Raw genomic sequence first — 138,803 nt, 5'->3', positions numbered from 1 at the left:
ATTGTCTCATCAGACCTCACGTGCCGAACCCACTGCGCTGTTTCAAGTGTCAACGGTTTGGTCATGTAAAGGCCGCATGCCGTGGAAAACTGGCGTGCGCTTCCTGTTCTGTAACCGGTTGTGAAAGTCAGGACTGTATAGCCGATCCAAAATGCGTAAACTGTCATGCCGACCATTCGTCATACTCATGAAACTGCCCTAAATGAAGAAAAGAAGAGAAAGAAATACCCCTTAATCTACAATGACGGGCATAGCCCGCGTACGATGGTCGGGCCAAACATAACTTTCACGGGCATATCCCGAGTATGGTGGTCGGGCCAAACATAACTTTCACGGCCATAGCCCGCGTACGGTGATCGGGCAAGAAGTGAATATTACGTGGAATATTTGATACGCAATTACAGTCTGATGCAATAATTGTGGTAGACGCAAGTATTACAAAATGTTTATTTATACAAAACTCCAAAATACAAAATTAGTAATCTGTAACGGTATGATATATTTCAAAGCATTCTGGTACATGTAACGGAACTTGACACTTTTTACACTCGTGTTCTATGTGAATTTTCTCGTACTTGATCTGCATACTGATTCGTTTCGGTTACAATATTGTTCCAAAATATATCATCAACTATTAGATTAAATATATCAAATTCTCCTCTACTTCCTCCTAATTGACATAAGGCTTCCTCTCTTATGCCAGGAGTCATCGTATAGTCCCAGATTTTTGGACTATTTCTTATTTCTTTCCAAAGCCAGGACTCTGGTAGTTGATCGTCATCGGATGTATCATCAATAATTATTCGCCTATACTTTCTTCGAAAATTACATAATTAGTCATGTTTACGATTTCCCGGATTAGCGTGTTACACAAGTCGTGCAAATGTCCCAAACGCTGCGCGAGCTTGTATACAATTTCAGCCCAAACATCTTCGAATCTAAATCGTAGGTTAAGGGGTTAAGATTACTAAAAAAAAAAAACCTCCTATCCTGAAGCTAAGAAAATGTATAGCACAGGTCAGCCAAGACCGAATGTTTCTTATGATGAAGACACCAAATCGTTTCGATCAATAAGCAACAAAACCTTGCATAATTTACAGGAAAAAAAAAACCCGCTGTATCAAAAACAAATGGCAATAAAAGGTCCTCTTCCGCCCAAACAGACAACAGAAAGTTCGGAAATAAAAATGCAAAGAACGGAGAGGTCAAAAAGGAAAATTAAAAGCTCCAAAAATAGAAGCCAAAGCTCTGTTGAAGGAGTTTTTCTAAATCAGGAAGAAACAGATGAACAAGACTTCAGAATATGGCTAAAAAAAGTGCCTTTTAAAAATATTGTTGCGTGCGTACGGGTTCGTTATGAAATGAATGCACAAGTCCGATGAAAAATGAACAAACATTTATTATTATCACAACAAAAATGCTTAAATTTTCTCAAATTATCATGCAGTATTACAATATCTCACAGTAGTTTTCTTTTAACTACTCAAATGTCAATAGAACGTAATTCAAAACAGCTAAAGAACGCTAATCCGCGAATTCGCTACAATCAACAACAGTAGTTTTCTAAACAACAACAAACTAAGCAACTACTAACTACAAACTGAGATGTTTTCCTCCTTTTATAAGATTTTAAAATCACGCGCTAGAATTTTCCAGCACTTTCTCGAAATCAAAAAGAGATATTTATTTATTTAACGCACGCGCTCTTGTATTTTTAATTTTTCCGGCTTAGCTTTCTTTTAATATTCGTCACGCGCTGCACTGCGCGAGAAATAAAACCATTTAATTTATAATTGAACTAACATTAGCTTTTTAAATACCAAATTCGTAACACTGCCCCCTTCCCAAGGACTGCACGTCCCGGGCAGTACAATCCCTGGACAGGAAGCTAAACTTACAACTGTGGCATAAACATTACATTACAATATTCATTACAATATCAAACAACATGAACAATAAATGCAATAACTAACTTAAACAAATCAAATCAAATACACATTTAAAAAAAACAAAAAGGACCATGATCTGATACTATTTACAATTATTTACATTACGTACTATGGCCATAGTAATGTGCTAACCTGTCGTAAGAGTTCGAAGATTCACGGATCCGAACCTCGACGTCATTCGTGTTCAGCACTGTATATGGACCATCTGAAGGTGACTGTAATTTAGGACTCAGTCCTTTTCGTTGAATCGTGTTCCACAACCACACCTTGTCTCCTTTGTTGGATCTATGTCTAGTAGCTCTTGTGTCGCATCTGGTCTTCATTTTCTCCGTCGCCAAGTTGACTCGCTTTCGTGCAGAACGATGCATCCTCTCAAACCGGGCCTGGGCATCTTGGATGTGTTCCTCAGGCGATGAAGGAGCATCCGTACGGCGATCAAACAGGCGGTCACAAGGCAGACGAAGGTCTCGACCGAAGAGCTTCTGAGATGGAGAATATCTGGTAGTCTGGTGTTTCTTTTCGACCCTAGCATCATTTCGGCTGTTTCTCGAGCTGGTTCTTTCGGACAAAGCGTCGGCATTTCCAGGTGAGGATCCCTTCTTAGGATGGATAGTCATGTCTTCAGATCCTGAAAGCAGTTTGTTGTTTTTCAAGTCTAAGGAAAAATTGTATTTCCTTAAAAAGTCCAATCCGAGTATGCATGGATCTGTAATATCCGCCACATATGCCGTGTGATGGTAGGCGGCACTTCCAAATGTGATGTTTACGTTTAACTTCCCAGTTATGTCGATCTTGTCACCAGACGCAGTCTGAAGGGTAACACAGGATGGCGTCCAAATAAGTTTATCTTTAAACTGTTCAGCTAAATCTTTCCTAATGATGGTAACATTAGCTCCTGTGTCAATGATCATACTGCAAGGAACTCCATCGATATTCCCATTGATGGACAGTCCGTTATTGTTGCCACTCACTGTATAAATTTTAAGAGCTTTAAAACAAGGTTTTTCACTATCTGGCAACCTCCGTTCCTCGATATGGTCACTAATTTGTTTGCTGCGTTGTTGCTGGGAAATGGTCTTATTTTCCGTACCTCGGGGTGTTCTGCAGTTTCTGCGTATGTGGCCTTCAACTCCGCAGTTCCAGCACTTTAGAATTAGTTTCTTTTCACTTCTGTTCCGTCTCAAGCCACTGACTTGTCTGGTAAAATCATCTGCTTTATATTCCGTACCCTGGGGTGTTCTGCAATTCCGCCTTAGGTGACCTTCACTACCACATCTCCAACACCTTAGAGCTACTTTCTTCTCGCTCCTACTCCGTATCAAATCTTCGACTTGTCTGGCTAAATCATCTAAACGAGCCATCAGTTGATCCACTGGCTCATGGACTCGCACAGCTCTAACTGGGTAGCGATCTCTACTAGTTGCTTGCTGGGCTGCCTCGAATTTCATGGCGTACACTAGAGCACTTTCTAAATCTTTTACATCCGCCATTCGTAGAGCTTTCTGTATTTCAGTATCTCGGATGCCGTCGATAAAGTATTGCAAGGACAGGATTTTCCTTGTTTCTGTCGGGCATTCCGAAAAGGCGAGATGGGACAGCCTTTCAACATCCGCGGCGAGCTCCTGAAGTGTTTCGGTAGGCTTCTGTTGACGAGATTTTAATTGGAGCCTGCTGTAGTCTTTTAAACACTTCTCCCCAAAGCGCAACTCCAAGGCGCCGGACAGAGCTTCGAAATCTAACCTTTTGTTTTCGGGAAGAGTCTGAAGGATATCCGCTGCGTCGGCTCTTAGAGAAGCGGCGAGATGACAGGCCTTAGCTTGGGAATCCCATCCATTCGCATCCGCCACGATAGAAAATTGTGTCTTATACACCTGCCAGGAGGTGTTCCCATCATATGTGGATAGCTTCAGAGGTGGACGAGCAGGCATTGGTAAGAATTTAAAATCATCACTCCTGCTCCCTGCCGACGCTACGAATTTCTTTAAAGTATCCATTTCTTTGGCAACTGCAGAAACTCTCTCATCAATTTGTTCTTTTACAGAAGAAACTCTTTCTTCTATTTCTTCTTTCACCGAAGAAACTCTTTCTTCAATATGTCCAACTTTATTTTCAACTGCGTCAATTCTGCCTTCCATAGCTTCAAATTTATTTTCTATTATGCAAGTAATTTCTCTTTTCATTTCTTCTTGACCAGCTTGAACGGCTTTCATTTCGTCCTTAACGGATTCCTGGCCCAATTTCATTTCTTCCTTAACGGATTCCTGGCCCAATTTCATTTCTTCCTTAAATGATGCTTGGCCAGCTTCCATCTTTTCTTGGAATGCAGCAAAAGCACTAATGAGCTGTCTCAATTGTTCTTCCATCGCTCTTGTTATTGGCATTCAAATCCCACTTCTGACACCAAAAATTGTTGCGTGCGTACGGGTTCGTTATGAAATGAATGCACAAGTCCGATGAAAAATGAACAAAAATTTATTATTATCACAACAAAAATGCTTAAATTTTCTCAAATTATCATGCAGTATTATAATATCTCACAGTAGTTTTCTTTTAACTACTCAAATGTCAATAGAACGTAATTCAAAACAGCTAAAGAACGCTAATCCGCGAATTCGCTACAATCAACAACAGTAGTTTTCTAAACAACAACAAACTAAGCAACTACTAACAGAGATGTTTTCCTCCTTTTATAAGATTTTAAAATCACGCGCTAGAATTTTCCAGCACTTTCTCGAAATCAAAAAGAGATATTTATTTATTTAACGCACGCGCTCTTGTATTTTTAATTTTTCCGGCTTAGCTTTCTTTTAATATTCGTCACGCGCTGCACTGCGCGAGAAATAAAACCATTTAATTTATAATTGAACTAACATTAGCTTTTTAAATACCAAATTCGTAACAATATTTTCAAATTCATTACTGCTCCTTGCAGAATCTTACATCTTCATTCAGAAAGGAAGATTTAATTAAAATTGTTATATTTGTTGAAAAGACGTGTAGTATCTTAATCCTCCTCCTAAAACTACATTTCTAATTCAACCTCTTGATAAATATGGATTTCAAATTCGGAAAAGTTTTTCTTCGAAATTTTCATGTTCTAATAACTGAACAATTTGAATGTCGTTTGTTTCAACGGAACAATATTTTCAAATTACAAGCTATTGCACACAATCGGTTATTATCGTCTCGCAATATAAATATGTGGAAGTACTCCTAGTAAACATACAAAGGTACCCCGATCAGTTCAAAAATCCTGGTGAATTTCTATTTTGTAAACCAACTACAGTTGTTCGCCATTATGAAATCTGTAATTGGATACAGTTAGTTAAATGTAATTGATGTAAAGTAAATTATTGATTTAACCTCTTTTTCTCCCCGACTCATCTACGTTAAGAATTCAATACGCAGTCGATGTATTTATTATCAGGCAAAGTATGCACTACTAATATTGCGCTAAAATGATTATATAAATACGGTGAGTGTTTACACAGTTTTAGAACGTTTTGGAGCCATTTAATTAATGTTTAAAATGCAAAGCGTATTTTTTTAAATGTTTAGTTTGATTGTCTTTTTTTTTTTTTTTTTTTTTTTTTTTTTTTTTTTTTATTTTAAGTCTGCATCGTGATTACCATGTTAGAAGGGCTTTACATAAAATTTCCAGTATATTTATTGCATTGGTATTGATTTCTAATCCTCTTCCACTTCTTTTCAGAGTCAAGTCGTCGTGAGTTTGGGTTTTATATATGCTCTTTTCAAGGGACCAGATGCACAACGGTTCATAAGTGAAAAGTCACGGGACTTTGATTACGTTGAAAAGGTATATAAGCAATACTCTTATGAGTCTTCATAACTTAAAGAATACAGTAGTACTTTTCAAATTATGACTTGTTGCTTTGTCTTGGTAAAGTTTCCCTCTTTGAAAGTTATTAGGATGGACGTAAAACTTTGCATGTGCACATCATTCAAGTATCGTTGAGCCGTCATAGATATCGTTGGGTTGGATATACGATCTAGAAGTGACCTAGAATTGTACGCAATTGCGCCCCGAACTCTGATGCCTCGTTTTCGCGCGATGGGACGTTCCACAATTGCTGCTAGACTGGACCCGTTACCACATCAACGCCACACTCGTACGCGGCGAATATCATTTGAAAAAGAGAAGCGTGATTCATCTGAGGACACGACCCTGTGCCATTTCGTCGTCCACGTCACTCGAGCTCGGCACCATTGCTGATGTTGGCGTCTATAATTATGGGGTCAAATGTAGTCTTCTTAACAGACGCCACGAATGCAGGTCACTAGCCACCAATCGGCAGAAAATGGTTTCGGTCGATATGGGAACATCCAAGGGTGTTTTGAACATGCTGCTGAATGGAGGTAGAAATAGGTTGCGGGTGCGTCGATCCACGCGCGCTGACGCCACTCTGGCCAAAGAATATGTATTGTTAAGAAGGAAAGCTTCGCAGAAGCAGAAGTGGCTCCCTCCGAACGAAAAGGGACACAACTGCGCATGCGTGAAATATCTGTCGCCAAAAGAGCGCCAAAGCTCGAAGCTATGTCGAAGTTCGAACAGGTTCGACGGTCACGTTTATCAAGAGTTTAAAGCTGTGTAACTACATTTTTTTCCCCTACATATTGACAGATATAAAATCAGACATCAAACTGCGATATGGATAATACTGATACCTAATAGTTCAACTAGTAAAGCAAAAAAGCACGAAAATTCCGGGTATAATTATCGTGAAACGTCAAAGAACGATTCATCTTAACCTGTATTCCTCAATTTCCTGTACACGTGGTGGAGGTGGAAAATCTCGGCCAGGTACATCACAAAGGGGGGAAATTCTCGCCAACCGGTTCCGTCGCCAAATCCCTTGGCGAATTGTCCCTCTTCTTTCTAGCGGCGTAGGAGACAAACTGGTTTACATTACGTCTATGGAGCCTTTCCTTCTTTACATAGACTTTCTTTGCTCTGGCTGCACCGGCACCCCTCGAACTTAGCACATTTTCTTGTTCTAACCATCGACCCCACAGCCAATGCGCTGTGGGCGCGTCCAGGTGCGTGTCAGCTGAGATTTGCAGTATGGACCAACCTGCCCTTCTCAGTCCGATCATCATGTCCCTCGTAAAATCGTCTGTCTGCTGGAACTAGCTCCGTTGACGACGGCTTGGCATTCTCTGCTATTTAGACGCGTTCTTTGAGACAAGAACACATTCTCTACGATGGTTTCCTTAGTAGAAATAACGGCACGAAACTGGAACATTCTGCAGGTTATTCAACGTGCGTTGGAGAGCTGCGCATTTCACATCATTCGCCATTCGCATAACTCGGTGACGTGCGTTTACCCTGAAATATGCATAATTTTCGGACTTGGCGTTGCATTTTCAATATCAAGTAGTGTTTTATAAACCGCTAAATGTTAGCTAAAAATTTCGCAATTTAACGAAAGACATGAATTCCGTTTTAACACATTTTTATTTAAATCTAATAAAAAAAACAAGGAACAGCCAAGGAAATAATTTCATATCCTTTCACGAAACTTGATACTTGCGCATATTATGATTACCATGCTAGAATATCACTGTCGACTATTTTGAAAAAAAAAAAAAAACTGTCGCCAGATGGAGTCATTTAGTAATGAGTAAGCGCAATATCACACACCCTACCGTCTCAAAACACTAGAAAGACTGTAGGATTCGCGCAATAAGAAAACACCGAATAACCATGACACGAATTTATGCGGTAACGATTTCGCAAAAAAGACTGCTATTTTAAATGCTTAGGGATTTTGATCGCCAGAATGATTTTCCGAAAATTTTAAATCTGTTTGTCAGATTATCTTAAGATTTAAGCTTGTAGTTCTTTCAGCTACTTGTATGTTACCTTTAAAACTTGTATCTATCAATTAATTATCTAACCAATAAAGAGGGATCCTTTCAAACTTCAGTCAGCATCATTGGCAGGGTCTCCGCTAACTTTCACTATTTACTTATAGAAAAGTAAAATTCAGTACTTGTAAAAAAATTAAAGAAGTGCATAACGATATTAACAATTAAATCTTTTAGAGTAGTTATGTAACAACTTCAAGTCTCCCTCCACTCGATTCAACGATGCATTTTACTTTTGCGACAAAAGGAAATACAAGCGCCCTTCCTGTGGAAAGGTATCGCGCACGTAACACAATAGCCATTGTACCCACTGCACGAAATCGCGGCGATGCTTTACGTTTAATCGCTTGCTGGGAAAAGCACGCAACTTTTCAAATATGTTTTGAATTATTAGGCGGGCATTGTGGATTTTATAGATGGACGTCCATCCTTTTTTGGATTGATTATTGAAATAAGCAGTTTAGCTTATTGTTCAGTTATGTTTTCACCTGTCGTTATTATTCAGTTTTGTTGCAGCTAGCCAGCAATCGCAGTCAAATATCAAGGAAATTTTCATTTATTCATTCCGAGAATTTTTTTTTCCAAACGAGCAATATGGGCTCATTTGCATTTTGTGTGAGGGGAACGGCTTCCTAAACCACAAAATAATACAGCTTCTCCACGAATTACGCTGGATTTTTTATGCGCAGGATATCTTACTTTTAAAATAATTACTAGAAATATTTTTATCATCAAAACAAGGCAGGAATTAATGCATTATAATGAATTCACTAAAATCAGTGGTGTAGCGGCAGGGGGGCAAAGGGGTGCATGATGCCCCGGGCGCCGCTCGTAGAGGGGCGCCAAATGGTGTCCAAACAATATTTTCCGGAAAATTTCAGTTTTTATTTTGTTCGATTTCTGGAAAATATATTTAAAACTAATAACTATTGTAATATAATTAATTATTTATTTTCTTGATTTGTCTGATAAAATGTGTAATAAAATGTTTGCAGTACATCAACCAAAACGTTCTTTCTGACCATTTTATTTCTCCAAAGTAGAGACATATTTTTATATTTTTACACGAAATGCACGCATATCTCTCGCTTTTTATTTTAAAACGATAATACGACCTTCTCCCGAATTTCTCAAACATATCTAGTTTCCAATATCCGATTCCATAATCTGGAAATGACATTTTGGGAAAATCCTAACGCTTCCGCTACAATGGATTGCATTTGACTCTCCTGTAAACGACTGATGGCCTTCTAGTCTACTGTTTCTACTAAGTCATCTTGCTGAGACATCGGACTGACTGCTGCAAACAGTCAACTCTTGTCAATTGTTTTTAATCTCCTACTACAAAAGGAATGCTGCAGGTCGCTTTTCACTCCTTATCTTAAACTCATAGTTTTCGACGTCACAGACTAAATTTGCATATTCCCAACTTTTTAAACGTTATAATTTCCCTTTGTAATCTCTTCTATTGCCTTTTGTTCAAAAAGGTTATCGATTATATGGTTTTCATACCGAACCCACAATATCCCCTAATTGTTTTGAGCAGTGAATGTTACTTCATGACGTTACTCCGCAGTAGAAAAGAAACGGAACCTAAAATTCCACTACAGATCTATAGAGAAAATGTTTTTCCAAACCTAAGAGTCGCACTTTAAATACTACTTACTATTTCGTTATTAAATGCTAGATATGAACGTTCGTTCAGCAAATTAAAATAAATTTTCACATATTTACAATCAACGATGGGCCAAGATCCCCTAAGTCATCTAGCATTTTTAAGCGTGGAAAGAGAAAAATTTGAAAGGATCGACTTTGATGAAGTAAATGATAAATTTGCTTCATCCAAGGTAAGAAAAATGTATACATAGTAATTAATTGTATTCATGTATTATATTATTATTAATAAATATAAGTGCCCGACCATGTCGAGGTGCACGTGATTGAAGCGAGATGAGAGCAAATTAAAATTTTTAAGTTGGCTGGTGGTGTGTCTGACAATTTTAGATCTTTGGCACTCCAAGCACAAACGTGTCCGGTTGGCTATGTCCTTTTGCGTGCTAGGCCATACGAAACGTTGCTGTATCAGTTTCCTCGAAGCCTTGATGCCAGGATGTGACAGACGATGTAACTGACTAAAAATGGCATGGCGAAACCTGGAGGGAACATAAAGTCGAAATCTTGAATCCTGAACATCACAATAAAGTGATTTTCCAGGTGACAGCTGCATAGGCTGCAAGTTGAGATTGGTGGAAGATTTGCTTTTCAAGAGGGTTTGTAGTTCTGAATCCCGGTGTTGTTCATCCGCAAGGGCAGCAAAGTTTATTGGCGAAGGAACGGCTAGTTGTTCAATACGAGACAAGGTGTCTGCAACAATATTCTGCGAACCCTCAATATAACGGATATCTTTTGATATATATTGCTCGTAGCATATGTCGAAAATATTTCACAGCTTCATAAATTCCTAATAATTCGCGATCGTTAGTGCTGTATCTGGTTTGTGTGGTGAGAGTTTTTTAGAAAAATATGAAAGTAGTCTCCATAATTCTTGATATTTCTGTTGTAAAACTGATCCTATACCTGTTGTTGATGCATCATCGTGTAGAGGCATTAGGTTATTTTTTTGGAAGCAGAAGATATGAAAAACATGCAACAGCCTTCGCCGGGAATCGAACCGCGGACCTCTGGAGTACCGGCCCAGCGTGCAGAACCACTACACCACAAAGGCACGCTAGGAAAGCGGGAGAGATACCTTATAAACGTAGAGTGATAATTGTTTAGATGCGGAAGGATACTGCAAATTTGGTGCTGAAATTAAATCATTTTTGCATTTTTGGAACGCTTCGCGAGATTCTGTGATCCAGGTTATAAAACGTTTATCGTTTTTCTTGCTTCCAACCGAAAAAGAATTTAGAGGTGCTTGTATTGTATGGTCGCTGCATGAGGTAAGAAACGTCGATAAAAATTGAGCATGGCAAGATTCTTAAGTCCTTCACTGAAGATGGTTCGGGTATATCGTGGATAGCGGTGACTCTATCTGGAAGGGGTCGAACGCCATCAGCGGAAATTTCATGACCAAGAAAGGATACTCTTGGTTGGCCAAAAACGCATTTGGAAGGATTAAGACTGACATCATACCTTTGAAAACGTTCAAAAACTGTTCTCAAATGTGATAGGTGTTCTTGCTCTGAAGAGGAGGTGATTAAGACGTCATCAAAATAAGGTACACAAAAGTCGAGGCAGATTAACACCTGATTCATGAAGCGTTAAAACGTTTGAGCAGCATTGCAGCAGTTTTTGGAATATCAGCTGGGTGATACGCCCGCTCAAGATGAAGGGTTGTAAAAATAGCTTTTCCGTCTGAAACTTGCATACAGTCTTGAATGTGCGGGACTGGGTAACGATCAGGAATTGTAGCTGCATTTAACCGACGATATTGGCCACACGTGCGCCAGTTACCATTTCGTTTCCGAACTAGATGGAGCGGACTGGCCCATTAACTTTCTGAACGACGGCAAATTCCCTGTTCCATCATGTATTGAAATTCCTCTTTGGCGGCTTTAAGCTTGTCCGGAGGTAAGCGTCTTGGTTTAGCTGCAATTGGAGGTCCGGTCGTTTCAATATAATGTAGTACATCGTGTTTGGATTCGGAACTACCCATAACTGGGCGCGTGTTTGTAGAGAATTCTCTGAGAAGTTGACGCCATGGGGAGTTACCCGAAATCAGTTTAATGCTCAAATCTTGACTATTGTGAATTACTCCCGGATAAGTTAAGTTGGTTGTGGAATCTATCAAACGGCGATTCTTAAGATCGACAAGCAAAGACAATTTTTGAAAAACGTCAGCGCCACTAATAGGACTTGAAACAGTAGGACTTGAAATGAATGGCCATTGGATGTTGTGGCGCAATCCTAAGTCAACAGATATCAGGCGTTCACCAAAAATTTGAATAGGAGTTCCATTTTCTACATAAAGTTATAGCTTGGTAAGGCCCTTTTGTTCGTGAAAATGTGGTGGAACGACAGAAACATCAGTCCCGGTGTCTACAAGAAACCTTAAGCCCGAATTCTTTTCGATGACGAAAAGGCGTGCAAAATTCCGGCCGCTGTAGTTCACAACTTCGAGCAACGGCCCTTCTCGTTTCCCTGGTCGTTATAACGACACAGTGGGTGGCATTTGTTTGCCTTGTTTCCAAATTTGTGGTGGTAAAAACAAATACCCGGGTTACGAATACCCGGCTTTCATAACGTTTACTCAGTGGCCTACGACGTGTATTTCAACCACGGGATGTGGAGCGGTTGCGCTGAAAAGGTTCAGCTTGGATGGCTACTAACTGAGCAACCTGTTTGGACAAATAATCAATTTGACGCCACAGTACCTGGACCAGGAGCCTGCACTGCGTGTATTTGCGCTGGAATGGCCAACTTGTGAATTTTATCAGCGATTTCGGGAAGATTTTTAAGTGGCTCCCTACTGGCCGCTAAAATGGTTTGCATATTAGATGGGAGTCTATGTATCCATAATGTTTTAAGAATGTTATCCGTTAGCTTACCGGTGACTAAGTCTGACATTTTAGACAGAAATTGAGAAGGCCTCCTATCACCCAATCGTAAATCGTGCAACAACTGCTTGATTCTGTCTATGATTCTTCACAAACAGAAATTAATATTTTTTAAAGATTTGTATTTGTCCGTCGCCGGTGAATTCAAAATTATTTCACGAGCTGATTGCAGTACCTCTGATTCTAACACGGAGATCGCTGTATAAAATTGAGTTTCGTCGGCAGTAATGTGACTTAACTGCGCATCCAACTGAATGAACCATAACGATGGGTCTCGGCGACAAAAAGGTGGTGGCTTAACTGCCACTCGCGCCAATTGTGAAGCAGCATCGTTGTCGACCACTTTATATCAATCAAATACGCACAATAATAATATGTATAGAAAAATAATCAATATGTTTATAGTGACACAGTTTCTTGGTACTTGAAATCGGAGAAATTGGCGGCTCAATTGCTGTACACGATACATATATCCACTGAAATTATGACAGAAATATGTTGACTCACCGGAATGCTGCACAACTCTTTAAATGACAGGTGAAATGTCTTACTTGCATCTCATCACACTGGATAACATACTGCTGCTCAGAATTTTGACATATGAACTCCATATTCGTGCAACATTGAAGGTTGCTATTCGTAATAAGTACGTGTCACCAATTATGATAGTACAATTTTTTGAGACAGATCATTAAATAATTATAACAGTTGAATAGAATAAATGTTATTTTGTTCTTTGTTGCTATGGGTTACCAGACTGGCAGAGTTGAGTTGTAGTAGGCAAGTTGCTACATATCTATTTATCTATAATGTATATTAAACTTTTAATTGTTTAAAACCTGCACTTTTTAAAAACACTTATAACACCTTTTGAACTAATTCTAGATCATCGTATGTCTGATTTTTCCTAATCCAAAGGATAGTGTAGTTAGGTAGTGACTATTTTTAATATATTTTTGAGTATTTTATGGCAGATTCAGCATTTTATTATTATTTGCATTATTTTCTTATTACGAATATATTTTATACATTATATTGCTGAAATTTTTTATTGTGGGGGGGGAGCGCCGAAAAGGTATTTTGCCCCGGGCGCCAGTCATGCTTGCTACGCCACTGACTAAAATCACACCTATTAGTATCAATTCCATTTACAAGACCACATCTTTCGCACAACAATAATATTAAATTGCGTTAGTTATGCATAGCAAATCACGGCGCTATTTTAGCAGATTTAGAGTTAGAAAAACTGTTACTTACATATCGTTACGGATTTTGTATAAATGTAAATAATTTTAGTGAAATTATATGTAAAATTATAGTACCTTTTGTATAATGCAAATCTTAAGAAATGAAGCTTTGCAGAAAAAGTAAGAATATAGGGGCAAAACCTATTTAACACTGAGTAAATGCTATCTCGCTAAATTGGCGAGATATCCCAAAACTGGCGACGGTTATTGCGATAAATTTTCTTCGCCAAACTTGGCGAAAAATCGCCAAAATTCACCGAACTTTGTGCCGACATTTTGGTCCGGTCCATGGATAACTAATTAGCAGTGATTCAATAAATGTAATTAATCTAGATATGCAACTGTAACCGTATCCAGTCCTTAGATGTAACTTTAACTGTATATGCCTTCCAGTAATTTTGAGAAATGAAATTTAGAGATTTTCCAGTGGCTGGTTGAAAACTTTATGAGACCGGAAAGAGTATCTGCTCTCAGCTGCTAGTTCAAAGTTGAACTTGTATTGAGATTCGTCAAAGCTTTGCCTTTTCGATGTGCTTAGCACTGCATTGTGCTTAACATTCTTAGTAGTTTGAAGTGTAACTACTGATTGTGCTCTAAGATACTGAAAAGATCTGTACGAGCAGTTTTATGGAAAGTTTCAGAACTGTAAAGTGTTTCTTTTGAAAAAATAAATTTTATCAAGCTATCATCGGTTGTGTGTGCATTCAATCTATTATGAATCCACACAAATGCAACAATACACTGGTGTGCAAAATTTAAGGACGAAGTCCAAAAATTAGCATAACAGCTGAACGAAGAGGCAGAGCGGACAGAAAGACCAATCAGGAGATTAAGTAAGGTGATGTACGGTAGTACATGCGCAGATATGCAGGTAGACGTAATGGGGAGTGTCTGAGTAGTATAAAGCATGTTGTTGGTGTAAGATCAGTATTTCTGGCAAAGAGATTGCACGCCGTATAGCAGTTAAAATCACACCGAGTTGCTGCCTCAGCGAGAAATGGCGAATAATCAATCTGTTAGACGACATCTGGATGCTTTTACCCGAGGTCGAATCATTGGGAAGTTGGAGGAAAGCCGCAGTGTGAGAAGTGTGGCTGCAGAGTTTGGAATTGCTCACAGCATCGTTTCATGACTTTGGAGACAATTTCAAACTACAGGAACAGCTATTCGGGGGTTTAGTAGTGGTCGTCCACGAGGAACCACACCCGCAGATGACCGGTATATTGCTTTACAGGCCAGAAGAAAAAGGCGGCAGACAGTGGGAGAAATCGCTAGACACCTGACACAGGCGACTGGACGACCGATATCGCGTTTCACCGTGGCCAGAAGACTGCACGGTGGTGGTCTGTTTGCACGACGCCCTGTACGGTGTGTACCTCTAACGCCTGCCCATCGGAGAAGGCATTCTCTGTGGTGCCGGGAATACCGGAATTGGAGAGACAATGAATGGGGACGAGTACTCTTTACAGATGAGAGCAGATTCAGTCTGAGTAGTGATTCTCATCGCATACTCACCTGGAGAGAGCGGGGAAGCCGCAATCATCCCTCGAACATCATTGAAAGGGACAGGTATGGAGGTGGCGGTGTTCTCGTTTGGGGAGGCATCATGCTTGGTAGTCGTACAGACCTTCACATCTTCGACGCAGGTTCAGTCAACGGGACCCGTTATTGTAATGAGATTCTTCTTCCATATGTGCATCTTTTTTAGAGGTGCTATGGGTCCGCAGTTCCTTTTCATGGACAACAATGCACCATGTCATCGCACAGTAGTTGCCGAACAGCTCTTAGAGAGTGAGGATATTGAATATATGGATTGGCCGGCACGATCTCCGGATCTCAATCCCACCGAGCATGTATGGGATTTTCTAGGCAGACGCTTGGCAGCTCGTACCTTACCACCAGTAACGATTCCGGAGCTTCGATTGGCGCTGCAAGACGAATGGACAGCAATGCCTCAACAACTCACTGACAGCCTCATTCTCAGCATGGGCAGACGCTGTGAAACCTGCCTAGCAGTCAGGGGAGATCATATCACCTATTAAAGACCGGATGTTTCTTGCTGGACACCCATCACAGGGATGTTTCGGCCTTCAGTCGCATTGCGCTCCATGCTACTTTTTCAATAAAGCTTCTTTTTATCCCTCTGATTTCTCCTTTAGTAAGTGTTGCTTACATTACTCATGTCCTTACGTATTGGTGATCTTACGGTATTAAATGTGTTGATTTGGAAAGCTTTTGTACAAAGTTATATTGAAAAAAACCGTCTCGTCCTTAATTTTTGCACACCAGTGTATATCCATAGTTCTGGAGATTATAGACAATATACAAAAATTCTCTTAATTTTGAACACTTTTAATACAAAAAATAATGACTGAAATTCACATGTCTGTGTTATACACCAGATATAAAAATGATAGATTAAAAATTACGAAAAAAATCAGCATACAAAAATTAGATTTTTACATGTACCTAAATGTTGTTTATTTAAAAGAAATGACATAACTTATGAAGTTTAAAAATTTTTCATTATTGCATAAACATGTAAATTCTATCATTTTCATCTTCGGTTATATCTTCATACCCAACAATGAATTCTCTTTCATATTCACCAGCTTTGTTACTCTGATCCATAAATAAGTAATCATCTTCCATTTCATCTTTCACCAACACTAAACATCTTGTTGCAGTACGATTTTCATTTTCTTTTGCAAACTGAATGTCTTTGCATTTGAAACCAGCACTGTGTTGTTTCTATTGCTAAGTTATTACTAAAGTATTGGAGTTACTAAAAGTAACATTATTATTTACTAAAAGGAACACTAGATCAACTGTATTCAACTAAAGCCTTTGATGTTCATTTCAAAAGACTACAGAAAGAGGAAATATCTGACTCATATTCATTTGGGTCAGAATAAAAACAAATTTCTCTAGAACATTTTGCAGGTTTATCTAAGTGTTAAAAATTGCATCCCCTTTAAGTAATTTTTCGCATTAATTTCTCTTCTTCCCCCTCCCAGTTAATCCCTTATCCACACCTTAATTAATGCATTTCCTTGCATATTCCCCTGTCAGATTCTCAAAGTCAGGTTCTGAAAAATTTTAAAATTATGTATCTGGAAATTTAAAAAAATTCCCCCTTCCTCAATGCATTCAGAGAACAAGCTTCCTAAATTTCAAAATGGATTCATTCATTTAATAATTGTTTTTGTCTTACTAATAAAAGCAAACCCTTGTAAGTTACGTGCAAAGGTCTCATCAAACATTTCCCTTCTAAATACTGAACTTTATGCCAGCCTAATACAAGAATCGACCATTCATAGCCCAGCAAACACAAACTGACATTCATCAATGATTTCACTCAGCTGCATATTCACCTTGTCTAATGATGCGTGGTTGATTTCAGGAATAAGGTGAGCAGAGACAGCAATAAGAATGAGAGATTCAAATAACAGATAAGAAGAAATTAAAATACCTTTTAAGATATTGGAATGTTAATATTACTCTGTAGTCATATTGCAATCTGGGATTCTTTTAATGAAATAATGTTGTGAAATTTAACTATAGTTTATCCATGAATACTTTTCATTTTATATATTGTTAATGTAACCACATCCTTAAGAAATTCAAACAGAAATTAGCTCAAAAAATCACCAAAGAGTTAAAAATTTACTGAAAAATTAATAAACAAAGACTTAAAAAACATGACAAAAACAAGAAGTCATGAATAACAAAGAAACAATACAGGTCAATTTACACACTGCATGAATACAGCTTACATCAGAATAATGCTTTAAATAATTTAAAAACATCAATTTGTGCAACAGAGTGATCTTTAACATCAGAGTAATCGCTCTTATCCATTTCTTTAAATCTCTCATCTTTGCAGAAATTTCCCCTCTTGATTTTTGGATGGTAAAATTAGTTTAAAAAGAGGGGAAAATATGCAAGGAAATATGGTAATACAGTCAAAAGTCGTTAATTCGGACACCCATAATCCGGACCTCAAAGCTACAAACTTTCTGCGCATGCGTAGCGTTCACGCATGCGCACAGGCATTTACGAGAGCGCGTAAGACCCTTACGGCTGCGAATATGTTTGTGCGCATGCGCAATTAAATTGTAACGGAGTTATACGCTAAGCTAAAGTTATCTAATTCAGTTAATGTTGCCGATTGCGTTGTTCCTTAATCTTCGAATTGGATCCGGCTTATTATTTTTTGCAGACTGTTAGAGCAATTTTATAAAAGTAAGCTTGAACTTTCGATTATGTCAAATAGAATTTCCGATATATATTTACTACAAAGCGAAAGTATGTTTTGAAATCCGAAATCTGTTTATCAATTTCACGCTGCTCTGCGGCAGGGGGGGGCAGAAACGTCATTATTAGATTATGATAGATTATAAAGATTATGTCAAATAGAATTTCCGATATATATTTACTAATATGTAATTTGTATCTACAAAGCGAAAGTATGTTTTGAGATCCGAAATCTGTTTATCAATTTCACGCGGCGGATTGGAAGTTGATCTGTCAGCACTATCCTTATCTTCAGGGCAGATGTTTTTTATTTGGTTTATAATTCCATACTAAGTGTAGTATTTCATTCTGTCTTTGATATGATTTAAATCAAGTTCATCGTCATTATAATTCGCTTCCGATAGTGAAGAAAGTGACCCAGAGGTTATTGAAAACGAAAACATTTCGATTGACAAATTAGTCGGTATTCTCAACACAGCAATTATAGGACTTGAACAGCGGAACTTTGTAACTAAAGAAGAAATTATGTCTGTTTAATAGAATTAAAGAGAAAGTATTATCACATGAAACGAAGCAACTTACATTGAACGAAATGTTTAATAAAGTAAACAAATAAATATTAAGCTTTTTCTTTTTGTAAATTTTGATACCCTTTAGATCATAATTGTTCTTTATTTCATAAATGACAGTTTCATATTTTTAGTTTTGTAATTTCTGCATGCCATCTTACCATATTTAAACTGATGATCTATAATCCGGAAAAATCGATAATCCGGAATCGCCGAAGTCCCGACGAGTCCGGATTAACGACTTTTGACTGTACACAATATACAATACAAGGTTCCTAGTGTTGTGATACTTGGACAAAATTAAAATGCTCTGAGTACGAAAATTTCTTTTATGACTGCCCTGTACTTTGCCTTATATAAAAAATTGCAAAGGCTTTTAATAACAATTATCAGTGACAGCTTCTTTAAATAACATTAACAAAGCCTTGTAAAATGATATTTTATTTAAAAAATATATAAACATATATAAATTCACATTTAAAAAAAAGATTTCTTTTTGTGCGCTTCGAAATACTTTTTCCGGAAAGACAAGGCAGCTTCAGGAACACAAGCCTTTTCTGCAGCATTTACCTATAAAATAAAATTTCAAAATACTTCAGATGATGATGATAATTATATACAAGTTAGAATTTTAATTACCTAGAATTACTCGTATAACAGGGAAAGAAACACAAATCTTCAGCTTCCTACTTTGACATTTTCCAATTATTTTACATATTTTCAGTTTCATTAAAATGTTTCATAAAAACTACTGTCTTTACTTCCTTGTACGAAGTAAAAAGGAAGTATTGTAATCGCAAAAAGTTTCAGGCAGCATATTTCAACGAAAATATCCATTTTGACTACTATCGAATGCAATTTAACGATGTTTTTGCGTGATATCTGTACGTAAGGACAGAATAAAAGACTCGTTTCCTCCAAAAAATTATAAAACTGCTTTAAAATTAATTCTGAAGAGAATTTTTGGTGGCGTCTGTATGAATGTATGTATGTACGTGCGTACGTACGTATCTCGCATAACTCAAAAACGAATTATTATTTTCTCGCAGTTTCTTTACTCTTATATGTTTGTAAATTGTACATTTTTTGCTTTAAAAATGATTGAATTATGTTGTTTTCATCTTCTGGTTAAGGTTTTTATGCCTTTAGTAAATCTGTATGCAATATTTTTAGAATTATCAACAATTTTAAAGTTGTTTAAGTGCCGCTAAGCCTTTTTTTTATGGCGGCCATTGATTGTTTACATTTGAAACTGCAGACTAGTGGATTTGTTGCCAATCTAGAGAAACTTAGCTTCGCAACAACAAAGATAACGCCTTCATTTATTATTGCCATTTAAATCATGCTTAATGCTTTATGGAATTTTTTCAAGGAAATAAGCGTTTAAGATTTACTTCGTAATTTTTTATATAGATATTTTGAGTTTTTATTTATTTTTGCCTTCTCGTGAAGTGAGAACTGAATTAATTAAATGAGAAATACTCAATCGTCTGTTAAAAACTGTTTCTTTTTTTTGTTTTATTTGCTTAATTTCTTTTATACATCATTCTAGCTTTATTATAGTATTTGAATAGAATATGTGGCAACGATTAGATAATTCTATTCTTTAAATGTTATAAATTTTGTGCATTATTAGTTATAATATGAAAGAAATATCTCGCATTTCAGAGGTATTAATGAAAAAATCTAGCACCAGTGTCGCTATGGTGAACAAATACTAGAGTGAATTTTAAAGAATGCGTTTATTCTATTGTGGTTTATGCGTAGAAGTAGATTTAATTCAATCCAATAAATTTAAATGAAATGCAAGAAAAAATGCATATAATTTAATATTCCGTAGAAGGAAGTCATGTGGTGTACACATCAGATTTTTTTATTTATCTGTCGAATGTTTTTATACTATCATGCTTTCATTCTATCACAGAGAAATAAAATACTGTATTTCTTAGTGTATAAGGTGTCATTGATTGTAAAAAATGCCTCTTAATTGCAGATCACCAACAGATCATGGAAAGGGGATGATTCTAAGAAAATTAGATAAATAAACAAATTTAAAATACTGAAATATATCTAACAAATATTTCTGTCATAATAGAATCTGAACAACTGCACTTCCCCCAGGAGATATATTATTAATTACTTTCATTTAACCCCTCACTTGCTGCGGGCATATATATATGCCTTGCTCAGCCGATGCTTTAACTGCCTGTATATATACGCCTGCGTATATATACACCCTTCCAAACTTCTATCATTTGCTTTGTGCTGCTACCCGTAAAATTATTCGCAAAGCTTTGGAATGCAACACCACAATGACCTTGACAAAGTATGCGAAGGGTGATACTATTTCAGAGAAGTGTGGGGAGAAATTGGAGAGAGGGGTGTGTCTAAAGCGGTGAAAGTAAGGACTGCGCGGTATTGGCTGGTGTTGTTTGAGTAAAACGTATTTTTTTATTCTGTGTTCTTCGTTTTCATTTACTTTTTGTAGTAGGTCCAGGAATAAGAAAGATATAACGGATGTTTCAAACACATTTATCTTTTTTGAATCGTTTTTTGATGAACTGCTTTTGCTTCATATTGTTACTGAAGCTAACCGTTTTGTAGACGAGTATATGGACCAACACCTTGCAAACGAAAAATCAAGAATAAAATCGTGGCATTCAACCAGTTCAGAAGAAATATATTTTTTTAGGCATACTGATTTCACAAGGTATAACACTGAAACCTGATATTACACTTTACTGGTGTAAAAATGAATTGATCGGAACTCCATTTTAGGGATCTTTTTTATTATACTTTTTCTCAGAGCATTAAATTTTGTGCATTAATTTTTTTCCTTTTATTCTTCATTTTGTGAAAGTAAACCATCTTTATAATCTTATGTTATATAATAATTATGCACAGCATAAAAAAATTGAATAAGGGTAAAAAGCATTCTAAGAAAAAGGAAGGCAAAATGTATGTCAAAACTGAATACATGAACAACATTCACTAAATTTTGCAACAAGTGGTATTAACTCTTTCTTGACGGATATCCCATATATGCATTCCCTATGAACGTCTCCCATAGCCAGGTATCCCAGCCATGCATCACTTGAGAATGAGCTTAAGGATGAGTGATGCATATGTGCATTTTAAGCTAAACCAATTTTTAAAGACCACCAGATACTGTCCTGCGTTTTTTATTTTTGAACTGAACATACTTTTAGGATTCTGACCTTCAGTTTAATCACATTCTGCCTAACTCTCGTATCTGCTGTTGTGGGAGAGGAAGGAAAGTGTAACGTAAACAAACAGATTTTGGCCCTTTAACTCGCCATGTGATGTAAACATTTGTGTTTCTTCGATTTCTTCTTCTTTCCCTTTGAATCCATTTTTTAATTCTTTTTCTCGCTACTATGTATAGGTTTATTCTGCAAGGCTCTGTTAAGCTTAGCATTACTTTTACAGCTTATATTTTGTGTACTTCCCTTTTTACTTTGGAAAGCCTTGATTTCAGTTTATTATGGTAAGCAAGCGTTATTTAACAAAAGAAAGATATAGACATATGGCAAATGAGCCAATTAGTGACATGGATGGAGTGATGATTAATTTTCTAAAGAGTTAGAAAGTGATATTTCTAGTGATTCTGATATGGACATTTTATCAGAGATTGAGCTTACTGGATGCCCGCCTTCCCTTTCCTGTGAAAGATTTTGTTTCTTCTCCCGGTAAATAGTCTTTCTTCCTATTTCATCAATTAAAACCTTGGCATAATTTGAATAGAGCTTCCAAAAGTTATTTCTAAATAAGGTTTTTATATATATATATTTTCATGTAAAGTAACAGAAAAAGGTTATTAAATGCTAATTTTAACTGATATGACAGTTTAAGTAATAATATAAAATGGTGCCAAATATTATGATGTTAGAACTAAAAACTTTTTTTGTGCGATTTTTTTTTCCTTTTTTTTTTTTTTTTCTTTTTCTAAAGTTAGGCTTAGCGATGCAAAACCCAGATCTTGTCAGATGATTCCCTTTGACTCCTATCCATCTTCAGGGAATGTCTGAAACAACAGTGCGTTACCTCGAAAGGGTGAAAGTTTTATAAATAAAAAGAACGGGAAGAAGAAATTTGAAATCTGAATTGAAAGAAATTGATTTAAATGAAAATGAATTATATTAAAAGCAATAAAATACACAGTTTTAAACTTACATTTTCCTTTATTTTTTCCATTGTGATGAGGTAACGAGATGAATGACCAGTCAAAGCTTGTTTACAGCAGCTGATTAATTCTAAACAGGGATGATATGGTAACTTTTTTTTGTCAAAACTAAAAGAAAAGAAAAATTGTAATACCATCACAAAAGAATAAGCTAGCATTAACAACAAAATAGAGTGTACTAAATTATACATAAGTTGCACTTTAAGTAAAAACTGTCATTAAACATAATTAATCAGGTGGAATTATGAAAAATATCATAAACAAACAGCAGAAATAGCTTTTCACATAGTTCAGTCTAGAACTGATTCGACGTGAGTTACTATAAAAATACATTATCCCTAAAAGTATCTTGGAAAATGTATGAAATATGCATCAAAAGAGTTTTTAATAGACCAAAATTTGTGTATTATATTTACTGCAATCATTTCAGTTAATTATTTCAATGGTAAAAATATTATGTGGTAACAGTCATTTAAACCCAAACTAAATTACATAAACACTAAATAAGATACACAAAAATGGAGGAATATTTTATTAATGCTATTTAAAGATAAAATAATTAATGCTAATTAAAGATGTAGGAACAAAAGAGTGAAAAATCAGCAGTAAATTAACAGATTGTAAATAAGACAAGACAGCGATTGTACTGTCAGAGACAGCTTATTTAACTAGCATTTACAAAAATATAAATCATACAAAAGATATAATGCAAATAAAAACGTTAATGCAGATAAAAACTGGACAATTTTTCATAACCTGCACAAAATTAAACACCAATAATAAAGATAAAAAATAAATATTTTGTAAAAATAAATTTGTAAAAAAAACAGAAAATAACTTTCTGACTTCTACATAAAGACATATGGTTCTTCAAGATGCCATTATTTTAAGATGTATACAATAACAAGGGGGAACTGAAAGCTTTCAGATTTTATATTATGGCCAAGAGGCCTTTTTTTTTTTTTGACATTTTGTGTGTTACCTTTATTAAATATCATGTTCTTCGCACTTAAATCATAAAATTCAGTTCAACAGCAATATCACAAAATAATTTTAAAAAAGCACATCTTTACAATTTCCAATACACAGTCTCACACAGTGGAGATAAAAATTTTTAATTTTTACCGTAGTGTTGCCATAACCCTCCCCAAATAAAGGTAAAGGATGGCTAAATGTAACAATATAAGTTTGTTTTAAAATATGTAATAATTAATACAGTACAAAGTCCGTAATCCGGACTCATCAGGACTTCGGTGATTCCGGATTATAGATCATCAATTTAAATCTGGTAAGATGGCATGCAGAAATTATAGAATAAAAATATGAAACCATAATTTATGAAATAAAGAGCAATTATGATCTAAAGGACATCAAAATTTACAAAAAAAAAAAAAGCTTAATATTTATTTGTTTACTTTATTAAACATTTATTTCAATGCAAGTTGTTTAAGTTTTGCTTTTTGTGCTCTTTAATTCTCTCTTCCATAAAAAGACATAATTTCTTGTTCAATTACAATGTTGAACTGTTCAAATCCTGTAATTGCTGTGTCGAGAATACCGACTAACTTGTCAATCAAAATTTTTTCGTTTTCAATAACCTCTCTGTCACTTTCTTCACTATCGGAAGTGCGCATGCGCTTTACTGGCTTTACGTGCATGCGTGGTCAACGCGCATGCGTAAGTTTGTGGCTTTGAGGTCCGGATTATAGATCATTCCGGATTACAGACTTTGTACTGTATAGTGAATATAAAATGCTTTTAGTGTAAAATAAGTAATAACTACTCTGACCTTAGAACAATCATGATAGATTAAATACTTACACATATAAATATATATAATAATATGTCTTTCATTACAAGCCTTTTTGTTATATTGAAATTCTATATTTATCTCTGAAAACCTCATAAAAGATTTTTGACTTTTTGGGTGGGGAGGGGTGATAGATGAGAAAAATTAATACTGATCAAAAAGAAACATTTCTACCCATATAAAGAAATAAATAATTAACAAGACTATCTAAAAACTTCAAATTACTATTTAACACCTCAAAGAGTTTAAAGTTAAAATTCTTTTTTTAATTAAAAAGTCTAAAAATCATGATATTAAAAAGAAATTGTACCAAGATTTAAAAGATGTAAAGTATGAAATCTCATATTTAAAATGGATAAGTCAAATGATAAAGAAAATGTATGCTGTATTATTATTATTTCATCATAAATTAATGAAACATAGCAATTTGTGCTTTTATTTATTATTTTATTAAATATAGATTTATTTATACAATATGCAGCTGTGCATTTATTTCATTTTCACATGAGGCTTGAAACAAATATTTCTCTCAATTGGCAAAACTTGAGGAAAATACAGTCAAAAGTCGTTAATCCGGACTCGTCGGGACTTCGGCGATTCCGGATTATCGATTTTTCCGGATTATAGATCATCAGTTTAAATCTCGTAGGATGGCATGCAGAAATTCTAAAATTAAAAATATGATACCGTAATTTATGAAATAAAGAACAATTATGATCTAAAGGGTATCAAAATTTACAAACAGAAAAAGCTTAATATTTATTTGTTTACTTAAATAAACATTTCTTTCAATGTAAGTTGTTTAAGTTTTGCTTCGTTTCATGTGATAATACTTTCTCTTTAATTCTATTAAACAGACATAATTTCTTGTTCAGTTAGAAAGTTCCGCTGTTCAAGTCCTATAATTGCTGTGTCAAGAACACCGACTAATTTGTCAATCGACATTTTTCCGTTTTCAATAACCTCTGTTACTTTTCTTCGCTATCGGAAGCGAATTATAATGACGAGGAACTTGTTTTAAATCATATCAAAGACGGAGCATATCGAAATGAAATACTACATTTGGTAAGGAATTATAAGCCAAATAAAATAAAAACATCTGATCTTCAATTATAAGCCAAATAAAATAAAAACATCTGCCCTGAAGATAAGGATAGTGCTGACAGATAACTTCCAATTCATTACGCGCCCGCCGCGCGGCGTTCCTCCCGCCGAGCAGCGTGAAATTGATAAACAGATTTCGGATTTCAAAACATACTTTCGCTTTAGATCCTTTACATATTAACAAATATATATCGGAAATTCTATTTGATATAATCGAAAGTTTAAGCTTAATTTTATAAAATTGCTCTTACAGTCTGCAAAAAATAATAAGCCGGATCCAATTCGAAAATTAAGGAACAACGCAATCATCAACATTAACTGAAATAGATAATTAGATAATTTTAGCTTATACGTCCATTATACATAAAACGCGCACGCGAAAACGTATTCTGCACTTGCGCACACTCATATGCGCAGTAGTAAAAGGTCTTACGCGCGCGCGTAAGCGCCTATGCGCATGTGTCAACGCGGCGCATGCGCAGAAAGTTTTTAGTTTTGAGGTCCGGATTATAGATCATTCCGAATTATGGGTGTCCGAATTAACGACTTTTGACTGTAATAATATTCTGACAGGTCATGAAATCTAAATAACAGCATTTTGCCATGTCATGAAAATCCACAAAATGAAAACAATAAACCTGTCAAAACGTTTTCCTTCAAGGTGATTAATAAGCTCATTAAGTAACTGAGACAGTAGTTAATATATTCAGTCCTCTTCTTTATTTAACTAAATGCTACAACAATATGTACAAATAATATTTAGGCTGAAAAAAAACTCTGATTATTATAAGAGTGTTAGAAATCTATGTGTAAAATAGCAGATAATTTTCAAATTAAAATTTAAAATATCAAATTATTAAGGCTTTAAAATTAAAAAACAGCTATTTTAAAAAAGAAATCAGTTTAATTAAAATGAATCTTGCATAATGCAAAACCAGATTTTTACATGTTAAAAATGTGACTGATATAAAAACAAATTATTTCAAACACTGTACAATTAATTCATAAGAAACACACTCTCAAATAACAATAAAGATTAATAAATATAAAGTATTTAAAATGCATCAGTCCAGTTTACTAATGTTTTTTCTTTACTTACTCTTCATTAAATGCAGGCATCCAATAAACTAAACGACCATGAAGCTTTAAAAATTGTGAACTAAAATCCAGTAAATCTTCAATAATATCTTGTAAACTGTATGTAACCTTTGACGGAATATGACTGGTAGCTCTAAAGAGAAAAGTTAAAATCAAATACAAATTTATCTCACTGTGGGGAAATTTTTTATTGAATTCTTTATGACATCTATAGATTTTTTTTTCCAACTTACAAATGATCAGGTATTTTATAATCTTTCTCTGTACCTATCCTCTCAGTGGGTTCTCTGATTCCATAAGGAGCTAAAAGAGAGAAATTTAAATTATTTTAATTTCTTAAATACAGTTTACATAATTTATGCAAACACTTTTTACTGTTAAAATACATATAACATAGAGGGGGGAAAAAAGGCTACTAGTACAAAATATTTTGATTTGCTTTACGAATAACAAACTACGCTACAATATATAAAACAAAGACTTCACTTTCGCTTTAAATTTTACTAAATATATGAGAAATGTGGAATTTAAATTATATTTTAACACCACAGATATCTTTCCAACATTTTTACTAAATTTTGAGGTTTTCAATTTAGACGTTAAACATAAATCACAGCAGTTTCTCTTCTAATAAATTACCTGTTAACTTTTCTTGTTTTAGCTTTTCTCTTTATTAAATACTTTTCGGTTTTTCCAATTATCAAAATTTGTTTTAATTGAAATCAGAGTTTTTGCGCTTTGCTTTATTTACTTCATGCAAATTGCTTTTCGGTAAATTCAACATCCATGTGATCACATATAAATCAAATAATGCCATCATGAGACTTGCCCTTCAAGTTTTCTATTTTAATCTTTTCTCATTAATTCTATGTCCTATATGTTACGGGTGATCACATTTATTTGACAAGATGGTTTAATTGTGTTTAAATTCTTAAAATTTAAGAATAAAGAAAAGATTTAATTTGCAGATAATAAATTTCATTAGTTTTAAAAATAAAGCATATAGAATGATTAAAAACAATATCTTTTGTTTTATTATTACTAGAATTAAAAATATATTGCCTATTAAAAATTAAATTAATTTGAAACATTTCCTCTAAGACCAGACACAACAAACAATTTTCTACATAGAAGATATATCCACCAATGCCATCATTAAATTAAATGTTGTTTTTGCCTTCCCCACCTTTATCTCTTAACAATTTTTTTTTTTTTTTTTTTTTAAATTTTCAATGTAACTATAGTAATCAAAAGTTTTTAAAGTGTGTCAGTCTACTTTGTCCTTCATTTATTGATATAATTAACCTATGAGACATATTTCTTTTTATGTTAAGAAAATTTTTACCATAGTCAAAAAGACCTGATAATAAAAGTATCATTGCTATTTTCCCATCAGAATCATCAGCTTGGCATATATATTTCTACCAAAAAAAAAAAAAAAAAAAAAAAAAAAAATTATTTGACATATTTTGTGCTACAATAAAAGAGATCTAGCAATTTCTCTTTTCAAATGTTAGAATCATTAAAATATAAATTAAAAAGATAAATGCAAACAGGGCTAGAAATCTCAAGGCTTATACAAAATCTTGGCTTCTAGTCTTATTCATATGCAACTCCCAAAAATTCATAATATGCAAATGTCTGATAGTCCCCACTAGTGCATGTAAAGTTGATCATGTATGCTGTGTTTCACTAGGAAAGTTTCTTTTGCCATCCTTACAAACATGATTATCAGTGATGCTGAATAATATTATTGATGTCCTCAGACCTAATGATGTATTTCACAGGCAATCATATCAACAAAGTGATCACTGAGAGGGATTTACTGCATATTTTAAAAATGAATAAATAATAAAAATGAAAGTCATACGATCTGTAATTATGACATCAAAAAATGATGGCATTCTCCATAATGGAAGTGCAGCATCTGAAACAATTACATCTAGGTACTGAGATTCAAATCCATACTGTTTCATATTGGCTCGGATATTCTCATCTGGTTCTCGCTGCTTTTGATTCAATCTAGAAGGTTTTGCTAACGAGAAAAAAATTAAATTATTTACTAATGCAAGCAATTATGTTCATACTTTCTATACTGCACATATTTTAATTCCATTCCATTTTAAGAAGAAAATCTAAATTCTACTCCATTTTAAGATGAAAATCTTAACTGCATACAGAGATAAACACAAAAATAAACATCTATAAATCATATTTTTAAACAAAATATAGCTTTAGAAAAGATCTTAAATATCATTCACAAATTACATTGTATGTTTTTGTATGTTTAACCAAACACCCTTGCATTTTTCAAAATTCGGTAAAGTATGCTAGCTACAAAGTTTAGATGGACTCCAACAATAAACCAATACACAAAGAAAGAAAATTCTCAAGTTCAATCTAAAATAATTTTATATTTATTTACAGATATGATTGCTTGTTCTGATTTTATAACTAAATAAGAAAATAACGGTCTGTATAGATGCTTTTCCCAATACAAAAATCAGTATCATTATTCCCCCCCCCCAAACAAACAAACAAACAAAAAAGATAATATATATTTAAGGCCTAATAATATGAAACTAACAAATAGACTGGAACAAATCTTTCTAAATCAAAAGACAGACAGAGAAAGAGAAAAAAAGGTAGAAATGTTTCAGTAAAAGATATATACAGGTACTGGTTGAAGCAAGGACTGTACCTATATGTCTATTTTGACATCTTAGATATTATCGAGCCTTGCTAACTTTTAAGGTTCCACCCCAGATGGAACTCCATGGGAAAGCCCCTTGTAAAGCAGTCCAAGGGCCTCCCATACCTTTTCTCCTATCACTGACCTCTTGAGAGGATTTTAGTTTTCAACTTCAGCTTGCTGTGTATTTTGCATGACCCTTGCAGGCACTATACACTTACAAACATCCATGCCTTCTCTGGGATTCGAAACCTGGGCCTTTAGTATTGCAGTCAATAACACTGTCCACTATTCCATCTGGGTGGCAAAAGCAAGGCTGGATTAACCATTAAATAAAACAAACACGTGCTTAGGGCATCAAGGTCAACAAAAAGGTCCTTAGGTTACCAAGAAAGGGAGCCACCCAAAATTTGCCAGTTTTACAACAGAATGCAGTTTTAGAACATTGTCAGTTTTACAACAGAATGCATGGTGCAGCTAAATCAAAAAATAAATCAAAGAATAAATCAAGAAAAACTGGAATAAACATATGTGTGGACACCAAAATCTTTCAAATATTTAGGGCTTCTAAAAGTCTTAATTTGGCCCTGGGCAAAAGGTAATACAATAGAACCTTCATTAGTCAAGGTAATTAACATAATTACTCTGAATAACAGAAAACCTGCTTAATAGCGACTAAATTTTAAATCATGCCAACTCTTATTTTGACAAGGTTGTCTGAAAATATTTATTTGAAGTTTTAAAAATAAGTGCAAAATTACAATTATTATTCTTTTAACCCTCTTATTTATTTTACTTCACTTGTTTTCTTAAATTAATAATTAATCTATACAATATTTTATTTCAAAACAAAAATATTCATAGAAAAACTGGATTAAACAAACTCTTAAAATTTATGCAATTTGTAAAATTTTGTCAAATTTCTACATGTATTTTTTTTAATGAAACAATCTTTTTTTTTTTTTTTTTTTTTAATGTATATCAGCATTTTTGTGATAGACCTATGACTCTATCACTACCACATGCTTGTCATGCAACCGTATATGGTGCAAGTTTTTTTTTTTTTTTTAATCAAAAAATGATCCACAGGAGAGACATCAGGACATTGCTTTAAATATTACAGAGCTTTGCTCAAGCCTTCAGTGTCTATTGGAGGCTGAGTGGTATAACTGCTGAGTACTAACAGTACAACCAGGATCTAAATTCCATCTTATGGGCTGGCTATATAGAAATTTTCATGGTTTTCCCTATATGCAATATCAATTAAAATGTCTCCCACAAAGGTATCCTTCCTTTTATGTAGGAAAACCCTTTGTGCTTTACCATAACCAAAACAAACCCAAACTAAGAATTTGGCATTCTAATTTTCATACTTTTTGTTTCGTCAACCACAGCATTACAGCAATTTTTATTGTTCTCTGAATCTGCACCAAACGTTATTCTTTCATTACTAAAAATATGAAAATATGGTTTGCTGTTTTCTACATTTATCTGCTACAAAACAACATCTTTTAACCTTTGGAACATGCATACAAATTAATTGTCACTTAGTGCTGCTTTCCATTTTCATGTGAATGTTACCCTTTCTAGATTTTTCCAATTATTTTTTTAAATGATTACCAGCTGAGTTCACAAAGATCTCAGTTGGCCTGGTCAACAGAGCTTCTATTATACTGCATTGTTGGTCAAAATGAAGCTAAACTATTAATGTATTTCAACAGCACTTTATTTGCATAAGATTTTATTTGGTTTCATTGAATTTATGAAGTACAATGACTACTCTTACATGATACTTTGAAGAACATTTTATTTTGTTATGTAGGTGTTCTGAATGAGTATCTGAACAAAGTAATTTGAACAGTAATAACAAAGTAATCTGAACAGATCATAATAAATAAACACAAAACATAATCTGAACAATGTTAAACTTTCATTTTATTTCATTTTATAGATATCCTAAACCTTTTTCATGAAGCAAAAATTAAAGCATGCTTGATGGCTCACAAACAGACTGATTTATCTACTTTTTTTGTTGCATCAACACCCTGATGATGATACTATGAAATATATAAATTTCTTATTTCATTTTTGGTTTTGGCAATTTTTCCCCTTTTTTCTTGCAGTCTGCCACTGAGCTTCTGATTTTGGTATACGATTTACTGCAAATAATAATATGGGATGAATTTAAAAAATATTATTTATTTTGCATTATATATATGTAATACATTGGTGACAGCTGTAATAAACTGGAGATAGTTTACTGCATTACTCATGACACTTGTAGATAGACACAGCCATAGATTCAAAATAATTTCATTTTTGGATAAAGCTAATTCTTGAGATGACCATCTGATTCACATCATTATGGGCGAAATGTGCACCCCACATTTTTGAAGGCTTAGCACATCTTCAGACAATGGACAATAAAAATATGAAAGCAAACTTCTAGTTTTAATTGGTCCCTTTTATTCTTCATTTTAATTTGGATACTTCACAGCCCTAAAAATAACAACTATTTATACTATATCAATTTAAACTGTGTCATTTCAAAAATCTGTATAAGTTCTCACATAATGCAACAATGCAGATAACTTTAATCTAATGACTGAATAGGATTTCTGTTAAGAACTGAAACTTTTTAACACTCAATTTTTTTTTTTTTTTTGAATGTGTTTCTTTTCCACTCTGCTTCACTATTGCAACTCACCTCTGACTACCAACTGTCTTAAAAATATGTATTTTACAAATCTATGAATACCAGTGTAAAAATTCTCTAACAGCACGGTGCAATTCTATGCATATAACTTATGTTGAATTAACAAAAAATATACCAACTATGAATAAAAAGGCACAGTAAGTAATTTTCATCAGAGCACTATGTAGAATCAGAAGTCATGATAAACAATGCAGAAAATCAAACTAAATTAACTAAGCAATAAATAGTTCATCTTTTTATGCTCTACCAAGCTTTCTAATAAGAGCATAAGTTCAAGGATAGAATTTGTTCGGCGTGTTTGTCTTAATCACTATGTAGAAGTCATATGATATGGATCAATTTTGAAATGATGCAGTTTAGATTGTTATATTACAAATAGCTATGATTTTTAGGGCAGAAAGGGGAATGTCCAAATTAAAGTGATAAATAAAAGGGACTATTGCCAATTGAAATTAGTAGTTTGCTGTACATATTTTTTTTTCTTTCCCACAACTCACATGTACATATATCACACATATATACTAAGAAAGATAAAAATTCAAAAGCAAACTTTTATTTTTATTTAACAACAGCCTCTTTTATTCTTCATTTTAATTACGATATTCCCCCTTCGATTTTACATAATGCTGCAATACAGGTACATTTTAGTCAATCAGTGAATAAGATTTAAATTGAAATTAAAACTTTTTGAAAACCAAAACCTTTTTATGCTCTACCAAGCTTTCTTCACTTTTCAGCTTGCTTGCTTCCAATTAACACATTTGACTTATTTCTCTGTATCATCAATTGCCTTGAAATGTAATAAACATCCAAAAACATGATATTAGTTGCAGATTGTGCCCACGGTGATGTGTGAATCAGAATATACATCTCAATAATTATTTTGTCCAGAAATAAATTGTGTGAATCTACAGCTTTGTTTGTCTGCAAGTTTCATCATTCTACTAGAACTAATTATGCATTCTAAATGCCAGCACCATCTACAACCATTGACCATGATTAAAAATTATATGTCATTTCCCACATTCTAAATTATTACATATATATGTTTGTGTGTGTGCATGCATGTGTAAACATGTTTTAAAATATACCGTTTTAAAATATACCGTTGATAAATAACAGAAACTATGCTTATCAACTTTTCAAATAAAAACTTCTTTCTGAGATACGGTACAATATTCATGAATATTTTTAGTTCTATTCTGAAACTACAAATTTTAATGGTTTCAAAAATAAAAATAAAAATTTTAAAAAAATCTACCCAGGCGTTTCAAAATTGTAGAATTTCAATTCTATATCTTGAAAGTTATAAAATTTAAACCTATTATAAATGCATTTTTTATCATGAAAGTGTTTAACATATTACCAGAAAAAAATGTCACATTTTACACAGTTAACAGCCGAATTTCTATATTCAAACGAAAACTTTACAAGCAGTCATGTAGTTTACATCTGCTGAGTTTGAATTGATGTTTTCATACATATGCCCTATCTTACCAACTCATTTTTCCTTAAATGCAATCTGTTAGACCTAACAGGATTAATGAAATATAAAATGGGAAAAAAAATATGATCTGTGAGTAAATGATACCTGAAAAAGCATACAAAGTGTTTTGGATGAAAAAATAGGGCAAAAGCAAAAAAGAAGAGCACAACAAAGAGAAGAAAAGAAGAGCATGAGCTATTAGAAATAAGAGCATAAGTTCAAGGATAGAACACTATTAAGAACATGATTCATATGTATTAAAAAACTCATTTCTTGAATTCGCTGTAAGATAATTATTTCTTAAGCAGGACAGGTAACACAATAAAATAAAAATTAGCACTTTTTCATTGTTTCAAAGTTAAAATTTTAATGATGGCATATTTTCATAGTACACGAAGGAACACAAAATCTTAAACGAAAATTAATTTGTTGGAAGGGCAAATCAAATTTTTATAGAAAAGTTAAATTGTAAACAAACAAATAAAAAATTACCTTTCCCATGAAGCATAAGATAGTCAATATCAGTTCCAAATACATAACCACCAAAATGAGCTGCAGCAACTAGAAGTCCACCTATGAAAAGATGCTCTTTGAAATGTTACTATGTTGATCATCTAAAAATAAAGTAAATATAAAATAGACTATGCTATATATAAGCATAATATATTATATATTTGAATAAATATTTTTTATCACCATTTTTGTTTTAGAGAAATATTACAGAAAATATAAAGAACAGAGGGCAGCACAAGTTGCATCTGTGGGTTTCTACGGTAAAAGAGTAACTACAGAGAGGGAGAAAGAGAAAACGACAGACAGATTATGGGAAAAGAGTATTGGCGCAGAGGAAGAAAGAGACAGTAAAGCAAACAAAAGTGTTAGTGTAGAAGCAAATGTTTTATGTTTATAAAATGCTCTTGTTTAGTAAAGAAAGCTAAACACAAAAGTTTATAAGCACCACCTTATTAAGAAAACTAAATATCAATATGATGTCCATCTATGAAAAGATGCCTTTTGAAATGACATTAAACTGATCGTTTAAAAGTAAAATAAGTACAAAATAGATAATGCTACATATAAACATAATATACATATTTAAATAAATTTTGGTTACCACTGTATGTTACTTTTAAAGAATTAGTGTAGGAAATAAATAGATTAAGGGACAGCATAAATTGTATCTGTGGAGTTCCAGAAGGTAACCATAGGCAAAAAGAGATAGGAGATGAGTACAGGTGTAGAAGAAGAGAGGAATAATGAAACAGTACTATTAAAAATTGTAAAAAGTTAACATACTAGATATCTTCATTTATCATGTATCATTAATGCTGAATATCACTTAAAAAATCCACATCACAATTTTAATGTTTTTTTGAAAATTTGTTAATTGTTCAAACGTGAACTAGAATATCATCCCTTTTAAATTAGACCAAAGTATGAGGAAACTAGAATGCATTTATTTATTGTTTTAGATATACTAATTATAACTAAAGATACAAAGATTTGTAAATAAAATGTTTCTTATAAATGCTTAACATTTTAATTAATGGAAAAAATTAAAAATGTATATTTATTTAGATATGAAATTTTAGTTTCAAAACCAAAACAGATAAATGAATAAAGCATTCATCACAAATTTATATGTCTGATTAATTACATATAGTAAAGTACCTAAAGGCTATCTCCTACAGAAAGAGATGCCTTCATGAACGACTGTCTAAGAGAAATCGGGTCTGCAAATCTGGATACATGTACTTAAATCCAAACAAAAAGTAATCTCATAGTTATTGCTTTTCAGCAATAACACTTTTTCATCCAATACCAGCAGCTACGGTGCTAGCAGTTCATATACTGGGGAAGTTTCTTTATGACTACTCTATATGCGAGCAAATATAGTATTATCAGATGAAGAAAAAAACTTCTTTTAATTAACATTCAGTGTTGCCTTCAGATAGATATCACCTCTAATTGTCCATTGGGAGCATTCAACTTCATGCCATTTCCACTTTACATACATTTTTAAAGTACAAATACAGTCTTTCCTCTTATGTGCTGGTTCTCTTTGATTTACAGCTTCCACCCTATAACAAAAAGCGAATAAAAAAAAAAAAAAAGAGGTTTTATACCAAGTACAGCAAAAATCCAACTATCCCCCATTTCAACTAACCGGAATACTTTCAAAAATATTTTCCCATGGAAACATTTAGCAAATGAGTGATTAGTGACTTTATTATAGAGGTTGTAATTACTATTAACATAGTGTCACTAAACAAGTGTGTTTTAGTGCTAATAATGAATAAGCCTCATGTCACAATTCAATCATAAGAAGTTCATTTTGGTTTAATGTAAATTCTTAACAAGTTGGTTTAATTTTTGTAAACAGGGATATAAGTTCTATATTTTCCTAGCATTTTTTTAAAAAAAGTGTTTAATATTTGGGACTGTATGGAGTATTTTCAAAGTTACAGCATTTGGGCATCAACAAAAGCCACGACGCATGACTCTGAAAACAGATAAATAATGGTGATGTAATGTAAAAAATTAAAAGCAATTTATGTTTTTTCATATGCTGTATTGCTAATTTGCATATCTTTGTTATCTAAATAAATAATGAATGATCTGTTGGTCTAAACTTCTGTCAGAACGATGGCATTTCCAACTTTCATGTTTGATAGGATTTCATAATTGGATCAGACATTTTATTTTCAATTCTTAAGGCCTATGAAATATGTTGACTTTTATGTCTGAAATAAACTCCCCCCTCAAAAAAAATCTCATATCATTTTAAATTCAGGATTTTGATATTCCAGTTTAGTAACATATTAGATGATTGTTTTTAGAGTGGAAAATTTCCCCATTAATTTGGTCGTTCTAAAGTGGATTCTAAATTGTTATACACTTAACTATCTGGAATTTTTACATATTTGAAATTCGGCACTTCCCAAGCTTTCTGGATAATCAGATCAGCACATAATATATGGCTCTACAAAATTTTTTAAGGATTAGGATTATATTGTATACAGTTTAATTTATATGAACTAAACATGTTATTAAAAAATAAAATAAATATATAAATTATTAAGAAATGCATTTATTACTTTTAAATTACTCAGTTTGTTAAGCAAGAATCAACTGATCAAATTTAGAAACTTAATTAAATGTATTTTCTTTTACAAAACGGCAATAATCTGAGCTCCTGGTATGTGGACAAGGCTAGAGGATGACGTATTCATGATGACATAATGTAATGATCTAAAAATGCTTCTGTAATCTAATGTTTGAGGATGTTTTTAGCATCAAAATTTCAAAATACACGCTGAGTGAGAAACAGCTCTTTCATAATGAAATACAGCAAATCAAAACCATCCGGTACTGTCTTTACACACTAGACATGACTGTTATCATCATGGGCATTTCAGATGTGTAACTAAATAAATATGGGAACAAAAATGGTTCTGTTCAGAGTATTCAGTGTGTTGACAGTTATAATCACCTTTACAGAAACATTTTACTTAATTTACACCTCTTTTGTTTTTATACCCATTGATGTAGAAAAAAAAAATATTTATATCATCCCTTGAGACAGTACACTATGTAGTTCAGAATGCTCTGATATCTTTTCAGGATTAGAGTAAAATATCAAAAACTCTCACTTTCATGTTTGAGAAAAAATGAAAGAGTATACTGCAGTATTTAAATATACTTTGAAGTACTTCATCTAGTATAGGATACTTGTACGATTACTTTGTTTAGAACTGATAATGACTTACTCTGCATTATTTACACAGCAGTAATTACATTTGAATATATCTATATATGTCATGCAAATTTCATGCTTAATACTACATTGTCTATTACTGGTTTCACATATCCATGATAATTCTTGGACCATATTACTCTTGGACAGGGAAGAATTACTATATACAATTAAAAATAAAATTTTTCAACTGTATGATTTTAACACTTCTTAAACTGAAATAATTTACATCAGTATGGCGCATCTTGCTTTGTTAAATATATTCATGTAAAATTTTAGGCATTTCTATGAAAAATATACTAAAAGTTTCAAAATTAAAACTTTTAATTACTCCTCTTTATTTCCAGTTCTGAATGTTCAGTTTCATTAAAAAAAGAGAGAGAGAGAGAGAAAGAAAGGAAAATATAAAACAGATCTGAAGTGAAATTAACCTGATCCAACAAAGGGATCCAAGACAAGATCTCCTGGTTTAACACAAGCCATATTTGCCATCACTAAAGATAATAATGGATCCATGCTAGTATTTCCAATGAATTTCCGTGTCTTTAGGTTTATTTTCTGACTGATGTGTCTCTGTCCATCCGCAACCTTTAAAAAAAAAAATAGCAAATGTAAGGATTTTTTTTTTTTAAAAGATAAAAATTAGAGCTTATATTATTACATAGAAAATACAAATAAGGATTATTAAAAAACTGTTTTCATAGACTAATACATAGCAATTTTCTTTTAGTTATTAAATTATAAATATACTAAGTGTGAATCACTACTATAAAATTATTCCAGGAAAATGGAATAAGATATGATGCAAATTAACAAGAAAAAATATATGAATTACTACTGCATGATTACTTAACAATTTTAATTTTATCCAAGTCATCATGAATAAATGAATGAAAACATCATATATCATGAATAAGAAAACTAATATTCTGAATAAGCACATTAGCAAATCATGAATAAAGAAAACTGACATAATATACAATGTATTTACAAAAGGGAGTTATATATTTTATTTTCTTAAATACTGATCCTAAATACATACTTCCACTAAACTTTCTCAAGATAAGATATAAAATGGGTACTTATGTATTAATGCAACCACCTTTTAGCAATTTGGAAATTTTTAACAGATGAAAAGGTAAAAGTTACTTATTAGATGCAAGTTGGTGGTTTTTTTTTTTTTTTTTTTTTAAATTCTCAAACTATCTCTATTTATTGAAAGTCAGCAAACATTATGAACATATGACAGGAAAACACACATCAGCAATTTAAAACACAAATTTTAATTATTACATAAAATTATGCGATACATTTAAAATATAAAAGACATTTTTCACGAAACTGTTCTACATTTTTGCTCTGTTCTTTTCCCTATGTACACAGTGATATGTTTTCACTACAGAAAAAAAGGAAGGGACTGCAAAAATCCAGCATTGGCTACATGCTACCGTATATGCTCATGTAATGCCCGCACGTTTTTTACTAAAATTACATCATGAAAATGCAGGGGCAGACATTACACGGATCGTTCAAATGTCACGCTTTTTCTGCTGAGTAATTTTGGGTGGAAATTTCATTTCAAACAGCCAAGTTAAGTTCTAAGTGGACAAAAATAACATAAGAAATAAAAGTATCAAATTTAATGTTGTCTAATAGCTACCTAAAATTTGCAAATTCACTTTCTCCCATCCACATATATAATATAAATCACCCCGCTTACGTTATCAACACTTGACGCATGTTAGTTCGAACAGGAGACACGAATTAAAAAACACTTGCAATTTTAATGTTTACTTTTACATACATTTGTTGGTTCTTTTAATACTTTGCAAACATTTTTTTTTTTTTTTTTAATCTGTCCTGATGCACTGTATGAAAATTTTGGCTGTTATGTCCACATGTGCGAATGCAAAAATCTTTCTGTTGCAAACAATAGCATAAAAGTACACAAGTAGACAAAACAAACACATATTCTTTCTTTAGAGATATGTTAAAAATACATTTTAAAGTAAGAAATTCTTTAGTTTTTGGTGTGCGGACATTATGTGGGTCACATTTTTTTTACATAAATTTTGTCTGTAAAGTTGGGGTGCGGACATTACATGAGTGCGGTCATTACACAAGTGTATATGGTATGTATCAAATGCAACTCAATATAGTTCCCTTTACCAATTGTGTCAAAATACTAAATTACCTGGAGAAATTTTACCATCAATTTTTCCATTGCTGACAAGTATTTTTAAACTGAGTTTAAGGCAAAAAATATTGTAAATAATCTACAAAACCATTAGAACTTAGAATATAACAATAAGAACACATATGAAAATGGTGAGGATGTTTCACTGAAAGACTGTTATCAGTATGGTTGCTTAATGTTTATGTGCATGATTGTCAGAGTTTGGCACACTCTGATAATTTGGTGACTTCTACTAAGGTGGTTGCGATAATACACAAGTTCCACAAAATGATTTAAAAACTGCTTCAATTCTATAAGTGGAAGAGACTGCTCTAAAAATAAATCTAACTTTTTATAATCTCCTAAGACAGTAAAACTTGATGTTAGTACAATATTTATTAAAATTTTAACTTGCTTTTATTGCTAAATTTAATTTCCAATTTTAAACTCCATATTTCTAAATGCAGAATTTGGACTCAGATATACCTTATAACTATAAGTACTTCCATCTGGACAGCTATAAATTTAATAATGAAGGTTGTTTCACAGATAACGCCAACAAATTACCAAAATGAACAGTTTTAACTTTTTATATGCTCCCCAAATCTGTACTTAGAAGCTTTGAATTAACATGCAAAAATGATACAAGTCATTCATAAGTATCCTCATCTATCACATGAAAATGTATAACATATTCTTGACTAAAACCACAATGAATATTTTGCTAATTCAAATTTGTATATTAAAAAGTTATTAAAAGAGTTAGATTTTATTTTCTATAAAATTCTTCTACCCACAATGATGAAGACTTTTACATAAAATCCTCTCCCTTATTTTAAGATATTTTTTGTAAATAGAAATTTATATCTAGGACAAATTTAAATAATTACAGCATGCAGCCCTTTTTCACACACCAAACTACACATAAGCTTATTACATAAAGAGTAAAGAATAAATTAGTATTTTTACAAAGTTGATTGCTTTGAAAGAGCATTTTTGTTTATGAAAGGTGCAATTGTAATTTTTAATAAAACTTACATAATAAGGTTATTATTTAAATTAATCGTTATTTATTATTTCAGTCTTTACTATAACTCCTCCACTAAAAAAAATTTAAATAATAAATATTTCCTCACTAAAAATTTATATGAGTTAGATAGCATTTAAGCTAAGTTTTCGGAATTTTAAGAGAAAGCATGTTTCTTCCTCTCGAGGCCACATTACTTTTGTCATCTCTGATAAGTTTGTAATTATTCAGCTTCCCACTGTTTGCTGCCAACATTTAAATTGTTATGTCGGTTAGAGCTTTGAGCCAACTTTAATTTAAATTTAACTGAGTAGTCTTTGGCTACTAGTCTATGTTTTAACTTAAATTTGACTGTTACTTAAGTTGTATCACCACAAGTGGTGTTTGATTTCTGTGAGACAAGATGTGCATTTATATTCTCTGTTCTGTTAAATAAAAAAGGTTTGTTTAAATCTTTTCAAGGTTCTGTAATTATCTTCAGACACAGAGATAATTCACTTCACACTTGTTAGGAGTTTGAAACTAGTTTATGATCCCAAACAAAGTCAAACTCTATAACATGAATAATGAGACTCCAAGAAAAGGTAATAATCATATCTCATATCAATAGTAACCTAAATATATAAAAATGCTTCACATTTCTTCAAAGTGATGTCATTATTTTGACAATGACTGTACAATTCCTGAAAACTGCTGACAAAGTTCCGGTATCGCACGGCACTTGTTGCATAGCTTGGAATGCCTGGAATTTAAAAATATTCTTATCCTTTTAAGGGCTTATTTCAGATATGGAAACAGAAATATGCTGGAGCAAGATCAGGTGACTACAATGAATGATCAAAGACTAAACATCTCTGTATGCCATAAATTGTTTCATGATGAGCGACAAACGTAGGCAAACATTATCACAGATAACTCAACCCACCTTGGCATATTCAGAACATTGACAACTGATCCTTTTCAATAAATTTGTCACAACATCTTTGTATGTGTTAACATTCATTGTTGTTCAATGCTTCAATTTTCAATGACTCTCTGTTTTCATCACTGTGAGACTTCAAGCAGCATCTTCAGTGGAATCCTATTCATTCCAAAAATGTTTAAACCATTTATAAGTGTATTTTGAGGATATAAATGCATTTCTGCAAATCTGTTTCTTAACAGAACTTTAAGTCCATTCACTGCTCCATTTTACAACCACTGCTACAGCTCTGTATGCTAGAGAGTCACTAATACAAATTTATAATACCTGAGTAACATGCTGAGACTTTTTCAAACACATTATATAATATCATTTCCACACTTTATCATTTGCTCACTACAGATATGCATATCTTATGATATCATTCACTAAGCTTATTGTCATATCTTGTAGATAAATTTAATTAATTTAAAATTTGGTTTAAAAATATTCCTAAATTTATATACATAGTCACAGCATTAGAGATACATTACAAACACCAGAAGTTTTCAAAGTAAATTAAAGAATACCAACCGATTTTCCAACAAAATACTCGGAAAGAAAGTTCCGAAGTATGATATCAGTCAGTTTCATAACACTCCATAAAAATGAAATTGTGTTCAGGATCCCATACTATGACATCATTCATTTAACCTTATAGACACATTTCAAACTTAAATTTAAATTAATTAAAAAATATCCTTACACTTATACACATGCCTATAGCATCAGAGACACATAACAAGCACCAGAATTTTTCTAAGAAAATAAAAAAAATACTAACCCACTTTCCAAAAAATATTCGGTAAGGAAGTTCTGGAGCATAATTTCGGTCAATTCCATAATACTCCATAAAAATGAAACTGTGATCTGGATCTTTCAGCTTTATAGGTCCCTCAAAGTTTAAAAATGCTAATTCCTGTAAAGGAATGAATTATTATTGTTAATTTTTTTCCATAAGAGGTCATAAGTTTTTAAAGTTCTGGCATAACTTATCATTTTGGCTGTAATTGTATGGCCATGTGATTAAAATAGATCGCTATATTTTATAATTTCGTAGACCTATTACGCCTTGATTACTTTTTCTAGGAATATATGAAAATACAAGTGCAAAACAGTGTCACATAACCTGTGACAACTTCTTCTTTAGGTTGGGTTTATCAGGCACCTCTGCTAAACAGCATTTTGTGACAAGCGCATCAAACCCAATGCTTCCTAGCTCCATTTGCTTGGGTTGCCTACTTCATTTACAAAATCTGAATCTATCCACCTGAGCCCTTTACTACAATTCAGGTGAATAAGAAGTTGGGGTAAAGCCCACACTGCTTTTTTCCCCCCTATTTTATTTGTTATCAGAAGTTCAAGGTCAGTAGCCTGTTAGTGAGATAAAAGTTTTTCAGGATGTCCCTCAATGAATACAGCTAGCTTGATCACCATAAGAGCCTTCCTGAAGGTATAACCTTCAGGTCTGTATTCTGCTTCATCCTTTGAAATTGCCTATTTTCACCTTTCCCCTTGAGTTTTTCAACCCAAGTACCTTTCGCAATTTTCAATTCTCAGGCATCTTTTTTTCCCTTGTGCTTCGGAGAATCTCTTTTTGATTTTATCTAGAGAGGCAGTCATGCTTTTAATAGCTTCCTGCCCTTCTCTAGATGTTGATTGAGTATCTTGAGTAGAGGACTTTTTAACAAATTCAATGAAGGATTCATTTCTGCTCCTTCAATTGATTTCCTCTGGGCTTCCTCGTTGTGAGAAGATAGGTGTACCTCAGAGGTTTGGCTTGCAAAAGCATAATCTTAGTTATATTGTCATTTTCAGCCATATATAACTAAAAAAGAAAGTACAGGATAAAAAAAGGTCTACCCAGTAGTGCCTGTTCCTGAGTAAGGCAAATACCGCAGTGTCATTCATCCTACGCATGAGTCGCATAACACCAGGGTTATGGGAGGGGGTTTGCGGCTTCTTAGTTATTATTCGAAGCTATCCTCAGTCAGATAAAGGTGATCACCACCACCTACCAACACACCTGGTACCTACTCAAACCCCAGAAACAACATACATTGCAGCAGCTACTCGGGAGTTCCAAGTTATGCCCAGTATCTTCGGAATTCTGTAGCTAAAAATATGAGACCTGCATTACAGTTCATGGAAGATACTTCAATTACATTCTTTGAAATCTGCTGCTTTTATGATGTGCCTTTACTATTTATTAAAAGACATATTCACTTCTGTAGTATCCTTTCATTCCTGGTGTTTTCTGTGTACAATACTGTAAGCACATATCATTCCCAACCCTACATTACTATGTGATTCCTAGTCATCTGTTTGCATCATACCCTATTACAGATTAGTAACCCTAGAGACACCATGTATCTAATGAAAACACACATATATATTCGTGACGCACACATATAATAAAAAAATTTGAAATGCAACACAGAGTTTGCAAGAAGCAGATGCATTTGACAGTGAAAATCCTGTTTTATAACAGAATACTAACAGATCTTATTCTTTTTCTACACAATTCATTGAACAAACCACATCAAAGAAATACCATTCATGTTTTACAAAATGTGTGTTAGCGACAGAAAAAAATGGAGAAACCAGGGATGAGATCTGCACCATTGACATGTGGGGAAAATGCGATGTACCCAATATGAAAAACCATTTTCATAATTTTTTTTTTTGGTTAACCCTTTGTGTTTTAGGAGAAGACATCTGTTGTATATGTTTTCTACTTCTGTTATTTTGGGAGAATAAATTTGAACGAAGCAGTCTTGAGGGGTGAGGTGTGGTTTGTGCTATGAAAGCCCTAATATAGGCATCTTGAAATTTTTGTGAGTAGTTTTCAGGCAGGAATTTTATCAGTAGCTCGAGTCATCTTTACTTATGGAGCTGCGTGAATTTTTTGTTATCACTTTTTAATTCATTCCCATTTATTTTCAATAATTGTGTACATATTTTTTGTGTATGTATATCTTATAGCTTATTTTTCTTTATTGTTACTATTAATTGTGTTTAATATTTTATTATGAATTTTCCATAAATGGCATGGAGAGTTCTAACTCTTTTCAAAGCTCTAAAAGTGCTTCATGAATTACCCTCTGATTCTGAATTAGAGCATGAAGACAGCAGCAATACTGAAATATATGCTCCTGAATACTGAAATATGACAGCAGCAATACTGAAATATATGCTTGTGTAATCTGATGATGATACGTCGGATGAAACTCATTTATTTGATGAGAAGGTTAATGATCCATCTCACCCAGGCCCCTCTACGCAACCTCAAGTTTTTAATTGGAATTCTAAACATATTGTTGCACGGAACAGAAACCGCACAAAACAAGTTTTGTGTTCAAAACCTGTAAAGTTGGTTTGTGCTTCTATCAAAAAGGTGTAACATGCTTTGAACAATTTCACGAAGCTAAGAAATAAAAAAATTTGTAAATATTTTTGTATATAGGACTTGTGTATATACATATAATTTAACTCATTTATCCATATATATTCAAGAATGTTGTGTATAACCAGAAAACCATGCATACAGCCATAATACAGTGTTTTTTTCATTACTATACAAAAGCTTCTACTCATTTCTGTGCTTTACTGCAATGCTCTCTTAGTCGCACTTTTAAAAGCTCTATCGGCGCAGTGTTCCACCTCATGGAACACCCACAGATTTAAAACAGTAAGTGCAATTTTTACAAAATTTTATCTGTATACTCCTTTAGGCCTAGAAAGGCTGCACACAACTTTTTTTTTTTGTTGAAATTCCGACTTTAAAATATAGTGCGCCACAAAGGGTTTAAACATTATTTTGATTGGTTAATTTTAAGTTTTGGTTCATGAATTTGAAATTATTATTCTCTGAAACATCATGTAAGTGCCTGCATTATTAGCATTAAGTATCACATGAGAAAGATCAAATTTGAAATGACATAGAAAGACTAATAAGCAGTTACTATTTTTAACACAAAAAAGGATAAATAACCCAATCAAATGGACAGCCAAGGGATTGCAAATTAAATCTAGATTTTTGTTTTACATACTTTTTATCTCATATATATGTAAAATATAAAATATCTATCTTCAAATAATAAATTAATAATAGCCCTTCATTTTAAAAACAACAAAGCAATAATTTTCTAACTAAGCGCCTGCAATTCTAAAAAAGATCTATCATCTAATTTCTATTGCATACTTATCAATGAAAGCTGAACCCAACATCTGGACATTAATCTGTCATGTGATCTGAAATGTAATTCGGTATAAAAGGTAATTGCAATTTCCTCAATTGTTTAAGAAACGTAAGCTGTATAAAATTGTAGGGTGCATAGTGCATCCACAGTGATGATATACATTATCAAGGAATAAAATTATGTGTGGAATTTACGGTTATGTCTGTCTTTGAGTGTCGTTTTTCTAACTATGCAGTAAAGTCTCTTCAAGTTATAATACAGAAAACCATTGTCAAACTGTTACAACTTACTTTAACCAAGTCATCTTTTACAATACGCAGTCAGTTCAAGCTTGTGAAAAATGATCCCTGCTTGATTGAACATTGGTTTACAGAATTAAATTGCAGATTTAAAAGTACTAAATTGTTTAGCAACATCAAGAAAAAAAAAAAAATGACAAAAATATAGTTTTGCTCTGGTTTTCAAGTGCTTGGACTTGCAATCTAAGTCTGCTTTATAACTAGTGATCATTTAAGTTGGAAGGAAAAAAAAAAAAATCACCCTTCTTAATATATCAATAAGTGGTTCAAGGTTCTCAGGCTGGTATTTCATCTACATTCGCTTTCAAATATGGGGGATCAATTTTCATGTTAACCTTTAGTCTTTAACTATTTTATTGGCTAAATTAATTGACGATCTCTTCAGATGTGCAAAAAAATTAGAATTATGCTACCGATTTTAAAATTTTGCATCTAAATTTAGTGACACATTCCTAAAATTGAATTGTATTGATTTGAGAAAGCAGAAAATACTGTTTAAAAAATGACTCAATATTTTCGATACGATCTTTAATTTACAAATTTTGCAAGTTTATTTAATGTTATTTTGTAAATGTCATATGCTAAATGTTTTTCAATAACATGAAGTAAGTGATTTTTAATTAAGTACTGCTTTGCAATTTAGAAATCTAATGTTGTTTGTATTAAATTTTAAAAATTTAGTACTATTTTTACGAAAATTATGAAAATTTTATGATACCAAAAAATTGTTTTTTCCTATTTATGTTTTACATAATTAAATAACGAATTTTAAGATTTATATTTATTTTATTTAGGGAAGGTTACTAAAATTACTGTAGTAATAATTAGAAATGAGATTATTGTTTAAAAATTTGAATTTTAAGAATTCTGAATTATTATAAGAATGAAGTAAATGTGTGTGTGATTATGGCAAAGCCTTGAGGGCTTTCTGCCTAGGGGGAGGGATGCCTTCGTGAACGACTTTCTAAGGAAAACTGGCTTGTATACATGGTACACATGGGAAAAACCACAAAAACGCACATGCAGCCAGCCCGTTCATGGGATTCGAACCTCGGACCGAACTACCAGTGTTTAACAACTTACCGGTTGAAATCTTGGCCACTGGTGGGCCTCAGATAAATGTGAAAAATGAGTTAATTTTGAAAAACTGATAGTTTAGAATATTTAGTATAATTATGATGAATATAAAAATTATTAATAATAATAATGAGGGAATACATGTTCAAAATACAGGGCCTGTTTTTACCTCTGTTATTTTTTCTTTTACCCTCCTCATATAACTGAATACAGTCAAAAGTCGTCAATCCGGACTTGTCGGGACTTCGGCGATTCTGGATTATCGATTTTTCCGGATTATAGATCATCAGTTTAAATCTGGTAAGATGGCATGCAGAAATTATAAAATTAAAAATATGAAAACGTAATTTATGAAATAAAGAACAATTATGATCTAAAGGGTATCAAAATTTACAAAAAGAAAAAGCTTAATATTTATTTGTTTACTTTATTAAACATTTCTTTCAATGTAAGTTGTTTAAGTTGCTTCATTTTATGTGATAATACTTTCTCTTTAATTCTACTAAACAGACATAATTTCTTGTTTAGTTACAAAGTTCCGCTGTTCGAGTCCTATAATTGCTGTGTCGAGAATACCGACTAATTTGTCAATCAAAATTTTTTTGTTTTCAATAACCTCTGTATCACTTTCTTCACTATCGGAAGCGAATTATAATGATGAGGAATGTAATTTAAATCATATCAAAGACGGAGTACATCGAGATGAAATACTACATTTAGTAAGGAATTATAAGCCAAATAAAATAAAAACATCTGCCCTGGAGATATGGATAGTGCTGACAGATCAACTTCCAATTCATTGCGGCGTCGTTTCCCTCCCCCCACAGAGCAACGTGAAATTGATAAACCTATTTAGGAATGATTAGATAATCAAAAGATATGCCTTTATCCATTTTTTGCCGCAATTCCACTTTCTGTTTAATGGACTTTGAAACATACTTTCGCTTTGTAGATCCTTTACATATTAGTAAATATATATTGGAAATTCTATTTGACATAATCTAAAGTTCAAGCTTACTTTTATAAAATTGCTCTAACAGTCTGAAAAAAATAATAAGCCAGATCCAATTCGAAGATTAAGGAACAATACAATCTGCAACATTAACTGAATTAGATAATTTTAGCTTAGCTTATACCGTCCGTTATACATTAAACGCACATACATATGTATTATGCCCATGTTCACACGCATATTCGCAGCTGTAAAGGTCTAACGAGCACACATAAACGCCTATGCACATGCGTCCCGGATTATGGGTGTCCGAATTAACGACTTTTGATTGTATAAACTTTGAAGGCTCCCACCTTATAATTTTTTCATATAATTATTTTTTTATAGGAGATATATGCTCCTATACATATACATATATATATAAATGGAATGTTCAAAAGGCCAGTTTTCTTTGAACAAAGAATGGAGGTCTTTATAAGGAACTGCCAGAGCAACACTTAACCGCTGTTAATATCTTTAACACAAAAAGGGGAAATAAACCAATCAAATTGACAGCCAAGGGATTATTGTATATTATATCTAGATTTTTTATTTATATACTTTTTATCTCATATATATGACAAAAAATGCATGTGTGTATACACAAAAATACCTCACATAAAAAGGGAAACAGGCTTGAATTTATATTACACATAGGAAAGACCATGAAACCAGCCCAAAAGTCTAGACTGAAATCTCAGTCAAATTGCAAATGTTTAACAATCTTATTCACTTGGCCTGTTAGTGTATGTAAAGATGAAAAAAATTTTGATAAGATATAGGAAAGTTTAAACATTTATTTCTCTAAAATATATTTCATTCTTCAAGAATTTCTCAATTATAACTATAATTTGTAATAATACTCTGAGTGCAATAAATTTCCCAAAAGCTAGAAAATGTGCACACACAATTATTACTTTCACTCAACTATAATAATGATATAACATAATTAATTTCATGTTATTATATACAATGAAGAATATTTAATTGCAAATTAATCATAATAACTTGCATCATTAATTTTGGTTATTACAACAATAAATTACATAATTTAATCACAAAATTAACATATTTAAAGTATGCATAACTAATGCAAGATATTTGTCTCATACTTTTTTCTGACTGCTATTATTTTTGTTTACTTTATAGTTAAGAAACAGAAATTCTGAAAGAATATGTCAGAAATTAAGAATATATTAATAAAGCAAAAAAATATCTATAAAATTGTTTTTTTTTTTTTTTTTTTTTTCTTTTTCATTTGCTAACTATCTGCAACCTTACTAAAAAGTCACAAAGCATTCACAAACTGGTTGGCAACTTTGGAAAGAAAGTTTGTTTGGGCATCCTTACACCTATTTCAATGATGCTGCCTTACATCTATCTCAATTCATTTAGTACTGCCTATTTTTTCTATTCTCAATTTTCCATAGAAAACATTTCTTGGAGGTAATTACTCCATTCAACAGTTGTATTTGGGAATAATCTCCAAATACTTTTTCTTTTGACACACTCAAGCATTATTTAGATCTTGTGTATGCAATTAAATTTATATTCAACAGGTTTTAAGAATTTAATATTTTAATTAGCAATTCTTAAAGTTTAAATACATACAATTTATATTATTATCCTTTAGTACTTTTAAACTGAAAAATTAAATTTATATTCAACAGGTTTTAAGAATTTAATATTTTAATTAGCAATTCTTAAAGTTTAAATACATACAATTTATATTATTATCCTTTAGTACTTTTAAACTGAAAATAAGAAATAAAGAAGATAAGTAAAAAATCCTCTTAAATATGCTTAAATTTACATTGTGAAGAGTTTAAAATAATTATTTTAGAATGAAAAAAAAAATCATATAACAAGTCCAAAAGTTTATTTGATTCAAAAACTCACATCAATTCTTTGAACTTTGTAGTCTTTATGCAGCTTTTTTCCAAATGATTCCACCATTATTCTAAATGAAACATCTTTTGCACAGTATGGCTCCTAGATATGGGATAAAAGTCTTTTACAAAGGCCACTAAAATAAATATTTTTATTTTTCACACTGATGATGCAACCACCACCAAAAAAGTATAAAGCAAAATATAATTTTAAAAAGTATTCTCATATATAGCAATACACCACATGACTTCCCTGTACGGAATATTAAATTATACACATTTTTTTTTCCTGTATTTCCCTTAAACTTACTGAATTGAATTAAATCTTCTTTAATAATAGCACATAAACCACAACAGAATAAATGAACTCTTTAAAAATCATTAACCACTGCGACACTCTCGCGCTAGGTTTACTTTACAGGATTACATCTCATTCATTTTATAACTTAGAATGCACAAAAATTACAGCATCTGAAGACTATCTAATCGATGCCATATGTTCTTTTCAAATACTTTAATAAATCCAAAGGGATGTATAAAAGAAATTAAATATAAAAAAGAAAAGTTTTTCACAGACGATTCAGCGCCACCTATCTAATGCACATGCGCTACTATTCTCCTCTGTCCGCAACAGACTGGCGACAATATTGCTGCTATACGAAACACTTATTTGATTGAATTTCATCAGAGATATATATCTCATTCAATTAATTCAGTTCTCACCTCACAGCAAAGCAAAAATACATAAAATCTCAAAATATCTTCATTAAAAATTGAAAAATAAAGCACGAAATAGAGTTAAAACAATAAAAATTTTTTTTTTACAATTAAAACTGGAGTTTTTATGCAAAAACAAACAATTCGACTAGCAGGCACCAAGGCAGACTTTTTGGTGCACAAAAATTATAGTTTTGGTCCCAATCGGCAAAAAGACACTGAAGTGCAGAAACTGAACTCACTATTCTGCTAAATTTAAAATGTAAGCATATGGTTCCTATTTATAGACACATATTTAATCTTTAATACAGATATTTTTAGATAATTCTAAAAAGTGTTCATAAATTAAATAATCTAAAAACTATACACTAAAAATTTCCTCAAACAACTATAAACATATTTGAATTTAAAAAAAAATGCATTATAACCTTTACTGCAAATAAAACAACATATGCTTACAGCAAAAAAAGTTCAAAAGCTAAGATTTATAAAATCCTATATACTGAGCAAACAACCCTTTCAAACTGCAATGATTAAATATGTAATCATAAATACTTACAATAAATTCTTTAGGTATATTTTTTAAACCTGCATGAAGATCAGACAAAGTTCTACTCTTAGCCCACAATTCATAAGCAGATCTGCAATGCATAACAAAAAACAAATTCTAATAGACATACGTCAATTATGTATAGTGGTTAAAAATGAATGCAAGACATTTAATAAAATTTTTCAATACCACTTGTCATAGCAAAAAATTCACAAGTAGCACCTAACTCTCAACTACCTGAAACATCAAATCCTGGCTATCTTTAAGAATACCATAATTTAAGAACTTTAAAAATATCTGTCTGAATTATTTATCTGGAGTTGGTATGATTTCAAAATTTAACTTTTTATTAATGTGCTTTAAATGTATTCAAATCAATTTACTGTATTCTGATTTGTGCTAAAATATAATGCATTACTTCAAGTACATCTTATTATTTGCTAATCTTGTATTAAAAAAAATTTGATATGTGATTTCTAAATTCGATTTCTTTAGTGAGTTGACTCAAAGATTTGTGAATGAAGAGGAAACATTGAGCTTAAATTAATAAGGTATGGAGTTATATAAAATTTTGAAATAAAATCATCATAAAATTTTTTAATCATTAACTTATTTTATTTCATTTATTTATTTATTTTTCTTATTTATTTCCTTTCCTGTCTAGCAAATCTAGAGAATTGCATGATTTAACATTTCACATTAATATGATAAAAGCTTATTTTTATATTTAAGGCCTCAAGTTTTTTATTAGCAAAGACTAACTTAACACCAGGATTCCAATAAAACAAAATTAGCCAAAGTGAAAATAATACTTTGATCATAGATTGTCAATATATACTTTGAACATTTAAAGTAAAAGTAAACTATCAGCATTACAAATTTTGAAATCTCAAATCACTAATAAAATTAAGTCTTTAATGATGTTAATTTCTATAAGGTTCTGCATTTCAAGAGGAAACATGGATCTCTCTTAGTTATAAAATCTATTATATACAAGAAATGTTCAGATTGGAGATATGCATCATCAAAAAACGTTGAAATTTCTGAATTAGTAAAGTTCTATGCCATTTATTGAAGAGAAAATAGCTGTGACTGTTAACCTTGGTCTGACCTTGCATATTTTTCCCTTTTAATGTCAGAGTGGTTTATGAAAAAAACCTTTTAACCTGCAATTCAGTTCTGAAAATTAACCATTTCGTATGAGTGCAAATTATATATATATATACTTCAATAACACTTGTACTTGTTCATTAACAAGGTGCAAAATAATTTAGTGATGAACACAAAAACATCATAAACTGCCAGATACTTATAAAACTATGCAGGAAGCTTAAATGTAAACATATTTGGTCAATGGCTGATCAGCAGATATATGAAACAACATTTTTAACCACAGTTGACAAATCTAGTCATTTCTAATCCTGTAGTATAGATTTTCAAGAACCAAATTAAAATTCAATATGGACTATTTGACATATCAAACTTTTTTTTTTTTTTTTTTCATTTTTATATTTTCTGCAAAGTTACTAAGTTAACTACTTTTAATCCCTTTCCCATACATGTAGCTGTGAGTACATAATTATTTAAATTAACTTATTAACACCTTAATAATCATTACAGATGTCACTAAATTTTCAGAAAAGCACCAAAATCTGTCAATGATGTACATAACAGTATTTCATTTTACAAAGAAACATCCAAATTTTCCTAAGCATTCTTTTTCTGGTATTCAAATGGTTTTTATCCAAAAATAGTGACATATTTTGTCTTAAACTCAATTTTAAAATATATGTGTCAATATTTTATAAAATATTTTAAAACACTTGCAGAATCTGCCTGGCATATAAAAAATTTGTGGCGTAATTTCTTCCGGAATACATTATTCTTTTGTAGTCTCTAAAGGGAACTATTACTTTGATAAGAGAAATCACCAAGAAATTTCTGTCCCATCCACCCAAAAATGAGAGAGTTTGTAAGTATGCTTATTGACTGATTTTCATATAAATTATAACATGCATAATATGTATATATATATATATATATAATAAATATTTTTTGGAACAATAAATTATCACTCGTTTCTTCTTTAAAAAATCACCAAACTGAGTCAAGGTGGTTACACTAATACTTAAATGTCATTAATTTTTCATTTTATTACCAAAATGATGGACAAATACTAAACAACTGGTCAAGGAAATTTTGTTTTGATAAAAGCTACAAAACTTCTAGATTTATTATGATGTTTAGAAAAATAATCTTCTCTAATGAAAGTTGCAAGAATCTAGATTTATGACACTATAAAGGAAAGCAATTTCATTTAAACACAATGATTCCTTAATAAGAGATAAGAATATACAAAAAATATGTACAATAGTCTACTTACCACTTAAAAATAGCATCAACAATCAAATTGTAGTAACTAGAGATCACATTTTTCCAACATTCAGCTTTATTGAGATTTGGATATTTCTGAATTAATGATTAATTAGTTTCTTAAGAACTGAAGCTGACTTTCAGAAAATCTTAAAATCCTATAAAACTATTTAGGGAAAAGGGCCTGTTTCAACAAATAAGAAAGAAAAATAAATTGAAGCAAAATAAAAGTTAAAAAAAAAAAAAAAAAAAAATTGGGTCTGTTTTATACTTGTTTTGCTTTTTTTCACCTATTAACAGGTGCTAGTCATAATTGTGTGCCAAAGCAATGAGTGTGGTAAACAAAGCAGTGCAATGGCATCATTGTCAATAAGTAGAAAGAAAGAGGATCAATCTAAATTTTTTCCCTCGTAAATTTTAAGTTCTCTCTCTCTCTCTTTTTTTTTAAGGAAAGAATCAGACTGTTAGAAGGCTAGATGGCAACACAAAATGGTAAAATAAAACATCTGCATAGTACTGCCTACCACCATCTAATTTCCTACCTAATCAAATTTATGTACCATGGATTGCACAGAAAGACACAAATGGTTTCAACACTATTAAACGAAATCAGTACCTCAGTACCTTTGTAGCTCCTCTGTACCCTCTGGAATTAATCTGGCAAAATTTACTTGTACGTCAGAGTTTATTTTCAATACTTATTCTGAAATCAATAAAACAGTCATTATTTTCATGAGGCTGAATATACTATACTGACTGCCATCTAGTTAGATTTCACATCAACATTTAGGTTTGGTGCACCATTAATTGAAAAGAACCTTTGTTTTTTAGTACTATTTTTGTAATTTATTTTAACCTGATTTAAAAAAAAAAAAAAAAAAAAAAAAAGAATAGTATTTGTTTGAAATTACTGATAGTTTTCTTTTACTTCCAAGTATATTTTAAACACACAATTTACTTATTTATCAACCAAATGAATCATGTGTTTATATAAATGTATCATATATGAAATTCTTATTTTACACAGACACTGGTTTCATGTAAACAGCGCATTCTTCAGCATTTATAAATTCCACAGTCAAATATGTGTTTGTACAGGATTTGCTACAGAATTTAACCCTATCCTTTACACCAAAAATAAAATATCATGGTCATGATAAAAGCCTTTTGTAGTAGAAATACTGTATCATTGACAAATTTATATTAATTTTGAAATTAACAGGTCTGTAAAATTTCATTCCATTGTTTAGCAGTATCTTCTTCACAATTCTATATGATATTAGGTGAATCAAATTACATTCTTTAAAATCCCTGCCTCTTTTTTAATGCAATTACTGATCATGTTTGAAATCACTTTATCCCATGAATTTTAATAAAATTCACTGCACCAAAAATACTGAGCATAAATGTTATAATCAGAAGTTCCATTTCCAAATCACTTCACTACATTTTGTTTTAAATAATTAAAAAATTTCCACATTAAAAAGTTATAGTTTAGTTGCAATTTAGTGGGGAAAAACTTATTCAACACAGTGTGAATTAACTTGTGAGCAGAAGCACATTTTTGTTTTAAATTCCACAATTTTTCTAAAATTTTTTTCTTGGGGCATCTTAAAATGTAAGAAACAAAAATTAAGGGGAATTAACTTGACGTTTCTTCATAGATCTCAAGATGACTTATAGTAGGATTTTTAAGTACAATTGTTAGTTGTTGTTACATCTTGAGCTAAAATATGTAAAGGCAACAAAGGTAAAATTCAGTTCATAATGTTATCACACATAAACATTAATGAATTTAATAGTTCCCTTTTCAATTTTTTATCAGAGTTCGTATACATTTCTGCATATGGAAATTAAGTACCTTTAAAGACTTTTATGGACCATTAATGAAAAAAATTAAGGACCCATCAACAAATGGGAACTGAATAAATTCAATTAAAGATATTAGCTATGCCTGAACTTCACTTTTGTGATACTATCCTAAGAATAAAATAGATCCACAAGTAGAATGCATTATTATTAAACATAATTTAATAAATATAATTATTAAACAAATTTGAGAATAAAGTCAGATTTATAAAATTTATCAAGTAGCATTAAATACATTTCATCCTTATACAGTCAAAAGTTGTTAATCCGGACTCGTCGGGACTTCGGCGATTCCGGATTATCGATTTTTCCGGATTATAGATCATCAGTTTAAATCTCGTAAGATGGCATGCAGAAATTCTAAAATTAAAAATATGAAACCGTAATTTATGAAATAAAGAACAATTATGATCTAAAGGGTATCAAAATTTACAAAAAAAAAAAAAAAAAAAAGCTTAATATTTATTTGTTTACTTTATTAAACATTTCTTTCAATGTAAGTTGTTTAAGTTGCTTCATTTTATGTGATAATACTTTCTCTTTAATTCTATAAACAGACATAATTTCTTGTTCAGTTACAAAGTCCCGCTGTTCAAGTCCCGTTAATTGCTGTGCCGAGAATACCGACTAACTTGTCAATCGAAATTTTTTCGTTTTCACTAACCTCTCTGTCACATTCTTCATGCCTTTATCCATTTTTTGCAGCAATTCCACTTTTTGTTTGTTGAACATCGAAACATACTTTCGTTTTGTAGATCCTTTGGAAGTTCCAGCATCGGAAATTCTATTTGACATAATCGAAAGTTCAAGTTTACTTTTATAAAATTGCTCTTACAGTCTGCAAAAAATAATAAGTGGGATCCAATTCGAAGATTAAGGAACAACGCAATCATTAACATTAACTGAAATAGATAATTTTAGCTTACACCATCCGTTATACATTAAACGCGCAGGCGAAAACGTATTCTGCACTTGCGCACACGCATATGCGCAGTAGTCAAGGTCTTACGCGCACGCGTAAAACGCCTGTGCGCATGTGCCAACGCGGCGCATGCGCAGAAAGTTTTTAGCTTTGAGGTCCGGATTATAGATCATTCCGGATTATGGGTGTCCGAATTAACGACTTTTGACTGTAATAGCTGGACATATTTTAAAGATTAGTGATGATTAGTAAAGTTTTATTTACGCTTACTAACAGTTAGCTTTATGTTGATTTCTTCTTATATGTCTGATTTTGTCATGCATTTGCTCAGTTTAGAGGTTCAGTAAATTGCAGATAGATTTAATATCAAATGGCATAGGTTAAAACGAGAAGTTCATTATAGAGGCCTGGCTGTCGCCACCTCTGCTGCGCGCCTAGAGAAAGGCCTGCTGATCAAAACAAACCTGAAAGCCTGATGTAGGCACAGCTGGCAAGTTTTGAAAGTTAAGCTCTGCCTGTCTGATGCAGTTAGTGTCATAACTTCGTATAGAATTCCTGGAGTTGTAATTAATCCAGTTGATATATTTTATGGTTCCAGTAAGTCACTAAAGTACCAGAGGTGATAAGTGGTTTTGTATATTTTTAGTCTCACTAGATGCAAAGAATTAAGTTTTACATTTTTATGCTGTATCTTGTGACCATGGTAAAGATTAATGAAAGGCAATAACTCACTTTAATATGCAGAGATAACTTTTAAGGGTAACCAGTTAGTTACAAATAATTAAATTAACTAGATACCCTTAGCCTTTATATATTTACATAACCACTATTAAATTAATTTTTTTTTTAAAAATATTTGTTAAAAAAGCACTATTAAAATCACAATCTATTAACATGTCACAGTTTAAAATACATGTAATTTATGACATTGATTCTTAAATGATATTAAGATAACTAACTACACATTAAAAGCTACAAAACATTTACATTTTGTAACAACAATACTCATCAAATTATTTATGCATCTTTTTAATTTGAAGCCTTTCCAGATATTCTGGCTAATTTATATCAATTTCCTTCTCTTTAAGCATCTTTTCTAAAAATTAGCAATTTTTTTTATATTTGTTAATTGTTATTTTGTTTCAATATGCAAATCAATATACCCACTAGTTTCTGTGTGTTTTATCTCCTAACTTGTCAATCTCTTGACCATGTACCTATGAGGTTTTATTTGATCTGATAAAAGTTAAGTGGTCCAAAACCTTCGACAGAAGTGAAGCAAATTACCGCTATGTCTGAAAGTAACTACAAAGTTAGATAAAGGTTTAAATAAACCTCTTATTTAAAAAGACCTTAGAACATAAAGGCCTGTTCTTATACTAGCAAAATCAGCTATAGCTTGTGGTGATCCAATTAAACAGGAATAGTCAAATTAAAACTAAAAATATGGACTAGTAGTCAAAGACTACACAATTTAATTTTAATCTAAGATGCCTCAGCAACATATCGTAACAAACTCGTAACTCATCATAACATAGTTATCATGTAACAAATTCAAATATCGGCAGCGATAATGCAAAGACGAATAATTACAAATTACCAGAGTTGATAGGAATTAACGTAGGGTGAAGTAGCGACCAGAAACAAATTCTGTCTCACAACCCCAAAACCTTAGTTGAAAAACTATAGAAACAAATTCTGTCTTACAACCCCAAAACCTTAGTTTAAAAACTATCTAAATGGCTTTGATTCTGGAAAATTATAGCAAATGCTGAAATTATAAACAACTGCTTAATTTATATAATAATAGCTGTACATATCTTTGAAGAACAATTTTCTTTCTCTTAATATATTCAGTTTCTTTCTCTTAATATATTCAGTTTCTTTCTTTAATACCTTTCCTCTTCATATTAGAATTTTTGGATTTAATTAAAAGATTTCTGTTACTCTAAAAAAAATAATGTATTTAGAATGTATAGTTTTCTTATACATTCTAATTTTTTTTAGTAATATGAATATTCAGAATAAATATGAAATGATATATGGTAAGGGCTGGTTACATAGCCAGTGTAGCAAAATTTTTAGAATTTAGTGACACACTGAGAAAAAAATCTAGAAATGGCAAAATTTTAGAATTTAGGAAGGCACTAGGGCAGCAGAATTTAGGATCCATAGAGATTGCATCAGGTGAGAAAATGTGTAGTGTCAGCCCTGTGTATGATGCACAGAGCCGTAGCTAGGATTTTCAGCGTCCGAGGACAACTGAAGATTTTGCAGTCCCCCCCTTCTGTATGCCAAGAATGAAAAACATTTCATTCTAAAATTTTGTTATATCAATTTGGCACCCCACGGACGCTGTGCCTGGGACAGATGTCCCCCCTTGCTCCAACACTGATGATGCATTGAGACATATGAGATGAATCTTTTAAATTGTCAGCTTTCAATTTCTTTATAAATAGAAAAATTCCTTTTTATAAACGCCTATCCATGTGATTAGTTTAGAAGAATTTTTGATATTTTCTGTGCTTGTGTCTAGTGAAAAGTAGAGAAAACAAAGGGAAGGTAAACATGTTAAGAAAAATATTTCTAGTATCAGAAGTAAAACATTTAAATATTTTTTCGTTGTTCTTCTGAAAATTCTCCAAAAAGTAAAAATACATAAGCTTTTCGTAAAATACACCCATTATGTGTTAATAGAATGAAGACATTTTTCTGGAATCTTCTAGATTCATGGGTCTATAAATCCTCCTAAACTTTCCAAGTTGCAACGTCTAAAATCCTAAAAAAACATTAGCCCTACCAATTCTGTAACAACAAAAGTCCAGAAATATGTTGGGGAGGGGGGGGGGGAAGAAATCAGAGGAAAAAAAGTGTAAAATTAATTTTATAGAGAAAATTGATGCATAGTGACACAATGTTTTTAAAAATAATACTGTCAAAAAATTTCCAGATTTCCGAATTTAAAATTTTCTACAGAAACTAATCTTAAAATCACCAAAATATTGATAAGTTGCCACATTTGGAACTCTTTAACAAAGAATTCACATTCCCAAAAGTGAAAAGTTGTTTAGCTCTTCATTAGAAAAAATGAAATAATTTCGAAATGCTTATGCTTCATTTCTTGCTCAGAAACTTGAGTATCCCACCATTTATATTAGAAATAGGAACAAATTATAATCCATGAACCTATTCACCCATTCAAAAGATTGTTAATGAACAGAGATATTTGTCAATGAATTGACAAAAATATTTGTTCAAAATGTTAATTCACATTCAAAATGGCAGTCATAAAAACAGGCAGAAATATCAGATGATCAAAATTAAGGATTTCATGCTGAATTTGGTTGAAATTAAAGACTTTTAAGAACCAAAAATCAATTCGAAAAAACCTAAGACTCTTAAGGACCGTACAAACCCTGTTTATGAGTTTCTTCATACTAATTTTTCCCATTGTTTTAGTTTTGCCAAAATTACAAAAATAAAAGCTAAATATATTATCTGCTTTCAACAAAGAATCCACTATATACAGTTTTGGAAAAGCATAATCATTACCTAATTAAAACAGTCCTTGACATAAGCTTGTTGACGTCAGTTGATGAAGGAAAATTTACAAGAAGAAAAGGCTACAAAGATAAAACAGATAAAAATATTTAGTTAAAATATGTTTTTTCATTTTGGAAAAAATATTTTTTAAACATTTGCAATATGTATTGATAAGTGAAACTTACATCATTAACAGACGGCTCCTCTAACCATTCAAATTTTATATTTAAAGTAGCAGCAATTGCATATAATTCCTATTAAATAAGCATAACAAAATCAGATTAAACTTTTAAACATGAAATAATATAAATGAATATGTTTTACAAATACTAGGTGTGGTATAAAAGTAATGAGACTGGATTTATGAGCCATAGTATGTATATGTTACCGTGAAAGACCGAAATTGGAGAATGTCGACTTTAACCGGATTATGTCAACATTCACCAAATACGTCAGTGAAAGATTGAATATTTCTTTACATTCTTGTACATTCGGACCCTCACTGGTGTATGTCGACAATCACAGATATGCTCTGGTGTAGGTCGAAAAGAGAGGAGTATATGTACACGCTGCCATTCCAAAAGGAAGTGTTCCACAAAAAAATGCAGTTCTAAAAGCAAGGGCCTCTTGTGCAATTCAAAGTGTCATAATAGTTTAAGTTGTTGCAATAAATAAGATTTGAATCACATAATTTGGTAAGTTTATAACTTCTATTATTTCCCTTTCTTATTTTGAATGTACTGTGTGTTTTAAGTTCTTACGTTCTGAAGTTCTTATTCTGAGTCTCAAGTGCATTTTTTCGCGAATGAATTACGGAGAAGGAAATATAATATTCTTATATGTTCAACATTCACCATTAGTACATGGTGAATCATTCACCGGTGTAAATCAGAAATAAGAGTATTTGGAAAATATTTCAAACTTACACCAAGCGACTATGTGAATGTTGACATTCACCGGTGAAAGTCGACATTCTCCAGATTTCGGTGTTTCACCATAACATATACAGAAGTTACAAATCAGCAGTATCTGCCTTAAAGAGATTTTCTGGTATTTACGTATTATCGCAACCAGGTTGGCGCTATTTGTAAGTTTCAGTAAAAAAGTATGAATAGAAAGAAAATGTACATTTATTAATTACAGATAATTTTTAATACAGTTTTTTATATTATTTTGTTTTAAAATATAAAATAGCAATTAAACCCTTCCGGTTTCGAATTTGAATAAGTTGCAGAATTATTTTTTCGGCGGAAATCTTTTGGCTATTGCTTTTAGCACTGATTAAAAACCGTATTCGCCACAACCATGTACACGTCGACTTATTTTTAACTTAAATCCCAGAATTGCACAAAAATGGCATTGCGCACACTCTTGACTTTATCCATGTACACTGCTATTTTCTCATAAATTACAAAAATTTGCACGAAAATGCAGGAAAATTTTGTGAATCTCCACATGCTCTTTTTACAAAACTACGTATAACACGTAGGGTTGCCGTAAGCAGGGTCGCCAAATTTGGCAATTTATGCGAATTTTGGCCTGGTTGCAATAATACGTAAGTACCGATTTTCTTTAGAACACATAACCATGATGTTACTCTCAATATTCCGTAAGCACTGCCAAAGTGGTTGAAATAAAATCACTGTTATTTTTTGGTTACATATATTACCTCCCTCCTCTAAATATATAAATTTATATCTTTCATTGAATTCTCATAAAAGGGTTGGTGTAGCAAAAGAGGTTATTGGTTCAGAAACAGGCTGATTTATTTAATTCTTTCATTGCACCAATGCCTGATGAAAATACAGAGAAAGATGTAAATTTCTTATTCCATTTTTGGTGTTGGCATGTTCTTATTGGTTTTGGCATTTCCCTTATTCTAGCAGTATATATATATTTACACATACACATAAAAGTAAACTTGCTAAGTCAAAAGAACTGAGAGTATTTAGCACCATGAATTGCTCTCATCTAAAACAACACTAATCTACAACGAACAAAAGAAATTAAAGAAGAACGACAAAAAAGATCAAATAACTTGAAAGATTTTACATGAACATAAGAACATTAAATTTGCACAAGGTTTTATTTTGTCATACCTAACACATTTTTAAGAATTGCCTTTTTCTAAAATAATAAAGTTAAATAACAGCATAGAAAATATAACATATAATAGGGGAAGGAAAAGTTAATATTATAACTTTTTATAGACATATAGAAAAAATTAATAAGGTGTCTGTGGCTATTCCTGATTTGAATGCAAGCTTCATAACAATTCTCCATACTATGTATCAGATTGTTCAGGAGTTCCTGCAGTAACAAATTATAATCATGATGTATAGCTCCTTGGAGCTCCTATGATAGTGTTAAGTAGGAGCTGCAATGATGTAAGTTAACATCTTAGTGTGTTCATGCCCATGTTCCATTAAATTTAAATCCATAGAATATGTAGGCACTCCATGTATTGGATTCTTTCACATTCAAGATAACTAGCTGGTCACTAGTTCAAAGTGACAAGGATGAGATTACTATGCATTATGATGAAGTTATTACAGACTGCCTCCCTAAACTAGTTGATATATCAAACTAGTTGATCAAAAACCTCATTCCTGTATATTTCAGCATTCATAGTTGCATTGGTAAATACGGGGTCAGTGTGGCCATTCAAAACATTGCATGCATGGCCATACCATGATTCCACTACCATTGTACGGATGCCCTTCACAGATGTTTTCAGGCTTATAACGTATGTTTTGTTGGAATCACTTACCAGGCACATTTTGCAGCCTGAGTTAGTAGCAACAAATCATGGGTTTAATTGCATACAGCCCAAAATTTATGCAGCCAGTCACTCAACATATCTGGATAGTTCAGTTCCTGTTGATACAACAAATTCTTTGCAATCTAAGCTAATATTAGTTATGTATTTTTTCAACAATCATTGTCAGATAATACTGAGATTCTGTTGTGGTACTTTCTTCATCTTGACCGGGTTGTCTGCACATATTACCAATGTATTTAAATGTTTCCAGATTTCTGACATTATGCTTTAGGCTATTTTTAGGTCTTTACACCTGTGTCTGTTCCACATCCAATTTCCCAATTCCATACCATTTCTCACCATAAATCATGGAGGTAGGAAGTAAGAATGAGAGGCTCTAACCGGTTTCCCCCATACACTGCTTTGAAGCACTGGCGATCCCTTTGTAATGACCATTCAGTGTCTTATCATTAAGATCAATGGGTTTTGACACGATCGGATGTAAATATTTTGTAATTAAGTCGTAAATATGCTTATAAATATATATTTTTTCTTTTTCTCAATATCTCAGAGTCTTAAGTATGCGAAAAAAAACATTTTTAAACAACATTTCATTCTGAATGGAATATAATGCTATACTTTTCTCAGAACAGTTTAATTTGAATGAAATATTTTTACAAGTTTTTGTTAATTACATTAGAAAAAAATTTTAAGGTAATTCAATTTAATTTTATTCAGTTAAGGATTACAAAAATTAAGATAAAAGTTTATTGTATTATTAATGTTAAAATTATACATGATTTCTTTTCTATTTATAGAGCTTCTTCCTAAAATACTTTCTCAAATATGACATGATTTTTTAGCTTCTGAGGCATCTTTTAAATCAAAAAATCTAAGTCAATTTATAATTAATGCTCTATTTGGTCCATTTCAAATTAGAGTACCTTTTATTTTAATAGTGAAGTACCTTAAATATTGGTGCTCATTTCCATGTACTTAACTTTCTCTCAATATTTCTGAAAGGGAATAAAAAAACGGATTTTTTTAAATATATTATTTAAAACTCATAACTGAGTTATTATAAAATGTAAGGGAATAATTCTTTTAATTATACTTATTAGATTTTTTTTATCCTTAATTTCAACACTATATATTCTAAAACTTTTCTTTATTACTTCTTTAAGTATGCATGTCATAGAATTAGCTTTACAATACCTTTTAACAGATTGCTTTCAAATACGAACAATTCCTGCTTAAATAGTTTTATAAACATATTTGTCAACAGGATTTTAATTTATGTTTACAATTCAATGTTAAGGTTATTATATATTTAGGCAATATTTATAATCATTATAAATTTAGATGCATTTAATAATTAGATTTCTTCACAGTAACTTTCACTGGAGTTTATGAATGAATAAATCCTTCATTTCAAATACATTTACAAATAATATCTAGACATGGCTCTGTTATCTCCTTCATAACCTTTTATTTGATTCTTATAAGTACCAACAATCAGTTACTCATTCAACTTTATTTTTTGAATATGCTCGTATACCAAACAATTAACAGCATTTTATTATCTGCACCCCGCAAAAAGTCATGAACTTGTTGCTGACTTTGGATGCATTTATATGCTTGTTGCCAACTTTGGAAATAAAAGTTTATTTGGGTATTTTTATTTCAACAGTACATCCACTGCTGGCTTTTGTGTTGATGTTCTCTTCATATACACAGCAATCTGCTTTTGTTATATATAGCAAAGATATGAAAACAAGAGAAAAATAGATTTTGGGGATTTGTGGAAAAGTGGGCAGTCATGGTGTCTTCTTATTCCAGCATGTAGAGACGGGACTGATAAAGATTATTTGGGTATTTTTATTTCAACAGTACATCCACTGCTGGCTTTTGTGTTGATGTTCTCTTCATATACACAGCAATCTGCTTTTGTTATATATAGCAAAGATATGAAAACAAGAGAAAAATAGATTTTGGGGATTTGTGGAAAAGTGGGCAGTCATGGTGTCTTCTTATTCCAGCATGTAGAGACGGGACTGATAAAGATTATTTGGGTATTTTTATTTCAACAGTACATCCACTGCTGGCTTTTGTGTTGATGTTCTCTTCATATACACAGCAATCTGCTTTTGTTATATATAGCAAAGATATGAAAACAAGAGAAAAATAGATTTTGGGGATTTATAGAAAAGTGGGCAGTCATGGTGTCTTCTTATTCCAGCATGTAGAGACGGGACTGATAAAGATACACAATAATTTGTAGTTCATAAAGATTTAAATTTACTTAATATTTATTAATTTACAGTGCCTTTTGCTCATGCAAAAAATTTTTTTTGTTTAATAATTGCCCGATTCAGGTTGAATATGTAATAGATTTAATTCTCCCCTTCCCATGTTACCACCAGTTGTTGCAGTTTTTCACAACATAATTGGGTTAGGTTTAGACCTTCTTTTGATTGTATTTTTTCATTATATACATATATACAAAGGTGCACATATTCAGAAAGTAACAAATGGACTACTGAGATGCTATTTACTAATAAAAGTTTCAAATTACTCTGAACTTCTGCTAATGAAGTTATCGGCAAGGTAGATAAAATGAAAACAATATATGCATTTTTCATATTTCAGTTTCTTGTTAGCAAAATATGACAATAAAAGTCAGCCATTTCTTTTAACAAACACATATTATGCTGAAATATGATACATCCCAATTTGTAGAAAGACAGAAAATCAGTATACTTTTTCTTCAAATCAAACACTGTATGCTAATTATAAAAATTGGAGATTACCTGTAATCTAAAGTTGACAAGATCATGTGCATACCACAGAAGAAAACTTCTTCCGTAATTAATGATCTTTGACATACTTGTATATGAAATTTGCTGTCCGTATGAAACTAAATAAATAAAATTAATAAATTAATTAAATAAAAGCAATAACACTCTAGTTAAATGTAAATAATGAACATGATTAATTTGCTCATAAAAATTGTATAAATGTATGCATTACTAAAGATACTAAACCTTTCAGATTGTAATGAAAACTTAATACATGGAAAAAAATTTACCTCTTTATAACTGTAACTCTTCAAATGTGTATTCATATAGTTAACACTTTTCATTTAGCTTCAAACAATTCCTAAGATAATCCTAGAAACTTTGCTACACATATTTTAAGATGAAATTATCTTTTTAATTTCATATTTGGAAGTATTTGAGAATAATTTTTAATAAGATAGTCTGATCAATAAAAGTAGTATCCTTAAATAAGTTTCATCACATTAAAGTTAATTATGTTAAAAATACATTTTCTAATAGTTTAGCCCGCCAGCGGCCAAGCGGTAAAGTCGCTGAACACTGGTAGTTCGGTCCGAGGTTCGAATCCCGCAAACAGGTTGGCTGCATGGGCGTTTTCGTGGTTTTCCCCATTCCTAATGTGTATATGAACCAGAAAGTCCTCCACGAGGGCATCCCCTCCTTAGGCAGATAGCCCTAGTGTGCTTTGCCATAATTAAATAAACCAAACCATCTAATAGTTTAATTTACATAATAGTTTACCAGATAGTAGAAAAATATTTTTAAACTTACTTTAGGAAATTTCAACCTTGGAAACAAATTAAGCTTTTAGTTACAGAAAGTGGACCAATGTGTAAAAAATATATACATAAATCATTATTGCACTGGATGGGTTGCTTCAAGTTTGAAATGCACATATTTTGTAATTTAAAATATACTAATTAGAAAAACAGTAACATAAACTGTTGTCCAAAATTATCTTTGCATGCACAAAATAATGATTTTTCAAACCAGACATTAATAAATAAATTGAACATAATAGACATTAATAAAAAATATGATCCATCTTAATTCATGCAAACATATCACAACAGGTATTCAAGCTCTTAATAAAGCAGTTAATTAAGAATTTTTAAAAATAAGTTCCACCCCTCCATATATAAACAGAGAGATGTTTAAAAAAAATTTTTTACAGAAAAAGATATTGCAAGGACATCTCTCTAATTTCTTTCTCAAATTCAAATAAGGAGATCTGCCTTAGCAATTCATTTGTTCAATGACTTCAGTTGCAATTCATTATCTAGTGCAGTAATGCTTTATAAGTCTGAAATCTGGAATGATGTAAACTTAAGTCATCCAACAAACTTCTTTTTTTTTTTTTTTTAGAGATTTTTTTCTATGCTTTATGCATGTGCAATAAATCCTTTTTCATAATAAAATATGTCAACAGTCCTGATTCTTATTTCCCTTCAGCACCAAATAAAATAGCACCACGTTGAAAAAACACAGTCATGATCAATAACTGGGATCTCAACTTTTTGCTTGGCATACATCTCAAATTGAAACACTCTACATCAAAACACCATTGATTTTACCGCTACTGAATTATTTATTTCCCTCATACTAACCAGGTGCATCATTACTTATTACATTTTGTTTTCATCACCACATGGCAGATTGAAAAATGACTCTCGTTGCAATGTCCAACTATTTTTGTTAATATTAGTACCAAAAAGTATGGTGACATTACTCCTGCTCATGATTACAGACTTTCGTGCAACAATGATCCAGTAATTGTGACATCCAGTCCAATAATAACTTTTTTTGTGTGTGAAAGGATTGAAATTTCATGTTGATAACCTATGGGCAGATAGATATCAAACAAGCATATATAGGAAATTATACCCAATGATCGTTATTCTTTCTCATACAGTTACATCTGCACCATTATAATGAAATATTCCTTATGCCTCGTGAGAATATTTATTATTTTCTGGCTCCTTCTAAATGTATAGAAAAACAGCTATAAAAATGAACCTTGACTAGTCCGTAAAGAAAACAGGTCGATAGTTATAAACTCCAGCTTTGATATTTTCAGTATCAATTCAGGAAAGCCTTCAACTGAAAGGTAAGTGAAACAAAAGGCTTACCAGCAAGATCACTGAATACTAATAGTTTGAACTAAGTTTAAAAAATGCATTCTTTCTCTTAGACAGATGGGCCCCAAGTGCTTTGCAGCATAACACAAAACATTGGCTTTCAGTCATAAAGGCCTCTCTTACCAAGTCTTCTGTTTACATTTTGCAGCAATACAAGTGTTCTAGTGGCATCTGCAAATTCACTGTCATGTTCCTAGGTAGGCAGCTGCACACCCTAGAGAACCGAAACATTTCCTCTGAGATCTTATCCACCAAAACTTTTAATGTTTTTAACGGTTCTCACAGAACTGATGACCTTTTAAATGTTCAGCCATCTTGCTACTTCCATAACAGGTTTGCCTTACTTCTAAACAGCCAAAAGATCTCTACTTTAAAGATTCCTCCAAATGATACTTTGGTTGTATAAAAACACATACTCACACTGGTTACAACATTCAATAAAATTGCCATATTTTTGGTGGATTTTCAAAAATACACAACAGCCAACTCAAATAAGATACATGTGGTTTAGAACACAAAAATTTTCATACTTCATGTTTTGCTGAATGTATGCATTGTAAAGAGAAATACCAATATTTACATTTTTACAGCCCCCACTAGCTGTGAAAATGTAAATATCACTCAAAATTTTTTGTTCTTTCTAATAAAATGTGTAATTTATAATTTAATACACATTTTTTTATTATTATTATTTAAGAACAGGACAGGACCTATGAGGCATAAAATATCAAACAAACGTTTTTCATCAATTCTCAAATTCGGCAATATTTCTTGGTGACTTTTCATGGGAAATCAGAAAATATCTGAAACTATTTTCACTAGATAAATACAAAAATCAAACTTTAAAATATACAATTTCCTTCAGAAATATGCTTTGTGCAAATCACTTTCCTTGTTTTTACATAACATATCATTATTTGCATTCTGGAAACAGCTATTATGGTATTATTAACATTTAAAAAAAAAAAAAAAAAAAAAGATTGTTCAAACTGCATAAACAGTAATAATTTGATGTACTTTGCTCAATCCTTAAATAACCTAATAATCGGGCTAATATGTTTATCCTTAAATAACATATTAGCTTGATTCAAGTATTTAAAAATAATTACAGATATCAGCACATTTAACAGTATTCTAGTACAAGTCCTATTCTCATGCAATAGTCTAGTACTATTCTCATGTCTAGTAGTCTCATGAATAGTCTAGTACTATTCTCATGCAAGTATTAAAAGTGCCCATGATACAAAACAAAAATACATGTACAATCTACAGTTACAATCTTAAAAAAGCTTTCTCAAACTCTTTTTTTTTTTTTTTTAAAGGGAGCACAACTTGGCCACAAATACAGCGATTTGGGGGATAATCCTTTTTTTCCCTCTCCTAAAATTATTTATTTAAATTTTAGATAAAATCCTAGTATACGGTGCAGCCTTGGCGCGACTTTGAAAATTATCGCTAACACCAAAAACGATCCAAAGAACGTCTATATATATATACTATACACACATAGTATATGTATGTACACACATAGTATATATACTATATACATAACACCAAAAATGATCCAAAGAACGTCTATATATATATATATATATATATATATATATATATACTATATACATAGTATATATATATATATACTATATACATAGTATATACTATGTTTAACTGTATATTTTCTTTGAATGACCCGTTAACTACACATCGTATATGTCCCGTTTTTACTGCTCATCATAAAGTCGCCAAAAGTAGCCAAATCCCGTGTGCACCGGATAATAGGAATAAACCAAATTTTATAGGAGGAAAAAAAAAAATATTAGCAAAAGATTAGTGCTGAAAAAAATGAAATTATCAATGAGTAGTGAAATTAGAAGGTTTCTTTTTTATTTTAATAAGCAATATTACAATTAAATATTTATCTTAATAACGCCATTCTAAGACATGAGTACTTTTTTTTTTTATGCAACTATACGAAGAATGTTAAAGCATGTATTACAAAATGAAAAGCTTTTATACTTTATATAAGTATATATCTTATTCAGTAGAAAAATAATGTATGTATGATAACAAAACACATTGACCCACCAATGAATGTTATGAAAATATGCGCAAATCAGTGACGCATATACTGATAATATTTAATAAAATCTTTTTTAACACGTTTCTTTAATTGTGAAAACCATAACTCTTGTCTTTTAATGTTCTACATAACTTGCATCTTTTTGCCTTAAGGATGTAAAATCTTTCTTTCGAGCTTAGAGAAAAAGATAGGCAAAGGAAACACTTAGGTAAAATAAAGTCTCCATAAAATAACTCGCTGAGTTATGATTTGAACTACCGCAAAGATGAATTACTGCAATGTTACCTTAATGAATACAACTTCAGTATAGTTTTATAATGCCAAGGAGTATAGTTTTATAATGTCAATCCCATTGTTGTATTTGGACCCCAAGAATTCTACTTCAACTACCATCAGCAAGTCTGACTACTTCAAACTCCTCAACTCTGCTTAAGCAAAATCAAGGTTTTTAAACGTTGATTTATCTCTGGTGTGTGGGTAAGTAATCTAATTAAATCTTATGATTTTATTCATAAATAGCAATCTAAGTTACAAAGAATATAATTCTAAATATTTAATCTATTATGTGTAATACTAATTTTTAAGCAAATTCGATTTTAGTTGCTAAGAACAAAAGTTTTTTGACACATGTAAGACTTGGATGCTCGGCAATACTTTTTGCGAGGAACGCATTTATCAACATTTAAATATTTGTTGTCAATGGCAATTATTCACTATTATGTCTACATTGCTTTTCTTATCGTAAAATATAGGAATTTATATGCAAGAAGACCGGGAATCTAAGATAAATTATTTCGCAGTTGCTCGGCAGTATTCTGCTCATCTCTAATAAATGAAGACTTTCTTTCTTCCTTTCTTCAATGGATTTAAGACGGTGATGGAATGATAAACTTAAGACCCAAAATATAAGAAAATAGTGTAAAATACATGTGAGAAAATGGTGTTACGTGTGTTTGGCTGTTCTTGAGCACGTGTTTTTACGATATTAGTAGAATTGTCAAAGCTTCATATTTCGCTCGTCGGGTATTTCATAGATGCCGAGTCTATTTATCTCAGCCCCCTTTCTTTGGAAGCAGGCACGCTTTTAATATCTTAAATGAAGGTAAAGTTAATGAAGCAAACAGTGAAATGTGCCGTATTCTTAAAGATAGTCTTTTTCAAAAAAAAAAAAATTGTAAACTTTTACCAATAGTTCTTCTGTTTCAGTTTGGTGTTATCTGCATTTTCGATAACCTTTGAACGATTTGTCAGTTTCTATTATGGCGGAAAAATGTTTGAGATTTTTAAAATTTTATCTTTCATCATTTGAATGTTCAGCATTTAACACTATAACGGGAACATGAACTTGAGTTCGCATTAGAGAATGTTTAAATTTCTGTGCAATAGGGCTAGATGGGTACTTCATCGAAACAAGCAGTAAATATTGGTAAAAATGAAATCAAAATCTATAAAACCTAGTACTTATATATGTGCAAAATATTAGTTGGCTTTTAAAAAATTTTTAAAGCTGCTGTCCCCCCCATCCTCAATCTGAACTTCTGCTATCTATGTATTCATAAAAGGGTTTATGACCCATTGAGGGACAAAATATTCTCTAAACTTGGAAAAACTTTTCTCTCTCATAAATTCCCATCTAGGTCAATTAGAATTTCTTCAACACGTACTGAGCATAGGCATAAGTGATATAAAACATGTTCTCCAGAGCATTAAAATCTGTTTGGGTGCTATTGGCATGCTTACAGATCTAGTAAAAAATGCCAAAAAAAAAAGCACTGAATATGTGAATGATTCTCCATGTGATTCAAATATGTAATGTATAACATTTAAATTTTTTCATGTAAAAATTATTGGAATCAAGCTCTTATCAATTTCTTAATTTTCAGTCCTTAAACTCAAGAAGAGCTATCCTTGATCTACACGATGGGCAGGGAGGACCGAGCAACGTGGAAGAGTAACTACTTCATCAAGTTAGTGGTATGTATAAAATTGATTTTCTTAAGGTCATATTGGGCAGTTTAAAATCAGAAATGACTGATTATCATGAAAGCAAACTCTTTCCAAAATGGAGTAAGCATTTTTAGATAGCTATGTAAATAAATGGTTGTGTAATTTATATAATTTTTAAATAATCAATAATTCCAGGCTTGAATAATTTTGGTCAATATCTTTCTTAGAGTAAATATTGATTTATCTTTATGGAAAATAAAAATATTATGTAAAGATTTTTTAAAAAGAAAATCATACTAATGTGTTGATGGGAGTTTATGTAAAATGTTTGCTTTCCTAAATAGTACTGTTCAAATTTTTTTTGATTGTTCTGAAGTTAAAAAAAACTGCAGATCTTGCACCAGTTTGCATTTTTAAAAAATTGCCAAATGGGTAGGTTTTGTGCATCTTAAAAAATCACTAACTTATCAGATCGAAGTATTAGATAGCTTCAATTTTGCATGAACCCTCTAGCAACTCGTATCTAAAACAAAGCCCTTGTTTCTTTTTACTGTTATGTAAGATTAAATAAGAAGTAGGTTTTTTTTAATTTAAGTATATTTTCATTGCTTTAAATAATTTGATCAAAATTTTATCTGATTTAAAGTGTCATATATTGTGCATACTAACTTTTTTCTAAAGCTAGATAAATTGAAACCGTATTTAAAGTATCTGATATCCTTTTTGTATCTATTTTTGGTTTTGATAGGTAAATTTGCTTATTAAATTTTATTTTGCAGCAACTTCTCGATGAATATCCAAAATGTTTTATTGTTGGAGTTGATAATGTCGGATCAAGGCAAATGCAGCAGATACGTCTCTCTCTCCGAAAACATGCCATACTTTTAATGGGTAAGAACACCATGATCAGGAAAGCTATTCGAGGGCATATGGAAAACAACCCAGCTTTAGAAAAGTATGTAATACTTATCAGCTGCGATCTTATACAAAATTTATATTGTATTTTCTTGATATAAGCACCACAGGATATAAAATTTAAAATATTTTAGTATGTTAAGGTACATTTAAAGAAGCACATACATATAGTAAGTGCAAAGAACAATAAATAAAAGTAACACAGAAAGCATTTTTAAAAAAAGGCCCTTTTGGCATAATGTAAAATCTGAAAGGTTTTTTTTTTTTTTTTTTTTTTTTTTTTACATTTTATCTGTGCTGTGATGATAGCCACAAATGAATTTTGTGCCTTGTCAGAGCCAGGAATGGTTGAACCCACTGACTTAAGGGCACAAACTTAGGATTAAACTTGCTGTAAGGCCGTCTGAGCACTCAAGTATTCATATGCTTTTTAATGTTTTTCTCTCAGAAAAGATATTTATAATTTTCTCTCAGTTTCATATGGTATTAAAATTCCTGTAATGTCTTATGGCTTGTGTAATGATGATAGCCAAGGATGAAATTTGTACCTTGTCAGAGCCAGAAATGGCTGAAAGCACCGATATTTGGGTATGGACTTAAGATTAAAGCTGTCACAAAGGCCGTCTGAACATTAACGGTAATTTGAATCCTAAGGAAAGTATATTTTTCATTAAGCCTACAGGGGCTGTGTATCTGTAGCACCAGTTTCAAGGATAAAACTTCCAACTTTCAAACAATTATCAATAATATTTTAAGACTTATGTGCATCATGAGGTTTAGCAAGATATCTTGTCAGTCAGTAATGGCTGAACTTGCTCACTTATGAGCTAAACTTACAGGCACTTTAGTTAGCAGGCATAAACTAAATATAATGTCATTTGAGCACTTAGGTGTTAATTTTTTTGGAACAGCTTTAGTATTGGTCCTTTTGGCGATTTTTTGATTTGGCAACAAACGTCGGTCGCCAAGGTAGACCCGGCTTTGAAGATCGGAAAAAAATGGCGGTTTGTCAACAAAACCCGATCTAGACTAAAAAATAAGCTCTTAATCAGAATAAACAGTCTTTCTCTAATTTTCAACATTTCTAGTACTGCTATGATAAATTCTTGAAACACTACTGTAAATGAGGTTGATCTTTACATTATGGTAACTTGGCGAAAATTTGGCAACCAACTCTCCTAGAGCAACCTTCTATTTTTTTTCCCCGCCGCCATTTTGTCTTCACGAAGTAAAGACATGTTTCTTTTCTTTTTATCTACTGAACACTTCTTCCAACAATCTACTAGCCGAATTACACTTATGCTAGAAATTTTATCAAACAAAACTGCTTAATCATCACAAATATTCACTGCAAAATTGGGAAAAAGTGCACAATACTTAGTGTCAGATATTTAAATTATTTCCATACACGTTTACTTCAACTAAAACGTATACCAAATTCCTACAAACATAAAATTCACAAAATAACTATCATTTCATTAAAATATAATTAAATTCAAAAACACTACTTAAAATATAAATGAGCACATACATTAAATTAATAAAAATTACCTTACAATCCTAATTACTTTAAACTAAATCATTGCTAATAACAATTTTCCCAATAATTCCAAATTCCTTTCCACCTTACATTTAGAACAATGCATAAAAATATCCTCAAATAATTAAAAATACTAACTTACCTAATCTTCTTCAGAATCTTGATTACGTGGCGGATACACTTTTCTAATTCATTCAATAAAATTATTAAAAGATTTTTTCTGCGAATTTTTCCTCCATACTTCCTCCGCTAAATAAAAAGCAAACTTCTCTTTATCACAATGCCTAAATACCCATTTCGAATTCACTTTAGTTAGGGCCATGGGATCCAAAAATTAACAAACACTGTTTCACACAACACAGAATAAAGCTAAATACAAAATTTCCCGATTTCCCCCCTTTTCCAAATAAAGAACTGTAATTCGTCCATTAATATCACATGACATATCCCATGATCTCTCATTTCCCTCACGCAAAATAATGCGTAATCGTAACTGAGTACTGCTCACATTATTACCAAAGTCCCAGGTAGTAACCTTTATCGCCTCCAAAATGTCGCCAAACTACCAGTTACCATATTGTAAAGATCAACCATAAATGAATTTATAGCAATTATTATGTTATGAGTAATGAAATTTACAAAAAAGGTTAATATTTTAAATTACAGAATATAATATTAATGTATTAAACATTAATATTTTAAGTAGTTAATATTTATATTTTATTATATTAGTACTTAGCTAATATTTTAAATTTACAAAAGGTTAATAAATGCATTTCAAACTAATGTTACTTTAGTTTCTTAGATTCTGTTATTAAAAGAAAATAAAATATTTCAAAATGAAGGAAATCAAATTCAATTATAATGTGCAAGTTTTGTACCAGTATTAGAAATATTTTTTATGATTAAATTTTGTAAATGGTAAAAATATTAAGAAGTGTGCATTTTTTAATCCCTCAATTTATTAGAAGTAATTTATGATTATAATTTAAAAGCTAAAATTAAATTATCATAATGAGTAAATTTTGTACCAATGGTAATAATACAACAATCATCATAAATGATGATGATTTCTGTGAAAAATTCGAACAGTCATTGGAATCCACTAGTGGTAGTTCAGGCTGGCTATGGAAGTTTTTGTAGTTTTCCATACATGTAATGTGAATCTGAGCCAGTTTCTCTTAAAAAGTACTTTATGAAGGTATCCTTCTTCTGCTAGCCAGCACATGTATTTATTTTCTATTCATGATTCTCTCTTATTTTTTAATTCTAAATCTTACTTCTCAAGTGAAGAAGTGTTGCATCTATAGGTCGAAAAATATGGTCAATATGTTTGAAAAAAACCTGTTCAATTTTGGAAAGCATTTAAATAAAGTAAATAATTTGTATATGATGCAAACAAAAATGCATTACACTATTTCATGTAGTGAATAATTAATCAGAGAACAAAATATATTGTAGCATAAGTTATCTTGCCACAAGTGGTTGACTGAGTCATAAACACAAAGTGTGCCTTCTGTTCTGTACATCTAAACTTTATAATAGAATAAAAGTATATCTTAACTTAATAAGAATATATCTAAACTTTATAATAATATCTAAAGACATTGAAATCAGTATCTAAGTGCTTGCCATGTAGTCAAATTTTTATATATAAATTGTACTCTTACTTTTATTATAAAGTTTTTATTACAAAAAATGAAGATTTCTGTTAGATAAAATGTTTAAGTAATGTAGAAAATTTTCATAAAATTTTAAATAAAAAGTCGACTATTATGTCAACATACTATTAATAAAAGTAATAATACCCAGTGAAGGTTATTCATAACAGCTGTTAGGTTGTAAGATTTACAAAATTTGAGAACTCTAAATTATAAGCAATATATTCCATAATCTAAGCAACATTATATTTTTTGTAGTCAGACAAATTATAAAAATGTTATAAAAGCAATAATGAATCCTGATTTGAACCTATGAATTCATGCAATTACACATCCCTATAGTTGTAATATGAGGCAAATAAGTATTTTTAGACCATGGTAATTTTGATCTCCTTAGCAAAGGAAACACCAAGAGTTTACCTCATGCTACTGAAAATGTGTTTTTTTTTTTCCTTGGGGGGGGTGGAGTTTATAATTATATGCAGAGTTGACATATGAAAAAATGTCAAGACTCATGCGATGTAATATTAAAAGCACGAGTTTTAACTATTAAAATTTTGGCTTTTTAAAATATATTTTAAATATTGTGCTTTCCTAACACAAAAGTAACTTTAAGAAAAACATGGAATTAATCCCTCCTGCCATCAAAGCTCTGATACCTACCAAATTCGTTGAATATGCGTGGACAGAAATGGTGGCATGTTTTAAGCTCAGTATTTAGGGTTAGCAAGGTTATCATAATTTTTCATTTATCGTTCTAAAATGTCGCCAAACAAATTTCTCGCCAAAAAGGACTAATACTAAAGCTGTGCCATTTTTTTTTTATCTCTTTACTTCCTTGTACAAAGTAAAAAGAAGTATTGTGATCACGAAAAATTCCAGGTGTCTTGTTTCAACAAAAATATTCACTTTGTCCGCTATCAAATGCGAATTAATGATGTTTGTGTGAAGGACTATAAACATGTTGTGCACCTCCCCTTTTTGCTTGCAATCAGCTGCACCAGAAGTATGTGTATATATACAGAGGCTCCAAGAGTTTGTACACTTATGATTTTCATTGAAATAGGGCTCTATCCATTAATTAAAAGTAAACTTTCTGATTGAGATTTTAATAATAAGATTTATAATCTATTTGTAAAAAAATTACATGAAATATTTTTAAAACATAGCGAAACTTTTATTTTAAAGAAATTAATCAAAAAATTAAACTTTTTATCTCGCAAAAGTCTTTGTACACTTCAAAAAAATCTCGACATATTAGTAAATGTTTTCATTTTTTGTTAAATTAATGTTTAGTAGAATATCCTTTAGCATCCACGAAACCGCTTTCAAATGTCTGGGAATAGATTTTACTAGTTTTTTGTAATTTCTGTATCAATGTTCATTCATTCTTCCATCATGACTGTCTTGAGTTCACTTTTCGTTTTGATGTCATGTTTCTGTACTCTAACCTCCAGTTCTTTCCAAATGTGTTCTATGGGGTTTAAATCTGGCAACTGAGGTGGTGTTTTCAAAACCTGTGGACAATTATAGACATCAGGCAAATGTTGAGATATGTATGCTTAGGATCGTTATCATGGTTAAAAATAAAGTTGTTTCTAATACTCAAATTTTGGTCTGATAATTTTAAATTGTCTTTTAAAATATTTAAATAAAGAGAATGATTCATTATGCCAATAAATACAAAATTACGTAGTCCTGATGCTGCCATGCACCCCCACACAAGAACACCACCACCATGCTTAACTCTTCCAACTAAGTTCTTAGAACGAAGTTCCTCATTTTTCCTTCTCCATACAGTTATTCGACCATCGGAACCAAAAATATTAAATTTGCTTTCATCAGCAAGAAGGATATTATTCCAGTACGTTTCGGGTGTATTTATCATTGATTTTGCAAATGAAAGCCTAAGCTTTCTGTTTTTCTCACGTAAAAAAATTTTTTTTACATGCAGAACACCCATGTAATCCAGCTTTTCTGAGAACTCGTCAAACAGTTTCAGGTGAAATTGAAGTAGAAAACTTAAATTCTGCAGAATTTAAGCAGAAACTTTTACAGCATTCAAACATGGGTTTTTCACAAATTTTCTAGTAATAAATCTCTCATCTCGTTTAGTTAACTTTTTCGGTCGACCTTGTCTTACCTTGTTTTCAATCCGATTTTCTTCTTTAATGTGTTTTATTACACACTGCACTGTAGAATGGGATAAATTAACTAATTTAACGATATTTCGAATTGATTTACCACTACTATGGTGAAAAATTATCAATTTTCGAATGCTCTTTTCAATTTCTTTACGACTGAGACCCATTTTTCCATAATAAATAGAATATTCTGAAGTAAACAATAAAAAATTAAAGCAAATGATTTTTTAAATGCCACCACAATGCAAAAAAATTAAAAAAAAGCAGCAAATGATAATTCTAATTTTGATTTAATCCAAAAATATTTGTGTATGAAGACTTTTGTGAGATAAAATGTATGTCATTTTTTGATTATTAATCTCTTAAAAATAAAGTTTTGCTATATTTAAAAAATATTTCATGTAATTTTGTTACGAATAGATTATAGATCTTATTATTGAAATCTCATTCAGAAAGTTTACTTTTAATTAATGGATAGTCCTATTTGAATGAAAATCATAAGTGTACGAACACTTGTGGGAGCAGCTGTATATATACCCACTGTTTACTTGGCTCCATTAGCTCAATTATTTAAAATTCTTATATGTTGGTAAGTTGTGAATTTTTGCTTTAAAATGATTGAATAATGTTGTTTTCTTCAAGTTAAGGTTTTTATGCCTGTAGTTAATCTGCATGGAATAATTGTAGAATTATCAACAATTTAAAAGTTGGTTAAGTGCGGCTAGGCTTTTTTTTTTTCTTTCTTTCTTTAACCATAGCAGCCATTTTTATTTTACGGGGAATGCTCAGATAAACAGCACTTGGCAAGGCTCCTGAAATCCCTTTCACCAACTTGGGCGATAGGTGCTGAACAGTTGGGGAGAGTGTTGGGGTTGCTAGCCCAGATGCTAAGATAAGGAAAAGCAGAGAGATATTTCTTTCTATATGTAGATACTTTGTGTTGAATGTCATGACTTTGCAGATAAATCTGTGCTGATGATTACATGGCTTTGTCAGTAGATGTTTTATTTTCTAAATAATAACACCTGTAATTAGAGTAGAATAATTTTAATTTTATACAGGATTGCTCACATTATTCCATGTGAATTTATTTACGTATAATTAATTTCTAAATAAATTGATTACACTTCTAATCAGAATAAAATGATTTTATTTTGGTGAATCTTTGGAGGATTATGGTAACTTGGTGATTTTTTGGCAAAAATTTGGTGACCAACACTGCTGCAGCAACCTGCTAGTTTTTTGGGGGGATGCCATTTTGTTTTCACGAAGTAAAGGCATGTTTTTTTAATTCAACATTTTTTCCAACAATTTGCTAGCCGAATTACGCTTATGCTAGAACTTTTATGGAACAAAAGTGCTTAATCATGACTAAGATTAGGGTGCGAAATTGTTTCTAAGTGCTTATTAGCTAAAATCACTTGGTGCCTTGGTTGATTGCTTGTTTTTACATAGAAACTAATTTTGTTTTTTTGCTTGTTTTTGCATAGAAACTGTAATTTTAATTGTTTTAACTGCATTAGTTTTATAATTTGCCTTTCTGTGAAGTGAGAATTGAATGTAAAATATATCAAATGAAATTCAAGGAAATAAGCTTAAATGAAATGTAGCAAAAAATGCATGATCTGATATTCTGTACAAGGAAGTCGTGGTATGTACAGAATTTTTTAAATGCAAGAGCTAAAAAAAATCAAAATTTAATTTTGATTATATACAGCTGATATAAATGGCCTAGACAATTTTTGTGATGTTCTTAAAAGTGTATATATGTGCATCTGAAATATATCCAGTAAATTAAGGCTATAGATTAAAAGTACATAAATCCAGATCCAATACATTTGGCATTAAAATAAAGAAAATATTCCTACCTCATGGCAGTTTTAGGCATTCTTAACAAAACCTGCTGTTCAGAGCATTGAGCGAGTATACTACGTGTTAAAATTGGTTAATATCTTAACTTCTGCCAGTTTTCTGATTTCTGAAGTGTTGTATATTTGAAGATAATTTTACTCTTCAATTTATATAGATGGAGAAACGTGGTTTATACTATAAGTGTTTGTGTGATGATGATAGCCAATAATGAAATTTGTACCTTGTCAGAGCTAGAAATGGCTGAACCCACTGACATTTGGGTACAAATTGAAGATGAAAACTGCTGCATAAGCTGTCTGAACACTAAATTATATCCTTCATTCGAAATGTGTATATTACAATAAGCTTATAGAGTGCATGTACCTCAAACATTAGTTTGAATAGTAGAATTAAGTCATTACTGACATTTTAATCAATAATTTTTGTGCATGTTATGACTCTTGAAGAAAAAACTACGTGTATGTATATGCTTTTATTTTATCTATACATTTGTCTTATATTCATTATTATTTTCATTTGCACCTTTTTTCCAAGCTTATAATTTAAAATTCACTGACCTAAAATAAGATTTCTTAATTTAGAAGCTAGGAGGGATTTCAAATTGAAAATTATCAACTGTTTGCATTAGATCTTGTGTATGTGTAGAATAAAAATTTCCCTTAAATTTTTATTGTAAAAAAAAATTCATGTTAAATTATTCAGTCATGAACATAGATAATCTTTAATAAACACAAACTGTATTATTCTTTTAAACTAGTATTTTGATAACATGCATATGTGCTTTTTATTATTTTGGTCACCTTTTATCATAAAATTCTGTAATTATAACGATACTTTTTTCTTCCTTGACTGCTTGTGGTTATGCAAATAAAATCTTTTCATTAATATGAGACTGGAATTAAAGGTTATTTTGTTTGCGAGTTTGATGCTTTATTGGGTTCCCCCCTTTTAGTCTAATTGAATTTATTATAGGTATTGAATCTATGTTTTCATTTAATCTTTTTTTTTTTTTTTTTTTTTTTTTTTTGTCTGTAATGTTTTTAGACATCTTGATATTTTAATTTGCAAAAGAGAAGTTTCAAGCAAGTACAAAAATATAAAATGAAGGTTTAAATAATAACAAAATAATTTGAATATAGAAATTCTGTAGTTAAAATATTGAAAGTAACTCAGCAGATGTACTATATAGCTTAGAAATATGTGGGAAACTTGACTATTAAGACCATTTGAATATTTACTGCAAGTAGGGTATAGGTTTAATTTTTTTGGTTTCTAACATGCCTGCTGTTATAAAGTTTGGTATTCCCATTTTATGCTAATTTGCATAGCAAAAGCCTTTTAAGGTATTTAAAAATTGTAAATTAAAATGTTTCTTTTAAAAATTTACGTATGTGGTACTTACTAAGATTTAATCTTAAATAAATTGTGACAAGTTAATTTGTTTTGTCAGCTGTTTTGATAGTGGTATATTAGTGTTCAACTGCAGAAGAGATGTTTTAATTTTCTGATTTAAAGTTTTTCTACTTCACTGTAAAAGGATTAATGGTAACTTTTTTTTTTTTTTTTTTTTAAGAATTATCCCTCATATTCGTGGAAATGTTGGATTTGTTTTTACCAAAGAAGATTTGGTTGAAGTAAGAGACAAAATTATGGACAATAAAGTCAAAGCTCCAGCAAGAGCAGGTGCTATAGCTCCATGTGATGTGATCCTGCAACCACAAAACACTGGATTAGGACCAGAAAAGACCTCTTTCTTCCAAGCCTTGCAGATTCCAACTAAGATTTCTAAAGGAACTATTGAAATATTGGTATAGAGTTTATTTTTTAAAATTTATTTCCAGATCTATTAAATGTTTTTTATTAATTTGAATTTTACTAGCCATGATTTAAAATTTTGGTACATGGGTAGTTAACTAAGTATAAATACCAGGTTTTGAATGCGAGAAAGAGAACAGGATAGTGCAACTTCTTTAATAAATTTATTAGGCTAAGACTAAAACTGGTTTTCTCTGGCAACAGTGAATAATGTTCCAGGTGTGAAATCATCGCTAGAGGAACTTTTAATCAAAATGGCACCATCCGTGAAGGGAAAACCATTCTGTATTTTGAGTACACCAAAACATTGCTTATGAAGTCCCACGAAATGGATGCTTGCGAGTTCCAAATATAATGCCTCAAATAGCAGTGTGGCATGTGCTATGGTAGAACCTACCTACTACCTATACACCTTTCTGTATTATTACATCCTTCCTAAGTATTTACCTGTTTAACAAGGATATTTTACCAATTTTACCTGTTTAACAAGGAAGTCATGTTGTGTCTACAGAATTTTTTTTAATACTGGAGCTAAAGAAAGTGATTTAATTTTGATTATATAACCATTAATTGTTTTTGGTGTAATTAGTTTATTAAAAAATTCTTTTCTATATACATTCAAGAAAAATTGCTAATAAATTTTCTGAGCATTGAAACTTTTTTATGTGTGCATTCAAAAGTATATATGAATTATAGGCATTTGTAGATAACCTGATTTTAACAGTACATCTCATTTATATCTAAGCATATTGTAACAATATGTTTTACTAATTTGTATAGCCAGAATATTACGGTATCTGCAAGGTAAACAAAAAAGTTCTTGCCGTTTCTGGTATGGCATTGGAGAGTAAACCCCAACATAAAAATAGTTGCCAGGCCTGGCAATGAAGTGGTTGGGATGGGAGTCTGGGCACTAACCAAGAGTATAAAAGCATGTTCCATTGGTACTTCAAGCATAACCCGCACAGCGACTGATTGAATTGGACACACCAAAGGCGCTTATTCCAAGTTATTTGCTGTATGAATTTAAAGTGGACCTGTCGGTGGCAGAATCAAGTCACCAAATTTGCCAGGCCTTTGGGTATGATGCCATTAATGAATGAACTGCTAGGTAATGATTCCAGAAGTTCAGGTGATCGGATACGTCTCTTAGTGATACATCGCAGCAGTTGGCAGCAAGCGCTGGACAATGAGGCCCCGAGAGCAGAGAGAGTGACAGTAGCCAAACATGCGGTAAGCTTGCTGCATACTTCCAGGCATCTGATTAAGCAATCAGACTCAGTGTGCACCTCATAGGAAAGCCATACAAGATGAACAAGCGGGGACCCCACTCAATGCTATGCAAACAAGCACCAGTGTGTTGCTGCCTGTTCGTCATTGCTTACTCTGCACCGCTATGCATCCATATTTGCGAGAACTCTCCCCGGCGATGAAATGCGGGTCCAATATGATGCACCCAGGTGTTCCAGATTTTGGTTGTCACCACGAGACCCTGTGTCTCAGTGCGAGACCTCTCCAGTTATGTAAGATCATGCTGTGTGGGCTAAACCATACACCCAGGCCTGTATTTGCAGCATTTGGGTCCCCACATGTGCATCAATCAGCCACTGATGCGTAAAGGGTCTGCTCCTTCTCTATGACAGTGGGAGGCCACATGTGGCTCTGGAGGCCCATTGATACCATCCAGTGACTAGGCTGGGAGACGCTACTCAATCCATTGTACTCCCCACACCTCGCACCAATTTTTTTGGTTACCTTGTAAGTGCTTTGGGTCACGTATGTAAAAGTTTCACTTGATTGCAAATAGCATTGACAGGTTCCTCGTAGTGGTCAAGAAGCTACACATGATGAATATGTATGGCTAATTGTTCTAATGCATGATAACCCTATATTGTTAAAAGCTGATCGATGTATTATTGTTACCTCTGTGGATTTAACTCTGCTGTGAGTAACACTTGTGGCCTTGGAGCTACTTGATATTGTGTAGCATATTCCATGCCACAGCATCGTAGATTAAAGATGTCTCCAGCCATCAGGCTGATGAAGGCTGAAGTAATGTATATTCCATAACCTTCCCATAGTCATTGATGGCTGTGATTGGGAAGATAGACCATACAAAGTACAAATAATATTCGGTGTTTTATAAAAATAAATAATAAGTACTGTACTCATCCATTTGATATTCTTATGTAGGTTATATTATGTTTCTGCTATATGAAAAATTTAATTTTCAATGAAGTATAAACTATTTAATATTTTATTAAAATTTGTAAATTTATAACAGCATATATGTTTGTCGGTGACTGCAGTCATGTTTTTCCATTACCTGTGATGATGTAATTTGCGTCTGAGCACTGTGTATTGAGTAACTGCCTATTACTCATTAGCACTAGTGTTCTCTGAAGGAAACTTATTTCTGAGGTGTTTTTCAGCACAAGAATTCATGATTTGTAAATTCCTGCAAGTTGCATCTAAATTGTATAGTCTACCTTGCATGTACAAGGTCTGTATATAGGTAGATACAATATCCATTATTATTACACCCTTTCTAAGTACGTGTCAATTTTTTCCCAATCTTAAACAATGTTTTTTACATTTTAATAAAGTTTTTCACTGTATAATATATGCTGTTACTAGTTTCTGTTTGATAATGTAATTAGAAAGTTGTCTCTTTATTTGTCTGTAGAATGCTGTAATTTATCTGATCGATGTATTAGTGTTGCCTCTGTAGATTTAAGTCTACTGTGAGTAGCACTTGTGGCCTTGGAGCTACTTGATATTGTGTAGCATATTCTATGCCACTGCATCGTAGATTCAAGATGTCTCCAGCCCTCAGGCTGATGAAGGCTGAAGCAGTGTATATTCCATAACCTTCCCATAGTCATTTTTGGCTATGATTGGGAAGATAGACCATACAAAGTACAGATAAATATTAAGCTTTTGATGAAAATATATATATATAAAATGTAATTGCATGAAGTGTACTGAGATTAGTGTGTTTTCATGCAGAGTGTAATACTGTTTCCTGTATGTGAAATGTTTGGTATTGGAGGGTGTACAAATGCTTTTCAGCATTTTATTATGATAAGTAAATTTAATGTAACAGCATACATACTTATCAGGGCACTTAGGCATTTCTAAACAAAGAATTTAAAAGAATATAAATTTATTACGAGTACATACTGTATTCATTACCTTTCTTACTAGATAAGCCCTTTTACCCGTGCTAAAAGAGCATTCCCCCCTTGCTTTCCTAAACTCGGAAAATATGTATGTACCATTACTTAGATTATTTTTAACATAATTTATAAATTTAACAACAAATTGTGCATGGGTTTATGTAAAATACAAGTTGCAACCCGCCTGGCTGCTAACTGGTGAATACCGAAACTCAAATAATGTCATAAAGTAAATACTTAAAATGTAAATAAAATGATAACTGTATTCATTTCCTCATCCCCGGTTGAGATGCCTTGCTTTATGAAATGCCATAACATAGCTGATTTTGATGTATTAGTGTTGCTTTTGTGGATTTAACTCTGCTTTGATCCACAAAATGCACTTATGGCCGCCTTTAAGCTGTTTGATATTGTGTAGCATATTCCATGCTGCTGCATGTAGATTAAAGATATCTTCTTGGCTGATGAAGGTTGAAGCAGTGTGTATTCCATAACCTTCCTTTTGTCATTGTAAACTGTAATTGGGAAGATGGGCCATACATAGTACAAATGGTGTTAAGTGTTTTATAAAAATAAAATAATAACTCATTTATTTTATATTCCTGTGCAAGTCATATTGTTTCTGCTATATGAAAAATTTTAAATTCTATGCTATATAAGTAGTATTTAACATTTTATTATTGTTGAATGTAAAACGGCATATATGTTCATGTTTTAAATTACCTCTGATGATGTAATTTCCGTCTGAGCACTATGTGTGGAGTAACTGCCTATTACTCATTTGCACTAGTGTTCTGTGAAGACCTGTGTTCTGAGGTAATTTTCAGCATAAGCATTCATGATTGGCAAATTCCTGCAAGGTGCAGCTAAATTGTAATATAAATTGATTGCTAAATTGTAAAATAGTCCTCCTTGCATGTATGAGTTCTGGATATAAGTTGATACAGTGTTCATTCTAAGTATTTGTATGCTGCCATTTTTTTACAGCAGTTAAACACTTTTTTCATATTTTAATAAGCATTTCCACTATCTTCATACACAGTATTGCTGTTTTCCTTTTGATAATGTAATTAGGAAACTATATTCATTTGTCTTTAGAATACCGTAATATATCTGATCGATGCATTAGTGTTGCCTCTGTGGATTTAACTCTGCTGTGAGTAACACTTGTGGCCTTGGAGCTACTTGATATTGTGTAGCATATTCCATGCCACAGCATCGTAGATTAAAAATGTCTCCAGCCATCAGGCTGATAAAGGCTGAAGTAATGTATATTCCATAACCTTCCCATAGTCATTGATGGCTGTGATTGGGAAGATAGACCATACAAAGTACAAATAATATTCGGTGTTTTATAAAAATAAATAATAAGTACTGTACTCATCCATTTGATATTCTTATGTAGGTTATATTATGTTTCTGCTATATGAAAAATTTAATTTTCAATGAAGTATAAACTATTTAATATTTTATTAAAATTTGTAAATTTATAACAGCATATATGTTTGTCGGTGACTGCAGTGATGTTTTTCCATTACCTGTGATGATGTAATTTGCGTCTGAGCACTGTGTATTGAGTAACTGCCTATTACTCATTAGCACTAGTGTTCTCTGAAGGAAACTTATTTCTGAGGTGTTTTTCAGCACAAGAATTCATGATTTGTAAATTCCTGCAAGTTGCATCTAAATTGTATAGTCTACCTTGCATGTACAAGGTCTGTATATAGGTAGATACAATATCCATTATTATTACACCCTTTCTAAGTATGTGTCAATTTTTTCCCAATCTTAAACAATGTTTTTTACATTTTAATAAAGTTTTTCACTGTATAATATATGCTGTTACTAGTTTCTGTTTGATAATGTAATTAGAAAGTTGTCTCTTTATTTGTCTGTAGAATGCTGTAATTTATCTGATCGATGTATTAGTGTTGCCTCTGTAGATTTAAGTCTACTGTGAGTAGCACTTGTGGCCTTGGAGCTACTTGATATTGTGTAGCATATTCCATGCCACTGCATCGTAGATTCAAGATGTCTCCAGCCCTCAGGCTGATGAAGGCTGAAGCAGTGTATATTCCATAACCTTCCCATAGTCATTGTTGGCTATGATTGGGAAGATAGACCATGCAAAGTAGAGATAACTATTACTTATTTTCTGAAAATATTTGAACATTTTATTGTAAATAGTAAATTTAATATAACAGCATAAAAGCTTTATCAGTGTATTTCACCATTTGTAAATGGCAGAAATATTAAGAAATATATTGTTAGTCCAAAGGGGCAATTTGCCCTGAGAGACAATTTCATTGTGGCATTTTGCATCAAAAACTTTAGAAGGCTGTATTACTTTACCAATTGTTGCCACTATATATTATTGCCCTGTCTTATATTTGAAGAAATTATATAATGAAGAATCTGCTTAAATGTATGTTTGTCGCAATGTGATAAAATAGCAGTACCTAGAGCTATCAAAATTTAAATAATGTAATCTTCCATAGAATCTGGGCATGTGGAAACCTAATTTGAATTTGTAATTTGTTGTATTATCGATTTCAGATTTTGTAACACTTAAACGAATTTTTGTGGAAATTCTAAAGATGCTTATTTTAAAATTAATTTGCGATATTGCTGTTAAACTGAGTTTTATGGTTTGAATACATAGAACATAATAGTTAATAAATAAAGGCAACACACAAAGCATTAAGAAAACTCCCCTTTTGACGTAATTTAAATTTTCAAACATTTCAGATTTTTTAATTTGTTATAATTATTGTGTGTTGTGTGTACTGTTAGCATTTTAACACAATGAGTTATCAGTAAATATTGTCACTAGTTCCTTTTTGCTAATGTAAAGGATGTAATTAGGTGATATTTATATATCAATAGTTGTGGTTTATAATCTGTTTACCCATTGTGCTTTTTTACTTTGTAGAAGACCATTCCCTCTTCCTTTCCCAAACTCAAAAAATAGTTATAATGTTTTTAATGTGTTTTCTAAATTTAGCAAGAAGGTATATGTGAATACCAAAACCCAAAGTTCATTTTTATATTCATAAAGTAAATACCTAAAAGCTAAATAAATGGCAGATTGCATAACCTTCCATTTCAGATCCCCTGATCTTTAAAAGGCCATAATGTAGGCGATCTTGCTGTATTAGTGTTGCCTTTGTGGAAACTGCTTTGAGTAGCACTTCGGACCTTTTAGATACTTGATCATAGCATGACACTATACTTTAAAAGATGTTTCCAGCCGTTAGGCTGATGAAAGCTGAAGCAATGCATATTCTGTATGCTTCCTATTGTCATCATTAGCTTTGGAGAGATAGACCATACAAAGTACAAAGAGTATTTTAAATTATTTGGAGCTGCATATTTAATATTGTAGTGAGTACATCTGGCATTGTACTTGTTTTATATTCTGGTACAGATCTGTTAATAATGTATTTCTGTATTTAGAATTTGTTTGTGGAAGTTTTTTTCTGTTTTGTTCGCTTAGAAATAGGAAATAATGTAGTAATAACTTTGTGAGCTTTCTTGGAGATAAGTAACATAATTTACTAAATATAACTTTAATTTATATATGTATTAATTTAACCGTATTTTCTCTAGAATGAAATCCATTTAATTAAGAAAGAAGATAAAGTTGGAGCTTCTGAGGCTACACTTTTAAACATGTTAAATGTTTCTCCCTTTACATATGGATTGAAAATTCGTCAGGTGTATGATTCTGGCACAGTGTTTTCACCTGAAATTTTGGATATTACCAGTGAAGATTTACGCTCAAAGTTTATGGAGGTATGTTCAGACTAAACTTTGAAATAGAATTGTAGTTATTTTGTCTTAACCATTTTTAGTTTTATGCACACAGTAATAAAATATAAATGCAATATATGCATTCTGTTTCTTAGTTCAAGCAGTATAAAATTTTAAAATGTAGATGCTCTTCTCAAGCAAATTAAAATTTTATCTAGTGTTTACTTTAGAATAAAAAATTCACTTGTGGCATAGAAATACATTCTTTTAAAATTTGATAAAAATGTATATTTTAATATATGTTTTAGCCTATTATTCTGTAATACATTTATAAAAAGCAAATTTTTAAAATGCTGGAACTGAACATTAGCAACAAATTTTTAAATTGTGGGTTGTGTTTTTTTTTTTTTTTTTTTTTTTTTTTTTATAAAATTAAATTTCCAGCATCATTAGTAGTACTGATATGTACCAAAGTAAAGCAGAATGCTTTTTCATTTTATTTAAGTTGCTCTTAGTATCATTTATATACTTATGTTTTTATTCCGCAGATTAGTTTCAGTTGGCTTAACTTCATGAAGCATGTCTTTTTTTTTTCCTCTTCAATAATATGATTCAGGTATTGAGTCTTTCACTTTGTTTTAAGATTTCTGAAGGTGCAAAACATTGGCAGTTTCATCTGGAAGTTATTTTGAGCAGTATAGGATTCATTTTGTCAATATTTTTATTGCTTTCCCTTTATCTAATACTAATATAAGCTTGTTCTGTCAAAATATCTTAATGTTTAATTCTCAAATGCTTTGCTTTAATTAATGATTGAATCATTTGTTGATAAAACAGCAACTATCTAAGAGGCCATCAATTTTTAGTTTGTTGCCTATTCCCTTCTCGTACTAATTTTACTGGCTAAATAAATTAGCAAAAGAAGTATGGCAAGTGTTTTTATATTATATAACTGCCTACTCCTGGTTTTATTGGAAGGAATGATTCCACCTGGTTAAACTGATCGTTAAGTCTTTACATTTAGTTGTATGCATGCAGTATGCTTTAGTGGTTTGAGCTTAATTCCTGAGATTACCTCTATACTAAAGTGGATTGATGGTCTTTTGAACAATGGCCTGTGAAAGAAATTATTCCGTTTGTCTTAAATTCTTATTGTACCCTCAGTTGATGTATGTGTAATAATAATTTAACAGGTTATTTTTAGTACCTTAAAGATTAATCAAAACTTACTTGGGTGAAGCATATTTGAAATGTGCGCAAGGTATTTAAATATTCATTACCTAGATTTAATGTGGTGTGATGAATTCTCGAGCATTGGGCTATGAAGAAAATGATTCCATCTGCTTAAACTGATCCATTAAATCTCTACACTTTGCAGTTATATATGTGTAATAGTCACTTAATATTAAGACCTTTTAAAATAATCATATGTATTGAAATTTGTTATGTGAAATGTTTTTGAATATTTGATACCTAGATTTATTTGGTGTGATGAAGTTTTGAGCATTGGGCTATAAAGAAAATGATTCCATCTGCTTAAACTGATCCATTAAATCACTTCACTTTGCAGTTATATAGGTATAATAGTCAATATTAAGACCTTTAAAAATAATAAATATATATTGAAATTTTTTATATGAAATGTTTTTGAAAATTTTGTTACCTAGATTTAGTTTGGTGTGATGAAGTTTTGAGCATTGGGCTATGAAAAGAAAATGATTCTATCTGCTTAAACTGACCATTAAATCTTTATACTAGGTATTCGGTTGATGAATGTATAATAGTGACTTAACAGTGACCTTTGAAGAATAGACTTAACACCTTTGATGAATAATCAGGACTCAACTCGTTGAAATTTGTTATGTGAAAAGCATTTATATTTAATGTGGTGTGATGAAGTTTTGAGCATTGGGCTATGAATAAAATGATTCCATCTGCTTAAACTGACCGCTGAATCTTCAACTGTGCGTTCATTTGATGTATGTATAATAGTGACATCATAAATTATTTTAATACCTGTGTAGAATAATCATTGTTTCACACTTGTTGAAATTTGCTCCATGAAAGAGTTTAAATGTGGTATGTGGTATGATGAAGTTTTGAGCATTGGGCTATGAAAAGAAAATGATTCTATCTGCTTAAACTGACCATTAAATCTTTATACTAGGTATTCGGTTGATGAATGTATAATAGTGACTTAACAGTGACCTTTAAAGAATAGACTTAACACCTTTGATGAATAATCAGGACTCAACTCATTGAAATTTGTTATGTGAAAAGCATTTATATTTAATGTGGTGTGGTGAAGTTTTGAGCATTTGGGCTATGAATAAAATGATTCCATCTGCTTAAACTGACCGCTGAATCTTCAGCTGTGCGTTCATTTGATGTATGTATAATAGTGACATCATAAATTATTTTAATACCTGTGTAGAATAATCATTGTTTCACACTTGTTGAAGTTTGCTCCATGAAAGAGTTTAAATGTGGTATGATGAAGTTTTGAGCATTGGGCTATGAAACGAAAATGATTGTATCTGCTTAAACTGATCATTAAATCTTTATACTAGGTATTCGGTTGATGAATGTATAATAGTGACTTAACAGTGACCTTTGAAGAATAGACTTAACACCTTTGATGAATAATCAGTACTCAGCTTGTGGAAATTTATTATGTGAAAAGCGAAGTTTTGAGCATTGGGCTATAAATAAAATGATTTCATCTGCTTAACCCTTTGACGTGCGGTGGTTGCGCCCTGAAACCATCATTTTCCAAATTTTTTTCTCCTCTTTTTCCCAAAAATTTTGAATGAAAATGAATTGATTACTGATCTTTTACATCTAAATAACACAAAATGACTGTAGAATCATATATGTTTTAGGTATTTATACTTCGGATTGGATGCCTTTTAAAATTTGTTTTCGATGAAACAAAATAACTTCCTTTTATTAATATAAACAACTTTGAATTTAAAAAGTTAGTCATCGCACATCATGATTTCTATCATAAGCAATAAAAAATTGCAGTAATTAAACTGCATATATAAAAAAATCCTCTATATGTATGACATTTGCTATGTGGTTTCAGGACGCGACCACTGTGCCACTAGAGCATTGTGTCACAATGCTTACAATCCTCTAGAGGCTCGGTGATCGTGCCTTGAAACCACTGGCGTTCGCATGCTTTTTCAAAAAGGAATGTTTATTTGTACCCGGATATTGATAAAGGGCTTTGAGACCACAGTTATTTTATTACAAAACAATACATGCACTTGCCCAGTAAAAAGGTCTTTCTTTTCCAAATACCTTTCTCTGACATCAACACACTTGCTCCCCAAGCTAGTATTGTGATTTTATAAATTATTTCCTGTGGTTTAAATTTAATGTAAATATACTTTGCTATAATTAAAAATAGATATTGCATAAAAGTTTTATTTAAGTTCAAAATATTTTGGGACGAAATACGAATAAAATAAGTGAATGGGAAATGAACGATCCGTACAAACCCAAAAAGACCAAGCCCCCCCCCCCATTAACATAAAAAATCACAAATTTCATGTGTCAGATGAAAAAATAAATAACTCTGGACATATACCAGTGAAATTTAAATCCAGGCAGTGTACATTTTGTAGCACAAGGAAGAAACCTTGTAGAACAAGATTGTATGTTTGAAACGTGCAGTGTGGGTCTATGCATGTGCCAAAAAGACAAAACATGCTTTGAACAGTGTCACAATAAAATTTGTTCTTTGAAATTAAAAAAAAAAACAGTTCTTTTTTAATCCATTTATCCAAATGTCCTTATTATGTAGGTACTTATATTTTCACTGCTATAGAAAAATTACATAAATGTAAATTTTTTAATTTTTTCTGATGATTTACTTTGTAAAATAATGTAAAAACATTATATATAATGCAATTCTTACATACATTTTTTTTTAATATAAATTTCGTCATTTATTGGAAACGCGTGCGGAAAATGGTTCCCCCCTACTACATCAGTAAGTTTCAAAGTCCTAGACGTGCGGTGGTTTCACAGTGCGACCACCACCCACAGAACAATGGGCAAGAGTAGATTTTTTTAAATTCATATATTATTTGTCTCTAGGATCATAATATTCAATTTCTAGAGTTTTTAGTTAAAGTATTAAAAAAATAATATCGTGCGCGTCAAAGGGTTAAACTGACCGCTGAATCTTGAACTGTGTGTTCATTTGATGTATGTATAATAGTGACTTCATAAATTATATTAATACCTTTGTAGAATAATCGTTGTTTCACACAACTCGTTGAAATTTGTTCCATGAAAAGAGTTTTATGTGGTATGATGAAGTTTTGAGCATTGGGCTATGAAAAAGATGATTCCATCTGCTTAAACTGACCACTAATCTTTTGTTCTGCATAGAATTGTGACTTACATGAGCCTATGTCAAATGTATGTTCACCTTTAATTTATGCAATTATGTGTGCAAGTTTTACTTCCATCAATCATTTAAAATTTTAATTTGAATAAGTGACAGATTAAATTTTAAGTAACTAACTCCTCTGCCTTATCTTATCAGTAATTTATAGTTACAATGTTTTTATAGTGTACTCAAAATTATCATAAATTCCAGCTAGTTTTTGTTGGCTTCCATGAATACATCTTTTCCTGAAATAAAATACTTATTGTAATTTTTCACAGGATTCGTAATATTATTCTTGAGTCATTGAAACAAGCAGCTATTTTCCCTCTCCTCTGGTGAATGGGTTTTATTTGCAGAATATTTCTCGTGCATTGTGTAAAAAAAGGCCATTTTTAATAGTCTTCTATACGTCACACTTTTCAATTAGGCAGATAGTTAAATGTTTTCTTATGATTAGCTGAACAAGGTTTTCCCTTTCCTTTGTCATTTAGAATGGTATAATTGCGATTTTTTTAATTAAAGAAAAAGAGCTTTGTAATAAATAGAAATTGGTGAAAAACAGTAGATTTAAGTAATGCCCTCTCTTATCCCAATTAAAAAGGTAATTTGAAACAAGCAGTAGCAATACTGCTTTGATTGTGAAAAATGCACATCTTCAGGAGAAGGGGAGTGTGTGGAAAGTGATTGGGTGAGCCATGCTCAAATAATATATACTCTGTAATCAAAAGCATTTAAATACTAATGAGAGGAATAGATAGTAAGAAAGATGTCGTAATGGGAGATCAAGCTGGTAGAAAGGAAGGCAGAAAAATTTATATCAGTTACTGCAAAGCTAAAAAATGGTATAAAAACGTGAACTATATTGGTAAATGATTTTAGTGTGGTAATTATACATTACCATTGTAGTCTCGATGTGCACCTCATAGGAAAGCCATACAAGCTGAATAAGCGGGTATCCCACTCAGTGCTATGCAAACAAGCACCGGTGTGTTGCTGCCTGTTCGTCATTGCTTACTCAGCACCGCTATGCATCCATATTTGCGAGAACTCTCCCCGGCGATGAAATGCGGGTTCAATATGATGCACCCAGGCATTCCAGATTTTGGTTGTCACCATGGCACCCTGTGCCTCACACTGCGAGACCTCCAGTTATGCAAGATCATGCTGTGTGGGCTAAACCATAGAACCGGGCTTGTATTTGCAGCATTTGGGTCCCCACATGTGCATCAATCAGCCACTGATGCATAAAGGGTTTGCTCCTTCTCTATGACAGTGGGAGGCCACATGTGGCTCTGGAGGCCAGTGACTAGGCTGGGAGATGCTACTCAATCCGTTGTACTCCCCACACCTCGCACCAATTTTTTTGGTTACCTTGTAAGTACTTTGGGTCACGTATGTAAAAGTTTCACTTGATTGCAAATAGCATTGACAGGTTCCTCATAGTGGTCAAGAAGCTACACATAATGAATATGTATGGCTAATTGTTCTAATGCATGATAACCCTATATTGTTAAAAGCTGATCGATGTATTATTGTTACCTCTGTGGATTTAACTCTGCTGTGAGTAACACTTGTGGCCTTGGAGCTACTTGATATTGTGTAGCATATTCCATGCCACAGCATCGTAGATTAAAGATGTCTCCAGCCATCAGGCTGATGAAGGCTGAAGTAATGTATATTCCATAACCTTCCCATAGTCATTGATGGCTGTGATTGGGAAGATAGACCATACAAAGTACAAATAATATTCGGTGTTTTATAAAAATAAATAATAAGTACTGTACTCATCCATTTGATATTCTTATGTAGGTTATATTATGTTTCTGCTATATGAAAAATTTAATTTTCAATGAAGTATAAACTATTTAATATTTTATTAAAATTTGTAAATTTAACAGCATATATGTTTGTCGGTGACTGCAGTGATGTTTTTCCATTACCTGTGATGATGTAATTTGCGTCTGAGCACTGTGTATTGAGTAACTGCCTATTACTCATTAGCACTAGTGTTCTCTGAAGGAAACTTATTTCTGAGGTGTTTTTCAGCACAAGAATTCATGATTTGTAAATTCCTGCAAGTTGCATCTAAATTGTATAGTCTACCTTGCATGTACAAGGTCTGTATATAGGTAGATACAATATCCATTATTATTACACCCTTTCTAAGTATGTGTCAATTTTTTCCCAATCTTAAACAATGTTTTTTACATTTTAATAAAGTTTTTCACTGTATAATATATGCTGTTACTAGTTTCTGTTTGATAATGTAATTAGAAAGTTGTCTCTTTATTTGTCTGTAGAATGCTGTAATTTATCTGATCGATGTATTAGTGTTGCCTCTGTAGATTTAAGTCTACTGTGAGTAGCACTCGTGGCCTTGGAGCTACTTGATATTGTGTAGCATATTCCATGCCACTGCATCATAGATTCAAGATGTCTCCAGCCCTCAGGCTGATGAAGGCTGAAGCAGTGTATATTCCATAACCTTCCCATAGTCATTTTTGGCTATGATTGGGAAGATAGACCATACAAAGTACAGATAAATATTAAGCTTTTGATGAAAATATATATATATATAAAATGTAATTGCATGAAGTGTACTGAGATTAGTGTGTTTTCATGCAGAGTGTAATACTGTTTCCAGTATGCGAAATGTTTGGCTTTGGAGGGAGTACAAATGCTTTTCAGCATTTTATTATAAGTAAATTTAGTGTAACAGCATACATACTTATCAGGGCACGTAGGCATTTCTAAACAAAGAATTTAAAAGAATATAAATTTATTACGAGTACATACTGTATTCATTACCTTTCTTACTAGATAAGCCCTTTTACCAGTGCTAAAAGAGCATTCCCCCCTTGCTCTCCTAAACTCAGAAAATATGTATGTACCATTACTTAGATTATTTTTAACGTAATTTATAAATTTAACAACAAATTGTGCATGGGTTTATGTAAAATACAAGTGTGTTGCAACCCGCCTGGCTGCTAACTGGTGAATACCGAAACTCAAATAATGTCATAAAGTAAATACTTAAAATGTAAATAAAATGATAATTGTATTCATTTCCTCATGCCCGGTTGAGATGCCCTGCTTTATGAAATGGCATAAACTCATCCATTTTACATTCATGTGCAGGTCATATTGTTTCTGCTATATGAAAAATTTTATATGCTGTATAAGTGGTATTTAAATTACCTGTGATGATGTAATTTGCGTCTGAGCACTGTGTGTGGAGTAACTGCCTATTACTCATTTGCACTAGTGTTCTGTGAAGAAACCTGTGTTCTGAGGTAATTTTCAGCATAAGCATTCATGATTGGCAAAGTACAGCTAAATTGTGTAGTCTTCCTTGCATGTATGAGTTCTGGATATAGGTAGATACAGTGTTCATTCTAAGTATTTGTATGCTCCCATTTTTTTACAACAGTTAAACAGTTTTTTCATATTTTAATAAACATTTCCACTATATTCATACACAGTATTGCTGTTTTCCTTTTGATAATGTAATTAGAAAACTATCTATTCATTTGTCTTTGGAATACTGTAATATATCTGATCGATGTATTAGTGTTGCCTCTGTGGATTTAACTCTGCTGTGAGTAGCACTCGTGGCTTTGGAGCTACTTGATATTGTGTAGCATATTCCATGCCACTGCATCGTAGATTCAAGATGTCTCCAGCCCTCAGGCTGATGAAGGCTGAAGCAGTGTATATTCCATAAGCTTCCCATAGTCATTGTTGGCTATGATTGGGAAGATAGACCATGCAAAGTACAGATAACTATTACTTATTTTCTGAAAATATTTGAACATGCTATTGAACATTTTATTGTAAATAGTAAATTTAATATAACAGCGTAAAAGCTTTATCAATGCATTTCACCATTTGTAAATTGCAGAAATATTAACATGTTTGCCACGTTACCTGGAAAATCGGAAAAAGTCAGGGAATTCGGAAATTGAGCAAAAAAAGTCGGGGAATTTAAGTGTTTTAGTCAAAGTCAGGGAATTTCATACAACGATCCCGCCAATAAAGGCGAGTTCTGCACTGACGTCGGAAGAGATCACTTTTTTGGCGAATTGTGTATCACGTGAGTGTCATTCGGGCAGCTGGCATAGAGCCAATTTTCGCAACTCCAATTTGATTGTCTTTTTAAAGGCAGGAAAGCAAGTTTCCTGCAACTTTTGGTTTCCAGTAACCTCGAGAATCGCATGTGCAGTGCAGGTACTGAAGAAAGTACCTGTTCTCGTATAAAACAAAATGGGTTTAATCCTAGTATACGGTACCATGAAGGTTAGAATCAAAAAATATGTATTGTAAGAAAGAAATCCTCTGCAACAGACGTGGCTCCTTTCCATTATAGCTGATATATCTGTCGCCAAAGCTCGAAGCCGGTGTTGAAGTTCGAAGGTTACGTTATCAAGAGTTCATAAAATGAATATCGTTGAAAATTTACCTCTTAGCACAGCCAACATACATTACGCGGATAGACTTGAATTTTCTTGAAACATACCTGGAAAACTCAGGGAATTTCATTCTCCTGTTTGGGTGGCAACCCTGTATTAAGAAATATATTGTTAGTCCAAAGGGGCAATTTGCCCTGAGAGACAATTTCATTGTGGCATTTTGCATCGGAAACTTAAGAATGCTGTATCACTTTACAAATTGTTGCCACTATATATTATTGCTCTGTCTTTTATATAATGAAGAATCTTTGTAACACTTAACCGAATTTTTGCGGAAATTCTAAAGATATGCTCATTTTAAAATTAATTTGCGGTATTGCTGTTGAACTGAGTTTTATAGTTTGAATACCTAGAACATAATATTTAATAAATAAAGGCAACACACAAAGCATTAAGAAAACTCCCCCTTTGACGTAATTTAAATTTTCAAACATTTCAGATTTTTTAATTTGTTATAATTATTGTGTGTTCTGTGTACTGTTAGCATTTAACACAATGAGTTATCAGTAAATATTGTCACTAGTTCCTTTTTGCTAATGTAAAGGACGTAATTAGGCGATATTTATATATCAATAGTTGTGGTTCATAATCTGTTTACCCATTGTACCTTGTAGAAGACCATTCCCCCCTTCCTTTCCCAAACTCAAAAAATAGTTGGTATTGGTGAATACCAAAACCCAAAGTTAATTTTTATATTCATACATTAAATAGCCAAATAAAAATCATATGTAATTGACAATTTTAATTTTCAAGTGGTACATAATTTAGCTCTTAGCACAGCCAACGTACACTATGCTGATTGACTAGAATTTTCCTAAAATAAACATGGGAAAGTCTGGGAATTGCTTTATCCTGTTTGAGCAGGAACCTTGAGATCGTAGCTTCACGGCCGGTGTCAATGGATTTTTGTAATCTGCACTGTGTCTGTCGCCAAAGCCTCTCATTTTCAGGGAAACTTATCGACCAATGATGCTATTGCATTTCTTATATTTCAAATTTAAGTAATCAGAGGATATAATATAATTTACAACTCAAAAATTAAGAATGTCACTAATTTAGTCTGCAAACGTGGAGTTGCAGCATACTGTCATCATCCCAGCGATTTTTTAGCTTTTAAGAAATGGATGTAATTTCAAAAGCTTGGTTGTTTACCTTTACAAGTGTTACTAATCAGGAGGTATGCAAGATTTGTAAAATGACAAGCTTGTCTGTTCCTTTGAAATATATGTCTTTGGAGAGCAGCAATAGATTTGTGAGTGAGGCTAATCATTGTGCAACTAAAACCAAGTACTGATTCATTTGTGTTTAATGTTGCTTTAGAGTGGGGCATATATAATAGTTAATGTGTATTTATGTGTTCTCTTTTTTGTATTCATTAGGAAGTAATTTTTCTGCTATATCTGAAATTTGGCTTAAAAAGGTGTCTAAATGATTTATCTTTATGATAATAAGCATGTTTAAATTTACGGCGTAGATGTTTTCAATGTATTTACGCTGGTTTTGGGGGGTTGCATCTGAGCAATGTGTACAGAGTAACTGCCAAATACTTATGTGTGATAGTGTTCTGTAAGTGGAAACTGATTTCTGAAGTATCCTTTCTCTATTATTTCAAAATCTCTGAATGGTTTGATAATTTTCAGAGAAAATTTAAGAATAAGAAAGAAAATTTTAAAAGGAATTATGAATGTATACTGTTAACAAGTTTCCATTTCACAGTGATGTAATTTTAAAACTTATTACGATGTATTAGTGTTGCCTCTGTGGAGTTAACTCTGCTGTAACACTCGTTGCCTTAGAGCTACTTGATATTGTGTAGCATATTCCGTTCCACTTCATCGTAGATCATAGATATCTCCAGCCGCGAGGCTGATGAAGACTGAAGCAGTGTATATTCCATAATTTTCCCTTAGTCATTTTTGGCTATGATTGGGAAGATAGACCATATGAAGTACAAATAATATTAGGCATTTTATGGAAATAAATTCAATATATAATTGCATACAGTCAACTTGGAATTCATTTTGATGTATCAGTTAGTGTATCTTTTCATGGAAGTAATGATTTTAAAATTAAGATGAAGTAATGTGATTGAAAATATTTATATGTAGATTGTCACACATTTTTGAGAATTCGGTGGGTGAGTGACTGACTTCATTTGAGTAATAAAGAACATATATTATTAAAAAAATGCTTTGAAATGTTTTCATTTTTCTTTTGTCTGTATTGTCTCATCTTTATCTATTTTCAGATACAATGTGTAAAAATATTTGGTAATTGTAGAATTATTATAATAAATACCAAAACTGCAAAAATATTTGGCGGCTATGGGGGTTGCAACCGACAGTTTAAGACAACCTGGTATAAAGCATGTTCAGAAATCATTTATGGGTTGACAAAGCATCAAACATTTCTCCACGTTTATATAAAACTGGTTAGTGTTATTTCTACTGTGTATTGTTTGGTTTGAATCCTGAAGAAAGTATATAGTTTTTGTGGGGGCACCTGTGAAACATGTCCTGAAATGAATGTTGACACCAAATTATTGGAGGTTATTTATTTGACATCTGCACTTTTTAGATAAGCATTTTTATTATTAACATTGTAACATTTTGATGTTGGAACTACTGTGGGTATTTAGTTATATTGTAGGTTTAATGTTGATATCATTTTTTTGTTAGGGTGTTATGAATGTTGCCTCTGTATCTCTTGAGATTGGATATCCAACATTAGCTTCAGTGCCTCATTCCATTGTCAATGGCCTTAAAAATTTGATTGCAGTTGCTGTGGAAACGGACATCACATTTAAGGAAGCTGAGACGGTAAGATGTATTTTAAGAATATATATTAAACTTTATTTAAATTCATTTTAGTATTTTAAAGTGATTTTTTAATTAGAGCATTGTGATTATTTCTGTATTGTGTTTCATTATAGGCAAAAGAATATTTGAAAGATCCTTCCAAATTTGCTGCTGCAGTTACTACTACAGCTGCACCTGCTGGTGGAGGTGAAACTAAAGAAAAGGAGGAAGCAAAGAAAGTAGAAGAATCAGAAGAGAGTGAAGATGACATGGGATTTGGACTTTTTGATTAATTGAAAAGTGAAATAAAGTCTTAATAACCACAAGAATGTGTGTGAAAATAATTTTAAGAGCTGTAATTTTTTAGTTCTTTACAGCTCTTTTGCTACTTGAGATTGGTACCTAAATTTTACATTTTATAACTGTTTATCCCTTCTGATGTTATTCACAATCTAAAATTTGGCAGTATGAAAATTTGTATGACACATATATCTCCCCAAACCCACATTGATATCTTTAATGGATTTCTAAGGAATTTTTTATTTCTAAGGAGAAAAATATATCTAAACATTCATTTGGATAAACAGCAAAATCACTAGCATAACTATTGATCATTGCATATACTTTCACATCCAAAAGTACTCAGATTCATATATTAAAAGACGTGTACACTAAATTAATTTGAAAAATTTCTTCTGAAAGTAGTTGCAAGCAAGAGGTGAATATACTGTTTCACTATTAATTTCATTTTCTCGGTAAAGTTTTTTATTCAGTTACATATTGATAGATATAATATGAATTTTGTGGTTCATTGTAGAACTTATGGTAAGAATTAAAACTGTACCAAGAATTTAATTTGTATATAGGCCATTTATGAAGAAAGTTGTATATAAATTACTTAATAAAAGGAGTCTGTCAGTTCAGTCCTTTGAGGGGGCACAGAACCCACACAGTGTTCAAAAAAATCAATTTTTTTATTTATTCTGATTCTATGAACATTTCTGAGCACTATGCAAAAAACCACATTGAAAAATTCCTATTATTTCTGTAGTTATGACCATTTAAGCAAACGCTTATGCAAGAGACAATCTGATAAAAGGGCAGCCATTGCCATTTAAAGGAACGGCCATGCCCACGTGACTGTTTTACGTTCCATTTCTGCAGCTGTGATATTTCTTTATGGTTGCTGCCTCCACAATTTTTTTTATTTTACTTCCTCCTTTTAGAAGTAGGAAGTATCACAGGTGTCCAAATACTTATTGGTAGTCAGTGTACTTTGTAACATACAACATTGCTAAAAATAATAAAGCTCTCAGTAATGGGGAGTTTGTTAAACAACGCTTGCTCAAAGTTGTGATGTGTTATGTCCAGACGAGAAAAATTTTGAGACTAAGCTTATCTTAAAAAACGGCGACTTCTAGAATCAAAGACATCGATACATATTTGACATCACAATTATAGTGAAGGACTGGATAGTTTAAATTTTGCTCCATAGCTATGGATGAAAGCACTGATAAAAATGATATTGCTGAATTATTATTATTTACAAGAGGTGTTGATGAGAACTTTGAAATTACCGAGGAACTGTCGTGCACACGTTCTTTAAAGGGAACTACAATGGGATGTGATATTTTTCGTGAATTACAGGAAGGGCTTTTAACTTTCAAAGTGTCTAAAACAAATATATGTTATATTACCACCGATGGAGCACCAAATATGACAGAAAAACATGGATTTCGTCAACTCTTATTAAAGCTATCCCGAGAGCAATGATTTTTCTACATTGTGTTATACATCAAGTTGCTCTGTGTAAACCTGCGTTTGATGCAGTCGTGAAGCTTGTAAATATTGTTTGATCTCATGGGCTTACTCACAGGCATTTAAAGATTTTCTTCAGTCCATGCAATCTGAATACTCTGGTGTTACTGTATTACATGAAAATAAGTTAGTCCAGGATGTGTTTTCGAGTGAGTTTGGCAGCTGAAAGACAGCGTCTCCATTCTGTGGGGCTAACTCTTCATGCATGCGCAGTGATATGATTCGCCAGCATAATAGGCTGGCATCTGTTGTACACTATTGCCGATTAATGTTGTTCCATTAAATATTGTCACTGCTAGAGTTAGCCGTGACTTACCGGTTTAATTGTGTTTTTATATTTAGTGTGATTATTATTTATAAATTAAAGTCGCTAACTAAAAGATTTTTTTGAATTTGTATATGTAGACTAAAAAGTTACTCAACATAAACAACACCAATTTATGGACAGAATACTTGAAATTTCATTTCACAAGAGCATTTTGAAGGGATGATAAAAAATTGTACTGAAATGTACTATTTATGGTTTGTACAGGGGCGCCTCGCATTATTTAACAAAGCTGTGTTGATTATGGAAAGTACAAAAGCAACTGATATTGTCAATGAAATTGGAAAAAAATGGATGCAAAATTTCAGTCATTTCAAAGAAAGCACATTTGCACAGTGCCATTTAAATGATGAAATACATTTTCAAGCATATGATACACACTGGCAGCATTTCAAAAGAATATTGTCGGTTATGAGCATCATTAAAAAAATGGTAAATTGGCTGAATCAACAGTAGAGAAGCTTTACTAATCTTTAAAATTAATAGCCATTTAAATTGCAGTGAATTTTTTTCAATACTGTTAAATATAAAGTTCACACTAGGGATAAAAACACTAGACACGAATGGTAAATATAATGACTAATATATTGAGTTACTAAAATTTCATTTTAACTCATTATTTTTTGTTAGTAGTTGTTTTTTCAGGTTTTATTTTCTCAAAATTCTTCTGGTTTGAGCAAAAAATATTATGGCAAACCTAGCCAATACAGGCTCGAAAAATAAAGTGCACATGTTGTAATCAACAAGAAGAAAACATATATAATATGGATATAAAGATAAATATAAAAACTACATTAGAAAAAATTGAAAAATGAGTTCCAGTTACTTGATTATGGCAAAGCACTTAACAATTACAGTCAAAAATCTTTAATTCGGACACCCATAATCCGGACCTCATAGCTAAAAACTTTCTGCGCATGCTCCGCGTTGACACATGCGCATAGGCGTTTACGCGTGCGTGTAAGACCTTTACGAACTGCGCGTGTGCGCAAGCGCAGAATACGTTTTCGCGTGCGCGTTTAATGTATAACGGACGGTATAAGTTAAAATTATCTATTTCAGCTAATGTTGATGGTGGCGTTCTTCCTTAATCTTCGAATTGGATGCGGCTTATTATTTTTTGCAGACTGTAAGAGCAATTTATAAAAGTAAACTTGAACTTTCGATTATGTCAAATAGAATTTCCGATGCTGGACCTCCCAAAGGATCTACAAAACGGATCCGTCAAACAAAAAGTGGAATTGCTGCAAAAAATGGATAAAAACATGAAGAAGGTGACAGAGAGGTTAGTGAAAACGAAAAAATTTCGATTGACAAGTTAGTCGGTATTCTCGGCACAGCAATTACGGGACTTGAACAGCGGAACTTTGTAACTGAACAAGACATTATGTCTGTTTATAGAATTAAAGAGAAAGTATTATCACATAAAACGAAGCAACTTAAACAACTTACATAGAAAGAAATGTTTAATAAAGTAAACAAATATTAAGCTTTTTTTTTTTTTGTAAATTTTAATACCCTTTAGATCATAATTGTTCTTTATTTCATAAATTACGGTTTCATATTTTTTATTTTAGAATTTATGCATGCCATCTTACAAGATTTAAACTGATGATCTATAATCCGGAATCGCCAAAGTCCCGACGAGTCCGGATTAACGACTTTTGACTGTATTTGGATGAGAGATGCCTTTGTGAAAAATATGAATTCAAATAAATTTCAAAAGAAATTTTATATAGGATGGAATATCAAACAAAAATATGTTCGGAAATCTTTTAAACATTTATTTTTTGTATATGGATAAAAAAAACAGCATACACACTTCGGAGCAATTTATAATGCGTGCCTGAAGTCTGCATTCATCGCCAATCGACGAAGGTTGCCGTGCTGAAAAAATGCGTGTGCGTGAAGTGTAAGGCCCGCAGAACGGATACGCTGTTCTGAAAGACGACATTGTGTCGTTCTTCCTTCAGAAAATGTTAGAAGGCTTTCGGACTTTTGTCATGAGCAACTGGAATGTCAAGATGCAAGATAAAAATCAATTTATTGATAATATCTGGGCACATCTCAAAGCTTTTAAACTAAAACTTAATCTCTTTGCTGAGCAGTTAGATTAAATTCAATACATTCAGTAAATGAAGAGAAACTTAAGAGTTATGAAGATGGTTTGAAAAAAACTGCATTTTGAGTTCGAATGCAGTTTTTAAGATTTCAGTGCCATTCAAACAGAACTGGATATTTTTACCATCCTTTCAACATAAATTGTGAAGCAGTGAGGTCAGATTTTTGCAGCTTGAATTAATTAAGTTGCAATCTAATAAATCATCTCAAGTAGTTATTTCTGGATATTTACTATGACAACAATGACTTAAGGGTTACATTTGGAGAAAGGCAGTTTCAAAAGAAAACACTTGAAACATTACAGTATGCATACAATGAATACATAACTGTGCATCACTAGTTCAGTGAACCGACATTTTATTTTACACCATTGAAATGATAAAACCAAAAAGGCCTCAAGCTTCAGACATCTGAGAGAATGTATCACTGCAATGATATTAAAAACAATACCAATTATTGATCTGTTAACATTAGAAGACATAACTTGCATGTAATTTCTAGATTTACATTCAGAAATTACGTTACGAGTTTCCCTTCAGTCGAGGAAGTAAAAAGCACCACATTTAGAGTGTTACAGAGTAAGTCAGAAAGTGCATTATTTTATGTTTTTGGTTTTTAGAAATTTAGATGTTTTTGGTTCTGTAACAGATTTCTTATATATATCCTGCATAAGCAAATATTGTTTTACTCAGTATTCCTTTAAAAAGCCCTGTGATTAACCTTACATTCATGAAGGTTTTCTCTTAGGCGAATGACTTATTTAAATCTATATATACCTTATATAATGAGGTTTCTCTCCTATATGTGAAAGAATACAGATATGGAATCTCTCCCATATTCTGTGTAACGTATGACTTCGTATGTAAGTTGGCGTATAGAAAGTGATTTGAAAGTGCTGGTCCAGCTTGTTTTCTTAATGTTTTAATACTTAAAAAATAATTATTTCATTAAGGGTTTCTACTAATTATGTTAATGTTTTTATTAGGTATATCACAATATTAACAAAAGAAATAAAACATGGAGCAGTACTTTAAGTTCAGATAATTTACATAGCCTAAATCTTTATGATATTATTAAAAAGTTTCATAAATAAGTTATCTTAAATGGAAAAAAAAATGCTGTTGATTTTCTGTAAGAATTTTTTTTTTTTTTTTTTTTGCAAGAACCCGTCATTGGTCTGGTGGTGACATGCAAAAAGTTTAGATAGACGTAAGAAATGCAGACAAGTCTTCTGCTGCTCCCAGAAATTCTGCCATGTAACATGATCCATTCAACAAGGAAATATATTTTTTTCATGACACAGAGATAAATAAAAGGATCAGTTCCAGTCTAACCCTATATGAAATTCTAGAGCTTGTGCTGTTTTTGGAAGAGATCCCTATGGATACTGCTGCAAAATTTACAGGCAAGTAAAAAAATACCGTCTCTGACTGGTTTAATATGTGCTGTGAAGTATGCAGTTCCATTCTGACAGCAAGATCTCAGATGCAGGGTCTTATGACAGTCTCGTGGAAATAGATAAAGCTATATTTGCAGGTTGGAGAATTATAATCAGGCCGAATTTTAAAGGGTGACAGACCTCCCATATCTGAAGACAGCGATGCTAAAGTTGCTAATAACGAAAGCCGTGACACAAAAACTAATGATTGATGGGGTACTTGGTGAAAAGAAGGTTTTGGACAGCCAAGGTTTTTATGTACAGCGTCAAGATAGAGCTACTTTAATAACAATAATACAGCTTGAAGTTACCACTGAATCAGTCATACATTCTGATGCAGCATCTGCAAATTTAATGAAATTAGGTTGCTATCACCTAACTGTTAATCATCAAGAAAATTACGTCAAACCAGCGACAGAGGTACATATGTAATTCATGGAAAAATCTAGACGCAAAAGTGCAGATATTAAAGAAAATGAGAGGTGTACTAAATGAACATTTTCATTCTTTGATCATTTCTGTTGAAAAATGCTAAGAAAAAGAGAAAACAACCTATTGATATCTTTTTTTTTTTTTTTTTAAGAGCTGTATACAAAACCTAGGTTAGATATTTATTTTTGCATTTACTTCCCTAATTGTAAATTTTTTTAATAAATGACACTTTAGATGTACATCCATATTAAAGATACTAATGTAATGAGGTCTGTAAACTACATATTTGATTTTTTTAATAAACTGTGCGGAAAGAATTATATGTATTTTGCACCATTTTTTACTACTGAAGAGTACACTATATTAAAAACAGACCAGTGAATCGCACGCTATACCATCACCAATTTTGCACTGGTTTTCCTGATGATAAAATTTGTTACCTGTGCGTCTGAAGTAACAGGAATCTGAAAATTTAAAAGTAATGATTTTACATACAACAAACTAATAATTTCCTCATTTTATTTAATTAAAATACACTTTTCCATCCATTTTTATTAATTTATTTTATCTTGCATTATGCTTTATAGCACTTAATAACCAAATTAGTAATATAAAATTACATGAAGTAATTTGTATATCTTGAATAATTTAAATAGGGTATCTTCTTCATTTTCATGTTTGCATTATGGATTTCACAGCTCTTTTTTCCATTCCTTTTTTACAGTATTATAGTAGACAATTTAGAGAAGAAAACAGAATATGCTATTTCTAATTTTTTTTTATAATCTACTTAATAATTTTGTATGTGCACATAAATAATGTCGCAAAATTCACACAAAATTTGAATTATGCACTGTTGCTGTGATAAAGTGTTGTCAACGGAAACTAAAACACAGGGTGATAGCTGATAGTTCAGGCTTATTAAAAATAACGCAGTGGGCAAAAGAATGATGTATTTTCATGTTCAGCAATATTTAAAAAATAGTAGGTCTGTCAGCTACAGCTTGCAAAATATGGTCGAAATAGTGGTTTAAATTCATGAACTAGAACTGAAGCCTATTTATCACACAAAGAAAGTTTGCAGAATGGATTGTGGAACAAGAATTAGATGCCGATTTTTCGAAAAAAATCATCTTTAGAGATGAGGTTTGTTTTCATCTTGATTAATTGACAAAATCGTCGCATTTGGAGTTCAGAATATCCATGAGTGATTGTTAAGAGAAACAAATGCGTCTATGTTTCACTGTTTGGTGCAGATTGTATGCTGGAGGCATCACTGGACCATTCTTCTTAAAAAATGTGGCTGTGAGGCAATAACAGTTGTTGGTGCTCCCTTTTACAACATTATAATCCAGTTTTTTTTTGTTTTTTTTTTTTTTATTCCTAATTTGCAATATTTGCATGGGGTTTAATAGGACTGACATATGCCATACAACCTGAGAAACAATTCAGTTACTGCATAAATCATTTCCCAGTTGTGCAATTTCCCATTCTGTAATTGGAGTTGGTTACCTGTATCAGGAGACTTAATGATATTAAACTTTTTTCTATGGGGTGTTCTTTGAAGTTTTAAGTTTATGCCAATACCACCCATGCTTTGAAAGAGGAAATTGAGCACTGTATTACTGAAACTGATCCACATTTATGCAAAACGATCATTAAAAAAAAATGTCAACAAAAGAATGCATATGCACAGCAAAGCAATAGAGCTTATTTGCTCGATATGCTACATTGCATACTTTATGAACCAAAATTTACAATTTTTTATTTCGTACCTGTGTTTTCTACCACAATTACTTCTTGCATGAATTTTGGGACAACATTTATAGTTCATTCTTGAAAACTGATGCATTCATGATAAATGTATTTACAACAGAAGCCTACCAATCCAGCATTCAACTAACCAAAATATTTTTGAATTTTATAAATTTTTGATGCAAAAAATTAAGGAAATTTGAAATTCTAACTCTGCTATGAAGCACTGTGGCTTAAGAATGTGACACAAATCAAAAGAAAAACTGCATCGATACAGGCGGATATAATGCCATGAACGGAAAACATGATATCGCAACCCAATCGTAAGATCTTTGCTTTCGTTTTAAGGAATGTGTTTCTACCTTTCCTGTATGAATAAGCATATGTTGGTTTAAGTGAGTCTTTCTCTAAATGACATACAGTCAAAAGTCTTTAATTCAGGCGTCCATAATCCGGAATGATCTATAATCCGGACCACAAAGCTACAAACTTTCTGCGCATGCGTAAACGCATTAATAAATTTTTTACGCATACGCATAATGCGTTTACGTATGCGCGTTTAAGGTATAATGGACGGTATAAGTTAAGCTAAAATTATCTAATTATTATTTCAGTTAATGTTGCAGATTGCGTTTTCCTTAATCTTCTAATTGGATTCGGCTTATTATTTTTTGCAGACTGTTAGAGCAATTTTATAAAAGTAAGCTTGAACTTTCGATTATGTCAAAAAGAATTTCCGATTCTGGAACTACCAAAGCATCTACATTGGAAAGCATGTTTCGATGTCCATCAAACAAAAAGTGGAATTGCTGCAAAAATGGATAAAGGCGTATCCTTTGTTTCTCTAACCATTCCGAAATCTGTTTATCAATTTCACGCTGCTCTGCGGCGGGGGGAGGGAGGAAACGCCGCGGCGCGCAATGAATTGGAAGTTGATCTGTCAGCACTATCCTTATCTTCAGGGCAAATGTTTTTATTTTATGTAGTATTTCATCTCGATGTACTCCGTCTTTGATATGATTTAAATCAAATTCCTCGTCATTAATTCGCTTCCGATCGTGAAGAAAATGACACAGAGGTTATTGAAAACCAAAAAAAAAAAAAAAAAAAAAAAAAAAAAAAAAAAAAATTCGATTGACAAATTAGTCGGTATTCTCAACACAGCAATTATAGGACTTGAACAGCGGAACTTTGTAACTGAACAAGAAATTATGTCTGTTTATAGAATTAAAGAGAAAGTATTATCACATAAAACGAAGCAACTTAAACAACTTACATTGAAAGAAATGTTTAATAAAGTAAACAAATAAATATTAAGCTTTTTTTTTTGTAAATTTTGATACCCTTTAGATCATAATTGTTCTTTATTTCATAAATTACGGTTTCATATTTTTAATTTCATGATCTATAATCCGGAGTCGCCGAAGTCCCGACGAGTCCGGATTAACGACCTTTGACTGTATATTTCTTTTAATCTGCCTCTGACCGGCAAATTAAAATTCTATCCACAGGCCATAATTCGCCCATCCCCGAGTTAGACGACAGTGACAATGTTCATTAGTCGCACTATGCATCGCATTAACTTGCCATACAAGTTTATTCGACGGATGCCACATGAGCTGATAAAAGCAGATAAGGATAGACGTGTTCGGGACTGCACTAATCTGCTTGACTATCAATGATAGGACAAAATTCTGGTCTGGATCGTTACTTGTGATGAAAAGTGGATTTACTTCAACATAGGCTGGAAAAGGATTTGGTCTGCACCCAGTGAGGTCGTTGACAGCATCGCAAAGCACACTGACTGTCAAAAAGACATCACTTACTTCAAAAAATTAAACGGAATGACAATTCTTACTTCCAATATATACCTTAGAAACAAGAGCACTGTACTGTTATAAAACTATCTGATGGTGGCCATTAGGCAGCAACGGCACATTTGCAAAAAACTGAGGCATCTATCCTCTAAAATAGTTTCTCAGAGATAGCTGCGCAATATTAAAATAAAGATGCAGCATGTAAATGAAATACTGTGTGTAAATATAAGCTAATTTTCCATAGCATTCGTGACTACAAATAACTGAGCTTGTTAATTATACAATGGTGATGAAAGACTGGTCTTTCACGACCCTGTTTACCAAATTCTAAAAGCAGTGTTTTTGATGAAAAATGAGAAAAGGCTTTTAACTGGGTAAGTATAGGTTGACCATTTTATTTGTGGAAATGGTACCTTGGGCAATCAAACAATTTCCTACTAATTATAAAAAGCTCAAATTCTCACTTAGTTGCCTGTAAGTTAAATTAAATGCTTATGCAATTTAGAGTTGTTTTTCTAGCACGATCTACCACCTGTTAAAAATAACTTTAGGAATTTGCATAAATTTATTGAACTCTGCTGCATCACTTAATTTGCAAATGTAAATACAAAAAAATTAAAAGAACACATAATTTGTATTTCCTCAGGACAAAAGAAGGCCATGAATTGAAACCATATCTAGGGTCAAGAGAGAAGAGAAACATGGCAAAGCAAAAATTTGTCTAGATTTTAATTAAGACTATTGACTCAAAGGGCAAAGGTCCACATTTATCTTGCCTTGCATAATTTTACATCTTCAGAATGTTTTAAAAGAACAAGAATGTGCTCTATACTATCTGAATTGTTTTCATAGATGTTTATCACAACCAGACTACAGAGACTTTAAAACATGATTATCAAAATGCAGGAAACATCAGCTTATTATAGTTAAAAGATCCTAGATATTGACAGACAGTATTACAGAATGTTAGACATGTTAGACTGAATTATAAACTAAGCATAGTTAATCAGGTAATCCTATAAAAAGAATAAACTAAACCTAGTAAGCAAAAAATATATGCATTACATTCAGAATTCTAAATGTTTACCTAAACTTATCTCGCAAGGCCTGCCGGGAAAAAGATGTCAAACGTTCTTTGGTCAGACGATTGCAAACAAACGCTAACATGATTAATTTTGTTTTCAACAGCCAAATTACTGTTTCAATTAAATACCACAACAGTGATTAAATTTTGGAATAATTAGTTATAAATAATACGGTCCATTTAAGACGTAATTTATCGGATGCACAATGACAAAATACTATTATTAGATCTGCATTTGGAATAAATATTTTGTACTCGTTCAACTCATTAGACACTACGAATACTGATATTAATTAACAGCAAAGCTTAAACGTTAAAATACTTACTCAATACAGTGCAAAGCGAAAAAAGAATAATCTGCATAAAATGAACAAAAAATATTTCAAATAGTAATTATAAAAATTTTCTTTCTTACCTCCGTTGTACAACCAACAGACATTCAGCCATGTTTTTTTCTGCGACTAGCTTTCAAACCCTTTTCTCCTGATTGGCTCCTCTCCAGTCACTCACGTGATTCTTCCGCGCGGCTTCTGAAACATCATCTGTAATGCTACAGGCGATTCATCTGTACTCGCCGCAAATCGCTTTCAAACTGTTAACATTACAGGAAATTCTTGTGTAACTTTTTTATTTCTGTAACTTTGCAAAACTTTTGCCTATAAAGAGCGACCTTTTTTCACAGTGTAGTTAAGAATCATGTGGTGAAACACCTATAATTTCTATCACTAACCCCAGGAAAATTACATCCGGCTTCTCGTACGGGGCAAAGTTTTTCAAATGGTTCTCGGGGAAGGGAAGAAGATCAGTCATATGAGGTCATAAAATTTCTATTAAAAATGAACAAGATTAAGAAACCAAAGATTTTAAAACCTAACAGCTCTTCATTGATTAACTATATGAAAAATAGCAGTCATGGAATAGAAATTACCAAATAGCTAACCCCACTCAATCAAGTAAAACCTTCAATCATTAATAAACTGAAATTTTCCAAGAATTTGAATAGTCATTCTTACGAGCCACCAGGTTTAAGGCTCTAATATCCATCATATCGTAACGACCAACCCCTTATTTACGATCGTAACGTGTCTCGTCAGTCACATCACGAAGGATATTGGGACATTTTAGCAAACTGGCCAACACGGTCATATTTCGGAGCAATCCTTACCATGGTTGCGAACCAAGCCAGAAAGGGATAATGACCTTGAAATGTCTATCCAAAAGCAACAGACCATAACTATGACCTTGTCATCTTCTGATTCCAAGAACGATGGCTTTTAAGCTAAAACCCTATTTATTTTTCAGTTCTTCATTTTCTAGTAGTAACTAAAATTCTGATGATTGAATTTTGACCAAAATGTCCAATTAAATTCGAAATGCGCGATAAAAACGGTGCTAAATAAATTTAGAAAGACTATAAAGTTTAATGAATAACTAGTGAAATTAAAGCCAGTGGACAGAGAAATTAACGGTTTGAATGTTTCGAAGCTCTATAACGCATCTCTTGTGTTGTGCCAAAAATGTGTAGAAGCGCAATCGCACTGATTTTAATTACCCCTAATTTTCGCATGAATTCAGAATCAGTTGCGGATTTTATTAATACCATTCAGTTGCGGTTTTTATTAAGATAAGAATTAATCTCTTAGGCATGATGCGCTACTATAGCAGCTCACTCTAGTCTCCTAATGGATCACCATTTGAATTTGAATGATCGTTTTCATAAGTCGTATTTAACATTTCTTTTGTCTTTATAACGTTAAAAAAGTGAAAAGTAATAAGTAAAAAGTTTTCTTTAGAAAAGACAAAACGTGGGCGAAACTTGCGACAGTGTAAGGTATGCACTAATATATATATATATATATATATATATATATATAATTTAAAGTAAAGTAGAAAGAACAAACGATAAAAGACCTATGTGGTCGAAAACTTTGCGCATTGAGCTGCAAAATTTGAAAAATTAAAAGATTTAATTGAAAATTCCTAGTTCGAACGCTAAAAACCCGCTGAAATACTGTGGTTCCGTGAAAACTTTAATATAAGCAAAATAAGTAGCAATGAAATGTGTTACAAGAGAAAAATACAACATTTGATTATTTACAAGTAAAAATCAATACTAATAGTAAGCAAGATCCTAATCTAATTTAGGTACATTTAAAACATTAGTAAAAGAATTAACTAATTATTCGAGCTTAAAACATAAAAACTAAGAAGCGGTAAATGGCAGATTAGCCCAATTCGAACTTCATTAAGGCACATCAGGGGAAATTTTTTAATGAATTTCGAACTATAACTTCATAACGCGTTTCACCGAAACAGACAATTGATACAGTACGTGACACATTTTTCAATTAATTAAATAAACTTTGTCAGAATCTTGAGTCTCAATTCTCTGTTCCAATTTCCCGACGCGTACGCTTGAAGAAACACATTAAGGTGTAATAAGGATAATAATAATGGAATGGAAATGCCGATGTACAAAATAAAATAAATAGCAATATGCTATTAGTGAAAATATACAAGATATTATGGGTGGACCTGCTAGCTTAAAGAGTTAATACTTCGTAGAAGTACCGAAAATTAATTAAAATTTTATATTGAAATGATAATAAAACAGAAGAAGTGAAGCTAGGGTCTTGCCAAGATCAAAGAATTTTTAAAGAAAAAAATATTGTTACGAATTTGGTATTTAAAAAGCTAATGTTAGTTCAATTATAAATCAATTGGTTTTATTTCCCGCGCAGTGCAGCGCGTGACGAATATTAAAAGAAGAAAGCTAAGCCGGAAAATTAAAAATACAAGAGCGCGTGCATTAAATAAATAAATATCTCTTTTTGATTTCGAGAAAGTACTGGAAAATTCTAGCGCGGGATTTTAAAATCTTATAAAAGGAGGAAAACACCTCAGTTTGTAGTAGTTGCTTAGTTTGTTGTTGTTTAGAAAACTGCTCTTGTTGATTGTAGCGAATTCGCGGATTAGCGTTCTTTAGCTGTTTTGAATTACGTCCTATTGGACATTTGAGTAGTTAAAAGATAACTACTGTGAGATATTGTAATACTGCATGATAATTTGAGAAAATTTAAGCATTTTTGTTGTGATAATAATAAATTTTTGTTCATTTTTCATCGTACTTGTGCATTCATTTCATAACGAACCCGTACGCACGCAACAATTTTTGGTGTCAGAAGTGGGATTTGAATGCCAGTAACAAGAGCGATGGAGGAGCAATTGAGACAGCTCATCAGTGCTTTTGCTGCATTTAAAGAAGAAATGAAAGAAAAGATGGATGCTGGTCACGAAAAGATGGAAGTTTCCGTTAAAGGAGAGATGAGATCTGTTAGGGAGGAAATGAAATTGGGCCAGGAATCCGTTAAGGAAGAAATGAAAGCCGTTCAAGCTGGTCAAGAGGAAATGAAAAGAGAAATTACCTGCATAATAGAAAATAAATTTGAAGCTATGGATGGCAGAATTGACACAGTTGAAAATAAAGTTGGACAAATTGAAGAAAAAGTTTCTTCCGTAAAAGATAAAATTGAAGAAAGAGTTTCTTCGGTGAAAGAAGAAGTAGAAGAAAGAGTTTCTTCTGTAAAAGAACATATAGAAGGAAGAGTTTGTGCCGTCCAACACCAAATCAAACAACAAATTGATGATAGGGTTTCTGCAGTAGCCAAAGAAGTGGATATTTTAAAGAAATTCGTAGAGACGGCAGGGAACAATAGTGATGGTTTTAAATTTTTACCCATGCCTGCTCGTCCCTCTCTGAAGTTATCCACTTATGATGGGAAGACCTCCTGGCAAGTGTATAAAACACAATTTTCTATAGTGGCGGATGCGAATGGATGGGATTCCCAAACTAAGGCCTGTCATCTCGCCGCTTCGCTGAGAGCAGACGCAGCGGATATCCTGCAGACGCTTCCGGAAAACCAAAGACTTGACTTCGAAGCTCTATCCGGCGCATTGGAGCTGCGCTTTGGCGAGAAATGTTTAAAAGACTACAGCAGGCTTCAATTAAAATCCCGTCAACAGAAGCCCACCGAATCACTCCAGGAACTCGCCACGGATGTTGAAAGGCTGTCCCACCTTGCCTTTACGGAGTGCCCGAGAGAAACGAGGGAAATCCTGTCGCTGCAATATTTCGTCGATGGCATCCGGGACCCTGAAATACAGAAAGCACTGCGAATGGCGGATGTTAAAGATTTGAAAAGCGCTTTAGTGTACGCCATGAAATTCGAGGCAGCCCAGCAAGCCACTCATCGAGACCGCCACCCAGTCAGAGCTGCTCAAGTGCAGGAGCCAGGGGATAAAGTCACCGCTCGTCTAGACGATTTAACTAGACAACTGAACTCCTTGAGACGGAATATTGGTGAGAAGAAACCGACCGTTAAGTGCTGGAACTGCGGTGCTGAAGGACACATACGACGAAACTGCAGAATACCCCAGGGTACGGATGTTAAGACCGCTCCTAACAAACAGCAGGGAAACTAATTAGTGGCCATCTCGCGGGACGGAGGTTGCCAGATAATGAAAAGCCCCAGTTTAAAGCGTTTCAGATTTCTGCAGTGAGAGGCGGCAGTAATGGACTTTTTATAATAGGACATATTAATGGAGTTCTTTGCAATATGACGATAGATACAGGAGCCAACGTTACCATCATCCGAAAAGATTTGGCTCAACAACTGGGAAACAAACTTATCTGGACGCCGCCCTGCGTTACCCTCCAGACTGTGTCCGGTGAGAAGATCGACATCGATGGAAAAATGAACGTTAACATCAGTTTGGAAGTGCCGCTTACCATCACACGGCATATGTAGCAGAGATCACTGATTCTTGCATACTCGGATTGGACTTTCTAAGGAAGTACAATTTTTCCTTGGACTTTAAAAATAACGAATTGCGTTCTACATCTGAGGACATAGCCCTATTCGGAATTAATGATGGAGTGAAATCTATCCACAAAATTATAGCTCAAGATGATTTCACAATTCCCGCAAAAACCGAGTTTTTACTTCCTGGATCCATAGCCGAAAATAGCAATTTCCGCTACGGCATCATAGAATATCCCGATAACTGTAATAGCCCAAAAGGAGTACTAGTAGCCTCAACACTCGTCGACCTATCCAGAACGGTTATCCCGGTGAGAGTCGCCAATGTAACTGAGAAGGCGAGAGTTATTAAGAAAGGTGAAGTGGTTGCAACATGTACTCCAGTAACCACCGTTGAAAGAAAGAGTAACATCCAAGAATCCGTGTCTTCAGAAAGCATTACATCAGAGTTACTTCAGAATGCGCAATTAAACGATGAAGAGAAGAATGCTGCCGATCGCGTTATTAAAGATCTTCAAGTTGTTTTCTCCCGCTCGTCTTCTGACGTGGGTCGAACTAGTTTGACACAACATAGAATAGATACCGGTGATCATCCTCCGATCAAGCAAAATCCAAGGCGTCTACCGTTTGCTAAACAGGAAGAGGTGCGAACACTGGTAAAAGATATGGAAGAAGGCGATGTCATCGAGCCTTCAGCAAGTCCATGGGCATCTCCCATCGTTCTCGTCAGAAAGAAAGACGGCTCAACATGATTTTGCGTTGACTATCGCCGGTTGAATGAGGTTACGAAGAAAGACAGTTACCCTCTTCCTAGAATTGACGACATTCTAGACACTCTTTCTGGAAGCAAGTGGTTCTCAACGCTTGATTTAAAGAGTGGGTATAGGCAGGTACAAATACACCCTCATGACCGAGAAAAGACGGCATTTACTACGGTACAAGGGCTTTGGCAATTCAAGGTGATGCCGTTTGGACTGTGTAATGCGCCGGCAACATTCGAACGCCTCATGGAGACTGTTTTCAAAGGACTTTCCTATGAAGCCTGTCTGATATACCTGGACGATATCATCATCGTCGGAAAGAGTTTTGAAGAGCAACTAGAAAATATTAGAAAGGTGCTTCAGAAACTGAAAGAAGCCAATCTAAAGCTGAGTCCCGTTAAATGCAAATTGTTCCGAAAGGAAGTGACTTACCTGGGACATGTCATCTCTGCAGAAGGTGTGTGCACGGATCCTGAAAAGGTGTCAGCCGTTAAATCCTGGAAACGTCCCGAAAATATCCATCAGCTGAGAAGCTTCCTAGAGCTTTGCACTTACTATAGGAGATTCGTGAAGGACTTTTCTTCCATCGCAAGACCCCTTCACAAGCTGACAGAGAGTAAGCAAAAGTTCTTGTGGACAAAAGAATGCGAGGATGCATTTAACAACTTAAAGGATGCTTTAACATCTGCTCCAATCCTGACGTATCCTCAGCTCGACAGACCATTTATTCTCGACACGGATGCGAGCAATGAAAGTGTCGGTGCTGTTTTGTCCCAAGAAATAGACGGCCAAGAACGTGTAGTGGCGTACTGGAGCAAGTGCCTGTCTAAGCCGAAGAGGAATTATTGTGTCACCAGGAAAGAGTTGCTCGCCATAGTCAAAGCTGTAGAACAGTTCCATCACTATCTATACGGCAGAAAATTCCTGCTCCGCACCGATCATGCATCATTGACCTGGCTTTTAAATTTCAAGAATCCTGAGGGTCAAATAGCCAGGTGGATACAGAGACTCCAAGAATATGATATCACTATCCGTCATCGTAAGGGATCATCACACGGGAACGCCGACGCCCTGTCTAGACGACCTTGCCCAGAAAGCTGCCGATATTGTTCCAGGGTGGAAGCGAAATACGAGCTGCTGACTCCGGTCGCAAGACAAATTACAACATCAACATCGGCTGATCGAGACCCGTGGAGTGATGATGAAGTCAGGAAAGACCAGCTGGAAGACCGCGACATTAAACCCATAATTGATTTAATGGAGTCATCAAACAGAAAACCTAATTGGCAGGACATTTCTATCTGTAGTCCTACAACAAAACAATACTGGGCACTTTGGGATTCACTTCACATTCGAAACGGCGTCTTATACCGGAAATTCGAATCGGATGATGGGAAGACGTTCCGATGGCAACTGATACTTCCAAGATCCCGGATTCCTGATGTTCTTAAAGAACTACATAACAGCCCTACAGGAGGTCACTTTGGAATTATGAAGACCTTACAGAGAGTTCGTGAGCGCTTTTACTGGAATAATGCAAAGGATGACGTGCAAAAGTGGTGCCGATTTGCGATGCCTGTGCAGGTCGGAAAGGACCGAGAAAACGCAGCCGAGGCAAGCTGCAACGTTACAACGTAGGTGCGCCGTTTGAACTTATCGCCTTTGACATCTTGGGACCTCATCCACGAACTGCTGATGGCAACAAATACATACTCGTTGTCATTGATTACTTCACCAAGTGGCCTGAAGCGTATCCTATTCCTGATCAAGAGGCTGTTACAGTAGCTGAGGTGATGATACAGCACTGGATTCCCAGGTTCGGAGTACCTCTTCAGTTACATTCCGATCAGGGAAGGAATTTTACCTCGGTAGTAATCAAAGAACTATGCAAACTACTCGGTATTGACAAAACCCAGACGACGCCATTACATCCCCAGTCGGACGGCATGGTAGAGAGGTTCAATCGAACCATCCTTAATAACCTCTCATTAGTGGTTTCCAGAAACCAGCAGGACTGGGACAAGAAATTATCGCTGTTTTTACTGGCTTACCGCAGTGCTGTCCACGAGACTACCGGCTATTCCCATAGACCTGTTATATACTAGACGGAGTATCGCCATTCAAAACCGGATAAAAAAGCGGCACAGGAATGAGCTGCAGGTGTTTGGGCATGAAATGGAACTGAACCCAGACTTTGGCGTACTATCGCCATGGCTGGCGATTTTTTCGTTCGAAATGCGAACTTGGAAAGATGTCATTTCGCAGAAGCTGCCGTTGAATTTTCAGAAGAGGTTAGATCGATAAACACCAGCCAAAATTATTAATTTCCTTAAAATTGGACACTTTATTTTAAAATTTAACTTTATTTTAAATTTTAATTCTTAAAATTAAAATAATTATCATGCTGTAGAATAATATTTTGTAATATGTTCCTCGGCGTCTACAAAATTTAAAATAAAATAAAAAAACTGGAGAGAACAAACTAAATAATAAACTAATAACTAAATAATAAACTAAATAATAAATAATAAACTAAATATTAAATAATAAACTAATAAGAAACTAAAAAATAAATAAGTAAAATAAATAAATAAAAAAGAAGGTTTTTTAGTACTTAGGACAGAATAAAAAAAAAATAGATAACATAAGAAAAATGAGTGAAAACAGAAAATAGTACAAAAAGGAAATTTAATATTAATACGAAAAGGAAATTTAATGTTAATACGGTGTATTACAGAGAACTACAGAGTAGGCGAATCAAAGTGAGAAAGATATTAAATTAATTGAACTAAAAATGAATGTCAATATAGCAGATATAAGTTAAAAGGAAGAGAGAGAGAGTGGTAAATAATTAAATTATGAAACTAAAAGGTGGTAAATTAAGACTTCCTTTTACTAGCAAATATATATATATATATATATATATATATATATATATATTATATATATATTATGCACGTTGCACAATGTAGTCACACTTATTTTAAATAATTTTAGAAGGTAAAATTTAAATAATGTTCATTATTTTTAAAAAGAAACTTAAAACTATTAAAATTTAACTGCTATATAATTTCTATTTTCTTAATACTTAACAAATTCTTAATATTGGAATAAATGCCAGAAACATGATATAAGAAAGAAAATACGTGATTGAAAGTAAACATATTTGTTATATTTGGATGCAAGAAAAGGGGATAAAATAAAGTCATTCATGCCCCCCCCCAAAAAAAACATAATTTTATGCAGTTCTTAAACAGTGTTACATAAACATTACCAAGTATTAAATACATACATTACTACTTCGCACATGTCCGCATAAGCAAACGCATACAAAGAATATATAAACAAACGCATTCAAAGCAGTCTGTTGGCGTATGAAATATGTCGCCAAAGTCGCCAATACTAGACTAATTAAAATTATATTGTATTACTAAAATTTTAACATTTTTTTCGGAACACAGTTACTAGCAACATACATATGTCTTAAGATACGTTTATTTAAATGTTATTTCAAGTATGCATATATTATATAAAATTAGAAAATCTATTTTTTGTTAGAAAACGGCAAGTAGAGTGGATAAAAAAACCTCTACATTTTATATAATTACGTTTTAAAACATTAGAAAACGCTCAGCTGTGAAATGTTACTCCTTTACCTTTCACGTATCTGGAATTTCATCTACATGCGGAGCACAAAAGTACCATTTTTGAAGTCCGAAACAATGCGCATACACGCAAAACATTTGCTTCTCACAAATTCTCCATAGACTGCAATGGGAAGGAAGATCCGCGGGAAATACGATCTGGGAAATGTTCCAAATGTCACGTGGTTCGCATTCCTGTTCCCCTTCAGGGTTGCCGTTTCTCTCTCTAGTACATTACAGCTCTATGGCTATTCCCCGTCACAGATGCTCTTCGGTCGTGACCTTCGTTTGCCTTGTGATCTCTTGTTTGGTCGCCCTCCGGATGCTCCTTCATCGTCTGAGGAATATATTCAAGATCTCCAGGCCCGGTTTGAAGTGATGCACAACTTTGCACGAGAGCGAGTCAACTTGGCGACGGAGAAGATGAAGACCCGATATGACACAAGAGCTACTGAACATCAATTCCACGAAGGAGACAAGGTGTGGTTGTGGAATCCGAATCGACGGAAAGGACTTTGTCCGAAATTACAGTCACCTTGGGATGGCCCGTACACAGTCCTAAACAGGCTGAATGACGTCGTGGTTCGGATTCGTAAGTCTTCGAACTCTAAACCTAAAGTCGTTCATTACGACAGGTTAGCTCATTACTATGGCCATAGTACATAATGTAAATAATTGTAAATAGTATCAGACCATGGTCCTTTTTGTTTTTAAATTTAGTATTTGATTTGAATTTAGTATTTGATTTGTATTTCGTATTTGTTTTGTATTTAGTATTTGATAGCATTTGATTTGTTTAAGTTAGTTATTGCATTTATTGTTCATGTTGTTTGATATTGTAATGTAATGTTTATGCCACAGTTGTAAGTTTAGCTTCCTGTCCAGGGATTGTACTGCCCGGGATGTGCAGTCCTTGGGAAGGGGGCAGTGTTACGAATTTGGTATTTAAAAAGCTAATGTTAGTTCAATTATAAATCAATTGGTTTTATTTCCCGCGCAGTGCAGCGCGTGACGAATATTAAAAGAAGAAAGCTAAGCCGGAAAATTAAAAATACAAGAGCGCGTGCATTAAATAAATAAATATCTCTTTTTGATTTCGAGAAAGTACTGGAAAATTCTAGCGCGTGATTTTAAAATCTTATAAAAGGAGGAAAACACCTCAGTTTGTAGTAGTTGCTTAGTTTGTTGTTGTTTAGAAAACTGCTCTTGTTGATTGTAGCGAATTCGCGGATTAGCGTTCTTTAGCTGTTTTGAATTACGTTCTATTGGACATTTGAGTAGTTAAAAGATAACTACTGTGAGATATTGTAATACTGCATAATAATTTGAGAAAATTTAAGCATTTTTGTTGTGATAATAATAAATTTTTGTTCATTTTTCATCGGATTTGTGCATTCATTTCCTAATGAACGCGTACGCATGCAACAATATATTGTTAAAAACCAGACCTGGAGATGAGCTGCCTTCTTCGGCAAACGATGAAACTCGAAAAAGGGGGGGGGGTCATCCAAGAGCATGCTAACTGCTTACCAACTGGCAGGATTACATATATATATATATATATGTATGTATGTAATATTGAATGATCTAAAATTCATTGATTTCGACATAATAATAAAAAAAATCTGAAAGTTTTCAGATTTTAAATTACGTCCAAAGGGGCGTTTTTTAACATTTGCGTGTTACTTTTATTTATTAAATATCACGTTCTTCGCACTTAATTCGCACTTAAAATTCAGTTCAAAAGCAGTATCGCAAAATAGTTTTAAAATGAGCATATCCCTTTAGAATTTCCGATATAGAGACTCGCGCGTTGGAGATAAAAAATTTCTTTTCTGTACAAGGTTGCCATTGCTCGCTTTGAAATCCTTGAGTTTGTTAACAAAAAATTCGTTAACGTTTTACAAAATATGAAGTCGACAATAAAACAAATTCCAAATTTGGGCTTCCACATGCCCATATTCGTAGGAGGATTACGCCATTGAAACTTCGATGGCTCTATGTGCCGTTGTTATCACAATGCAAGAAGTACACATACATTTATGCAGAGTTTTCATTATTTAATTTCTTCAAATATAATGCAGGACTGTAACATTTGGTGGCAACAGTTTGAAAAGTGAAACGGACATTTATAGTGAACCAACGCAAAATCGCAAAACGAAAACGATAGTTCTTTAGGGACAAAGCCCCTTTGGACTAAAAAAAAAGGTGATGGAATTAAACGATCCAACTTAATTTGCGCTATGTGTAAAAAAGAAGTTCATGGAGATTGTGCAGTGAAACATTACAAGAATGTTTGTGAGAATGAAAAATATTTTTATTAGAAAGAATTACTTTTCATATAATAATTAAAGTTAATTATAACTGTTTCTATTATTCTAAAAAAAAAAAAAAAAAACTATGCATTTTATTCTTTACTTTTAACGTACATACAAGAAAATTCTTCAGCACTCAAGCGGTTAAATATACATAAAAATTGTAACAAATGTAAAATATTGCCCACAATTTTTATTATTTTTCCTATTGTTATATTTCTGTTTTAGAAAGCAAAAGAATTCTAAATTTAAGATTCTATTCTATTCTAAGGAGTCTATGGATAACTAACTTTAAAGAAAGTTTATAAAAGTAAAGGAAAATTTACAGTAAAGTTACTATATAGTCGAAAGAACGAAAACAAAAAGAAAAGTCCACCGTTTCCCTTACGTGGAAACAAAAAGACAGGTACAATTATTTTTTAGGTAAAGACACAGGATAGAAAATATTTTCAGTTTCGTCCTGTTTAAAAATATACCGAAGTTCCTTTATTCAATTCTGCATCTGAAGGTCTTCAGAATAGCAAAATGAAATAAAAGTGTTTGGTAATATCTTAGGTAATATTATCTTAGGTAATCCTTAGGTAATATCTTGAACGTACGCCAGTTTATTTCATATTTAAAAAAGTACAAACGCCTTAAGGAAAAAAAAAAAAAAAAAAAAAAAAGATAAAAGAGAGAAGAATCAAAACGACGAATCAAAATCGTAGATTGCATATCTATTCAACTGTTTCGTATTGCGTCAACGTTATATCGGGCTTACTAAACGAAAGATTTTCCTTTATTTGGTAACAATACTTAGAGAAAAGAAAAATAATAATGCCTTCTTTTCGAAATATCTAGAACTGCTTTCCTATAAAAACGCTGAATTTTATTGGCATTTTATAGTTGCTGAGTTTCTTTCCAAGATGAAATTTAATCTAGTGGTAAGTTTCTTTTAAAATATTGCTTGTTTCAAGGAAATTTCATCTGACATGTCTGTACACGTTTAAAATGTGAATTTCAGCAAAATATCGGTTTTGATTTTTTTTTATATACATATAATGTTAGATCTGAATCACTTATTTTTCAAATTCCAGTGAAAATTCGTTTTTGTCTCATTTATAACTCGTTTGAATATCACGTTACAGTTTAGTTTGGAAACCGAAAACAGATTTTGTGAGATAGAAATTAAACAAAATGTTTATATATATATATATATGATTACTTCCTTAATTTCTGATATCAAGTTGTAAGGATCCTAAGTTTTACTAACGTTTATTTTATTTTAAATCTTTACTATCACTTCTTATTTTCTACATCCGGCCAGAATTAAAAGCTTTTAACTTATTTATGCAAATTTGTCTTGCTAACGCCAAGTACTTAAGTTGTGGCTTTTTGCCAAGCAAGAGAGAGGAAGGAGCTATTAGAAGCAGGCCCTTGCCATAGTAGTTTTACTCGTGTGCTGGTTGCCTTCAAGGCCAGAGGTTAAATCCTCGTGATAATTTTAAACCTATCGTAGTTTTAGCAGCTCTCTAACATACGGCTTTTTGTTAATTTACGGCCAATCTTGGAGTTAGGCACTTGTTTATTAATCCAAAGTTAGTTTAGTTAGAGTTTAGTTAATATTTTTATATTCTTACGTTCAGACCACAAGTGGTTGGTCTCTGTATTCCGAAGTTCCGGAAATCATTGTAAAGATAGAAAAATAAAGGGTTTCGTATACCCTTCCTATGTGTATTGTCTGCTTCACAATTTATTGAACATAGCTTTAGTAAGCTCCCTGTTTCGAGTCAGGACAGTTAATGTTTCCAAAGAAAGCAAGGAGGAACACCAATCCTGATAAAGTTAAATTTTGTTATTCAGAAAGTATCAGTTATTAAAAATTTAACTTTAGAAAACCTTAAATTATATCTGAAGATCTGTTTTTCTTTTCGGTCAATTTGATTAAAATTTCTTGTGTTTTTGATTTATGATACTTTTCTTTGTTTTCCTTCTCTAATGTTATAAAATGCGCCGCCCAGACGGTATAGTGGTTAGGGAAGCCTGACTGCGATACTGAAGGACTTGGGTTCGAATACTGGAGAAGGCATGGTTGTAACTGTCCATCCCTTCATAGGAGGCGATGATGGCCCACCTATTAGGTGCCTCCATAATAAGGAGACCACCACATCCCACCTAGTATATATTATTGGACTGTGTTACACTGTAACTGTTTTAAAATGCTATTGTATTAAAGATCACATGTTGTAACTTTTTTTTTTTTTCCAAAGTTAACGGTAGAAAGTATCAGAAGGAAATGAAAATGCCAGGTTTTAAGAAATCGTTTCACTAAAAATTCTGTAAGCAAAAAACATGAATGTATTGAAATGCATATTGCCAAATTCTTCAGTGCCTGAGAAATAGTAGGTCTGAAGTTCATTAGTTGGCAGTTAATCGAATGTATACATGTTAACGCTTATTAGATGAAATATGCAATACTTAAGTTCGTTCTTTGCTCTTCAGAATGTGAAGCGAGTTTTATATATTAAAGTTTCAATTATATTAAAGTGGTTCAAATCCCAACCAATGCCCAATCAATGGTTGTCTACAAGGGCGTTTTCGTGGTTTTTCCCATGTGTTCCCTTAGAAAATCTCAATAAAGACATCCCTCCCCTTGAACGGATCGCCCTCGAGTGCTCAGCCATTATCAAATAAACAAAACTAAGTTAATTATGTTAAAATACGTCCAGCTGAAGCATTTTCATTAGTTTCTACAGCACACAGTTTTCCCAACTGTATTTTGTAACAACACAGAAACTGAGTTGTATATCATTCCTACGTTTAAATTAATTGGATTACTTCTCTGCTCTTTCATTTTACAGATTTTTATCCTTGGAATGTTGATCACTGCAAATGCAGTTTCTGGGTGGATCTTTCCCTTTATTTCGCCTGGAGGTACAGGTGAGGCAGACGAAAGCATACGCCCGAATACCCCGGGATATCAAAATGCCCAAGCCGAAGAAGACGCAAACGCACGTGTGGGAGATGGATATAATCGCTGAACTTACTACGAAGAATATCGGAAACAATGAAAAAAGTCTATATTGTTGATGAAATTCACTGAATTGTTAATGATATTAAGTGAATAAAACTGAATTGCGAATACTTACTGAATTATTAATGATATTTATAAGGCTAACTTCAATATTTTATTATTATTACTGTACTAATTTACATGATTGCATTTGGGAGCGGCATATAGAGATTCATTTCACAGAAATTCATAACAGTTCAAAAAATTAAATGAGCAAATGGGAAGATCTTGCAATATTTAAAGTCTGATGCTCAATTAAAGTTCCTAATTAACAATCCACTTAGCTTTTAATTACTTTACTTTAGGTAGAATACTAAGCTGTATGGTTTTAGAGACATCATCCATCGTTACATAAGCAGCATTAAAATTCTAAATGTAAACAGATTTAAATTAGTAAATGTAAAATTACGTATACCAGTTATTACAGATAATAAATTCAAAACGGTAAATAAAATTTTAAAATAGATATCATAACGCATAAATTGAAATCCTGCTTTGGAAACTCCGGCTTAATAGCAACTCATCACCGTATTTCCTTCTCTCTTAAAATTAAATTTAAAAACATGAAACTTCGAGTATTTAAAGCTTATAACTTCGAAGGTGAAAATTTCAGTAGAGACTTGCATTTTACACCTAACATCTATCCCCAGAAGTTACTTTGAGTCTTGGTCAGTTATGAGCCTTAATGAGTTATGCATAACAGTTAATACAAAGTGCAACTGAAATGGAAAAAACACATTAAAAGAATTTTTTGTTACTTCTAGTGAAACTAAAACGGAAAAAACATAAATGCACACACACACACACACACAAAAAAAAAAAAAAAAAAAAAAAAAAAGTCTGAAAGGTTTCAGATTTTAGATTACGTCTAACGGGCGTTTTTTTTTGACGTTTTGTGTGTTACCTTTATTTAATAAATATCATATTCTTTGCACCTCAACCATAAAATTCAGTTCAATAGCAATGTCGCAAAATAATTTTAAAATGAGCTTATCTTTAGAATTTCCAGTTCCGCGCGCTGAAGATAAAAAGTTTTTTTCCCCCCTGTATTGCCATTCCTCGCTTTGAAAAAAAATCGTAAATTTTTGCAAAATACGAAATCGATAATAAAACAAATTCCAAATTTCAAATTTGGTCTTCCACATGCCCATATTCGTAGGAGGATAACGTCGTTCAAAATTCGATGGCTCTATGTACCGCTGTTGTATCACAATGCGAGAAATATACATATATTTATGCAGATTTTTCATTATTTAATTTCTTCAAATATAATGCAGGACTCTAACATTTGGTGGCAACAGTTTGAAAAGTGACACGCATATTCACAAAGCCTACAGACAATTTCGCTACGGGCTGCTCTCATTGGAGGAAACATCTGCTTGGCGGTCATATTTGGAATGGCGAGTTATCGCCCTGTAGGAGTGGTAATTAACAGCAAACAAACGGAAACAGCGTTTATTTCATTCAATATTTTTTTAGTTTATGAACGAAAGCTTAGAGGAATTGTGTGGAATATATCTTAAATAACCTACTGATCTTATTAATAGTTTATTTGTATTTGAATTTAAACTTTTAAAAGTACGTAATTGTTTTACAAGAAAAGGTATTTTAATTTGAAAAACCTTTTCCATCAGTTCTTGTTTCCATTTACAACTCCCTACCAGCATGAGTGAACTGTGTAAGGAAGGTTCAACTTACTGCATTAGAGTGTTAGGAATCCTTAGTAGCACGTGTTTGCATTCGGGCTGAGTCTCTCCTGAAGCTGTTACACTCGGCCGTGTTATTACGTGCCTTTTAATATTCTCCGGCTAGTTTAAATTAAAGAGCCAACTACATTAGATAATTGTGCTTAGCATCGGCTGAGTTTCGTTTAGTTAGTTATAGTTTAGTTGAGTTAGTATTAAACACCATATCCTTAATATATCTGTATACCTAAACATGCACCATAATAATAATAGTGAAAAGTGTTCCTCTTAGTCTCAGTAGTCCCCATCATGCACCTTCTTTCCATGTTCTGGTCCTTCTTTCAATGTTCCTCGTTTATCGTGGCCAGTTCCTGGAGGACACTGCACTAAGCTCTAAATATAATCAATTCCTGGAGGACACTGCACTAAGCTCTAAATATAATCAATTCCTGGAGGACACAGCACTAAGCTCTAAATATAATCAATTCCTGGAAGACACTGCACTAAGCTCTAAATATAATCAATTCCTGGAGGACACTGCACTAAGCTCTAAATATAATCAATTCCTGGAGGACACTGCACTAAGCTCTAAATATAATCAATTCCTGGAGGACACAGTAATAAGCTCTTTATTTATATTTATTTATGCATTTATTTTTAATTCCATCGACAGGACCCAACAGGCTGAAAAGCATCTAACGCAGTGGGCTAGCTGTTCCGTCGATGGCGAAAAGAAAGAAAGTTATTAGATTAGCTTCATATTTCTTATTCTGAGTTAAAACCCAAGAAGAGGCTTTGTTGTAAGGAAGGGGCCGACTGCTTTACTTTGAGGGAAATGTAGGGTATTTTAACCCTTCTCGAGTTAGTTGTTGCAGCGAACGTTGAGGAAACTAGTTAACTGTGTATCTACAAGTCACTACGCAGTTCACTAGGTTCCTCGACCTCCGCTACAACAACTAACTCGATTAAAATACCCTATATTTCCCTCAAAGTAATAACAGCGACAATTCACTAAGCAGTTCACTAGGTTCCTTGACGTTCATTTTAAATAAATAATGTGAGGAAGCCTACAATGTAACGACGCATTTTCTCTATGTCCTACGAAGATCCTTTATTTATATAAAATATCCTTTATTGGTTGAGACTTTGGATTGTCTGAAAACGTTGTAAGATATAAGCAGTCAGTAGTATTTAGTTCGATAACTGTTTGTTATCTTTTAATGAGCTTTGTACTTCCTCATTCACAATAGAACCTAGATTTATTACCGAAAAGCTAAACTAAGTGCTGATTTACAGTCTCGTTTGAAATAAGTGTTACACCAAGAACAAAATTTTGAAGCTAGCGAAACAAGTAAAATCCTGAGTATAGAAGATCAGGCAAGTACGGTACGTATGGCAACAATTTTCATCCAAACTTTCAGTAACTTTTGACAGGCGAACAAGCTTGTATGCGGCCTAGCCTATTCGGGATGAAATGCAAATATTATACGATTAATGAGCTCTGAAAGCTTCTGGAAGATGAATTCGCTGAAACTGTTCCAACTGGTGACAGCACACACTCTAAGTGATTTCTTGGCTCATTGGTAGGAGCCTGAAAACAAAACCACACGTAAGTTTGATCACCTGACAAAAATTATTGAGCTTGGATGTAGATAGTGTTGCCACGCCTCGTTTGATCTTGTGGCTGCAGGTTTTCACTTGTTTCGCTCTGTTCAAATTTTCTTTCGTATAACATTCAATTCAGACGAGGCTATAAATCAGAATCTTGTTCAACGCTTTGTTGATAAAATGTGGTTATTTTGTTAACGAGGAATTACGAAGCTCATTAAAAGAAAGTAAAAAATTATCAAATAAAAGGACTACTCACTGATCATGTTTTTTTATCTAAATAAAGGACCTCTGAAGAACATCAAAAATTGCGTTATGACCTTTCAGACAATCGATAGGTTAGGTTAGATTATTTAATTACGGCAAAGCCTCGAAGGCTATCTGCCTAACGATGCCTTCGTGGAGGACTTTCTAAGGGAAACTGACTCGTATACACGTTACACATGGGGAAAACCACGAAAACACCCATGAAGCCAGCCCGTTCGCGGGATTCGAACCTCGGACCGAACTACCAGTGTTCAGCGACTTTATCACTCGGCCGCTGGTGGGCCTTCAGACAATTGAATATATTTTACTTGTTACATCCGTTGCTCACCGCTGGCCACTCATTACTTACGCTCTAGTTTGTAGAGTCTGGCCACTGCTGCCTCTCTAAAACTGCTTTACTGTCTGTTGACTGGCTGACTACCGTCTATTAACCATCTTCTGTAAGCAAGAGTGGACGTACGCTTCTATAGTGCCTTAGTTGTCGCCCCTTCCCCCAAAAAACATTGTTCAGTATGCAAATTTAAATTAATAAATATGCAAGTGTTCTTACACTTGCAGTGTTATAAGTTTTCATTCTACATTCCAAATTAAGCTTAAAAACTACATGTAAAAACTTCTCATTTAAGTAATTTTTCATGTCGTAGTTGTACAAATCTAAAATACTTAACCTTCAGTACATTTCTTTACTTGTATAGTAGAACATTCTGAGACTATGATGCATATAAAAGAATAATTAAATTTCAAGATGAAAATTTTCTAAAACGAAATAGTTTTATTTTCTTAGTTCTGTATATGAAACAAAGCATCTTTATCTAAAAAGTGCTCGAACAGCTTTTCTTGAACCATTGGGATTGAGTCCAGATTAACATAAACATACCAGCAGAAAAATACAGAATTTAAGACCATTTATCAAAGAATTTTATTTTTGACCCAGTAATGCAAGTCAAAGAAATATTAAAATATATATTATACAGAGGATGTTCGAACATTTTTAGACGATTTTTATTGTAAGGTATTTCTTCCGCCTTCTTAGCGAGCGTTTGTGGTGTATTGGTCTGCACGCTCAGCGTGTAATTGAGAGGTCCGCGGTTCGATTCCCGACGAAGGTGTTGCATATTTTTCATCTTGCCTGCTAAAAAAAATACGTAATGTTTCTACAGTTTTTACAGAAATAGTTTACCTAAAGATTTTGTGCTTTAAGGGATCTACTTGATAACAGCTATTCTTCACTATCTTTCCACACCGTAATTTCCCCCTCCACAACACAATAACGCTTTTTATACTACTGGAAGAGGTATTTTATTGCGTTCCCTTGAACAGCCTTCTAAAGTCCAAGAAGGGTTGTAGGCTGGCGTTTGGGCAATCCGCAGTTTTAAAGTCCAAAAGCGCACTGGATATTTGGTAAGGATATGTGTGAAGGTTATGGCCTCCACTCATATCCATTGTTCCATTTTTCAGGACATTAATAGTGGATTTTGGTGTGTGGCTGCAGGATTTGTCTTGATGCAGTTCGACTGATTGAGGACACTGTGGGTACAGAGAAGGTATTTCATATTTGAAAACTGGGTATAAAATATTTTCCTGATAATGTGGGGTTGATCTTACCATTTTCTCAACTCAACCAGCAACAATCATAAATCCGTTTGAAAAACTTTCTTTAGATTTTTTGAACCATGTTTTAAGACTTTTTTCTCTTCTTTGATGTTAAAAAAAATGGATCTCTTTTTATTGCAGCCATTTAAATACACTCAAGATTCATCTATTGTGATAACATTTTCCGTTTTTATTCGGATAAATGTTTCTCATAAAGAGTTTGGCAGCATGTTCTGCGTTTGACGATACGTCGTAGAGAAAAGCGATGCACATTACGTTTTTTCGCTTTTTTAAAATTCAAATCAGCATTAATCAATTTGTTTACAGTTGAAACTGAGAATTCTAATGATTTTGCAAATGTCCTTTGCATTAGCAGATTTTATTTTAACATTAAAGATCTTACCAAAGCAACATTCGAAACATTCTGCCTTTTCTTTGGATATATATTTGGAACAACTTTTCCACTTGAATCTAAACTTTGTCTTTTTTTCTTTCTTATTCAGAATATTACATGTCTTAGTTTTAAATATCGAAAAACCATGGCTTTCACAGCGTATGTTGATAACTAGATACAAGTAATTTCCTCCGGAAAGAGGGCAAACATAGCCTTCCATCCATTGCTTCTTTAAAAGCGCCATTTAGCACGAAAACAAAACTACCAAGTAGCAGACGATAACTTTTACTTTCAAAAAATATAGTCGCAGTTAAAAAACAAATTTACAAGCAGACGAGTTTTTTTTAATAGCAAAGCAAAATCGTCTAAAAATGAACGGACAGGCTTTGTAATTAACTTGAAATTATTGCGAAATTCTTCCCTGGGTTTTCTCCACACCAAGATTCTACCGTCAGAACCAAATATATTAAATTTACTCTCATCAGCAAATATAACTTCGTTCCAGTAATCAGAATTCTTACTTATGTTGGATTTTGCGAAAGCCAGTCTGAGTTTTCTATTCTTTTCACTTACGAAGAATTTTTTCCTGGCTGCTCTACCGTGATATCCAGCAGATCGAATTGCTCTTCTAATAGTCTCAGGATTAACAATTACGCCATATAATGCTTGCAAATCAGCAGCAAATTTAGGAGCACTCATTCTTGGATGTTTTTTAATATTTCGAACGATAATTTGCTTAATTCCATTGGATAGCTTTGATGGTCGGCCAGGTCTTCTTTTATCCTGAATTATACGATTCTTTTTATATCGTTTAACGATATTAAAAACTGTTGAATGACTCAAGTTAACTGTTTCAGCAGTTTATCTAATAGATTTTCCAAGTTCAACATGCAAATTATTAACTAATTTTCGAATTTCAGGCAAAGTTTCTTTTCGTTTAGCATTCATGGCTGCACAGAGCTAAGAAACACAAAAATTCCAAAACAAACTGGAGAGAAATACTACAGACGATTTTATAAATTATTGCCAATTGCTTTTGAGTAAAAATAAAAACTCCAAAAAATATTTTTATTATAGTACGTAGTAGTATCTAATGATGTCCCATCACTTATGTCAGCCATTTTTTGCTCCGTTTTAAACAATTGTATTTTTATTAAATTAATATTTTAATATTTTGAGAAAATGTATGTTATGTAATAATTGATACTAAATTTAAGTATGAAACACACCCACAAAACATTTTACACGTTTTTTTTTAAATTTATTTTATTACGGTTTCCTTTTGTAAAGCACAAGTGTCCCATCACTTTTGTGAGACACTGTACTTATGCTTTCCCAAATTATGATTCAAATTTGCCTAATATTAAATTTTGCAAAATTTGGTGAAAAACGTACCGAGAAATTTGAAAATTTAACTTCGCGTACTTTTTTCAATTTGCGCCAAGAATTATTTCCTTAGCGAAATTCCTAATGTTATGGTAACCAATTTTCCTCTCCCTTTCATTGTGCATGAGAGGAATAAAAGGTGCATCCTTCATTCTTTCAAGCAATTTTAAGAAAGTACGTAAACCACATTTGGCGTAATTATCACTTATAATGAAAGTTTACTTTTCAAAATGCGCCAGTATATAAAATGACCTATATTTTTGGAAATTTCGAATAAAACCTTCTAAGTTTTTGCATGTATGTCTAGAAATACATCAATTTCAAGGTGATGGCAAAAAAATTTACGGGTTAAAATTCTAAAAGGTTTTCAAAAGCGTTATAAAAATTACTTATAAATACAAATTTTAAAAACAAATCAGAAAATACTGGGTATTTTATTGGATTGAACCTAAGTTTCCAACTGGGAAGAAAGAATTAAAAGAGTAAAAAAAAAAAAAAAAAAAAAAAAAAAAAAAAAGAGAGAGAGATTAATAATACCAAATTCAATTAACACTGAGGAGCTAAAATTTTGAGGGCTAAAGAAAACCATTGCAATTTTTACAAAACTTTATACTTTGGCATAATTAGAGTTGTAAAATCGAAGTATGGAAAAAAAAAAAAAAAAAAAAAAAAAATCGTGTTATTTCAGAAAATGTCCGATTTTGTGACAAAAAACCCAGAACATTTGCTATATATAAACCTAATGTACACCATAAGTCGCACTTTCAGAACATGAGAAACATGTTAAATTTCCTCTATCGGTCCAGTAGAACGGGAGATAATGAACAATCCCCGTCTTTTCAGTGCGAGGTTTTGCACATTATTTTATTTTAGATTAAAGGAATCTGATGTGGATACCCCCATAACTTCCTTGTACACTGCGCAAAAAAAAAAAAAAAAAAAAAAAAAAAGTCTGAAATGTTTCAGATTTTAAATTACGTCCAAAGGGGCGTTTTTTAACATTTTGTGTGTTACCTTTCTTTATTAAATATCATGTTCCTCGCACTTAAACCATAAGATCCAGTGCAACAGCAATATCGCAAAATAGTTTTAAAACGAGCATATCTTTAGAATTTCCGATACAGAGACTCACGCGCTGGAGATAAAAATGTTTTTTCTGCACAACGTTGCCATTGCTCGCTTTGAAATCCTTGAGTTTGTTAATCAAAAATTCGTCAAAGTTTTAAAAAATAGGAAATCGATCATAAAACAAATTTCAAATTTCAAATTTGGTCTTCCACATGCTCATATTCGTTGGAGGATTACGTTATTCAAAATTCGATGACTCTATGTACCGTTGTTTTATCACAATACGAGAAATATACATACATTTATGCAGATTTTTCATTATTTAATTTCTTCAAATATAATGCAGGACTCTAACAATTTGTGGCAACAGTTTGAAAAGTGAACCGATATTTATGAGTCCGACGCAAAATGCCAAAACGAAACTAATAGTCCTTCGGGATTCAAATCCCTTTGGACTAAAAAGGGGGGGGGTGACAGTTCTGAATCTTAAGCGATTGACGAAATTTAAATTGCGTTTTTCATGCTTCCAAAGCTCGACTTAGGACATATGTCAGATATAGCATTATTCTAACATAGGTATTTTGACCTAAAATTGGATTTTTTCTGAAATAACACAACAATTTTTTTTCCATAATTCGATTTACGACTCAAATTATGCCTAGATTTTAAATTTTGTAATTTTTGGTGAGAAATTGATGGAGAAATTAAAAAATTTATCTTGACAAATTTTTTAAGTTTGCGCTAAGAATAATTCACTTGGCGTACTGCTTAACGTTTTCTGTGTAAAATGCATAAAACATTTGATGACTTCCTTGTACCGCCTGTTAAATTATGCACACTTTTTACTGCATTTCATTTAAATGTACCGTTGTTTTATCACAATACGAGAAATATACATACATTTACGCAGATTTTCATTATTTAATTTCTTCAAATATAATGCAGGACTCTAACATTTTATGGCAACAGTTTGAAAAGTGAACCGACATTTATCCGTCCGACGCAAAATGCCAAAACGAAACTAATAGTCCTTCGGGATTCAAATCCCTTTGGACTAATAATAATAATAATAATAATAATAATAATAATAATAATAAAGGACGGTTTTGAATTTTGACCGATTAACGAAATTCAAATTGCGTTTTTCATGTCTCCAAAGCGCGACTTAGGACATATGTTAGATTTATATACAGCATTATTCTAACATAGATATTTCGACCCAAACTCGGACTTTTCCTGAAATAACATATCAATTTTTTTTCCGTAATTCGATTTTCGACTCAAATTATGCCTAGATTTTAAATTTTAAAATTTTTGGTGAGAAATTGGTGGAGAAATTTAAAAATTTATCTTGGCGTATTTTTTTCAGTTTGCGCTAAGAATAACTCATTTGGCGAACTACTTTACTTTTTCAGTGTAAAATGCATAAGACATTTGATGACTTCCTTGTACCGCCTATTAAATTATACAAACTTTTTACTGCATTTCATTTAAACCGTTTTTGCTCAAACTTCTTTAGAGATATATTTCTCATTCAGTCAATTCAGTTCTCACTTCCCGGCAAGACAAAAGTACATAAAATCTCAAAACATCTTCATTAAAAATTGTAAAGTACAGAAAAACGTAAAACACCAGATACAGTCAAAAGCAGTTAAAAATTATTTTTACAATTAATTTCGAGTTTCTACGCAAAAAGAACAAATTCGGCCAGGGGGCAGGAAGACAGATTGTTCGGGGTACAAAACTGAAAGTTTGATTTTGGTCCCCTCGGCAAAAAGACACTGAAGTTGATGCAGAAACTGACTTAAATCATTGTTCTCCTAAGAGTTTCAAATTAAACAAATGGCTTAGTACCACCTAAACAACTTTAAATTGTTGATAATTCTACAAATATTGCATGCGGATTAACTAAAGGTATAAAAACTTTAATCGGAACTTAAATTAGCATAAAATGCGAGTCAGCACATAAAGAATAAAAATACTGAGCTCACCAAACCAGGTAACAGAAAGGGTATAAATACACATTTATATACTTTTGGTGCGGCCGATTGCAACTAAAAAGTGTGGTGCACAACTACGTGTTACAAAGGCCACTCGTTTTTGAGTTTTGCGAGTCACATACATACGTGCGTACGTACTTACGTAATGACATCCCAAAAAAAATCCTTTCTGAATAGATTTTAAATTTATTTTACAATCAGTTATGCGAAAAAGAGTACTTTATTCTGCCCGTATGTAAAATGTCGTGCAAAAATATCGCTTAAAAGGATTCGAGAATGATCAAAATTTATGTTTTCGTTGAAATATGATACCAAATATATTTCCTTTACTTCGTACAAGGAAGTAAGAAGTATACCTCTTAAGAATTTTAAAAAAGAAAAAAACAAAGGAAAGAAGAGTAGAAAATAGCTAATCAAATTCTAGATTGCATATCCATTCAATTGTTTAGTATTACGTCAATGTTATATCGGCCTTTAGTAAATGAAAAACTTTCATTTATTAGGTAATAATACTGAGAAAAGCAATATTGCCTTTTTTTGAAAGCACCTAGAATTCCTCTCCTATAAAAGCGCTGAATTTTATTTAAATTTTGCAGTTACTGAGTTTCTTACCAAGATGAAATTTAATCTCGTGGTAAGTTTCTTTTGAAATATTGCTTGAAATTTCATCTAAAATGTCTGTGTAACTTTAAAATGGCAATTTCGGCAAAATAACGGTTTTGATTTTTTTTAAATATAAAGCTGAATTATTTATCTTTCAAATTCTAGTAAAAATTCGCTTTTTGCCTCATTTAGAAACTGAGTTACAAGTGTTTGCATATTAATTTACAGTTTAGTTTGGAAACTGAATGTAGTTTTTGTGAGCCAGAAATTAAACGAAATGTTTATATATATGATTACTTCCTTAATGACTCATCTCAAATTAGATGTTGTCACTCAGAAAATATCTGTAACTCAAAATTTAACTTTAGAAAACCTTAAATTATATCTGAAAATTTGTTTTTCCTTTTCGCTAATTTGATTAAAATTTCTTCTAATCTATTGTTTTTGATTTATGATACTTTTCTTTGGTTTATTTCTGTAACGTTATAAAATGCTATTGTATTAAAGATTACATGTTGTAAATCGTCTTTTTCAAAGGTAACGGTAGAAAGTGTCAGAAGAAAATGAAAATGCCAGTTTTATGGAAACGGTTTTACTAAAACCTCTATGAGCATATTAGATAAAATATGTGATACTCGAGTTTCTTTTTTCGCTTCAGTATATAAAATGAATTTTATTTATTAAAATTATCAGTTATATTAAAGGGATTGTAATGCCATCCAATAAGCTGGCTACAAAGATGTTTCGTGGTTTTCTCGATGTGTAAGACAATTCCTTAGAAAATCTCAACGAAGGCATCCCTTCCCTTGAACAGATAGCTCTCTAGTGCTCTACTATAATCAAATAAACCAAAGCAAACTAATTATGGTAAAATATGTCCGGATCTACTTTAAGTTTACATTTGCACTGGCCCAATAAGACGAAATTTCACTAAACTGGATAAAAAATATAGCAGTAAAAGTCTTTTCACCAAAGGATTCTCTACTTGGTATAGTTGCAATAGAGTAGTCAACACTTGAACTGAGTGCTCACAAGTTAAAACGTGTGGCACTATTCATAACATAAGTAGAATTTTCTTAAATTATTTGTCGGAGTTCTATAACCTAATTTTGTATGCTAATCGTGAATACATTCCACATGTGTTTCTTCGAGTGGAAATCATATTTATTTCTTTCAGATTATATAAACTTCCTTTGAAATGATCAAAATCTTAATAAATATGGCATCAAGAATCTGTAAGCCCACTTTATATTCATTGCCAATTAACTTTCTCAAGGATAATAAATTCCTAAATAGAGGCAGGCATCTCTTAATCGTAATTTATATTTCCCGTTTTGATCACTTTCGTACTTGATGAACAGGCTATTTTTCCTACACTAACACTGTATTATCATTAACTATTGTTATTTTTTCAGTTGTGAAGTTGCTATCAAAACATATAAATAGGTTTTTATCATAACATATGTGGATTGTGGCTCTAGAACCGGTATACAAGTAACGAAGGAAATTATTTAAGCGTACAAAAACGATGATGATTAGACTTAATTATGCGATTAATGTGCCTTTCATTATGTGATTTGAATTCATACCCATACTGATTAAGTGGCTTTGAGTTACTTTTCATTTAGTATGCTTGCTAATCCGCCTCAACTTTCTAATCAAAGACTAACATTTGGTGAAAAAAATTTGCCTTAGTTAAAAACTTACATATATTTTCCATTCTCATTAAATGATAAGCCATTTGCTCTTTTTTTTTCCATTACAAATTACTGATTCATCTTCTCGAAAATACAGCATTTCTATGATGAGATTTGCCACCTTTCGTTATTAATTTGCTGTCCCTGAATTTGGTAGTTCATTAAATATGACATCCTATAAAATCTATTTAAACAGGCAGACAGAAAGAAGTACAGGAGGCACCAAAACATCGCCATGGGCAAAACTGGTATCTCCCCACTGCACGAACCATCTATAGAAGTGTACCCTGACCGGGCACGCTAACACCATGCTCGGGAATTAGTTTACATTGCAACAATCATAATACACAGTTATATATTAATGGTGCATAATTTGCATAGCAGACAATATTGTCTCAGATATACTTTACACGGGTACTTTGCAAGATCAGTTTCTTTTCTAACATTCATACAGTGATCGATCAGCTTATCTATGAGCACAGGACTTAGATCTAAAACCAGCCCATACTAATCCAGGTATTCTAATCTTTGCGCAATTAAGAAGGAAACGAAAACAGACACATTTCATCAATTTTATCCCCAAAATCGGTTTGTATCATGATATCGTATACGCAAGACATTTGCTAGAACTTGGTCTCGTAACTTGAATGGAATTATTATATTCTTTCATCGTGTTCTCATGATATAAGTCGTTAGGACATCCAGTTGGCAACTGAAAGATCTATGGTTCGAATGCCGACAAGGGCACGGCTGATGTTTCATGTTTTCTGTTCTAAAGTACTTAATAGTCTCTTGCTATGTGGACCAAACTAAAATGTGGTGCACCATGACCCATCAATACATGGACTTGTTCTCGTGGGTCTTTTTATTCTT

General features: G+C 32.4%; 2 protein-coding genes, 1 long non-coding RNA gene and 5 other non-coding genes across 10 annotated transcripts; 7 read left to right on the top strand and 1 right to left on the bottom strand.

Moving 5' to 3' along the window:
• Positions 1-18,893: 18,893 nt before the first annotated feature.
• Positions 18,894-69,910, bottom strand: LOC118182509 (tRNA (guanine(10)-N(2))-methyltransferase TRMT11). Of its 3 annotated transcripts, XM_085811994.1 has the most exons (14): positions 69,755-69,910; positions 65,505-65,611; positions 60,119-60,187; positions 59,943-60,013; positions 51,236-51,317; positions 49,970-50,062; positions 42,286-42,420; positions 37,769-37,925; positions 34,073-34,153; positions 28,557-28,721; positions 26,920-26,989; positions 26,688-26,819; positions 22,665-22,782; positions 18,894-19,040 (listed from the first exon to the last, which is right to left on the bottom strand). In XM_085811994.1, exons 2-14 carry the CDS (start codon positions 65,577-65,579, stop codon positions 18,948-18,950), a joined length of 1,341 nt encoding a protein of 446 aa, XP_085668120.1. In that variant the 5' UTR covers positions 65,580-65,611; positions 69,755-69,910; the 3' UTR covers positions 18,894-18,947. The 3 variants fall into 3 exon arrangements, with proteins under 3 accessions (XP_085668120.1, XP_085668122.1, XP_085668121.1); XM_085811996.1 differs by lacking the exon at positions 42,286-42,420; XM_085811995.1 differs by lacking the exons at positions 59,943-60,013; positions 60,119-60,187; positions 65,505-65,611; positions 69,755-69,910 and adding an exon at positions 56,133-56,352.
• A 248-nt stretch (positions 69,911-70,158) lies between these two features.
• RpLP0 (ribosomal protein LP0) lies at positions 70,159-100,576 on the top strand. The gene is made up of 7 exons (XM_085811993.1): positions 70,159-70,226; positions 71,633-71,723; positions 72,476-72,651; positions 81,402-81,636; positions 88,432-88,617; positions 100,128-100,268; positions 100,382-100,576. Exons 2-7 carry the CDS (start codon positions 71,670-71,672, stop codon positions 100,538-100,540), a joined length of 951 nt encoding a protein of 316 aa, XP_085668119.1. The 5' UTR covers positions 70,159-70,226; positions 71,633-71,669; the 3' UTR covers positions 100,541-100,576.
• LOC146998922 (small nucleolar RNA SNORA73 family) lies at positions 83,549-83,770 on the top strand. Its single transcript, XR_015039954.1, has one exon. It is a non-coding gene; the product is annotated as a small nucleolar RNA SNORA73 family (small nucleolar RNA).
• LOC146998921 (small nucleolar RNA SNORA73 family) lies at positions 85,940-86,161 on the top strand. Its single transcript, XR_015039955.1, has one exon. It is a non-coding gene; the product is annotated as a small nucleolar RNA SNORA73 family (small nucleolar RNA).
• LOC118179993 (small nucleolar RNA SNORA73 family) lies at positions 94,502-94,723 on the top strand. The gene has a single exon (XR_004756561.1). It is a non-coding gene; the product is annotated as a small nucleolar RNA SNORA73 family (small nucleolar RNA).
• On the top strand, positions 95,311-95,521 carry LOC146998920 (small nucleolar RNA SNORA73 family). The gene has a single exon (XR_015039956.1). It is a non-coding gene; the product is annotated as a small nucleolar RNA SNORA73 family (small nucleolar RNA).
• Positions 96,540-96,761, top strand: LOC118192832 (small nucleolar RNA SNORA73 family). Its single transcript, XR_004758827.2, has one exon. It is a non-coding gene; the product is annotated as a small nucleolar RNA SNORA73 family (small nucleolar RNA).
• Positions 100,577-123,327: 22,751 nt separating the features above from the next.
• Positions 123,328-125,700, top strand: LOC118192829 (uncharacterized). The gene is made up of 2 exons (XR_004758826.1): positions 123,328-123,500; positions 125,418-125,700. It is a non-coding gene; the product is annotated as an uncharacterized LOC118192829 (long non-coding RNA).
• The last annotated feature ends 13,103 nt before the right edge of the window (positions 125,701-138,803 follow it).

Source organism: Stegodyphus dumicola, chromosome 2 (genome assembly GCF_044657685.1).
Source record: "Stegodyphus dumicola isolate Sdum_Otavi_A_Nest chromosome 2, ASM4465768v1".
Classification (NCBI taxonomy): domain Eukaryota; kingdom Metazoa; phylum Arthropoda; class Arachnida; order Araneae; family Eresidae; genus Stegodyphus; species Stegodyphus dumicola.
Note: the sequence above shows the minus strand (reverse complement) of the source record. Positions and strands in the feature narration are given on the sequence as shown.

What these genes read in the sequence shown, in the direction of transcription:
- RpLP0 (XM_085811993.1), top strand. Translation starts at nt 71,670, where the DNA reads ATGGGCAGGGAGGACCGAGCAACGTGGAAGAGTAACTACTTCATCAAG. An exon ending in AACAACCCAGCTTTAGAAAA is followed by an intron (nt 72,652 to 81,401) that starts GTATGTAATACT and finishes TTTTTTTTTAAG; the next exon opens with AATTATCCCTCATATTCGTG. An exon ending in AAGGAACTATTGAAATATTG is followed by an intron (nt 81,637 to 88,431) that starts GTATAGAGTTTA and finishes TATTTTCTCTAG; the next exon opens with AATGAAATCCATTTAATTAA.
- LOC118182509 (XM_085811994.1), bottom strand. Translation starts at nt 65,579, where the DNA reads ATGTCAAAGATCATTAATTACGGAAGAAGTTTTCTTCTGTGGTATGCA. An exon ending in TCTTATGCTTCATGGGAAAG is followed by an intron (nt 28,722 to 34,072) that starts GTAATTTTTTAT and finishes TTTTCTCGTTAG; the next exon opens with CAAAACCTTCTAGATTGAAT. An exon ending in TGGAAAAAATAAAGGAAAAT is followed by an intron (nt 19,041 to 22,664) that starts GTAAGTTTAAAA and finishes TTTATTTTATAG; the next exon opens with GTAAATGCTGCAGAAAAGGC.